At 36.0% G+C, this 144,179-nt stretch overlaps 7 protein-coding genes and 2 pseudogenes across 11 annotated transcripts; 5 read left to right on the forward strand and 4 right to left on the reverse strand.

The window, feature by feature from the left end:
* Positions 1-7,884: 7,884 nt before the first annotated feature.
* On the reverse strand, positions 7,885-10,230 carry LOC137729092 (9-cis-epoxycarotenoid dioxygenase NCED2, chloroplastic-like). Its single transcript, XM_068467918.1, has one exon. It carries the CDS (start codon positions 10,111-10,113, stop codon positions 8,302-8,304), a length of 1,812 nt encoding a protein of 603 aa, XP_068324019.1. The 5' UTR covers positions 10,114-10,230; the 3' UTR covers positions 7,885-8,301.
* Positions 10,231-23,666: 13,436 nt separating this feature from the next.
* On the forward strand, positions 23,667-26,003 carry LOC137730062 (uncharacterized). Of its 3 annotated transcripts, XM_068469130.1 has the most exons (3): positions 23,685-23,801; positions 23,950-24,101; positions 24,512-26,003. In XM_068469130.1, the coding sequence occupies exon 3, from the start codon at positions 24,516-24,518 to the stop codon at positions 25,932-25,934; it is 1,419 nt and encodes a 472-aa protein (XP_068325231.1). In that variant the 5' UTR covers positions 23,685-23,801; positions 23,950-24,101; positions 24,512-24,515; the 3' UTR covers positions 25,935-26,003. The 3 variants fall into 3 exon arrangements, with proteins under 3 accessions (XP_068325230.1, XP_068325232.1, XP_068325231.1); XM_068469129.1 differs by lacking the exon at positions 23,950-24,101 and having other exon boundaries at positions 23,667-23,801; XM_068469131.1 differs by lacking the exon at positions 23,950-24,101 and having other exon boundaries at positions 23,677-23,801; positions 24,497-26,003.
* A 6,735-nt stretch (positions 26,004-32,738) lies between these two features.
* Positions 32,739-34,810, forward strand: LOC137729227 (F-box/kelch-repeat protein At1g30090-like). Its single transcript, XM_068468089.1, has one exon. It carries the CDS (start codon positions 33,464-33,466, stop codon positions 34,679-34,681), a length of 1,218 nt encoding a protein of 405 aa, XP_068324190.1. The 5' UTR covers positions 32,739-33,463; the 3' UTR covers positions 34,682-34,810.
* A 2,911-nt stretch (positions 34,811-37,721) lies between these two features.
* LOC137729130 (cullin-4-like) lies at positions 37,722-45,690 on the reverse strand. Its single transcript, XM_068467971.1, has 17 exons — positions 45,206-45,690; positions 44,017-44,132; positions 43,585-43,931; positions 42,754-42,934; positions 42,441-42,563; positions 42,058-42,345; positions 41,584-41,709; positions 41,311-41,412; positions 41,168-41,221; positions 39,839-39,945; positions 39,469-39,529; positions 39,247-39,378; positions 38,991-39,128; positions 38,792-38,872; positions 38,474-38,554; positions 38,285-38,365; positions 37,722-38,144 (listed from the first exon to the last, which is right to left on the reverse strand). The coding sequence occupies exons 1-17, from the start codon at positions 45,567-45,569 to the stop codon at positions 38,031-38,033; spliced, it is 2,496 nt and encodes an 831-aa protein (XP_068324072.1). The 5' UTR covers positions 45,570-45,690; the 3' UTR covers positions 37,722-38,030.
* Positions 45,691-57,061: 11,371 nt separating this feature from the next.
* Positions 57,062-59,642, forward strand: LOC137730142 (glucan endo-1,3-beta-glucosidase 11-like). The gene is made up of 3 exons (XM_068469208.1): positions 57,062-57,630; positions 57,738-58,810; positions 59,260-59,642. The coding sequence occupies exons 1-3, from the start codon at positions 57,564-57,566 to the stop codon at positions 59,347-59,349; spliced, it is 1,230 nt and encodes a 409-aa protein (XP_068325309.1). The 5' UTR covers positions 57,062-57,563; the 3' UTR covers positions 59,350-59,642.
* A 9,202-nt stretch (positions 59,643-68,844) lies between these two features.
* Positions 68,845-69,867, forward strand: LOC137728505 (uncharacterized; annotated as a pseudogene).
* A 1,486-nt stretch (positions 69,868-71,353) lies between these two features.
* Positions 71,354-72,758, forward strand: LOC137727488 (uncharacterized; annotated as a pseudogene).
* Positions 72,759-73,106: 348 nt separating this feature from the next.
* On the reverse strand, positions 73,107-77,226 carry LOC137729229 (uncharacterized). Of its 2 annotated transcripts, none has more exons than XM_068468093.1 (11): positions 77,063-77,226; positions 76,497-76,649; positions 76,338-76,396; positions 76,197-76,262; positions 75,950-76,057; positions 75,422-75,488; positions 74,985-75,069; positions 74,653-74,813; positions 74,324-74,425; positions 73,661-73,883; positions 73,107-73,532 (listed from the first exon to the last, which is right to left on the reverse strand). In XM_068468093.1, exons 1-11 carry the CDS (start codon positions 77,099-77,101, stop codon positions 73,399-73,401), a joined length of 1,197 nt encoding a protein of 398 aa, XP_068324194.1. In that variant the 5' UTR covers positions 77,102-77,226; the 3' UTR covers positions 73,107-73,398. The 2 variants fall into 2 exon arrangements, with proteins under 2 accessions (XP_068324194.1, XP_068324193.1); XM_068468092.1 differs by having other exon boundaries at positions 76,497-76,676.
* Positions 77,227-105,878: 28,652 nt separating this feature from the next.
* LOC137727329 (gibberellin 2-beta-dioxygenase-like) lies at positions 105,879-107,475 on the reverse strand. Of its 2 annotated transcripts, none has more exons than XM_068466195.1 (3): positions 107,057-107,475; positions 106,506-106,854; positions 105,879-106,151 (listed from the first exon to the last, which is right to left on the reverse strand). In XM_068466195.1, exons 1-3 carry the CDS (start codon positions 107,461-107,463, stop codon positions 105,879-105,881), a joined length of 1,029 nt encoding a protein of 342 aa, XP_068322296.1. In that variant the 5' UTR covers positions 107,464-107,475. The 2 variants fall into 2 exon arrangements, with proteins under 2 accessions (XP_068322296.1, XP_068322295.1); XM_068466194.1 differs by having other exon boundaries at positions 106,482-106,854.
* Between the last annotated feature and the right edge of the window lie 36,704 nt (positions 107,476-144,179).

Below are 144,179 nucleotides of genomic sequence, written 5' to 3' on the forward strand. Positions count from 1 at the left end.
GGAACCCGCTCCTGTAACTGGAGCAATTTCACCATTTGCCGTGATAACATTCTCCTTGGGTGGCACAGTTAAGTGGTGAAACAAGGATTCATCATTTGTCATATGGTCTGTAGCCCCATAGTCAATTATCCAGCCAGAATCACGGTTAGCGGATGTTGTGAATGCAGTGCCAATTTTACTTGGATCATCAGATTGTTCTTGGGGCGAAATCAAATTCAATAATAAAAGCTATTGGCCCATACTGTCTGGGTCCAAACTGTTTTCCAGAGGGTTGTCCCCGGATGGGCTCGGCATGCCCATATGGTTATTCCTGTACGCAACGAATTGCTGCTCGGTTGGACTCACAACGAATTTTCTGCTTCTGTCCATGCTTGATTAATGCACTGTTGGACATTAGGCACCAAGCTCTGCAAGCCCAGCCCGCTGGAGGTCACTGACGCAAGGAATCATGCGTTGGTGCTTGTCGGCCATGGAAGCAATGGTCTATTTGTGATTTAGATTTTTAGGTTTTTTTTTTCTATTCCTGTAGATGGTTCTCTTGCTTCTAGACCACGCTAGGATTTTTCTGGGTTTTCAAGGATCAGTAACTAGGGTAAAAGGTTAGGGGAAAGAGATAGGCCGAAACCTGCTCTGGTACCAAGATAAAAGTGTTTACGGTTTGAATTGTATGTTTATTCTTCTCTCTATGAGGTAAATATATAGTTGTACAATATCCCACATAACAGGAAATAAGAATCCCAATTATATAAGGAATAAATTATAGGATTACATTCCTAAACTAAATGGTTGACTTACGCCAACAGCTAAAGATAGTACACGTTATGCGTTACTTTATCAAAGAAGAAGATACATTATTATGGAATGAATATAACATTCATACGGTACCGCTAACATAATTTTCTTGTAAATTGAATCATTATTTATCCATATTAGTTATATCATGGCTCATTTGAAAGTGTTACTCTATAAAGCGCTTTTATTCACCATCGTTTTTATTTGTAGCACTTTTTAGTACAACTTTTACAAATTCATCTTTTATTTGATTTTTAAACTTTTTTTTGTATGACGTAGGTCGCTAGAATGCTTTCATGAAACCCATGTAGTATAAAAGCAATATGAAATTCAAGAAATCGAGAATCTTGACTAGTATAGGACAATTAGCCAAGTATTTAAAGTATTTTAAAATATGACAAATCTATCTTGTTTTCATGCCTGATACTTTCAAATTAGAAAGTGAAAAAATGTGCGTATATTGACCAAACATTTACGAGGTGTTCGTGATACATTATTTTTAACTACATTCTTGATTCTTCAATGCAACAATGTTCAATGTTATTAAGTAAAACCGTAAGGTTATGTTTAGTTAAGAAGTCAATATTAGAAAAGTTGTTCAGGAAACATGACGATATTTTTGGATTTTTTTAGTACAAAATGATATTTGACACTAATTTATATATTTAAAAAAATGAGAAAATTTATACCCGAAACACAGTGTGATGAGTTTCTTGGATCCTAAATTCGTCACTCTCTTACTAAAGATAAGGCGTCAATTATGTTGGCTTTGACCGTGGTTAATTGGTCATGGCACATGGCATATAAGAGCAAGTCTACCCCTCCCTTTCAAGAGGCAACCCAAACAAGTTAAGCTAAGTAAAAAGAAGGAGGTTCGATTGCTCACTTGGGCCAGAATTGCCAAACTCAGCGCCTGAAGGAGTGTGACGTCAGAATAACTGGAAAATTGCATCCACAGTCCCCAATCTTTTCGAGTATTATTACTATAGCTAATTGAATTCCAAACTTATAGATTTACGCTATTACTATGAATTTTCCTTTTGACAAGGGACATACTCATACTATTGTGTACAAGTAAATCAATCCATTGATGGATATATTACAATGTTTGTATAAATTATGTTCTTTTTCCCTTGAGGTAATCGAGCCTTTTAATTAGACCTGGCATTCGTGTCGTGTTTCTCGTGTTCGTGTTGTTTCGTGCCATACCCAATAGCTTCATGGGTCGTGTTGTGTAATACCCGTTAAAGTAAACGGGTAATATGGCCCGACCCGAAATCAACCTGTTAATATTATCAGGTAATATGACCTAACCCATTACTCGTTAAGAAAAATATATTTTAAATCAATAAAACTAAAAATGAAAAACATAATTTGACCAAAAAAAATGTAAAACATAATACTAAATTAGTATATACATACTAAATTTCGGAGTTAAGCCCTTCATGAAAGTTGTAAAGTTTTTCATTACGAGTGGTTACATTTTTCACACTTCTACAATAATTATTATTAATTTTGCACTCAAATAAAAAATACTGTTCATGAGATTCGGAGGGTTTTAAAAATCTAAACGACCATGTAACCATCGTCTAAGCGTTGAGGATGCAATTATGAACGTTTATTATGCTTTCACATCTTTTAGACTTATACATTAATGATTATGAATTTAGTTTATTTTGAACTCCCTTAAAAATATTATTCATGTGACGTCCCGTCCCGAAAACATCAAACGTATGCGTGAAATGACATTTTTACACCTAGTTCGTTTCGTTTACGCTTAGTGGCTGTTTTGGGTTGTGTTGGCATGTGTTGGGCCACACACACACCCTCTCACTCTCACTGTCTCTCTGTCCCTTTCCCTGTCTCTCTCCCGTGCTCCCTTTCCTCCCCCTTTCAAACACATACGTACGGACACACCAAGAACCCATCAAATCTTTGCAGATCGAGGGAACTAAACCCATATTCGAGCTCGTGAGGTTGAGAGGAGCACAATCGTACCATTTTCAGGTGAGAACTCCATCGTTTTCACGTCGATTCGACGATGTCAGTTTTGAGTACTATTCATGCAAAAATAATTTAGCACGTTTTTGGGATTTTGAAGCTTGTAGGTGACTTGGTGAGGTCCCAAGGAGCCTCGGAGTGCTTCGTTTGAAGAGTTTTGACGTCGGAATCACTGCGTTTGGAGTTGACCGGAGTTGGGAGGTTTGGACAGGTATGATCTAGTAGTTTTTGACCCTTAAAAATTGTATGGTCGTGTTCTACTAGTCTTAGGCTTCATTTTGGTGCAAGAATCACGAAAAATGGTTGAAAAACGAGAGAGAAAACAAGGTTTGCAGGTTTCGCGATTTTCCAGCGCCGGCGACGGCGCCGGAGGTTCGCCGGAGAAGAAGACGGAATATTCCATCAAATCTGACGGAATATTCCTGACGCCGTTAACGGAATCCGTTAGAACTGACGGAATATTCCTTACGGCGTCAGTTGACGCCGTCAGTGTGCCAGGCACGTGCTTGTGCGTGGCCGGAGCGTGGGGGCGCGTGCGGTGGTGGAAAATTTTTCTAAAATTATGGGTGTGATCCTGAGGTTGTGTAGAGCACGTTGGTATATTCAATTGTCCATTTTGAGCAATGTATGAGAAGTTATGACGAGAAGTTGGTTACGTGCTTTAAAATTAACGTTTTTATAGTTATTTCGCATATAGGTGATACGTATCCCGAGGACGAGCGTGCTCACTCGAGGCAGGGGGGCTACGACCCTTCCACATACCAGTGAGTGGGCTTTTGTTTTTCCGTATATACCTATATACATTTATTTTCCCAGAAATTAATTAAAAGGGTTAATTGTTTTATGCCATGCACCATATTATTATTGTTTATGCATCATCACGTACATTATTAGTTGCATACATATACATATGCATATTGGGTGCTGTGGACGCACAGGTAAGTGCCAGGTAGGTATTATGCATGTTTACATTCAGTGGTAGTTTGAGATGTTTAGAGAGCTCATAACCTGCACCCCCGGTGTTAGTGCTCCTGCCCAGAGTAGGGCACAGTCCTTCACGTGATGTTCACCTCCCGCACCACACGCTCAGCTTGGATCCAAGTTAGGTGCACAGTCCTGTCGTACAGACCACTTTAGGTGGTTCCAACTCGTAGGTGACCCGCGATTATTCGCACAGCCTTTACGTGATCGTAGCACTAGAGCGTATATATATATATATATATATATATATATATATATATATATATATATATATATATTACACCCAGGCCTGTCGTACAGACCACTTTAGGTGGTTACGACTCGTGGGCAGGTTTAGTTATTGAGTTTGAGATTTGAGCTCTATATGCAGCCGTACAGGTCACGTTAGGTGACTCCGGCTACCAGATTATATGTTATTGTCATGATTTATACCTGCGCACTTGCATTTCATTATGAGGCTTTGACATGGCATATTCTTAAGCATGATTGGCATATCTATACATACGTATATATGTTTATTTTCTGGGAAGTATACAGGTTTTACGGCGAGGGGTTAGAATGTATTTTACTAAATGGTTTTCGAAAAGCTTTGTTTTTGCCCACTCACGCTTTTGTTTTGCGCCCCTCCAGGTTCTAGTTGCTTAGCAGGTTCGGTGGTTTCCCAAAGGGCTTTTCTGGCATTTCTGACAGACACTCACCAGCGTAGGGTCACCTCCGGGTGTACTGTTGTCGCATTTTTCTTTTGGATTGCTGTAGACTTGCTCTGATACCAATGTCTCACTCACGCTAGCACCTGTTTTTAGTACTTTGTATGCTAGTTTTTAATTATTCGTACTTTTATATTACTATTTTATTAGCTTCCGCACGTGCACATGGTTACGTCACCTCCGTGTGACGGCCAGCACGCCCTGATCTCAATCGGGGTGTGTCAATTCATGAAAGTTTGTATGGTTTTAAAAATTCAAACGATCATATACCCATCCTCAAAGCGTAGATGATGCGACTACGAGCGTTTGCATATTTTTTTCATATTTTTTGCACATGAAAATTAATTATTATAAATTTTTTTAATGCGTTTGGTATTTTTCAATTACTTGATATTTTTATTTTTAATGTGTTTTATGATTTTTAATCTCAATCTTTGCCTATAATATACTATAAAAATAAATAAATAAATAAAACTTAAATTTTAAAATTTATATAGAATAATAATTAATAAAAAAATATATACATATTCATTATATCTATTGTATTTTATAGTAAGTTTTTTTTAGTAGTTTAAAAAATTAAAATCAGCAAAATAACTTTTTTCTTATCATGTCAAAACAGGTTACCTGCGTGTTACTCTCATGTAAACCTGTTAAAGACCCGTTATTAACGGGTTATTATCGTGTGACCCGATAATGACCCGATTAGTTATCGTGTTGACCTAAAACCCGTTATTTTTGTGTTGTTTAGTATCATGTTAACCGATCGTGTAAGAAATTGCCAGGTCTACTTTTAATTCTTGTTAGCGTTGACAAACTAATGAACCATTCTTCGTGGGCGCAAATAAAGTATGCATGTCGCTTTACCTAGTTTGTACCAAAATTTACTTCAGTTCCTTATACCATCTTTAACCCTCGGGTTAAAATCTAAAATTTTTAGCTCAGAAAATTTAGGTTCTAAAAATTTTTGGTTTTAGCCCAGAAACAGCTTTTCTGCTCCAACCCTTCTTGTAACATCCCACATCGACCAACGGAGAGGGGTTGATGTGCCTTATATGTACATGCCCACATCCATATAGCACGAGGCCTTTTGGGGACTCACTGGCTTCGAGTTCCATCGGAACTCTGAAGTTAAGCGAGTTCGGTGAGAGCATTCCCTGGATAGGTGACCCATTGGGAAGTTCTCGTGTGAGTTCCCAGAAACAAAACCGTGAGGGTGTGGCCGAGACCCAAGGCTGAAAATATCGTGCTACCGCAGAGTCGAGCCTGAGATGTGACAAAATGGTATCAGAGCCATTCTGCCATTCGGTACGGATGTGGCAGCGAAGACGCCGGGTTCCCCTTAACTGGGGTGGACTGTAACATCCTACATCGACCAACGAATAGGGGGTGATGTGCCTTATATGTACATGCCCACCTTCATATAGCATGATGCCTTTTGGAGACTCACTGGCTTCGGGTTCCTTCGGAACTCCGAAGTTAAGTGAGTTCGGGCGAGAACATTCCTAGGAGGGGTGATCCACTGGGAAGTTCTTGTGTCAGTTCCCAGAAACAAAACCGTGAGGGTGTGGCTGAGGCCTAAAACGGACAATATCATGCTACGGGGAATAGAGGCTGGGATCTGTTAGAATGGTATCAAAGCCACTTTGCCTTGTGGTGCGAGTGTGCCGACGAGGACGTTGAGCCGTTAAGGGGGTGGATTGTAACATCTCATATCGACCAACGGATAGGGGGTGATGTGCCTTATATGTACATGCCCACTTCCATATAGCACGAGGCATTTTGGGAACTCATTGGCTTCGGATTCCATCGAAACTCCGAAGTTAAGCGAGTTCGGGCGAGAGCATTCCCAGGATGGGTGACCCACTGGGAAGTTCTCATGTGAGTTCCCAGAAACAAAGTCGTGAAGGCATGGCAGGGGCCCAAAGCGGACAATATCGTGATATGACGGAGCCAGGACTGGGATGTGACACTTCTGAACTAAATTTTTTAGCCTGAGATTATTAAAGAATAAATTTAGGCTAATTTTTCTTTTAAAGTAATTTTTTTAAAAACAAAATTATGTACACTATCATAATTTAATTTTATGAACACTTAAATTCTAATAAATATTGAAAAATCACTAAATTTGGGTGAATTTTGAATGAAATAATTTTTTTTAATTATTTTTGCCATTGGATTTAAATTTGAGCCGTTAGATCTTTTTTTTTACTATTAGATTTAATTATATTCGATCTCAGCCGTTGAATTCAATAAATCCTGGGAGACATACCCATGTGGGTGGGGTCCCGCTGGTGGTGCCCACACCATTTTCTGGGCTAAATCCTGAGGGGAATTTGGTTTTTGTTTGGTTTTTAGCTTTTAGCCCACATATTTAGCATGGGTTGGGTTGGGTGGGGGATAAAACCTAAAAAATAGCATTTAGCCCAGAATTAGGTTTGGTCTCAGAGATCTTTTACTGAAAAAAGAGTGTTCGGGAGAACTAGAGAAGTTGTTCATCTTCATAGAGAAGTGGTACAATGTGGTCTACCAAAATGTAATCTTCAAACACTTTACTAAACACAGTAGGAACTTTAAATAACATTTTGTATAACAGCAATGAAAAATGAGGAGAATTGGATTCACATGGCTTGTATGTTGTACATTGAATAACAATGACTAATTCTTAAGAGTATAAGCATTCAGAGTATATAAAAAGGACATAATTGTTTCCACATATTAAAGGAAAAATTATTTGAGTGTTACTATTTGGACACGTAAAATTAACATATTTATTATTTATTAACATACTGTCCAACCAAATTCTATTAGATAATGTGTCAACAAAGTTTATGTACAATGTGTCAACAAAGTTTATGTACATGCTAGTTTATGTTTCTCAATACTCTTTTTGAAATTATTTTAGCTCTTGAATTTTCTTAATTTTTAATGTATGACATTTAAAAAAAAAATTTCACAATTCTTATTTTGAATGTATCACGTTTTTCTTAATTTCCACAATTCTATTTTGAGCTTAAAAAAACACTTAAATAGATTCGAAACTTCCAACATGTTAGTCAACCTAGTTAATTAGTGTTTGAAACATTTTCAGAAACAATAGGAATAAGCACTTTAATTAAACTTTAATAATCAACAATCATGTCACATGATTTAAAAGTTTAAAATTTTAGTTATCTTAACATTATCCAAACTATACATGTATATTTATCACATCATTTAGCATGAGAGAGAATCCTCGTTGGATCCTCTTTCTGAGGATCCGGAATCCTCCAATTACATCTGTTCATCGTACATCGTGTAACCAGTTTTTGTTAGGTACTGTTTATATTCAATTTTAAATAATAAAAAATTACAATGATAACCGAACGATGTACGATGAACATATGTGATTGAAGGATCCCGCGAGGATCCTCCTGGATTTAGAACAGAGAGAAGACAGAGATAAAAAATAGAACGATCTTCTGCATTAAAAATATTTCACAGAGCGAAGAAAGATAGAAAAAACATAAACCAGCTGAGCTCGAAAGGCTACCCACACTCCAAAAGCTACAAGCTGATCTCCGATCATCATCATCATCAAAATCTAATTACAGTACCCAAAAGATGACCACCAAATAAAATAAAATAAAAACTTAACCATCTGCTTAACAAATCCAAGAAAGTTGTTAGGGTTTAAAAATATTCCAGGAGAAAATCCGGGGACATTGTCTGCTTCTCTACAAATCCCTCTGGTAATTTCTCCCTTCCCTATTTTCACCCATCCCTAACAACAACAGTAGCAACACTGTTACTACTTTGCTTCTTTTTTTCACCGTTCTATCTATGCCTGATTTACCAAGTCCTTCGATTCTATAAACGTCCCATGAAACCCGTAGGGTACCCTTGAAGGTAACTTTACCGTAGCCTCCAACTTCATATTTACCGCGTTAACAATCTGAAGCTCCGACTTCCATTTCTTCTCGTCGTGAACGAACGTCAGAATGTAACCTTCGTCCTCCGACGCGCCCTCGGCCGTGCTCGGCACGAAAAACGGCTCACCACCGTACTTCTTCTCGCCGTAAAAAAACTTTTTCACCTCCCCGGTGAAAAGATCTACTTTGGCAAAACCCGAAACTTTCGGCCACGGTTCGGCAATTGCGAGGTAAGCGAACCGAGTTTTCCTCCCAAGTCGGTTCCGGTTCACCATTCCCGCCTCCAAATTCACGTCATCCGACTCAGACAAAATCGCCCGCCGAGTCGACTCGCCGGTTTTCAAATTGAGCCGGATTTCGGACAGCACGCTTTTGAGGTTCTCATCGCACTCGTTGAAGATTGAGTCGGGGGGCGTCATGCAGGATCCAATCACAACGACCTCGTCCGACTCGGGCTCCTCCCACGCGTTCCAGAGGTGGAAGCAGAACGTGTAGGGAGAGTCAACCCAGACGATGTCGTCGGCGTTCTCCGCATTCTTCTTAAGAATTCCGAACCGCGACATCTTGGTCTTGTCGTAGATCACAGGAGACCCACCCGTGATCATCTCTCCGAGCTTGAACACCACCTGCTGGTCCGGGATCACCACGTAGTTCTCGGTGATCGCGAAGTCATGCATCATGGTTGGCCCTGCCAATGGGATCTCCACGTCTGGGGATTTCGCGCCATTGGGGGAGAAGTGGAAGTATTTTAAATACGGCTTCTGAACGACGTCGTAGCTGAGGGCGTGGAGGGAGCCGGACTCCGGGTCGACCTTCGGGTGTGCGATCATTGTTGACCCCAGCTGGCTGTCGAAATTGTAACGACCGACCGTTTCGAGGTCCCCGGATTTAGTGACCCGGACCTGGTACGGCAAGTCGTCTTCCGACATGGCTAAGAGGCGGCCGTTGTGGTAGACAAGGCCGGCGTTTGCGACGCCTGTGCCCTGGGTTTTATCGAGGAGGCCTAAAGCCCCGCGTGCGAAAAATAAGAGGAGGCGAGCGATGCCGGAGTGGCCGTGGAGCTCGCCGATGGCTTTGGGGAAAACTGGTCGCCCCATTTCCCTTTCTTGGACGAGCCTCTGAGTCTCGGTGAACCGGCAGGCGTAGCTGGCAGAACCGGAATCGATGCTGACGGCGTGAACCATGCCGTCGCCGTCGAAAAGGTGGTGCCCGGCCACGGGTTCGTGTAAAGGGTTGGCGCCGTTGCGGAGGTAGACGCCGTTAATGCAGTCGGGTATGGTGCCGGTAACGGGTAAGGAGTGGCGGACGGCTTGCTCCGGCACCGGAGCGTAATTTCCGGCGATTTGGACACGTGGGTCTGAGGTTTTGGGAAGTGGGTTTTGGCGCTCGCGTGAGACTAACGCTCCTTCGACCACGTCGATCGCCATGGCAGCTGCTTTCTGTAGTAGATTCCACTGTGGAAGCTGATGTGTTTTGGGTTTTGCTGGAGTGGCTTCCTTGGTAATTACTGGTGTGTTGTAGGGTTGTTTTGGGAAGTGAAGAACTGAGGGAGATTGTAAAGCACAGTGAATGATACTCGAATTTCTACGGTTTTTGCTGCTCTTCAAGGAGATGGACCTTTTGGGGAAGCACATAGGATCCACTACTGATGAAGAAGAAGAGAAAGAGAGATGCATTTGTGCCCAACTATTAGAGTTGGGTGCTTTTGGAAGAGTTGCCATAGCTTTGTGTATGTTTGCGGAGGTTTTTGTGTTTTTGCTTCCGTTAAAACCTCTGGGTGAAAGCAAAGAGAAGAGAAAGAGGAAGTGAGAGGTTTGGGGAGAAAGGAAGTAGGAAATGTGGAGTATAAATAGAGTTGGGAGGGGAGGTGAAAAGAGAAGTAGTTTATTTATGAAGGAGGTCCAGTCCACCTCAGACATCTTGAGAGAAGACCGCGTATTGTGTTGGATCGGTGGGAAGGGCATTTGGGGATGAGTAATGCTATTCGTTTTTGTATCATATTTTTATATTATTTTTTTGTGGCATTTGACAAATTTGAATTAATCAGATTTTTAAATTTAGTTTATTATTTATTTAATAAACTAATAATTAAGAAAAACTAGTTACTTAAATGATGATTGTGGTATACGATGAGTCTTTTTCCTTTATTTCCTTGGGTTTTGCAAATTTTTCAAATGATGTGGTTGTCCACATCAGATGCCACTTAAGGTGGTATAAAAATGTAATATAAAAATATGGTATGAATAACATTATTCTTTGGAGATTGACATTTGAATTAAGACTATGAGAGGGTGCAATTCCAAATTTTTCTTCTTTTTCTTCCTCAAACAAAACGAAAATGAAAAAGAATGGGTGATACGACATAATTTTAACCATACATCAAGATCACAAGAGCGAAACTTAAATTATATGAAGCGTTATAGTAGGCGATGCACTATTGTTACTAAAATAAAACTAGAGAAACTAAATTTGTAGATAATTTTTTGTAAACTAAATGATATAGAAGTTGATGATTTGATTATTCTTGAAGTGTTGATAAATGTGCATATTTCCTATTGGTGACACATCATTTGATTTTCAAATTTTGTCTACAAATTTATCTCCATATCATTACTCTTGTTATTAAGTTTAGTCTTTTCTTAAAAAGAGAGTCAAACACAAAATATTAGTGAATGTAGATTTAACAAAATTCTATTCTTACCATACATTTGTATCATCCCTCTAATATAGATGAGACCTGCATGTGCATACATAAATGATATGATAATATATGTAATAAAGGTGGCATTACTTTGATTCTAATAATGAGCTGAACTACAAAAGACTAGATAGGTTTTACTTTGAAACAAAACGAATGAATAATTGGGTGTTATTTTTTATTGGGTCCTAGAATTAGGGACCAATAAAATAAGAGTAAGAGAGAGGGAACACAATGACACATGCATGCCTACAAAAAAGGAAAGGATGATCAAGGAGAGAGGATGGAGTGTGAAGATTACAGAAATCGTGACCATGTCCGGCACCAGTCTCCACCGCAAGTCCAAGTGATGCCCTTTTTTATGCAACTCCGCGTGCCTCCCTCTTCAGGCCCTCACGGTAAGGTAACCCCACCCCACGTGGCCGTTTTCTACTCTCTTTCCACCACTAAAATCGTGGTCAAATCGTTGCCCCCACACCTCCCTCTCATCCCTCCCACCGACCCACGTCACACGTACATATATTATACCAAAGTAACACATAAGTGATCGCATTTTAGTTACATTAGTTAATCACAATACATGATAAGTGATATATGATGTAGCAGTTGGTTTATATGACACGAGCTTCTTAAAAATGCACTAAAAAGATACTTATATAACTTATAAACGCTTTCGTCATTGAGAAACATTTTAGTCGTTTTAAAAATATTGTCAAATAGAATTTGAGTGCGATAACTTATAGAGTAGTTGAAGATCAAGTGAAAAAGAACATGTATATGATCTGTTTAACCATTTCCACTATTCATTTGGTTATGAAAATAGTTTCTTTGCAAAGCAAGAGTAAGATTGCGTACGACAGATGCTCAGATTCTTGCAAGCTGAGAACCTTGTTGGTTTGAGATCGCACATATTATTATGAAATGAAACCCTGTCATGGTCTATATTAACATCCATGGCCCCCCTATGTGACTAGCACATTCCCGACCCATTTTTATTGTAAATGTTGTGCCCAAGTGATTTAATTCAAAACTTTCTTTTTGTCTAGATATAGTAATGGTTCCGACCATAGTGTTGTCTTTTTTATTGTCATATTTATACCATATAGTTTGTGTTTCTTTGCATTAAAAATCGCAACCAAATTTCTCCATCATATCTCAACCGCTATCATAGAAAAGCAATAAAAATGGATCGATCTTTGTTGACCTCTTATCATGATACACTACTTAATCAAGGTTACAAATATTAATTAAATCATGCATGCACTTTTAAGGTTTAGGACGGTATATACATGTGTATTGTTCACATCATGTATATAGCTTGACAAGATTGAAGAATGAATGGTTATTTATTTTCCGTTTTATTTGCTTTTTTCTTTGTCACTGTATTTATTTGCTGAAAACTATACACAGAAAGAGAGTTGCATCATGCACGAGTTTGCATATATAATTATAAATTTTAAGAGACTTCAAACTCAAGTGGTTAAGATGATTTATCGTTATATATCCGAGGTACTGCGTCCCCAAAATGCGAATGGTTATCTTCTTAGTATTGGGAGGTCCCTAGGGATTTCAGTAATGATGGGATCGAAGGTCGAATTTTGGTGTGTGATTTGTAGTTTGGTGAATATATCCAGGACCCCAAGATGGGCTTCTGGTTGCTGTCCAATATCAAAGCTACCGGAGGCACTTGCCAGGGACACCGGAGGCATTTTCTGTTGGAGTTTGAGACCCTCTTGTCCCACATTGGTCAATAATATTTTTTCACTAGCCTTTATATAGGCTTATTCCTTTTTCTTAGTAATTAGAACTTGGACCATTTGGAAATGGATTGAAGGCTTGAGCTTTATGGTTGTGTGGATTAGGCTTGATGATTATACTATAATATTAATATTAATTAATATTAATTAATCAAGACAAGGGCCTTGGGCCTTGGGGCCAAGGAATTAAAATTAATCTGATCAATTAGTTTTAATTTCGAATTAAGTTTTTAATTAATAGACACAACTCTTTGAAAAGAGTTGTATAGTTTCAGATACATCCAAAAGGTGTTTGAAGAGGTATGAAAGAGCCTATATAACTGGAGTCCTCAGTTCCATCAAAAATCATCTTTTCTTCCTCCTTATCTTCCGTACAAACTTTCCAGAGAGTAAACACACAAAGCAATTCGCTAGAGTTCTATAATCCAGTGCGGGTTGTAGAATTAGGTAGTTGTATCCTGGTTGAGCAGACGTTGTAGAACCACAAGCACACGAGTGGGACGGAAATACTGTTGGAAGGACATAGCGTTTGCGCTAGTCTCTACCTTCAATTCATTCAAGTTAGTATCATATTAATTTTTTGTAATTATTGTGTTATTGCATTCTGTATTGCAAGTATTTGTGAATAATAAAGTATAAGTATTTTGGTTCTATATTTCTGTTATTTTATTGTTTCTAAATTGTTCTCCAACACTTTCGAGGGCCACTGGACAAAGACGGATGATAAAGATGGCTGATGGTGTATGATCTTCATCTCTCCATTATCCATAACATATCTTCACCTTGTATAAGCAACTGTTCTTGTATTTTGCCTGTTGGAGAAGACTTATAAAAATTCAAACCTAACCTAGGTTAGAGTTGGGACTTCCTTCTTTAATTTTAATTAACAGGATAACCAAACCGAAGTAATGTACTTGATTTTCAAAGTATCTCGAATGCTTCTCCTCCTTTTCGTTGCATGCATAGCAAGAAAAGTCTATTAGTCACAATTAACAGCAGTTTACAAGAGTCTATATCATCATTTTTCACTGGATTTATCATTTTTGTCAGACAATTGAAAAAATTAAAAAGAATACATGGATGATGCATCCAACAACAAGCAGAGACTCAGAGTCATTTTCATTTTACACACGGTAAAAGCTCAAATGAAACAAAAGAAGGAACCACATGTACTGCTTTATTTACTGGGTTGTTTTAGATCCTATTTCTTAACAATGTTTGTTACCTTAAAAATCAGTTAGAACCCTATCATGGTTAACCAAAACGCTCTAATTAATAGTAGTTTAATTACCTGATTTTCAAGTGAATATTTCAATATAAGTAACCAATAAATGGCATGACACGTGTATTCACCTTTGAAAATTACGTAGTGAATTAATTGCATGCCTTGTTAAGTTTGGGATAATGCTAGGGTTTGCCAAATTTGGTCTCCTTAGCATTAACTTTAAGATTGAACTTTGCAATCTACAGGCTTAGTCATTAGGGGGCAATAATATATTTTCCAGAACAAATATTTATAAAATCTCCTTCCTATTATGACCATAGATTTCGGGAAAAAAAAAAAAAAAAAAAGCTCATTTCATTTGCAAGCAAGAACTATAAACATATAATTTTTTTTTTTTTTCGAGTCGAGTGATAGTGTTAGTAAGTTAAATGTTAGATTAGTCATCGAAGGGGCTCAAACCCATACTGTCATGCAAAGACACAACATTTTTCCACCACTGTGGTAAAAGGGCTTGCAACAATAAACATATAGTTAACTTTAACGTAATCAAACGTACATTTTTTCTTCCTTATAGTTTCAAATAGAGCAGTGCAAAATGATTTTTATTTTTTCTTTTAATTATCAAGTGTGTTATCAATGTCGAGGACTTCTCTATCGCATGAGGTACTATGGTAGGAAATACTCACTCCATTTTCAGCCTTACTACCGTGGACCTTGATAGTAATTTTGTCATGGGTCTTCCTCTGTCCTTGTACTGGACTTAGAGAGTTTTGTAATTCATTCTATTAAGAAGGATGGAGAGGATAAGATTTAGTTTTAGGTTTTGTTAAATTGTTAAGTGTGAAATGAACTCTCTTTCCCTCTCTTCTTTACGAAACCTTTCTCCAAATATTCATCAATGAAAGTCATTTTTTTTTCATCTTTTCACTATAGAGTAATGCTAGAGACCAAATCTTTAAACCAAATTTGCAAATAAAATGATGTGTCACCAATAATAAATAAACACATCAATTAACACTAGTAATAATTCGATTATCTTCAACCACATCATTTGGTTAACAACATTTTGTTTAAAAATTTGGATTGTCTAATATTACCCTTTCGCTATATATCTCAACAACATGGAACATGCGATACACGTTTAGTTACTACGTACATCGACCGTCCATGACAAATTAAAACATCAAAGTGAGTAGAAAAATTTTGAAGGCGACAAGATCGGGTGGGGTCATCGACACCATGAGTGCTTGGTGAAATGATGAAAATAGGGTAATTGCAAGGCAATCCTAGTAACATCCAACATACAACTTGCAAAAAACTTTAAGGAAAAATGTTGCAGTCTTAAGCTATTTGTGAAAAGCCATGACACTTCACTGTCCTAGCTCATATGATCTGATTGGCTTTGACAAATGACAATGACAAACCACCCAATTACTTGCTTCACAATTCGGGGACAAATGGTACCAAAGCACAGCATTAAACGGATTTGTAGCTTGCATAGTATGCCTTCCATATATAAGAGCCACCGGATGCCCATATGAAAATGAAAATTGTGCCAAGTTAGTTAAATGAAAATAATCTCTCATGAAAACCCTAGCACCAACTCCCCGACCAACTTGCAAACTTTGCAGTGCTTAATTTGGTCATTATTTGATAGAATTAAACCCAACATATCGAAAAAATAAAAACCAACATAAGTTAGATTCTTTATTTTACAAGAATTGTAATTTAATGTATTTTAAATCTCCTACATTTTAAGGAATTTTAATCCTTAAAGTTCAAGGCTTGTGATGTTTATATGAAGGGATTACCCTATGAATAAAATCACCCATTCAATCTAATATTTCTTCATGATATCAATTTAATATTTCTTACTTATAATGCACCATGATTGAGCGTAAAATATATGTAAGTGATTTTTAAGTCCGCTGTCAAATCCCATGACTTGAACATTGTTTCTAAGCAACTTTTTAATTACTTAGGCCAAAAAGTTAAAAAAAAAAAAAAAAGAAGAACAATGGTTTTAATCGTTCAAACAACCGAGACTAATCAAGGAAAATATTGCAGTCCACTAGTAAAAAGAAAGACACTTCAATTTTCATTGGCCATGCAAATATACATAGGCCCTGTCCACATCTCATCTGACTGGCTTTGGCATTGACAAACCACACAAATCGCTTCACAATACGTACGGGGACAGAAAGTACTACTACAGGGAAGCACATATAGTGACAGACACGACTACCTTGGCGGAAATGAATGGTTAGTGCTCGGTTCAAATTTTGCTTCCTGTTTACAGTTATGTTTACATAACATTCGATTTTGGATTCTCCTTTGACCTTTGACATCCTCACACAAAATTTAGGTTTTGCAATATACAGTAACAGTAGTGCGGCTATTATTATTATTATTAGAAACCGTTTATTTGCAAAGTAAGAATAAATCTGGGTACAGTAGATGTTTTTCGATTGATACTCGTAAAACAGAAAGTCTAATTAGCTTAGGACGCCTTTTATTATAATTATTATTGTCCAATTTAAAAACTTGAGTGCCAACTTTTGTGTGTGGAATTTGAACTCATGGCATTTCAAAGTGGGTATTCTTCTTTTGGCCCGCTAATTCTGGAATAGTAAATAATCAAAACTCGTTTTGTGTGTCGGTTTTGGTTTCTCCGTGTTAACTTGTATTTAACATTTAAATTTTCGCTACATTCTTCCCTTTATTTAGCAGTAGTAGATGTATCAATATATTATTAATCTGAAAAAGCATCACCTGGCTTGGGTAAGGCTTTAAACGCGTATGTTAAAAATTCATTATTTAGTAGAGTGGATTACCCAAAATCATGAAAAACTTAGGATAACTAAGTTAGCGCTCCACGAAGCCGGACAAATCACATGTTAGCACCCAAAAGTTTAATTATTTAAACCATATAAACTAAACCAAATTATTATAATTATAACATGAACCAATAATGAATTAACGGATGGATTAAAGCACAGAAACCTGATTATTTCAAATGGAGAAGTTGGTTATTGTGGTAGTTAGCAGTTGGCACATGAAAACACAAGAAAGCGAAGAACTATAATTTAGAGCAATAATGGTTGATTAGTGATTGAGATTTTAGAAAGTGGTTTCTGATGATGACAAATTATTAACAATATTAATCAAGCTACAATTAATTGGATTCATGGACGGTACCACCAACTCTTGATAGTTGAAACTACGCAAATATGATCAATACAAAGTAAGTAAAAGGAAGTTAAACCATTAATTTAAAAGATAAGAAAAAGGAAAGGTGAGGAACAAATATATATATATATATATATATATGTGTGTGTGTGTGTGTGTGTGTGTGTGTGTGTGTGTGTGTGTGTGTGTGTGTTTAGATGTGACCAGTTTCAATCGCAGAAGGTATTATGTTCGTTGTGAGGCTTGATAACCAATGAATTTAGTGGTTAAAGATTGGAAAAGATCATATAGGAATTTAATCAAGAACTTGGTTGTAATTGAAGAATCATATATTGGCGATAATAGAGGAACTTAAAACTAATTACTATGATGAACTGTTTGAGATAATAGGGGGTTTATATATATATATATATATATATATATATATATATATATATATATATTTATATAGGCGATAGTTTGCATTAAGTTAATTTAAATTATGGAAAAAGAGACTTAGAGCTCTTTTGAATGTGCTTTTAAAATGGTTGAAAGCGTTTTTGGTGAAAATGTTTTTTGAACTAATCCTTAGTAAAAATGCAAGTAAATTCTAGAAAAGCACTTACAGTACTTCCTGAAATAAGCACATAACTGGTGCTTCTTGCAGAAAGCACTTTAAGTGCTTTTGGAACAAAACACATTTTCTCTAAAAGCGCTTTCAGTCATTTTAAAAGTGCATCTAAATGAACCCTTAAACTTGAGTGTCAGAGAAGAATATATACATTGGGTTAACTAATTTAACTAAGCCTAATTCTACAAGGATTATATAATATGAATTTTGTCATATTGCATATAACCATATATATTAAGAAGGCAAGAGATCAAAACCCCCACGAATCTACGAAGTTACTAGTCAGTGACCTCCAAGGAAGGGCTGGCTGAAAAGCACATCATGTAGTGTTCGGTTCCGTTCTTCCCACGTGCACACACGGTTGCACATGTGCACACGCACACTAGATTACCCCTAGTCTTTGATTTGTTACACTATTTAAGTGTTCAACTTTGTTGATCCATCGTAACTCTAACCCATTATATGACTTCTGGTTAGAGGTTGTAAGAATGTGGGACTGTTTTTACCTTCGCATCTTCTCACACCCTCTTGCGTATAACGAATATGTAGATAATTGAATTGAGTGACGTGAAACATATAGGGTCGTTGAGCTTCATATGTAGGCCAACCACCTCTGATACCATAAAGGAAATTGAGGTTTTACTTTAAAACCAATTAGTAATATGATGAGTAGCCTAACTTACTATAAGCCCTTGCAAGATTTCACCTTTCATTGATGTGTGATACTCTTTAACCTTGTTTAACATCCTCACAACAATAAGAGTATTGATGCATAAGAATGCATGATTACGTTCTTCCTTAGATTAATTAATGTTTGTCATTTTTTTTTTTTTGTCAAACGATAAATTTGTTAGATTAGATGTTATATTAGAGAGCCAATAGGGTTTGAGCTCATGTCGTATTATAAGGGAAACATTCTTCTCCACCAAGAGAGCCACTTGCGTTTGTCATACATTTGTTTTAAGCTTTTTCTATTTTAACCAACGCAATTAAGGAAGACTTATAGGTCCTCTTTTGATATGTCGTTGAATGATATCCCATGTTAATTAGTTATTTTATACAAAAAGTGGGATAATGAAGATTGACTACTTAAAAAAGTTTAAAGTAATTTCGCACACCAAGTAAGTTTTATTGGAATCAAGAAAAGTCCCTTGCCTTTTGACCCAACCCCTTTAGTTTCCTAATTTTTTCTTAATATTTTGGTACGTCGAGATTATGCAAATCAATGTTTAGGTATGTGGAGAACAGCACCCCCGCCAAACTCACCTTTCCGAGTTTTCTAGTTTTTACGCACCAAACCCTGCTTACTGGAGCACAGTGTATGCATATTGGGATGCGAATCATGTGTTCCGCTTTGTCTTTCTTTTTTCTGATAGAATAATTGACTGCATGGAGAAGGCCCACATGGATGAATTAACAAAACATATTCCCGCAGCTGATCTGAATAAACTACCAACTGCCAAGACCAGCCAATCTTTACCACACTTTGATTAATTAACTAATACTTGATGCCATAGAACAGAATTAATACTCAAGTTCGTTTTCTCTTCTCTCTCTCTAGTAGACTGTTCTATTTCTTGCCCTTTGACCAAGGTCTAACAAGTGGCTTGTGGAATAAGCACTTTAATTGCATACCAAATTGATCTTGGAATCTGTTTTTTCTAGAAGAATTTGACTACCTTTTTACGCAGAACAAATTTACATACTCGAGGGTGAGGATTGAATTTCGAAGCACGTGAGATGTATGACGAAAAGGAATATGAAGGTGAAGTGGTTGGAAATTTTGATATCAAAAAAACCATCTTATGTTTGTGGAAATTGACTCTTTCTTAAGAAAACTCTCATGGTGTGTTTTTCCGGTTGGGACTGATTGCAACACAAAATATTCGAATGATATATGTCAGATTCTTGTTCTGTAGGTGTTCACGAATTCAATATACAGGATTTGTTACTTTTCCACCGCCCTTTTTCTACGCCTCTCTTAAAAGTTCTTAGCCTTCTCGATCAGTTTGCTAAATTTCCAATCTAATTAACTTTTCGTCTCTGTTTTTTCTTTTGTGCTTGCTTACTTATGTGTATTTCTATATAATCACTAGGACTTGTCAAGGTGCATGAACCAGACCAATGAGATCTGACTATAGATGGGAATAGAAAACGCTAAAGCATCTTAATATTAAAGTTAGGCAGGTGGGGTTAGAAGACATAAATCATGAGTCAAGATATATAGGGCTGACTGCCCCCCCCTACACTTTATGCAACCTAACCATGCAACTAACTTTACTTTCTTATTAAAATTAACCTAATTAGTGTAAAAGCATCTTCAATGGACATCTCAAATGAGTTCTTAGCTAAAATTTAAAGAGAATTTGGAAAAATTCGTCTCCAATCACACTCCTTATTCACCTTCTAAATCTAAGGGACGAGAGAAGAGCTCCTAGCATTAATTGCTAATATTTTAACTAAAAACTCTTTTCTTATTAGTCCACAATCATTATGACTCCCTAAACTAAAGAGTATCATTGGAGTAGAATTTTTTTAGAGAGCTTCTAAAGTAACTTTCTAGTTTTTAGCTAAAATTGAACTAAAAATAAGAGAGCATCATTAGAGATGCTCTAAGACACTATTTATACTTCTTTATATAGTTTCGACATCTTCAAATATATGTATGTATATCATTAACTTATATACATGTGTGGGTAATATCTCTTGTCGGTAGACTTATATTATCGGATAAATGCGTTATATCGTCGATATGTGAATTTGAACCACTTAATATTTTTGAACAATAGAATGTGGCATGCATGTTTGTTTTGGATCGTATATATGCAAGTAGTTGGCAGAAAATTTTCACCAGAAGAGTGAGACCATAACTTGCTTGTGTAGCCAAGCTGAATGGACAAGGAGTGTTGGTGATTATATATATTTCCAATTGGATCCGAGCATTCTGGAGCAACCAAGTTGGGGCGTATAAACGTCAAAGAAATCCCACATCAACATCTTTAGTGGCAGCAGCATGTAACTGGCAAAAACAGTGACAAACCACACACCCAACAGGCTGCCTAGCTAGGGCAGGGCAGCCACAGTAATGCCACATATATAATCCTATATAAAGACCCATGTCACTTGTCATGCTGTCACCACTCTAGCTGATTAATGAGATTGATAGTCCTCTCTCCACTTGCAAAAGGAAAATGATTTTTGCACCTTTATTTTGTTTTTCTTTTTGACACATTTTGTCTATAATTATCTCTTGATTTCTTTTTTAATTTTATTTGATATAAAGACCATAATTAAACGCAAATGTGTAAAGAGAGATAAAAAATATGTGAAAATTATTTTCCTTGGTCGTGTTGTCACCAGACTCACATCTAGTTGATCATTGAGATCGATAGTCCTCTCTCCACTTGTAGAAACTTCAATTCTTGCAACTACTTTCGACAAAGAAATTCTTTATCCTTTACAAAAATGATGGAAATTTCTTCCCCCTTTTTTTTTGGAAATTACAGTTACGCACGTACTTTGCCAAATCATTTACTTATTACTATATTTTACAGAAGCACGATTTGATGTGATCATGATCGTGAATTGCATTATGTAATTGATTCGTTGAAACCCAAAACCCTAAAACAGTGGATAAATTGTGCCAATGGTCTCCATTGCAATGACCCTAGCTAAACCCTAATGCCAAAGTATAGATTGCCAGAGAACTGGATCCCTAGCTAAGAAGGGAATTCGATCTGGTTCTTCTAGGGCTTTGCATGCCGAATATGTTGTATAATCTGCATGCAAGCAGTATATATTATATCTAATTAATATTAGGAGAAGTTGCTGCTAAAAGTGAGTCGTGCATGAATTGCATTTGCCTTGGAATTCAGGGTTAGGACTTGGAGGTATAGGATAGGAGATCGACCGACTCAGGACTCGAAGCAATAAAGGGCAAATCATATAAGGTGAAATTGACTTCCATTTAGCAAGTGACCACTTGGCAGATTTGACAAAATGCGTCAACTTATGAACAATTATTTAGAGGAGATGTTATAGAGTTTAGCGTAAAGCTAGTTCAGTTGTACCGAATCCAAATTTAGATATTAATAAAGTGTACATAATTAATAGAACTTGTCTTTATCGTAAAGTATATTTGGCGTATTTTTGAGTCGGAAAGAAGGACAAATACGGGGTTGACAAAACCTCGTGCTCGTATTTATCATCACTAGTTTGAAGGGACGTTTTGAATTAGTTGTAAATATGATTTGGTGCAAATATATAAATATCCACATAGTGTGGTCTCAGATCACTTCTCAAATCATTTCGACCAGATTTTGATGCCTAGACACACAAAAACTTGGTAAATGATTGCCATAATATTAAGTTAATTATGAAGAACCAACACTTAAACTACATATTAGCAAAATTTTCTTCGTCGATTAAAGTAGTGTAAAACGATCAAATTAACCCTATCAACAAAATTAAAGAAAAGTAACCATATAAGTTACCCCATTTTCTCTTTCTCATTTTGCTCCAGAATAAAATAAATTTTTAGTGGCGAAATAGTTATCCAGAAATAGTCGCTAAAGATATAAATAATCTCTTTAGCACTAAAAATCGTTTAAAGGTCATCACCAAAAAGCTTTATCGGTCATTTATATTTTCTCTCTTTGTAAATTTTATTTTTAAAATTTTCATAAGCACATGCATAACGTGTGTACAATCGCTAATAATTATTAATTAATTATAAAGGTAACACAATATGTATCACATTGAATTGATCACGATAGTATGAGAGCACTCGACAACTATGGTGGGCTGACAAGACTGAGCTCAAGGAGTGCAATAGCCTCGCTTGGGGCCTAGTTTGGTCTTTGGAGTAACTGAAACAAACAAACAAGGAATCAAGTGGTGTTTCCAATGGCCTACCCAATTGGACAAACCTGGAGCCACTCTCAACCACCTAAAACAGCAATTGGCCCTCCACCCAAAATCCTTGTCCTTGAGAGTCCTAAATTCAAGTATTCTTTCAACCCTACACTAACAAAATATGCTAATTATTATTAGACGGCCAACTCTACATTTGGGGTTGTGTTTGTATGGTTCATGTTTTGGTGATTTGACACAAAAGGGGCAATGGTGGAACTATAATTCCTAATAGGTGATTTTTCACTCTCGTTTTCTCTTTCTGCGTGAAAGTCAATCACTTATTTTCTTCAAATCAATCCAACTTTGCGACATCATTTCACAAATAAGAGTACTTTTTCTCAAGTATTTATTTGTACAATCTAAGCCACTAGGATTACACTATTGGTGAGGAGGGGGAGATTTTTCAATGTACTCGGGACCCAATCCGGTACATCACATTGGAAGAATACTTGAAAATAAAAATTTCTCCAATTATTTTATGATGTGGTGTACCAGGCTGTATTCCGGTAACATAGAAAATATGTCGCGAGGATAAAAATTTCTCCAATTATTTCTGTCCATTGATCTTCTTCAATTCATCCGATCCGACGGTTGAAAATTAAAAGGTGTGTGAGAAATAAAATGGGGTGTGTGGATATCACACCCCCATAACTAATGAGACGGTACTAGTAAGCTTTCTAGAGAGAGGTGTGTTGGGTAATTCTATAGGCATTTATAAATGGGCCTTCAAAGAATTTGTGGTGTCGATTAATTCTTTAGGCTTTCATAAATGGGCCTTGAAAGAATTTGTGATCCAATTTCATTCATGGCCAGGCCCAAGGCCCAAAACCGATACCCACGAGGTTCAATATCCATTTCCAGGTTACTTATCTAAAATCCACCACGCCTTGGCGCCTTGCTCGACGCCCGTCGTACGACAGCCTGCTCCATACCTAAAGCTCTCCAAACGACACCGTCGGCTCCGCCGCGGGCGCCACCGCCCCATCGTCAGCAACACTCTGTAGCTTTCGCCGTTGGTAAAACTCATATTCTTTATTGATGTTAAATTTTGATTTTGTTGGATTAAATTATGCAATTGATTTAGCGATTTTGCCCCCTTTCTGCACCAAAACAAATGAAACGCTATGCTGTAGACTCAGATAGGATTTAGGGTTTATGACGTAGAAATCACAAGCTACGTTGTTTCAAAAGCATCATCTTTGTTTGCAAAAGGTAGCCCCTGATGGAAGAACTTACCCAGTTGTAGCCAATGACAATTCTCTCTTTGTTTTTGCACATCTAAGAGCTGGTAGGCCGTTATCGGTAGATTGTTGAACGTAAGTTCTCTAATAAGTTGCATTCTTTTGTGCCCTTTTGGATTGATATTGTGTATTTATTTGTGTGCAACATTTTAATCCCAGTTAACAACTTATTCATTTACAAACTTATTACTGTGTAGACTAAATGAGTTCTGTATTTGTATTTCGATACTCGCATTGTACTGGTTTTGTTAGGCTGCTGACCAGGCTGATCCTGGTTCAGATTGGTACAGAGAGCCTTTTAATCACTTAACTGTCCAATCAAATCATAGAATTGTTGAACTGCTTATGGAGTGTTGTTAGATGCCCCCTTGAGTACCTACTAGAATGTAGAAGCCATCTCGAGCACGTAGTTCTGAAAAATTTGTTTTGAAATTGTTTTGTTAAGTATTACTTTTATATGATTGTTAAAGATTGTTTACTTTCAGGAAAATGACTAATTTGACAATTTTGATCAAGTATGATGGGAAGTGGGTGAATTCCTTATATAAGGGTGGCAAAACTAAGGCATTAGTTGTTTCTGAAAAACTTACTTATGAGGAGCTTCGAGATAGGCTGTATGGTCTCATGAAGGTCGACCCAAATGAATATGGAATTATAATGAAAGCTGTATATAGTGGAAAGTCTCATCCGTATCCTGCAGAAGTAGTAGATGATAACGATGTGGCCGCATTTATTTGTGAGAGTGTTGCACGGGACTGGAAAATTCCATTGTGCATTACTCTTGAACGCAGGGTATTAGCTTCTGGAAGTGGAAGTAATCAACAAGCTCCAATCGGCCTTGCAACTCATACTACAAAATCTCATTCATTAGATCCCCACACTCAACATGAAGAACAAAATTCCTTTGACTTCATTTCCAGTCGAATGCCAATGGACTTCAGTTCAGGGACTCAAGCAAATTCGGATTGTGTTGATGGATTGATCCATGATGATTTTGAAAATGATAAGGAGCATGATAATATAGAAGTTGATGTGGAACAAAACAACCTGCAACTTTCTGAGGTGCCTCAGCCAAACTTGCAATTTGATGATTTGCCTCATGACAGCGGACGATTTGATAATATGTATCATGAAAATGTGCAATTTTGTGATCATCATCTCAATCCTCCTAAATCTCTACCTCGAGCACGGTCTTGGCGTAAACTCACAGAAGAAATGGTTAATAGGATGCTGAATTCGGGGTTGAAAGCAGGGGGAGATATGGAACTAGGTTCAGTGTACAAGAGCAAAAAGGATTTACAGAAGATGTTAGCCCTTGCTGCAATTAAAAGAAGTTTTGAGTTCAAAGTTAAGAGGTCCACGAGAAAGAGATTTGCTGTTGAATGTGTGAACGACAACTGCACATGGAAAGTCCATGCAACCAAGGCACCAAACTCTGATTATTTCATGATAACAAAATATGATAGTCGCCACTCTTGTTCATCAGATGCTAAAAATCTCAGTTCATTAGATGCAAAAAATGGCAGTCACCGACAAGCAAGCAGCTTGCTCATTGGTGAGTTTGTAAAGTCGAAATACAAGGGTGTTTTGTGCCAATGCAAACCGAAAAATATCATTGAGGATGTGCAGAAAGATCTTGGAGTGAATATAAGTTATTCGACAGCTAAGAGGGTTTTGGATTGTGCATTGAAAGATATTGGGGTATCATCACCAGAACTTTCTTCTAAACAGAGGTCAAGTGAAAGGTGCAAGAAGGAAAGAACTCCGTCTCAACCCAAAAAAATGTCTCGTGGAGAAGAGCAGTCTACACGGAATTGTGGAAAATGTGGCTCAACTGGTCATTACCGTAAAACTTGCAAGAACCCTACTACTCTTCATCTTAATTCCGAAAGTGAGTTTGCTGCCTAGAACTGGGGCGTGGATAGCCCTAAACTGTAGTAAATTATTATCTAGAGACAATGCATTTTCATCTTTTCTGCTGTTGTAAACTTTTCATGTTTTCATCGACACTTTTTATTAAGCTTTGAAACTAGCTTGACATAACTTCAAGTAATGTAGCTGAAACAAAAAGTTTTGAAGTACTTTACTTGAAGCCTTCTGAGCATGTTGGAAAAGATTTCAAGTATATTACATGAAACCATTTGAAAATTCGAATGGTTATGAAAAGACTACTGAAAACAAGTTGAGTCTAACCCAAAATGGTTCAAGCTTAGCATTTTGAACGATGTTGAAGAGAACTACATAAAACCCAACTGCTTGGGCTTGTTATGGTTTGGAGTAAGTTTGACATCCTTTGTATGTCGTATATTCTTACCCTCAAAAGGAGCAGTGCAGAAAAGGGGTATGATGCTTACCATTCATGTGAAAATGATGTTATTTTGGCTTAATACTCCAGCAGTGAAGAATGGCGTGTAAAAAGGGGCTTTATGGCTTCTCTAGATCAACTGGTGAAGCAAAGGTATGTGTAGTTTTTAATTTTAATTTACGGGTTTTTAAATTTTTTTTACAAGAGTATGGTCTTTATTGCGACCTACAGATTTTAAGGATTTGTCATATTCAGTTATTTGGCTTAATTGGAAAGCTGCTATCAGTTAGCTTTATGAGTTTCCATAGCAGGGGGGTTGCAATTTGCAGTTGTCTTGCTAATTTTCTTTTTAGTTTTCTTTATGGACATCTGCATGAAGAAGAGTCATTAATGCTTAAGAAAAATAAATTGATTTGTTCAAAAAAAAAAAAAAAAAATAAAATAAAATTACATGAGCAGCTAACATGTCGCAGAATAACTGTCATAGAGCTGCAATTATTACCCTATGTATAACAAGGTCTATGACATTTGTTCTGCACCGAGTTCACTACTCATGTAATTTTATTTTCCTTATGCATTAGAGCGGATGATTTGTCATCTTGGATCTATCTTGCAAAAGAATAAAGAATTAGATGGAGATCTTAACCATAGAATACAAGGTGGATGGATGAAGTGGAAGAGTGCATCGAGTTTGTTGTGTGATCGTCATATGCTGCTAAAGCTCTAGGAAAATTTTTACAGGACGATAATAAGGCCAGCAATGCTTTATGACATGGAGTGTTGGGCGGTCTAAAATCAATACATGCAAAAAGGTAAGTGTAGTGCAGTTGATAATGCATATGGATGTGTAGGCACGCAAGAAACATAGGATTAAGAACGATGATATCTGAGGTAAAGTAGGAGTGACCGCAATTGAAGATAAGATGAGAGAAAATCGATGGTTTGGACACTTGAACCGAAGACCTATAGATGCTTTGGTTAGAAGATGCGACTATGAGACGGAAGCTCAGGGTAAAAGAGGTGGTAAGACCTAGGAAGACTGGGAAATAGACTTTAAGAAATGATATGGAATACTTAGAGCTAAGGGAAGCCATGGTGCAAAATCGAGCGCAATAACATTCTAGAATTGATACAGCTAACACTACTTAGTGGGATTACGCTTGGTTGTTGGTTTGTTGGGTATTAATGGCTCTCGTTTATATATATTCGTGCCGATAGGATTGATTTAATGTTTCCAATGCATGAGCTGTACGTGGCAACTTTTTTATATCTTATTTGTGGAACGTGTCTTCTATTCTTAAATGAGTTTTATGAGGATTTTTCATTTTCCAAATATCTCCTTTATCAATAGGTTTTGTAGCATCCCCACACACTGATATAACAGAGAAAAGAAGCAAGGCTTCTTCCTCACCGCTTCATTGTTTTTGCTTATACTTCTATCTTCTTCTTCTTCTCAAAGGCCCTGTTAAGGGTTGCCGTTTTCACTTCAACAATGAATTTCCGTTTAATCCCTAAGAAAGAAAAGGCAGAGAAACATGTGGGCGTCCACTGCTTCTATTGCAAAAGGGTGTTACAAAATCGCCAGGCTCTAGGGGGTCATCTTAAGGTTCATAAGGAAGAGATCAACGCAAAGAGGAGCCAGAGGTATGCTAGCCATTTCAGCAACTCAGAAATTACGACTCACAATGCTCATCCTTTCAGCATGCTCCATCCTGAAATTTTTTCTGGAGTTGCTGAGAGCAATCCAAGTAATCTCATTGGTAAGTTAACCTCTCCTTTGAATTTCTCCAAGAGATTCTACTCCAATCAAAATAGCCAGGTGAATGTGAGGTTTGTGAGCAAGTCCTATGAGAACAATACGAGCGCCATGCCTCCAAAATTTTCATCTAGCAGTGGTCATGCCAAAATCCCAGATTCTAAACCTTTATCCTTTATGGCTGCATCCTGTTGTACCGCAGTACCAACTGGTATCCCTTCCGGCCCATCATTCTCTTTTGTCATAAATGGTGTTTGTGAGCTTAATAATGATCAATTTCAATCTTTTATGGATGGTATGCCATACCTTCAGGCTCACATTGATGGTATAATTTCATATCATGTGAAAGCTGTAACTGATCTTGATTCAGATCTCCGCTCAAATCAGTCAGCTGGCTTCAAGGAACCTAGTACTGGTGGTTCCTTGCCTCCACATCCCAGTCAATCTTCTGGCCAAGGCGAAATCGGTCAGTGTAAGACAGAGACTGTCTTAACCTCTAAGAAAAGGAAGCGGTGCTCCTTACATGAAGCCAGAGGAAGTGCTGAGATGATGCATGCACTAAAAGGGCCTAAGATCAACTCTGAGCTGTCAATGGAAACAGATAAGCCTCCACATCTCAGTCAATCTTCACGCCAAGGTGAAATTGGCCTGTATAAGACACAAACTGCATTAAACTCTATAGGAGGTAAAAGACACTGCTTTGGTGAAGGAGGTGGAAATGCTGAGATCATGAATGCACCGTCAATGGAAAGCGATAAGCCTCCAAAGAGAGAGCTTCTTCTTTTTAAAGATTCAGAGAACTGCTTTTCAGGATCAGGAATAGCTTCGAATGTGAAGGAGGAAAACCAAACAAATCTTGATCTCTCTCTACATCTGTAGCTTTGTATCAGCTATATTACAAAACTCTGAGCTAGCATGGACCAGATAAGCCTTCAAAGAGCTTTCTAGAGATGAAACTCCTTTTTATGGGTCACAAATAACTTTTATGCGAAAGAGGAGGGCCAAATAAGTCTAGACCGGTCTCTAATTTGTAGCTTTATCTATGCAATGTGTTTGTAAGCAGTGAATATTATAAATAGATATGGGTTTGATAAAGGGACATTAGCTCTCTCTCTCTCTCTCTCTAAAAATGAAAAGAAATCTTTTTTTTTTTTTTTTTTTTTCATTTATGACTTAATACTTTTCTGATTCTATATCTGCACATCTGGTTGTCTTTCTGTTTCTTTTTCATCCTAGAAGTAAATGTATTGCGTTAGGAAAATAGACTGATATGGTTATTGTGGTGTGCCTCTTTACTTTACTACTATTTATATATAGTCTGCACCTTCAGTTTGGTGGAGTTACCAATCCACTTAAACTTGTTTACGTCTTATGAGCATCTTGGATTATTGTTGTCTTATACATTATTATCCTGAATATGATAAGGTTTTCAAGTCTTGGTGTCCCTCTTTCTGTTCTATCTTTACAATGCATATAATTGTCTGATTTACCTTACATGATTAGTAAGCAACAAAGTTGTTGCAACAAATTTATTTCTGTTATTCAATAGGGATGCACAGTAGAGAAAAGTACCTTGTCGGTAACTGACATATGGTCCTTGCACTCTCAGAACTACTTGTTATTTTTTATTCTTAAACATTTTGCAGTTGTATGCGCAGAGAAATTGGTGCGATTATTACCTGTGATCCTGGTGGTGTAATTGGATCAGTCAGTAATACACATCTATGGGGGACACGCTTGAAATGTTCACTTTAGTGTCTGCATATGGCCTCTTCTTTGAAGGCGGCAAACGGCCTGGCTCTTGCTGGAGCTTTTGTTGGAAAATTGCTGTATGCCAATTACGGCATTGACCCGTTGAATCTATATTTCATATATTGAGAGAGATTGCAGCAGAGCTCAAAGCATTTGGGAGACATCAGAGTGCCAAACCAGCTCGTTACTCCCTTTATTGGATTATATGGCCTGAATGCTGGCTAATCCTTAAAGAAAAACACCTGTAATGTGATAATCTTGAAAGGAGTAGCCTGTTGATTTCACATGTTGGTATCTGTGGGAGGTTGGCTGGACGCCAGTTCCCCTATTCTCGAAAACCGACTGGAAGTACAGGTCTTTCTTGCTTGGGAGCCTCCTGAAATGGAATGGCAGAATATGAATGTTGATGGGCCGAGGAGAATGGCATCTGGCGGAATTAGAGCAGGGGAAGTTATTTAGACCAATCTTGGCAGGGGATATTGAAGTAGAAATCTGGGGATTACAGTTTAGCTTGCAGTTTGCAATTTAGAAGAAAGCACTAAAGATGTATTCAGATTTCAGACGGACTTCGCTATTATTGTAAAATTGATGAAACAAGGTAATGTTATCCACCGTCGCCCCTTTTGAAGTGCAGATTTTTTATGCAGCAATTTGAACACTGTACATTACTGCATGTCTATAGAGAGAAGAATGCAGTGGCAGATGGGATGGCAAATGGAGCTACAACACTGATTTGGGAGTCTAAAGTGACCACGCTAAGCATCTTAGGGCTGTTTTTTATTTCCTCTTAGAGAATCGTGTTTAGACCTTCGTTGCATTATTTTTATGGAGTCATTGCAGGAAACTTACTGCTGCTTTCTTTTTCTTTCTTGGTCGATTGGACGTTGTTCTGTTTATGTGCAGATTGCAGATCATGATCAAGGATGTTAATGAGCAGTTGCAGTCATCTGTCAAGAGAAGCTATAGCTTCTTATTGGAAATTTATCCTATCCGGCTGAGTACGGTGAGAATTGGTAAATTATGCTCTCTCTATATCTATCTTCGCATGACATGTTAGGTGATGAGAGAGACATAAAACGTGAGTGTTTGAACCTATGAAGCCAAGTTTTTTCTCGCTAATAACACCGGTTGCTTTGATAGTTAATTGTTCTTTTCTGACCAAAACCAGATTATTAACAATGTGGTTTGGTTTGGTGACAGTCTATCTTTCACTGTTATCTTCCTAAATTCAGCAGACAAACCCAATTTGTATTTTTCTTTGAAATTGTCTGCAAACTTGGTATAAAGGGATTTTTGAGTAAAATGACACAGTTTTCCCTAATAAAAATTAAAATTGCAGTTTTGGGGTGGTAGGTGGTAGGTGGTAGGTGTTGTAAGCAAGCACGATTTGTGTGGATTCGGTTTCATTCCCACTTGTATTTCTTTCGTTATCAGTATCATCTCTAAAAGAGTAAAGACAAAACGTATCTCTAAGTTTATTCCTCACCAACATATTTGATATTTGTAGCCTTTTATTTATGGGGTTAGGACTTGAGAACACACGCTTTTGATATGCGTGTTTGTAGGGTTCATTTCGTAATGTATTTTAATGATCCAAACAATCTCTTTCATGTTTTTTTGTAGAATCGTATTCATCTTTTTTTTTTTTCATTATAAATAAATGTCCAGTGATTTTGGATTTATCTAATTTTTTTCGTAAGGATGATCTATGCAAGATATACTAAAATATAGACAGTTCAGATCGTTGTAATGCATGACGAAGTAGAACCTTATCATAGCAAATGGATGTAAACACCACTTTTCTGTCTCTTTCTTTTTTGGTTAATGAGACATCCTCTTTCTTCCCTTTTTGTTACAGGAGGATAATGGTATCTTTCTCCTTTAGCATTGTGGTACCTCCAACTCCAAGGTTTAATCACACCAAAATTCTTTTCTTCTTAGAAAAGGAGAATATCATATGGGAATTTACATGATAGAGAGTTGAGAACTTATTCTATTTTTGCATGAAATAATAACTTTGATTCTGATCTTTATTCGAAAATTTGTGTTAACGTGCAAGAGGTAACGATATTTATATCTTATACAAAAAATCGAAAATGAAATATTCAAGCTTTTAAGACTGTACGATCAGTAATGCGTTAAGATTATGTTACGTCAAATGTTTGAATAAAAGTAGATAATGAGATAACTACGAAAATAAGTAGAGTTCAAATAAGAGTGGTGTTAACTACACATCTCATTTTATTTTTTATATTTTTATTAATTTTTGGCCGTTGAATCGAATAAATTGAGAGAAACCAAATGACAAAATTAACAAAATTAACAAAAAAAATGTGTGAAGAATAAAAATGAATGTTTCGGTAAACCACCCAGCTGCTAGAATTGAACTTAAATTATCAATTAAAAACAACACTTGGAGCTATGGAGCTAAAACAAACGTAGATTAGGATTCTCTCATCTCCAAATCTCCTTCTTTCAACTTCTATCTCACTTTCTTCTTTGTTTCTCTTATAGAGACGTCAATGAAAAATGTTGATTTGGTTTAATTGTAATCGTTCAAATAAAAATGGATCTAAAAAAACATAGCGGAGAGAATCGTACTCCAATAAACGCATCAGCAAAGGGTTATCATCTATCTTTTTTTTTTTTTTTGGTAACAGGTTAGTATTTATCTTATTCTATAGTCAAATCTCCTTTTCAATATTTCTGTGTAAGTGTACAACCTCTTCCACTTTCATCAAGGAGCGTGCAAATCACTCTCCAACTTCTACCAAAACATTTCCCCCGTCTTTTCTCCCATGTGTATTTTTACTCGGTCATTGGGCGCGTGGTTATTCCTTAATCTAGCGTCAAAGAACCATGTTTGCCACATAATAAATAATCTTAGTTTATGGAGGAAGAGTGGGCTGATGGGTCACCACCTGCTCTTCCTATTTGGATGCAAATGCAAAAAGCAGACCTCTCTAAATCTCATCAAGTCACCATCTTTATATAACAATCTTTCAACCCTTTTCTGGTTGCAAGTTATTGTTCTTCTTGCCACTTTCTCTCTCTTCCTTCTTTATCTCTCCTACGCTGCTTCTGTTCATAAGTTGTACAGCTTGTTTGTGTTCTTCTGGGTTTAGTGTTTGATGGATGTTGAAGCTGAAAAGGTAACAAAAAGTTCGATTCTGTGTGATTTTTCCGAACTGGTTTTTTTCGGCGGTTGGATTTTTTGTGCTAAAGGACAAAAGATTGGATTTTGAGCTGCTTTTTGAGGTATTTTTGGTTTATCAGGTAGTGTGAATTTTGGGTGTTTTCTGTTTTTTCATCTTGGGATCAAATTTCATAGCTTTTGGTTTTGAATTTGGTGTTTTAATTGGAGATAGTGGTGATTGTGTGTATAGAAAGAACAAAGTTATGATTTGTTCATATATGTGAGTTAACTTTGGATGTTTAGATTATGATCATGTAAAATAATTTGCTGCTGTAATTTTGTGTAAATTTGGATAGTGGGATTGCTTTATTTGCACAAAATCTGTGAAAGATAAGTACTTTTCTTAGTAAGATTATCGGAGACGAAATATAGGAACTAAGTTGCATGTAAAGTAAGGGTTTTGGTATATTTTGCTCAAACGGGGAAATATGCAACGGGTTAGATTGTCCTCCCAACAGGCGCCGGTACACAAGCTAGGGGATTCTCAAATTGCATTATCCCCGAAGTTTAGGTTAGCGGTTATCCAGTCTTCGTTGTTGAATCCTTCCCCGGAATTAGAGTTATCTCTTGAGGAAAACCCCCTCATTCCTGGCCTTCCTGATGATGTTGCACTTAACTGTCTCCTTCGGGTTCCAGTCGAAAGCCACACAGCAAGCAAAGCTGTCTGCAAGCGTTGGCATCTATTGTTTGGTAGTAAAGAGCGGTTTTTCACTCGAAGAAAAGAATTAGGCTTCAAAGACCCTTGGCTTTTTGTCTTTGCCTTTCACAAGTGCACTGGAAGGATTCAGTGGCAGGTTCTTGATCTCACTAATTTCTCTTGGCACACTATCCCTCCCATGCCCTGCAGAGACAAGGTTTTTCCCCATGGTTTCAGATGTGTTTCGATGCCCCGTGAAGGAACTCTCTTTATTTGCGGTGGTATGGTCTCTGATGTGGATTGTCCGCTTGACTTGGTCCTGAAATACGAAGTTCAGAAGAATCGGTGGACTGTAATAAATCAGATGATAAGTGCTAGGTCTTTTTTTGCAAGTGGAGTTATTGATGGGAAGATTTATGTGGCTGGAGGAAACAGTTCAGATCTTTTTGAGCTTGACTCAGCTGAGGTTTTGGATCCTGTTAAAGGGTGTTGGCATCCCATAGCTAGCATGGGAGCAAATATGGCCTCTTATGATGCAGCAGTTCTCAATGGAAAGCTTCTTGTTACAGAAGGCTGGTTGTGGCCTTTCTTTGTCTCTCCCAGGGGTCAGGTTTATGACCCGAGAGCCAATAATTGGGAAAGCATGGCTGTTGGACTGAGAGAAGGCTGGACAGGTTCAAGTGTGGTGATTTATGGCCATTTATTTGTGGTCTCAGAGCTTGAAAGGATGAAGCTTAAGGTTTATGATGCGGATACTGATTCTTGGGAACCAATAGAAGGACCCCCTTTGCCAGAGCAGATCTGTAAACCCTTTGCTGTTAATGCCTGTGATTGCATGATATATGTTGTGGGTAGGAACCTTCATGTTGCTGTGGGTCAAATCTCAAGGGTTAGCCGTAAAGGAACTTGCGAGAAGAAGTGGAGCTTTGGTGTTCGATGGAATGTGGTTGATGCGCCGCATTGTTTCTCTGACTTAACGCCCTCAAGTTCACAGGTCCTGTTTGCTTAGCTTGTCAATCTCTTTCATCATGTTCTGCCACTTTGTATGTCCTTGAATAAGTTCTGGTTATATAAAATACCTAAGCTGTAAAAAGCGAATGGATGTGTGTAAAATGGCTTTGTGTTATTGGAATGTATTCAAGTATATGGTTGTTTTTCCTCTGTTTATATGTTTGTTAATCTTTTGTTTTCTCTTCCTTTCTTACCTTGATTTCTCATTGTTTGTTGTGTATACTGTTGTACCCTTGCTTGGATACCCCAGATATTTTCCCCATGTTTTCGGATGAACTTTATATTTGGCACTATTTTTTTCAGACATATATTTGGCACTATTGAATACTATATATCTTTGCAACAGAGAAACTAGTTTATTCAGTACCGAAACCAGTAGTTACTCTTGTATCAACTTCCTCTATTAACTGGTTTGTGCTGTATTCCGTAACCTTGTTTTCAGTAAGTGCCTATTTAGTGACAGTTTGATATTTCGATTTTGAGAATTCTGATCAAAACCAAAGCAATGAACTTCAAGCATCGTAAGAATGAGGTCGGCGATGCATCAAGTGGGTAAGTGTGAACCATTGTTCTTTTACAAAGTGTTAGCTTAGTATTGATGTATCTTACCCTGCTGCATAATATCTCTATTTTCCTTAGTAGTTTTTCCTCTGATGTATGCCTAAGATCTTATTCTCGAGGCTTTTCTCTATTCGGCCACTATGTGACATATGATTCAGTCGAGCTAGCTACCTTTGCTCCTTATTGGGTGTCGTTTGAACAAATGACTGCATAATCATATTCCAAATGGAGTAGATGCTAGGTTTACGTAATCCTCCAAGATTTTCTTTGGTTTACAATGTCCATAGTGTTTTCGTACGTGATTTTAGTAAACCCTTGGACAAGTTGCTTTCGTGATAGGGCGCTGCATCAGATTTTTCAGCGCTTTGCAGTTATGGGGATCGACATCTGGATTGATCACAAAGTTGTGTGAGCTTCAAAGAAAAGGGTGAAGGTAGGTATAGCTGTCCTGGAAGGCTGGAACCAAACTGTTGGAGGGCCATGGCCTTAATTGAGTTCCAGGATTGTTCAATAATTGGGAGTTATGGAGCATTTGTGGTATTTGTGGTTGAGAAGAGCTGGATTTGGGGTTGAAAAGGACACCACAACAGAGAGGATGAGGCAACAGCTGGTGCTACCAGTTTACATACAGCTTGGAGTTGAAGAGTCTTGTGAGGGGAGAAACTCCCATATCCCTTGTTTCATACCGCTCTCATTCTCTCTCATCACATGACTACCCATGTGATGAGAGAGAGAGAGAGAGAGAGAGAGAGAGGGGGGGGGGGGGTATGAAACGAGGGATATGTGAGTTTTGTGAATGTGAGCTATTTACCAAAAAGCGTAAAAGCAGAAGAAGCTTGACTCCTACTGTACATCAATGTTTAGTATATATTGCGTTATAAGTGACTTTGCTTCACCAGTTAAATCCTCTAAAGAAATTTAGTGCACACCCGATCGTTAAATTAAGCAGACATACATTGACGTACTTTAGAATCTCAGAAAACTGGATGCATTATGTGGGGTTATGTGAAACAAAGTGCCTATGATTGTTACTGAAAGCGAAGTGTCAATGGCACCTCAACGTTCTCGAAATTAGTAAACTGTAAATGGTTACTTGCTTTCCTAAATTTTTACCGTGTACGGTGTACTGGGATGTATTGGGCTTCTTAGTTGTTCATTGTAGTTTACTATTTTTTTTTAGCTAAAATGATTTCTGAGATTGTTATAACTTTTCGTTTGGTTCTTGAGATTTGAAATCAATAAGAGTTGTATCTGATTTTGTTTACTATCAATCATTTTGATCATTCCGTGAAAAATTATGTTAAATAAGAACCAAAATGATAAAAATATCTTTTGTTTAATAAACAATGGGCCAATAAGTGGGCTTTGATGAGGGTTGGGTGGTGGTGAGTATAGCCCAATCAGATGGCATTATCAAGTGCACTCTTCGTTGGCGCAAGGTTTAAGAAAACGACACCGTTGTCAGTTGAGCATCGAGAGTGAAGAGAATCGACGAAGCAGAACCGCAGAGAGGAAAGGAGAAGAAGAAAATGGGGGCAATAACGGCCTCAGTGATTGCGATAGTGGGTGTGGTTCTCGGTTGGATCGCCATCGAGATTGCCTGCAAACCTTGCCTCGAACAGGGCCGCCAAGCCATCGATCGCAGCCTGAATCCCGACTACGATCCCGACGACGACGGCAGCGTTTCCGCCGACATCAGCGCTCCTCTCAACCCTCCCGCCCTCAACAACACCGCCGCGGATCTCGAGGCGGAGGATCCCAAAAGCGCCGCTGCCATCGCAGCTTCTTCTCATTCCGATGCCATCAGGGCCGTCTGATGGGCTTCCTTTTCCTTTTCCCATCATACAATTACATTGTTGCTTTCAATTTTTCTTTTGTATTTTATTATTATTTATTATTTTGGTTAAAATTAAAATAGAGGAAAATCGATGTAATTATCTAATTTTGTATGAAATGTAATTACAATGAGAAATGTGCTTTTATGCCCTCCGTTGGTGGGACTGGTCTTCAAGCAAAGATCAATTCTCAAGGCTAAATTAGTACAATAACTCCGGGGATCGCGGTTATTTATCGACAACGATCATGCTTTATTCCACTAAGTAAAATCGGTTGTATGAATCGTGATTGTTTAAGGGAATGTGCAAATCCGAGTAAGAGGGAATGTGCAAATCCGAGTAAGGATTCGCCGTCGATATCGATGGTGAGTAACTACCTTGTCACATTGTTGTATAAACCGATACAACCGGAAGCGGATTTTCGTCGACTTGACATTCAAGGCACGAGTTTTTGGGAAGCTTATGGTGCAGCGAAAATTCTACAAAAGATTTTTGGTTGAAAATTGAAATTCACAAAACCGAGTAAAAACGGAGTGAAAAATGCGATTGTTGGAAAGGAAACGTGTGCCAAAAGACGCGTTTGTCACACATACAACAACACTCGAACAGAGAAGAAACGAAACTACCAGGAGTGTCAAGATATTCTTCTTTTTTTTGTCTTTGTTACATATTACCCTATTTCATAAGAACAAGGAAAAAATCCGCAATTCATTCACGCAGTCGACTCTTTTCGCAGGAATACAGATCTGAAAACGAAGATTAAATATTCTTTACAATCAAGTATCGACCGCCAACAAAAATTTAAGAGAAAGATAAGAACTACAAGTCGCTGTACATGAATCAGACGGGACTGGACCGTACCATCCTGTGTCTTCCCTCCCGAAGATGGAATAAGTCTTTCCCGTGTCATTTACAGAGGAGAAAGCTTCAAAATCTGCAGGGTTTCCTTTATTATGCTAGGTAGTTGTAAATTTGAGGGTTGTTCTTGTCCCGTTCTAGATACTCCCGGTCAATCAGGCTTTCAATCCTTTTCTTCAAATCCGCCGGCTTTATCGGAAATTTAAGCTGCTCACCAGAACAAACACCAACACCACACAATTTCCCTCAATATTTTTACTCACTCATTCCTTATTTCCAGGCCCGTAAATGCTGGTTTATATAACTGAATGGATTTGAATGAAAAAATCAAATGAATTTTTACTTACCTGTTGGAACAGTTCTGTTATCAGAAGAGTGTGACTCAGCACCTTCCTAGTTTTCATTATCCGAACAATAGCAGCATCAACCTGCAATGCACCGGGTTACACAAAATTTTCAATCTAAAAGATAACAATCATTGGGATGTGACCAGCACGCGAAATAGGGGAAAATCTGGAACCCAAAGAAAGGTTGACCTGATATTGGCGGTCTTGGAATACTCTTTCAGTGGTGCTCGTGTTCTCCTCCACTGTTTCCTTCATTTGGATCGCATTCACCTGCATCCATCAAAATAATGTAAGCAACATCATGGGAGTGGTCCAAAATAAGGTCACCCTGCAGTGAACCTGAGTGGTTTTTAAAGCACAGGAGAAAACTGAGAGGACAATATTTTCATATAAACAAATTCACTTTTCTAACTTCTCAGATTTAGACGTGTTTTCTGCATATGCAGCTTGAGACCTTTTTGATAACCATTGTTCATTTGGGCTAATGGACATCCAAATCAAATTTACCTTTATGCGGTAGAGAGGAGCAATGAAAGTGTCATTGAATGTAAATGTATCACCATCATCCACGTCTCTCCCTTTGGGAAACTAAAGCACAAATTAGAAAAAGGAAAAAGACAAAAAGTAAGGATAAGACCCAACATTTCCAATTATGTTACAGATAGAAATTTTGCATATGAATCTGGAAATTCATCCAAGCACCCACCTTTTGTAGGACACGAACTTTTCCACATGCAAGGGACTGCAGAGTTCTTCTGAGTTCCTTATCCTCAATGCCAGTTGAATCCTTAATGTCTTCAAGGCTTAGCTTCTCAGCATCATTAAACAGCATCAAGACAACAGTCTGGCAAACCAAATGAATATAGTTCAATCACTTACACAAGTAGAATTTAAAGAATTCTCCTCAATAACAAAGAATTAATGCTGGAAAACATAAGCATAATGGCCTAGAAGTGACCAACCTGAAACAGAGAAACTGCAAGCTCCTTTTTGCCTTTAGGAAAATCTGCTTTCAAGACACAGTGACCTAATGAATTTTGCCACATTAAACGCCTACCACTGTACTTGCTTAGGTAAAACTCCTTGAAGATATCCTGTTGGACAATGAAAAATGAGTCAGAAGATTTACTAAGTACAATAACCTTGCCAGTAACGAAAGCATCTGTTGAGTAGCATGTACTTACCTGGTATACATTCAATTCATGAGGAAGTCTAACATCCATGGGAGGATAAGTTGGCCAGTACCTGTACCAAAGCACCACTTAGAACTCCTAGCAGATATGGAGAAAATTGTAAGAAAAATAAAAGTCAGGTTATAAGTTAAGTTCTTCGCAATAGGTTCCATATGTTCTCTCACTAAAATGTATATTCTTAATAATAAGGTCTATGCACAAACTAATACGTTTAAATAATATAGTATATATCTTGTTTGACAGAATGCAATGAGGAAGAATTAGTTGGATATGACATATAAATCAAATTCACCAAACTTTATAAACAGTTGTAAAGTAGATCCAACTATTATAGGAAATAACAAAATAATTTGAAGCATACCCAGTTGTAAGGACATGAACACTCATCTCAATCCCTGATGGGAGTTTTGTCCTGGCCTGGGATGATTGTCTGAAGGACTCGTTTATCTCTTTTGAGAGTTCAATATCCTGAAAAGATGTACATGCAATGAAAGAATTTAATACCCTTACATATATCTCTGGCCACATGTGAATCACAAATCCATCCCTATATAAAGTAAATATGATTTTGAGAAGAACTGAAGAAAGTAGATGATACATAAAGTGCTTATGAATCCCAAACTAACTACAAGAGCTCATATACAAATGGACTTTGTGGACCTTAGCCCAGTGCTATAATATTTACTTTTCCCCTGTTGCCCACCAATGAAAAGAAAAAAACCTACAACCCATAACATCAATAAATATGTTTTTTTTTTTTTTTTTTTTGAACAAACGATATTATTTACACTAAGAGGAGGGGAGGGGAGGGTTGGGGGGTTGGGGGGGGGGGGGGGGGGGGGGGGTGTGTGGGCTTAGCCTCACAATGGGCTAGCAATAATGTGATTCAAGAATCGAACCCAAGAAAAACAGAAAACAAATAAAGTAAAACATTCACAATGAGAATCCAATTGTTCCTTCATTTCGATTACCCTTTCCTCCTATGATGCATACCAAACAACACGAGAGAAGAAAACACTCCTCTCCATCCTTCCTACTTTTCATTCCTTTTGCAACATACCCTAATCCATCCTCCCTAGTTTCCTTCCCAAGTACTAATCATAGTGTTACATGAGCAAAATGGTTCACTTAGACCCCCTGATGTGGTAACGCAGATTGTGATCAATTAATGGCCATCACATTTCTTCAAGATACATGTTTCATGTATCCAAATAATGCTTTGCACAGCTAATCACGTCTATAATATTTAACAATATCCAGCAAGAGTACTCGCCAAAAGATAACAGCGAAAAAGTAAAGCCTAGAAAATATGTTAATCATGCTGTCAATTACACCACCTTCCAGAGTCCAGCATGTAACATGGAGTTGCCTAAATTAATACAAGAATTCATTAAACTTAGCAGTTAAACAAGCCTGTTTGAGATCCTTTTCCATATTTTACATCCTACAGAGATAAGCAACGTTGGGCCTGGAATAAGTTTAAGAACTAATCAACCCAGACAATCTTGACCTCACTTTTTTATGCCTTAAAAATTGCACTCTATAAAAGTTAATCTGATGCATCTCGTCAATCCAAAGAAAAGTAGATCAGCAAGGACAAATTCTGCCACCCCCAATTTTGGCATGAAATACTGGAGGCAATAATAATTAATCACTGCGATTAAACATATGACTTAGAAAATATACATACCTTAAACATTCCTTCGAGTTTGTTTGTAAACTGACTGCCACACTCGGTCTTCAGCTGTACAGAGATGAAATTTGGTCAGTACAATCAAGTGACAGAGATCTCATTTAAATATAAGTCATAGAAAATCAAAATCCATTATTTACCTTGGAAATCATAGACTTCTCTGCGTCAATAGAAGCACTCTTTCCCAAAAGAAGCCTTTTTGCAAGATCTTTCTTATAAAATGCTTCAAACACGTCCTTACCCTGGATTAAAAAAAAAAAAAAAAAAAAAAACCTTAAATCAGTATCTAGACAGACATGAGCAACTAAGTAACAAGGGTTTCCAAGCATGGATAAGAGAAAACATGTTTACAAGAAATGCTAGTTAACTCAGGAATCAACTCATTAATTTGGACAATTACACTTCAATCTTACCTGTATAAACCTGAATAAAACCAAGACTTTGTCAAGCATTCCCTCCAATTCCTCTTCAGATGTACCCTTATTCCCAGCACGAAGCTTCTCGTCCAAAAACTTTGCTATCAGCTCAGCAGGTCGGTTCTACAATAGGAGAAAAAAAAAACTCTTGATTAAACATGTCTATTTAGATCTGTAATGAGCAGTGCATTAAACTTGAATTCAAAACACACTGGAAAAAGTGGGGAAGGGGGGAATGTAAATGGAATTAAACTGGCTACATTCAACTGAAAGACAATAAATCTATAGATGGTTATTAAATGTTATAACAAAAACTTATCCAAACTCTTATCATGTATCTACTATCATTTCTGCTAAATTCTGCCTTTCTTATGTCGCATCACTTGAAACCACGTCGAAGATTTCCCGTTGTAATATGAAGGAAAAGAAACACAAGCAAACATGGGAAAAGTCAATTAGATAAAAGACTACCTGTCGGAGATTAATTAAATGCTCGAAGGCATCCTTTATGGTGTTGCAGAATACTTCATTCTTGAAAAAGCTTTCTTCCCATATAGTGTCAAGAGAAGCCTTAAATTCCAAAAGAGAAGCAACCATTTCTTTATCTTTCTCTTCATCCATGATAATGCCCTGCCCTGTCCTCCGGATGTATGAGCTAAGCGCTTGCCTTAGTGATTCAAGGGCATTGACTCTGGAAAAAAGAGTGTGCATCCTTTGAAGGTCCTCAATGCGATTCCCATCCATCAGCAATGTGAAACCCTACAAGGGAAACCATAAGTACCTAAATTCAATACATAGGGGTAGAATTCAAAAACTTAAGGATAGAATAATAAAGTTCATAGCAAGATAAAAACCTTGTCGAGAATGGCTGGTATATGGCGATCTAAAAGCTGTTTTTCCGCTGTTGCAACTAAAGGCTTTCGTGTACTTGCATCCAGGTAGATTAAACATCTTTCATGTTCTTCATGCAACCTTATCTGCAACATATTATCCAAAAATCTCCAATGGTAGGCATAAGTCATCATAGTGACAAAGAGACAAGCTAGATAGGTGCAAGCAAAGTAATTGGAACAAGTCATTATGTTCAAAAAATTGAGATGAAAAGAAAAAATTGCTGAAGTAAATAGGCCTCATGAAGACTTGAGAGATGGAGAAAGAAATATGCACCTCCACATGCTTCAAGTAATCCGGAACATCTGCCTGCTGCATATATTTCATGCCTTCAGCAGCATAAAATTCAGAAGTACACTCAAGAAATGGCTTCTCAAAGCTTTCTGAGTAAATTCCTAAAGCTGTAAACATCTTCAAAAGATGGTTAAGCAGAGTCCTAGCCACTGCTTCACCTAATCTGGAAAACCAAGACCACAACATTGTAGATTTACTAGTTGCAAAAGCAAACCCAACAAATTAATAAAGATCCTTGTACTATGTTAATCAATCAACATTCAAGTCTTAGGTTTTAATTAACACCTGGCACTGAGCTTTTTACTTTAAGGTGCAAGTGCTCTATGGCACACCACATATCCTTTTATTACTCATCGCCTACCCATAAATAAGACAAAAATTTGGTGCTGCAAATGTCTACCCTCACAGACCCAACATCACGGAAGAAAAGGTTATTGAAAATATCATATTATTGTACAGAAAGTCAGTTTCTAGGTAAGATGATGAAAGGCACAATCTTGGCTATATATAATGAACTTCAATATGAGAAGTTTCCTTTTGAAACAAGAAGATCCAAATGCCCACAACATATGCCTACGAACATTCATCCATCAAAACCTCACTTAATTGACCCCCAATCCAACCATACAGCCTAAAACCCTCACTCATCTTCTAGAAATAGGAGAAATCTGGGAAGTAAGGACTTAAAATTTATGGTCTTGAAAGTTTACGATCATTTTTTGGACCTGCTTTTTTACAAACCAACCCACCACGAAAGTTATCTAATCTGTCCTACAACCTACCATTAATTGAGATTGGTGGAACATAACTTACCTTTCTTTCTCGATCATTCTTAAAAGGCCAGTGACAGTTTTGTGCTCAACTTCTGGAGACAGAGAAAGGTGTTTGCGGAAAAGCTGCAACCCCATGTCCCACAACGAACGAACATTTGGAGTTTGTTTCACGTATGTCCTATCAAGATATAAGGCTATACCGCGAATCATTAACATCTGGTCACAAAGGTCCTGCCAGCATCTCTCAACAAGTGATAAAAAAACCACTAAATCTGGGCTTTGGCCAACCAAAGATTGCAGCGCTGCAGCTATGTGTCTTTCACACTCCTTCTCAATTCGTTGATAAAGACTTCCTCCCATCTTGTGCAGGCAGAGATCATTAACAGCCTGAGGAGAACATGTTTTGCTTTCTGTTAACCCTAGTGCATGGAAAATTCATACTGTAGAACAAAGAGAAATGTGGTTGTTCTACCTGATAAAGCTTCTCCAAGTCACAAGAATCAGGTTTCTTTAAGAATATAGCAGAAATAGCTGATTTCAGCTTTGCCCATGTTTCCTCTTCAAAATTCGTGGGTAACGTGGGTTTAGCTTCATTGAGACATGAAAAAAATGAAGATGTAACTAGTCAGTAACCTTTTTTCAAAATGTAGTCAACTTACAAAGCAAAATGAGCATGTATTGGTGAGTAACTCTCTATCTTCATGTTTGAGTGTAAGCATGTCTGTGAGTTTGTGTGTGCAGAAACCAGCACAAGAACTTGCTGCAATGAAACCAGAAAACCAGCCCAAACACCAGCAGTCCAGAACTGATATCATATCAAGTAGAAACACTGTACATTTGCGAAGTTAACAAGTATTGTGTACTGCTACATCCACTCTTAACTAGAATTGCAGAAAAAGCATAAACTCTAGTCCAAACCCAATCATGCTAGGAAGAACATTACCTATGTTTGAATGGGGGATGTCAAAAGTACCAAGGAACTTTAAACTCAATTGTGAATAATATACTACAAGGACACTACAATGATTCGATGAAATACTTAAGCTATAGGTCATGCAAAACCCTCACCTTGTTCATGCACCAAATACTTCCTACACAGAGAGCAACTAGGAAAGCAATGACGAAACCTAATTATGACTACTATAAACAGAACTGGAACTTCCATAGTTCAATGACTGACCAGAAAGTGGACAAGGGAGTACTTGCCATCAAAGTCAGCTAGCGAATCACAGTAACCGCAGACGAAACAATTTCATCATAAGCATGCAAATTGCATGGGACACACGAGATTCGAGCACCAATGTCAAACTAAATTTGCAGAAGTACTAGCATGGAAAGAAAATTAAGGGCAAATACACATTCAAAAACATAAAAGAGTTTCTTGATTCGCGCCTTGCAAATGATACAGGTTGAAATTTTGCATAAAACCCACATGAAACTGAAGTATCCAAGTTAAACCCCACCTCTCAATTCCAACTAATTTAACAAATTGCATACCACCAAACCCAAAACCTAATTCGGCAAATTGCCCTAGTCCTCAAACTCCAAAGCTAAATCAATGATCCTATCCAATACTACAAAACCTAGAAATGACTATCTGAACCCAGTATATCAAAATTAGCCCCAAAATACGACATCGTATTAGGATCGAGAAGGCGTACCTTTGACGAGCTTGATGACAAGCTTCTTGGTAGAGGGCTGAGGGGGCTGCGCCTTTTTGCGGGATAAATTGGCGGCGATGCCTCGGGGAGAGGGGTCGTCGGGCTTGAGATCTTCGTCGAGGGACATGGAAGAGGGGTCGAATACGGCGTCGTTATCGGGGTCCTGGGACGGGTGAGTGTGAGGGTGGTGGTGGTGATGGTGGTGGAGGCCATTTTTGCTGGGATCGAGGGAACAGGCCACCGCCTGCGACTTGGCCTTTTTCATGGGTGGGCCGGCGGAAGAAGGGTTGAGAGAGGAGGAGGAGGAGGTGCCGCTGTGGTTGATCGCTGAGGAGCGTTTGTTGGGGTGAGACATCAAACTCATCAACAGCGCATTGTAAGTGAAAGAGATAGAGAGAGAAACTGAGGAGAGAGAAAGCGAGACGAAGATTTGAGAAGGCAGCTGCTGAGATAGATTAGAGCCCGATACGAGACAGAGATAGAGAGAGAAAGAGAAGAGAGAGAGAGTGTGTGTTAATTCATTTTTATTTTTTTTCTTTTTTCTTACGACCAAATATCTTTTTGAAAATAATGACTCAAGATTTCTTTTTTATGAGGTTTTATGAGTTTTTTTTTATTTTTTGACAAACGATAACATTAATGATTTAATTTTTTTAACAAATGATATTATCTATATTTAGAGGAGGAAACATTAGTGGGTTAATTGTTAATTATTAGACGGGAGGGTGATTGTGAGGATTGAATTCACACCAAAGCGCATATGCATGATTATTTTTCAATACAATAAAGCGTCATCTGCTAATTTAGTTCTTTTTTTTTTATCCATAACATTTTGTATGGTTTATATTTTGTTAAAATTGTTGTTTAGATTGTTAATGTTGTTATTAAATTTAATCTTTTTGTTGTAACTATCTAGAATCATAAATTCTGATAAGAAAACGTATATGATTATTACGAGCGCGATCAAGTGTTTGTTGATGTTCTAAAATTATTCCCGCATCTTTAAATGTGTTATTAAATCAAGGAAAGATATCACCTCCAGATCTCTCCCTCCAAAGCTCACCAATTAATTAATCTGGGATCTTAAAATTTGATCCAACGGCTACAAACATGGCTCTTTAAAAGTTATAATAATTTTAGTTGTTTGGTCAAATTTTAAAAGTCCGAATTAATTGATTAGTAGGTTTTGGTAGGAGAGATCCGTGGATCTCTTCGCTTAAATCAAGACTTGAATTTAGAGCCCTTCCGTACTCTCCTCACAATGCCCATTTGACTTGAGCTTCATTGTTGACTGGTGAGGGTGAGGATGAGGGTGAAAGTGTCGGGTGAGACCAAGAGATAAAATTACATTATGTTTAAAGGTCTTGATTTCTTTTAATGTAGCAGGAAAAATGTTGAACGTGATAAAGGATTAAATTTGTCCAATTCAACTGTTAGATTTGTTATATATAAGAAATTGTAGCAATGGTTTCTCAAATTTAACTCAATTGTAGCAATAGTCATTCTAACATAACTCATTTTGACGGAATTCTGACGGAGTTAACGAAAATGATTAAAGCTGCACGTTTTTTATGAGTTAAAATCATAATCATTGGTCCCTTAACTTCTTAAAACATGCAGCTATAGTCATTTTCTTCAATTCTATTAGAACTTTTGGCAAAATGAGTCATGTTCTATGCACATGAGCTGATCGAGGGGCAAATATGGAAAACCAAATGAGAAAAATTGTAGTAGTGGTCTCTCAACTTTAACCTAATTTGAGAAATGATCCCTCAACTTTAACTCAATTGGAGCAATAGTCTCTCAACTTTAACCCAATTGTAGCAGTGGTCATTTCAACATAACTCATTTTGACGGAGTTAATGAAAAGGATCAAACCTGTATGTTTTTTATGAGTTAAGAGACAAATGGTAATTGATTTTCAGTTAAGAAATCATTACTCTAATAAGGTTAAAATTAAGAAACTATTACTACAATTTTCTCAAAGTGAGATGGTCCAATTTAATTGAGTTTTCATGAAAGGGTCTTGGCCATTGGGCCACAGATTGCAGCCTAAAGAATTCCAGCCGTAAGCAAAGATAAGGGCAAGGCCCCAAGGGCAGCCCTATAGCGAGGTACTGTTCACTTCGAATGGTAATTACCCTTATGCAACTTCATCCATTAGGCCAGGACAATGACGGTACTACTCACAAATATATATTTTTAGTTTTTGGAGAATAGTTAAGTTATTTGATAATTCGCGGATATGTTAATTTTTTGATGCAGGATGAATAAGGGATGATTAGGTATTTATTGGAAAAAAAATGTATAATCTTGTTTGTATTTTCATAAAATATAACTTTAAATTTTTTCAGATTTTTAAAGCTCTTTTTCGTATTTTGTTCCTTTTGTTTTAATTTTGAACTTCGGAAATTATTAGACCGGTGGAGATTGGACGACAACCATTTACCCATGTATCCAGACGTATGAGATGTTGCTTTTGTACAGATGCAATCCACAAGACAATAGATGTTGTTGGCACTCTCATCCCTTGCGCATGTAATACACAAGCCAAACACGAAAAAACAAACAAACAAACAAACGTGGCTGACATCAATCATGCTTGTTGACGGAATGTCGAGCCTTAAATTAACGGGCATTTGGACGGGCATAGCTTGACCCACCCCTTGCCCTCCTTTTTCGGCCCGCTGTTGGGCAATTGCTTTGCCCTTGCCCAAAGGCAAAGGGCGGAAACACTCCAAGGATCCAGCCAATTAAGATGGAGGGCAGCCCACTTTAGTTCATTTGTAAACCCTGACGAGCTACCACCAAAGGCCAAAAAGTGCTCGATAAGTTTAGCATGAATGACAAAGTACATTTTTGCTCTTTTTCTTTGTTTATCTTTGATTGGGAAAAATGAGCTAGCCATGATACTATGGTTTAAATTCCTTTTTTTGCAAAAATCGAACATAAACCCCTCACTTACAAGTGAAGTGAAGAAAAACCTTATCAGACCGTAATACTAAGTGACTGCTTAAAAACAATTAGAAAAAAAGTTGAGCTCTTACACATTTTCATAATTTCCATGTTTGAAAATTTTCAAAACAACCAGTTTAGTTTATTTGGTATTTGGTATATATGTTGTCATATTTACTAATTGATGATATTCGAATTCATTTTGATACAGATTATTGGAAGTTTTGATTGAAGTTGAAAGGATTTTTGTTAGGAGTTTATTAGACGCAAATTAAATTGTTAGGAGTTTATCAGTGGATTGATATTTAACACCGTCGATGTCCTGAGGATTGTATCGATCAGGGACAAGATTCTTATGTCCCCCCGTTTCCCCGTTGATCGGGAAGTTTCCGTGGAGGAGGATGAATGACCTTATGAGTGAAATTTTTGTTCTACTGCTTTCATTCTTATAGTGTAATGTTGCATTATGACCGAAATTATCTACTTTCTAGTTTACTTTGTGAAAAATCGACAAAAAGTAAAAATCTTTTAGTCGTTCAGATAACGTTGCAAAAATTTAAATGTTCAACAAAATGACACAATTAAGTTAGATTTAACAAGCAACTGTTATTTTGCTAGTTTAACATATATCATTCGTAGTCTATTGGAAGTAGACTGTTGTGATTTTTACGTTAAAATAGCCAAACAAACTGGGATAGCTAGCTTGTTGGAGATGCTCTAATGCATGAATTTAGCACTTGTTCATAAAAATGAGCACTTTCACTTAGGAAATATAAAATATGTCACCGGTTAATGGACTTTGTTGTATCATGTTATACAATCCCATAACATTACTAATTACTTATGTGTTATAATATAGTGGATGACGAGTTTATAATTTATACATAGAAATTGTGTAAAACTATATAAAACGCAAGTTATGCATTGGTGGATTTGCATGTTAAGAATTTCTCACTCTATGGAAAGCCATATAACACCAAACAAAAAGAATCAAAAGGATGATGAGGCTTTTTCTTCTTTAACCAAGTCTAATTGCAGCGCCGACTTGCATGATGACCGGTGACCACCAAAATATGCGACCATGCTAGATGCGTACCATCTGCCTAGCTAAGCTAAAAAAGCAAAAGCTAATTATACACTTGAAAGGTTGTACTGTTACCCTTATCAAGAAATTCTCAACAATATATAACTATAGCCCAATAACCATTCTTGCTTTTCAACCTTTTGTGATCAATTCATTTAGCTTATCTTATCATGATAACGTGCTCTTTTTTTGCAAAATTCTGTTGTTTTTCAACATATTTGCATCGCTTTAACAAAAGAACAAAAGAAGGATATATATATATAATTTGCATGCATGGCTCTAGGGCTAGGTGACCCCTAAATGCAAGTGGTTTAGAAACGAAAAGATAAACTTAATACGTTATACGTCTACAAGCAAGTACTAGGTTCCAAGTCTTTAAATCTAAACTTCGCATTTATCGGATTTCACTACAAACTAGAGTTCTTAGTCATATACCAAACAAAAATGTTTTGCACTACCAGAAATTAGGGCTTGCCCTACAATATTTTATAACCCCAAAGAATTTTCAGTTGGTAGGGCAAAATTAGTCAACATTTAGGATTTACTCAAAATCTTTACACAACGGAAGACGCTCGTAGGGCAAGGTTGAATTCGTCGAGCAACATTTTAACTTTTCCCAACGGCCCAGTTCGTCAGCCATAGATTTCCTCTCTCGTTGGGCAAAGGGCCACAATGATGTGTAAAATTAACAAATTAAAATGCACGTATGGATATTATATACTATCAAATTGTTATATTTTCCAAACCATGCATCCACCCAGGTCTCGAGAATGATATATAGAGGATTGATCGATCCTTTAAAAGAAGCATGTCTTGAGTAAACATACACATGTGCAGCAGTGAGTATTCGTTCGTTCATGCATCACATTTGCACCGCTCTAACTTTTAAGCGCCTTTATTTTTTCTTCTTCCATTATGTTTCCCTCTTTAACAAAAGCATGCATGTTCTTTACGTATACAGATCCTTTTGGATCCATGACGAAAGAAAGGGAAAAAGATAGCATTGATCAACTAATAATTAATTAACTATGGACATGAACATAATCGTCTACGACCATGCATGTATCTTATTTTGATTGACTGAATATTCAAGTTATTTATTTATTTGTTTTATCAAATTGGAACCTCTTATAACATGTTAAAATTACAACACAGGTACAAGTGTCAACTAAGTACAACTTCTCTAGTAACTAAATTCTTGATATGGAGAGAATAAGTACATGCAAACTTAATTAATCCCCTACGTGGGAACCATGATGGACAAAGAAACACATAAGAACCATCGATATAGATTGGCCACAATAGATTAGTGGTGGCAGCATATCCAAAGCCTAGGAACACAAAAACCATAGCTAAGAAGTGAGGCCACACAAACCGCTAGGCGACATAAACATACAAAAAACATAACTAAGCCGAGAAGAAAATCACCATAGGCTTATCTCCACACAAAAAAGCAGGCTGCGTTGGTCCCAAGCTAGATTCACAACAGTTATAGCCCTTGGAGAGTAGATTGGACTCGAATCTGAAGCAAGGAAAACAGCTCAACCACTAATGTCGGGGGGCACAAGACCACTATGGAAACTAACTGATAAAAGGCGATTTCAACCCACCACAACTATAAGCCCGACTCAATCGATGAATCTATTATGAAATGAGAACATAGAGATAGTTTTGAGAATGACACTCTATTAAAGCATGGAAGTTGTTGCTCACAAAATAGTGAATAGAGAGATGGGAATAGGGAGGCGCTAGGAAGGGGTGGTCGATAAAAGGAGTAGAAGGAGAAAGAAGGGGGTTATCGCCGACCTCAAGCCGTCGCAAGAAGCCAGCGACTAGAAGAACTTTGGTTAGGGTTTGGTATTTGGGTCACAAGGGAGAGAAAAGGCAAGACTTTCTTTCTTTTCTTTTCTTTTTCTGACGAACGGAAAAAAAAAAAAAAAAAAAAGGTATCATTAAATTATAAAATGTGTCATCATGCGAAGAAAAAAAATAAACTAAGTGAGATTTAATGATGACTATTTTGCAATAAACGAATAGCTACTGAATATGTATTTTTTGATCAAAAACAAGCTCTACCAAAAGAAAAACCCTAACCGTCAACCCTATAGCCGTCGGCCTCTAGCTATGGCTGGGGGTCGGTGGCAGCATCTCCCCTTCCTCTCCTAGCTTTTCCTCCCTCTCTATCCCCTCTCTTCCCCATCACAACCATCCTTCACCCCGCCATACTCAAGTTTCTTCCCACCCCAACCCCTCATTCCCGACCTCTACTAACCTCCTCTCCCAGCATTTTAGGTGCAGTCCTCCATGGATCTATGCTCCATACCCTGACCCGGGCCATGCCCTTTCAAGATTTTCTTTGATTTGGCGCTTGTATTCTTGGTGTGGGTTTTAGATATGTGTTGCAGGTGGGTTGGATCCCGTTCACCAACTTCGTCACCTGCCCTGATGGCTTCGGTGGAAGCACTGACTATGCTCCTAGTAGCTGCTCCTGTGGTCTTCGGTGTGTGCAAACCGGCATTCATACTGGCCGGATGTGCTAGATTGTGGTTCCCTTCTCAATTCTTTCATTTTGTTCGCTTCGGGCGAGTTTTATTTAATTTAGTTTATTTTAGTTTTCTTAGTTTAGTCCTGGTCTTCCAGGAAAATTGCTCTCTAGGGTTCCTAAGTCTTCTTAGGTTTCACTAGGAGAGAGTTTGCACGATGTTCGTATACGGCGATTGGCATTGAGTTACCTTGATCTTGTGTTCGTAGTTTTACGAGCATAGGTAAGTGGTTGTTTGGTCCAACTAATCCACTTTGTTGGAGACATTTTTAGCTGATGGTTCAGGCTGGTTTCGCAGCATGTGGAAGTCATGGTTGCATGCTTTGCCGCACGGTTGACACTCACTGCACATCAATGGTTGAATGCTAACAAGTTTGTGGGCGGAAGATCCCCCTAATTTACTTAGGGATATTTTGTAATTTCCTTATGTATTGACTATCACATCCCGGCCCGGGGGGACCACTTCCCGGGCCCGCTCCACCACCGTAGCACGATATTGTCCGTTTTGGGCCCCGACCACGCCCTCACGGTTTTGTTTCTGGGAACTCACACGAGAACTTCCCGATGGGTCACACATCCTGGGAATGCTCTCGCGCGCTACTCGCTTAACTTCGGAGTTCCCATGGAACTCGAAGCCAGTGAGCTCCCAAAAGGCCTCGTGCTAAGTAGGGATGTGATATACATATAAGGATCACACCCCTGGGCGATGTGGGATGTCACAATCCACCCCTCTTAGGGGCCCGACGTCCTCGTCGGCACACATGCGGCCAGGGTTAGGCTCTGATACCAAATTGTCACATCCCGGCCCGGGGGGGACCACTTCCCGGGCCCGCTCCACCATCGTAGCACGATATTGTCCGCTTTGGGCCCCGACCACGCCCTCACGGTTTTGTTTCTGGGAACTCACACGAGAACTTCCCGATGGGTCACCCATCCTGGGAATGTTCTCGCGCGCTACTCGCTTAACTTCGGAGTTCCCATGGAACCCGAAGCCAGTGAGCTCCCAAAAGGCCTCGTGCTAAGTAGGGATGTGATATACATATAAGGATCACACCCCTGGGCGATGTGGGATGTCACATTGACATTTAAGGATAGGTCCTTTCGTCGTGCGAGACACTCTTCTTCCTTCGACTGAGTTGAAAGCTTCGACAAGGTTTTATTGAGGCCCACTATGCACACTATCCTCAGTTTGTTCTTAAATTGTACTTGTTCTGTGTTGTCTGAAATGAATATCGTCTTTCTCGCAGGAAATAAAAAAAAAAAAAAGCCATTGAATATGTTTTTAATTTTTTTTTTCTTTCTTTAGATTTTATGGTCTGGCCTTAGCGGTATTTTTCTGGTGACTGGTTCCAAAATGCATGGTGCCTTTCAATTTACAGTTCAAGGCAAGTCCAGTTTGGATGTTAGGCTACAACTTTCTTTTATTTGTTGGGGAATTATAACTTTATATTTTTTACATAATTTGGAATAAAAAAATCACTAAACTGACAGTAAATTGCTTATTTTAACAACAAGGGGCTAACCATTTTTAGACATCTAAAGTCGCACCAAAAATCTTAACAAGAATCCAAAGAAGAATATCCATAAAAGTTCACTCGAATGTAGCAATAGGGACAAGTGCCTACTTTGTGGGGGAGCAATAGAAGTCATTGCACAGGGTCTCCAACTGATCAGGTCCCCAATGTTTTTGCACCTCAGATATATATATATATATATATATATATATATATATATATATATATATTATAATATATAACTTCTTCAATGACAAACAATTAAAACATAGCCTAATAGGAAAAAGAATAATAGATTTTTTCTCTCTCATCAGTCCATAATTCATAATATTGCTCTCAAGTAATTCCCAAATAAATGAGATCATTCAATTACTTGGACTGAATTGCTAATAATTCGATTCATGTGAGGCATTTGACATGTATCATAAATATGAATTGAATTGGCATATATAGTAAATTTAGGTGTTTTATGTTTTTCCTGCCGTTAAATGTGACTTAAGTGTTTCTTAATTGATCATGCGTTTTAGTTTTAAAGTTTTTGATAATTTTAATAATTGATTTGTTTATTGGCAGGTGAATTTCACACACAATTTTTAGCTTTTCAGACACTTTTTTATTTTATTTTAGCCATTGAATTAAATAAATCAAACAAAACTAACGAACAAGATTAAACATAGGTGTCTGAGAGGCTAAAAATGGCATGTTATCATTGCCCTTGTACAATGTCTAAAATAAAAATTAGCATTTATTTTCAAAATATATTAGTATTTTCATAAAAAATTATATTAAGAAGGATCCTATTTAAAATTTTCGCACATGACCCCTAAATACTCAAAGACGATCACGGGGACAATGTTCGTGATTTTTGAAATAAAATTTATCATATTAATAATGCACAAACGGCGGTGGACAAATCAGAGAAGTAGTAGAAAGAAGTAAGCAAGAAGATAAAATGGTGCATGCATGCTTTAATTCTTACTAGCTATTTTCAAAGGTTTGATGACGATTAAGCGGTAGCTTTTGAATCAAATTAAAGGGTCTTTCACCTTTGAAACGTAAGCCCTTTCTTTTTATCTCTTTTAGCAGTCAGAGACCACACTTTGTTTACATAATGCTAAAGGAGAAACTTCACTGATCAACTTGTCTCTCTTGCAGATCAGATTATACAAAAGTTCATAAAGTACACACACACACACACACACACACACACACACACACACACACACACACACTATTGGACTTCATTACCTAGCTTAGGTATATATCTCTTCAGAGCTGCTTGTCAACTCCAACTTGGATACTCCCAATTCCATCACCACCGTATGGGTGGTACCTTGTTCGTTAGGTCGGTTATTAGTGTTAAGTACAGCAAATTTAATGTCTCGATCATTTATTCATTTACCTTTTTTGTTCAATAGATGATTACTTAATAGCCAATTACGCAAACATAGTACGAGTAATGGTTCTTCTTGTACAGTGACAAAGTCAAAATTTTGTGTAAGAGGACCAGGCCACCTGCAATTGATGAATGGCTCCGCCCCTGGTCATGTAGTATTTACAAAGAAATTGCTCACTTGTTGGATTTACAAAGAAATAAATAGTACCGCAAAATAACAATTGCTCACCCCTAAAGTTGTACCACATTCAAACATTTAAAATCCCTAAATAATAAACAAATCTAAATTAACCTTGAAACATACAACATCAAAATATTGTAATTTTGGTTGCTCGACTCGGTTGATAGGTTGATTTGGTGGTAATTTTGAGTTGGCTTTTTAGCCAAAATAGTTTCTAAGATTTTCATAACACATAACTTTGGTCCATGAGATTTAAAATCAATAGAAGTGGTCCCTGAGAATGTCCACCATCCATTATTTTGGTCATTCCATTAAAAAACTCCATTAAGTGGTCCATGAGCTTTTTAACTGAATGAACAAAATGATGGGTGATGGACAATCTTAGGGACCAAAGTTATGTGTTATGCAAATCTCAGGGACCAAAATTATGTGTTTTGCAAATCACAGGGACCAAAGTTATGTGTTATACCCCCGACTTAACGGAGTTTTTTAATGAAATGACCAAAATAATGGACGGTGGACAATCTCAGTGATCACTTCTATTGATTTTAAATCACAGGAACCTAAGTTATGTGTTATGCAAATCTCAGAGACCATTGACTAAAAAGCCGTTTTAAACACAAGAAAAATGAGAAACAAATGTATAAGCAAAGGATTGTATCAATATTAAGCATGTGAAGGACATATTATTTGATATATCATGCTATATCAAATACCTTACCAACCAATAAATTAATCTCTGCCGTTGGCAAGGCTCTGATTCTTTCCTACCGTGTAATTTTCTTAATTAACTTGATCAAATTAAGTTTCGTGATTGCTTTCCTAACAAGAACCCTAATCATAATTTAATCATTAACTTAAAAAAATGGAACAAATTACACATAAATATATGATCGATGGTTCTTTCTCCTTTCTTATCTTCATGGCTAAACTTAATTAGCTTCTATTTCTGCACGTGTAGATTTGACGGTCTAAATTGGTGTATTTGGATTTAGGAGTGAGTCGATCAGATGACAAGAACTTTAAATGAATTTGACGGAAAGGCCACCTGGTAACGTAAGCAAGAACAGAGAACGAAAAAAAACATAACTACGTAGGACGACACTCATTTGGTCTCCATCAAACCCACGTATTATGATTCAACCCTTATCCAATTAACTAATTTTTGGCCGACCTCTATATTTAACCTAATCACGTAAATTTTGCTTTTGATTTTCCTTATTAAATATAAGAGCAAATAATATTACACCTTGCTTGTCTTCTTCTCGAAAGTAATTAATGTATATCCTACTCGACCAACAATTCCACCCATGCATGCATGGTTAATGTGTTTTCCGTTTAGGGCCAGATTTTACTTTTACCTTTTCGTTACAATTTATTAGGAGGATTAGCTGTGGTAAAAAAGGGGACACACGAGGTTCGAAAGACAAGAAATTGTTCAAAGTAAGTAAAACACAATTCTTCGTGAATATTTTTAAAAAGTTACGTTTCTCTTTCTCTTTCTTTTTCTTCTCTCTTTTTACCCCTAATATGCTTAAGAAGAAGAAGAGAAGAAAAAAGGTACGTAATTATGATCCATAAGCCAACAGATCTAGTGTTTGCCAAAGTGTAGAAGGTGGACTCACTTGGGTCGTTTTGATCCACTAGCTTTAACTATGAGCCAGTAATTAGCTAGTATCTCCACAAGTGTACGTGGAAAAAAAGAAGATAATTTTGACTCTAAGCAAATAGCTAGCTTTGGCTACACTTTTCGCACGTTTGGTTAATTCATAAGCATATCAGATGATCTTGTCCCTACATTTTCTTCTATGGGCAAGACGTCAATAAGTAGCAAAATATGTCGAGATGTTATCGATACAAATATCAATATTATCTGGACGCTCATGCAAATTGTATTGATAATTTATGCGTACTTTTATTGGCTAAAGTTATTCAAATTGTGCATCAAAACAGGTACAAGTCATGAATCTCAACATTGTTGCAAACAAAAAAAGAATCCAAAAAGGAGGTTCAATCTACTATATGAAAAAAGAATTTTCGTTTAGGTGCGTCGAAATTGCGTTTATAGACTTTAAGAAAGTTTTCCGATCTTTGTTACTTTTAGGTTTTACTTTTCTAGTTTGGTGGTGGCTATATAAACCTCAGTTTGGCTTTGATATTATTCTCATTGTGGTAGATTCCAATTCTTGAGGCTCTTCTCTCTTGGAACAAATTTCAATTGTTGCTCTCATATTCTCACTGTTCGATCGGATCACCAAGTTGGTGATCTAATTGCATATATATTTAAGTTTAACCGACTTAGTGCGATTTTCCCCTTGCCTTTATTGCAAGAAAGTGTCCGGGGTATTGTGGTCATAGGGAAATATATAGGGCACTTGGCGGGGTTTGGAAAAGAAACAAGTCTGCCAGACCAAAAGAAACCCATCGAGTCAGAAAATAATAGAATCATCCCACAAGTCATTTAAAAACCAGTCGAGAGGGTAAAGGGCCAATCCAAAGACAACATTGCCAAGGCAAGCTATAACCAGAAAACCCCAAAATTTCAGCCAAGAAAAGAAAGGAATTCTCTCCTTGTCCCTACACAAAAAATAACAGCTCTATATCTCCTCTATCTCTCTCTCTCCTCTCTCCTCCCTTCCCAGTTCTTCATTCTCTCTCTCTCACACACACATATTTCTCTCTCTAGATGGCAGAATTTTTCAGCAGAATTTCCATTTTCAAGATTTTTCTTGCATTTACTCTATGTTTCTCAGGTACCCTTTTTATTTTTCTTCATATTTTTCTTGTTTTTATGTGTTTATTTTTTCAAGTTGTTCATATGTTTGATCACAAATTCTAATGATTTTTTTTTTCCTCACAGATATTGGTTTTCTACAAGGAGCTACATCACTTGGCATCAACTATGGCCAACTTGGCGACAATTTACTTCCGCCAGAGAAAGTCCTGGACCTCTTGAGCTCCCTCAAGATCACGAAAGCGCGAATCTACGACACGAATCCTCAAGTCCTCAGGGCATTTGCCAATTCTGGCGTCGAGCTAATGGTGACGATTGAAAACGCAATGTTAGGCCAGTTGATGAACCCTCAAGCAGCCTTCCAATGGGTTAGCTCCCACATCAAGCCTTATTTCCCAGCCACCAACATCACCAGCATTGCCGTAGGCAACGAGGTCTTCACAGATGATGACACAACAGTACTCTTATCCAATCTTGTCCCGGCCATGATCAGCATCCAGACGGCACTAGCTCAGCTAGGCCTTGATTCCTACATTAAAATCTCCACCCCTTGTTCTCTGGCGGTCCTCAAAGAATCCTACCCGCCTTCAGCAGGGAGTTTCAAACCCGAGGTGGCTCAGGTCATGACACAACTGTTACAGTTCTTGCAAAGCACAAAGGCACCTTTTTGGATCAATGCCTATCCATATTTTGCATACAAGGGTGATCCAAACAGAGTCTCTTTGGACTATGTACTATTTAACGCCAACCAAGGGATGGTCGACCCTTTCACCAAGCTACACTATGACAACATGTTGTATGCACAAGTAGATGCCGCCATTTATGCCATGGCTAGGTTAGGGTTCAATGGTATTGAGGTCAAGGTTTCGGAAACGGGCTGGCCATCCAGGGGGGACTCAAACGAAATCGGTGCAACGCTACAGAATGCTGCCACTTACAACAGGAATCTGTTGAGAAGGCAGCTCCAGAATGAAGGCACTCCTCTGAGGCCTAAATTGAGGCTGGAGGTCTATGTGTTTGCTTTGTTCAATGAGGATATGAAGCCCGGACCAACGTCAGAAAGGAACTACGGACTATTTCAGCCGGATGGGACTATGGCTTACAATGTTGGACTGTCTGCCATATCAACTAGTAGAACACCAACTTCATCATCAACAACATCAGCTTCCATTTCTGATGTCTTTTCCTCTGCTACAAAGGTAAAAAAACCACAGGCTCTTTCTCACTTTCCTCAGAATGATTATTTTTTTCCTTAACATATGATTCATCATGGTAGACAAATGTGTAAAATATATAGGCCAGGCCAAAAGGCAAAAGGTGTAATAGAAATTTGCGTATACATAACACATATATCAATGCAATAAGTGCAATTTCTACATATACGCACATTAAACATATATTCTCTGTGCATGTGATCTCTTTATTAAAGAACAGATACACATCCATATTGTATACATATTTTGAGCATGTATCGGTAACATATCTGTACAATTTTTTTTTTTTTTTGTGCCAGTCAGTTTGTCCTTCAGATGTCCACCGCACTAGTAAATTAAAATGCTAAATTTGGAGATATGTGACCTGCTTCTTTTGTTTTATTCCTTTATATAATTTGTCTTCCTAATAATTAATGGAATTTATTTTGAAACAGGCAGCAACCATGGAATATCGTCAAAGCTGGGTGGGCTGGATTACTGTTTGCATGGTGACCTTCCATGTTTTTATGGGAAGGCCATTTTAAGCAAATGGGGGAGCTTATGTAAATATCACATTTTGGGGTGAGGAAAAAAAAAAGATTAAATTCAAAAGCTCCTATTCTTCAAAAACAAGACTACTTCATCAGGCCATGACCTTCATCAACATTGAGTTGTCATGCAGCAGCTTAGTTAATTAGTATTCTGTTAGAGGAGACACAAAGCCATTATTTGACTTTAGTAACTGTGACAAAGTCCTCAAGATCATCATATTGTAAAAACCATTATCCCTCAATTTAATTTCAATGTCATTACTATTTTTACAAAAATATTCTGTGGTTGCTAGAGAAAAAAAAAAAAAAAGAATATATACAATGGCTTGTCGTTCAAGTAGTTTAGAGCATTTATGGTTTTTGAACTTGAAAAACTAATATATTGACTCATGCACTCGAAGTCAGAAACCCTAAAACTTAAAACATTTGCTCATGTACTCGAAGTCCTCCATTCTGGTCTATTCCTCTCTCAGTATTCAAAAAAAGAAAGAAAAAGAATAATAACGAGAGTATTATGTCTCTTCCGATTGGTTGCAAGGAAAAGCTCCTTCCTTTGGAACGTGGAATCCATAACTGTCGCTGCATATATCTATAAATATTCCTCAATTTGCTTTAATTTTCTATGACTATAATCTCTTTTTCTCCACCTCAAAAATAAAAAATGACACATAAAGTTCACGTAAAAAAATGGGATAATTGAAATCGTAAAGTGTAAAAAGGGAAAGGCCACGTTAATTAATTTGGTTCCTTTTATTATCATGAAGAAGCAGACAATGGACGGCCAAAGCTAGCTTTATTCTACCATGGCCTATTAAAACCGTCAGCATTGGTCATTTCCGTGCCGATTCCTTTTCGCAAAGGAGCTTTTGTTTAGCTTTTGCTTGTCTGTTATAAGAGCTGAGAGGGGGAGACAATGTAAGCTCAGCCTTAGTTCAACCTGATGAGGATAGTCTTCCTCTTGACATCAGCCAACATGCTGCACATGCATTCCAACAAATTCTCACACCTCCACTAAGATTTCCAGATTTTAATTTTTTAAATTAAATCATAAAGAAAAAGGCAATTTTGTTAAGTTTTTTTACCCTTTTAACTGCAAATTAATTAATTAATTATCGAATAGTCTAGACTTCTGCAGAAAATTGTTGAGTATAGCTCGGCGTTTTGTTGGCCTTTTTGGCTTAAGACAAATTAAACCAGCCTATATTTTATAAACAAATCAGTATATCCTTGTTTTTGTGACTAGACAGAGGAATTTGTAAGTGTTATATGTACTTTAAATCTACAACAAGCCAGTAATACACACACACAGACGTCAAAGGTATATAGTACTACTATAAGTTCAATATATATGTATATATAATTTATCAATATGTATATAGTACTACTATACGTTCAAATATATATGCACAATACTAAGATATATGTTAAAAAAATATATATGTAATTAATTTACCTATATGTAAATTTACGATTAGCAAATAATATATATTTTGTAGGTAAATTAATAATGAATCAAATAACACTCTTTTATTTTGTAACGCTCTTTTATTTTGTAGGTAACTTATTTTCTTATATTTGACACATTTTATTATTATAAGATATATGTACAAATAATAGGTAAATTTACTTTGAATCAAATAACATTGCTTTATTTTGTAAGTAAATTGATTTTGAATCAAATAGTATTCTTTTGTTATGTAGGTATTTTATTTTGTATGTATCAATATCATATATATATTTGGCATATTTTATTATTATATGTATATATAATAGGTGTCACATCCTGACCCGGGTGGGACCACTTCCTGGGCCCGACTCCACCGTAGCACGATATTGTCTGTTTTGGGCCCCCAGCACACCCTCACAGTTTTGTTTCTGGGAACTCACACGAGAACTTCCTGATGGGTCACCCATCATGGGAGTGCTGTCGCGCGCTACTCGCTTAACTTCGGAGTTCTGATGGAACCCGAAGCCAGTGAGCTCCCCAAAAGCCTCGTGCTAGGTAGAGATGAGAATATACATATAAGGATCACTTCCCTGGGCGATGTGGGATGTCATAATCCACCCTCCTTAGGGGCCCGACGTCCTCGTCGGCACACACGCGACCAGGGTTAGGCTCTGATACCAAATTGTCACATCCTGGCCTAAGGCGGATCACTTCCCGGGCCTGCTCCACTACCGTAGCACGATGTTGTCCGCTTTGGGCTTATCATTCCCTCACGGTTTTGTTTTTGGGCACTTACGAGCAACTTCCCAGTGGGTCACCCATCATAGGATTGCTCTAGCCCCCTTCTCACTTAACTTCAGAGCTCCTACGGAATCCGAAGCCAGTGAGCTCCCAAAAGGCCTCGCGCTAGGTAGAGATAGGAATATACATATAAGGATCACTCCCCTGGGCGATGTGGGATATCACAATAGGTAAATTAGTATTAAATAAAACAAATATTGTTTTATTATGTAGGTAAATTATTTTGCTTGTATTTTGCATGTATTAGGTTTGTTATTATGTAGGTAAATTATTTTTCATGTATTTTACATATATTGGGTAAATTATTATTTTTTTTTAAGCAATCTAACATTTTAAAATTTTAATAGTAGGTGCACTATTCGAATCAAATTTTTTTTTTTGTAGGTAAATTATTTTGTATGAATTTTACATATATCAGGCATATATATATATATATATGTGTGTGTGTGTGTGTGTGTGTGTGTGTGTGTGTGTGAAGATATAATTTTATTGACTTAATTAAGTGACACACCTCGATCCGGAATGTCCACTAGGACCTCGAATCGAGCCGTGTTGGCCGACACTTGGAAGGTGACGAAGCCATAAGTTCGATAATGTATAAAATGTGAATAAATTAAAATCTAAAAGTGGTTAAGTATAAGAGTGCGCAGTGAGCGGGTCTAGACGCATTTCACACGTGATATAGAGCATAAGTATAGTACAATAAGGTAAGATAATATTTATACCATCATAAGACAACATATGTACTGAAAAGTGTCACGAATCCTCGTCGATACAGAACTCCGCTGCTAGAACCTGGAGGGGTACAAAAATAGAAAAATGTGAGTGAGTGAAACAAAAATTTTCAAACCAATTTCAATTATCAAAGGCAGTAGCTCCTTGCCGTAACACCTGTATATTTTCCAGAAAATAGAATACATATATATCTCAATCCCATACACGGCATAACAAAGTCCACATGAATATCATGCCATAGATCTCAATAAACATATATATCTCATCAACATGTTAGCCGGAATCACTTCACGTGGCCTGTACGGCCGAATCATCATCAATCAATGCTAGCATATATGTCGGAGTCACCTATAGTGACCTGTACGACTTAATTCATATCTCATCACATATCTCATCAATCATTGCTAGCATATAAGTCGGAGTCACCTATAGTGGCCTGTACGACTTAATTCAATCTCACCAATCATTGCTAGCATATAAGTCGGAGTCCTAGTGGACATTCTGGGTCGAGGTGTGTCATTAAGTATGTATAATAACATATATTAGACATGTTTTATGTTATTATATATTAGGCATTGAATTTATAACATTTTTTATTTTTTTGTAAAATCATTAATTCTTCCTTACAATCTGCACAACATTAATTATGTACATCAAATATCCAAATAGGGTTTATCAAAAAAAACAAAATAAAATCAAATCAAATAGGGGTATTTTAGGCATTCAATTTTTTTTTTAATGTGTGAAGTCAAACATAATTAATGAATTTGATGATGTGAAATCTAGTCAATGGGTTTTATTCAAGTAAAAAACTTATGTCAGGTTTTATGTAGAGAAAATTATGTTTTAGGGGCTAAAGTTATATTATATATATGGTTTTGTTTAATGATAGAAAGATAATATATGTTTCCCAGATATAACTCTAGATGATCACACGATTAAAGATATAATAACATGAGAATACAAGGATTTGCACCTGATGACATGCAAAAGTTACGGTCACGTGATGAGTGACATACTCACGTAGATAAGAATATATAGGAGATGTACATCTGCCGGTGACATGCAAGATGTTCCCCTTGTTTAATTGGGACTCAAACATGCGAGGCATCTGTTTTGATGCCTTAATTCCTAGATAGTTTCATATGATTTGATATGTTTATGTCATATATGTGTCTTTGTCCAATTTCTTTGACATGCTTAGGTTTCTGTCCGATGTGTTTGACAGCAGACATGCTTATCTGTTAAACACTTAGTTTTGTGTCATTTCATGCCATTTTCTTAATTGTGTTCTTCTTCTTAATACCCTTAACCTTTTAGGTTTGGAAGGCACATAATAAATCCAATAACCAGAGCTATATATATAAGAGAGGATGAAACTTCTTGATTGAAAATGCAGGGTCATTGATTCTAATCCCACTTCCATATATACACACACATACATATATAGATGGATATGTGACACCATAAAAAAAAATACAAGTTTGACACAACTCGTAAACCACTAAATCTATATATATACTTTGAGTGGTTGAGATGCAATATGATTACATTATTATTATATTATTATTATTAAATAATTATGTTTAGGAAAAAAAACTATAAACCTTGTCATTAAGATTCTTTATTCCCTCTCCAATCTGGTTATTGTTTTTCATTAGAACTCTCTCTTTCCCATTTAACTCTTTCTTCTCCCTTCCTTTTCCTCGCTGTTCATCTTTCCCAGCCATCTTGTTTTCTATGGCATCCCTTGGAATGTGCTGAAAACATATAGAATCTCACCCATATAAGAAGTTGCACAACCTAGTTAGGTAGCGCGAATTCTCTCCCGCTTAATCAAAACCATGGTTAGATCAATTCACACACTTCATTTTACTTCCCATATACCTTTGTTAATATCTATTCATTAATCTTCTTTTATTCATTCGATCGAACAACCAAAAATTAAGAAGATTGTGTGAATAGCACCACTTGAAATTATCTATAACCTAAAGGTAGTTAAACTCAATCTAAAATATTTGTTCCTGGACTATAATTAATTGAAAAAAAAAATGAAATTGTCACGCATCCCATGAATACCAAACTTATTTGATTGCAGAACACTAACTTAATTAATGTCTAAAATAGCCAATATACTTGTACTTAATTAGCCCTGATTCACAACGTGGGATATGATTGAAGCCTACTAAAATACAAATTCAATTAAAATGATGCAAGGCCAGTTTTTTAAGTTCATTAAGCAATATCTATATATTAAGCTTGATGTTTTGCCGATGAAGATAAGTTGATGCCCTTATAGTTAGTGCAATTGAGTGATAGAAAAAGCGGTAGAGAAAAGAAAATATCAGACGATCACAAATGGAGAAGAAGGAGCAGTCTAGGATATCATAGAGAACGAAAGGAAACAAGGAGAAGAAAAAGATTGGGAGAGAATTACTTAAATAATAAAAATAAATTTGACTAATCAGATTACATCTCAACCATTCTATAGATTTAATAATAAAAAAATTGTGTCAAAACTTGTGTCGATCTTTTTATCATGTCACGAATCCGCGGTGTATATATATATATATTGCATGGCTTGGAAAGGACACGTTGTAGGTGGCTTTTAGGTTATGTATGGGCATCTAAAATGAGATTTGATATCATAAATTATTAGCAAGCCAAAAGAGCAGGATGCATGCTGCGGCTATGGACCACCATAATTCTTAGAAATGATCTGTCGACACAATGATCTGACATAGAATATGTGGTATTCCTTTTGTATATATTATATATGATCTTTGGCGGAGAATTAGTTTAATCATTTGTTGCCACATTAGCATGATGAGAATTATCACGATCGTAATATTCCAAAATGATTGAAACAAAATAATTCATGGTAGAAGTATATCCCACAAAACTTATTTTGTGTGGAGGTTTACCTTTGAACAATGACGAATTTAGGATTTGAACTTTGTAGGTCTTAATTTAAATGTTTAAGTGTTTTAGATAGAAATAGAGTGCGAAGCACGAAAAAAAAAGTAGTTTATTCACTGAGGAATTGTCATACACTTGGTAAGCTTGTTGTCGTCAATCGAACCATGTTGCACACATTCAATAGATATTGATAATTTGATAAGTGCTATCGAGAGCTATTGTCGAGTGTTGTCAACACAAACTACCGAGATATGTCTACCATACATTACATCAAGCCTTTTGTGGGCACAAATGAGACTCGTGCCAAACATTAAGAGGATCCCCAAAGAACCTTCACCATGCATGTTTTCTGGTCTTCGAATGATCTTGGGACCACCTTGATCCCAATATTTATCCTTTCTTGCCCATGAATAATTGTTAGTCGTTAATACATGTAAGATTCATTTACAACGTTCTCTATCATTTACAACATTCCCTAACTTGACATATACACGAAATTCCATGTCTTTTACCTAGCTAATGGATGATAAAATGGAGTTTATAATTTACATATGCAAAGTAATACAGTGCTACAACCCCAGCTTTTGTTGCCAAAGGTCAAGGGCAATTATCCGATATGATTGTGGTAGGTTTTAATAAGTGCACAATGATAGGTTGATTAGCTTCACAATCCATGTTTAGGGGGATCTATATTAGGCCTTAATTACTTGTTTAATGATAACTTTAATTGGTACATAATTGTGGAAGATGCTTTTATAAAGTGGCTTCAATTCCTCATATATTTTAGGCCATCAAAGGCATCCTCTTTCACGTGGAAGTTTTCAGTTTTCGGCAGTTTGCTTAGTCGGATCTAATTAACATCAATAGTAAACAATATGTAGAAGAAAACAATTTACAATTAAGTCACAACAAAGGTGAACTATGTGTCTTTACATGGTATATACAGAAACTCTTTCAAGTTTTAAGTGATCATGTGGAAGGAAAAGTGCATAAAAATTAAAGATTCAATACCAACACACCAACATTTTAGATCTTAGAAGTTAATTTAGTTATTTTTCTTAAAATGGTAATGAACATTCTATGTAAAAGACACTTTTAGAAGAGGAAATCCTGATCCTTTGTCTATTTGAAAGACTCAACGCTCATTTGGAAGCGCTTTTAAAAGGATTAAAAGCACTTTTAGTGCTTTTTGAATTCACTTAAAGTGCTTTAAAATTTAATGTTGGTTCTGAAAGTACTTTAAATTATTTCAAAAATGTTTTCATGAAAATCATTTTCACCAAAAATATTTTTAGTTATTTTAAATACACTTCCAAATGAGCCCTCATTCTACATTGTATTTCAACAATTTAAACCGTCTATTTTTTAGTCACAATTCATATAACCGGTTGCATGCGTACAATGTAGAGCTCAAAAACTAGGAATCCCTCCTCCGAAACTGCCAATGTATATATCTAACAATGCAAGTCAATAGTCTTAAATAATTCTCAAATCCTTTCTCACTAAGAAAGCTCTCCAAGATCTGCAAATAGTTCTTCATGTGCAGTAGGATCTTCCTTTGAAAGCTGTATGAAATTTTACAAGTAAGATCGTAACCGTGTCAGCATTTGGAGAAAGTGAGGAGAGCCTTGAGGAATAACAGTTTTAAATTCAAAGTAATATTTTCTTTTGACAATTAGATTCAAAGGGCTGTTTGTCCTCGTTGTTACCTCAATATATTAATAAAAGTCGGTTAGTAAATAGCAAGGTCTTAAAAAATGAGTTTTAACGAAAAGCTCACGGTACTGTTCATTTTAACGAAAAACCACATTTTTATACTAAAAAGTCAATCATGATACTATTCATTTTACCCTTTATTTTGTCCTTATCATTAAAACTTAAAGTTTTTAAGTCATTTTCATTAGTTTTCTTTTCTAAAAATCGCTAGGCATTAGTTGAGTGGCGGGTAGGGGCTTAGCACCTAGTCTGCTAGGCTGGGCCTAGACGGATTTATGTAAATTTATTATATATCTTGTAAATAAGTGCCTATTTACATCTATAAAAAAACTATACTTGTATGGATAATAAAAGAATGATAAAATGCAAAAATAGGAGTAGAAGAAAACACAAATTATATACATCCAAAAAGTTCAATATTTAAAAAATAATAAGCATATAATCATAATGAGGAGGATTTGGATGATAGACTAAATTCTTATTGTTCATGAATCATGATCCTTGAATTGGATTAGATATGGACTAAATTATTTAACCTTGTTGTATCTAGTTTATTTCTTTCTTTGTATGTATCCCCTAAAAAATGCTCCAATTCATTTCACTATTGGATGAACTTGTAGTAAATCCATTATTTGCAAATTAGGTACACCATTTCCATAAGTATACCACCATGAAACCAAAAAAGAAAAAAGCACAATTAATAAAAAAATTAAAAAATATATATATATATATAAACCGCCTAGGACAGCCTAGGCCCCGCCTAGCTCTCCTCCTAGGCCCGCCTAGCCCTCCTAGGCACCGCCTAGCTTCCAGCCGATTTTTCCAAACGCCTTGTCCAAAATCGGGATGGGGCTCCACCGCCTAGGCCGATTTTTAGAACAGTGGTAAATAGTAAGCTGAGCACCACAAAATTGAGGGTAACACACTCCCTGTAGAAAGGAATTGAGACCTCTGGATATTCGTGTCGTGGCCGACGGAATTGGAGATCTCATATTGTTTATTTTAAATTATGTGGTCCTTATTAGCCTATTTTACTAGCGCACCTTAATCAAGAATCTGGATCTCTCTTTCTCTCTCGTCAACAGCCTGAATCTTCGAATCTTTAGAGTTCGAATACAAAGATTCGGAGAGAATCTCCACTCCTGTAAAAGTACTAGTAATGCTGTTGAACTTAACTAGCAGCTGGCTTCCACCTTGATTAGTACATGGTGCATTTTAATTATCACTGTTTTTTCAGGTGCTAAATTTTCATATTTTAGAGAAACTAATGGTGCACTTCACTAATTCTCTAATTTGAAGATGTTTGCACTTTGCGTTGTTTCTATAGATTAAACTTAATTCTTTAGAAAAATCTACTCAACTAAACACTTGGTTCATCATGAAATTATCAATGATTAAGAAAAGCGTTGATTTATTCTATCGGTGTATTTTTGTTCACCACCCTCGAGTGGTTATAATACTCACCATTTTTGTTATCAACACTGTAGGAGTTTAAATTTTAATATTTGTGTCTATCCAACACACAAATCTCGAAATTTAAATTCGTTAAAATGATAAATAAGGTGATGAGTATCACCGTCACTTGAAAGTGGTGAGCAAAAATATTCCTTTTTATCCTATACAAATGATTGAACAAGCACCAATTTGAATGATTTTTTTTCAAAAAATAATCTTTCAATAATAATTATGAAAATAAACAATTTTGATTATAACACAATGTTTTTATACATTAGCAAACAATTTAGGTACAAAAGAGCTAATTGGATGCCACACACTTTGCAACCAATTGCATTAGACCACGTATTCGAAGCTGCCACTATATATTCCCCAAAGTTCAAAATTTTCGTTGACCTTCGGAAACAAAACCACAATTCTTCGCGCCTTCTCCCTCTGCAAATCGCGATGGCGCTTTCCGCCGCGTTCCGGGAACGACTCGAACACATGGAACGTACCCGAAACCAGCGCCTCTCTCTTCTCCAGGTCACATCACAAGCCCTAATTTCCTTAAATCGTGTTCGGTTGCAGATAAAAAAAGAGCATATCGAAAGATTTAAAATTTCTTAATTTCGTCAAAATTTTCCCTGGTTTCTCAGCTGCCAAACAGATAGCAGCGAAATGTTATTGATTCTTGCTTCGTTTGCAGGCGGAGAAAGAAGCGCAAGCGAACAAATCTCAGGTGTTTGTGATGAAGCTCGCAAGCATGAGGGCCACCAAGCAGAGGTGCTTGGAGCACGACCAAAAGATCGCATCGCAAGGCTTCAAGATCTGGGCGCTCAGGTCTGAGATCGATGGCCCGACGAGAAATATCAATCCGATTCACATCAGTTGAGGTATTACTTAAGTTTCTCAATTGATCAAGTTTTTGGTTGCTTGATTCATTAATTAGGTTGAACTGGAGCGAATTAGATTGGGAATTGAAATTGAAATTGAATTGGGAATAATTTTAGGGTTTTGAAGAGTGAGGTGGAGGAGCTTGAGGAGTTGGAGAAGGAGAAGAAGAGGTTTTATGAGTTGAAGGGATTTGAGATGGAGTTCAAGCAAAATGTCTTTGGCAGCAAAACACTTATTTCCACACGTACTAACGAGAATTTACTTACAAGCTCATATATTTAATGGTAAAACACTTATTTCTGCACATGACTGATGATAATTTTCATTTTTTAAGTTCATATCTGTGGTAGTAGAACACTCATTTCCACTCGTAAGGACGAGAATTCTCTCGTATAAACTTTGGCAATGCGATTTCATCCGTTAGATTATGAAGAGTTCTTAATTTAAGATGGGTTGTTTGATCTTTGTTTCAGATCCAATCAAGCTTTGTCAAATTCCAAGGGAGTGACAGATGCACGAGTAATGGTGAGATAGCTGCAACTGAGAGGAGAAAGAAAAGATAAATTTTTCTTTCCTTCTCTTTTTAAAGTTGGAAGAGGTAAAATTTGAATCACCTTGTCCTCGATTAATTGAGAAAGCACATCCAGTCCTGCAGGATAATATCAACCACTTGACGTCCATCCGATGCATCCGTTATGGTGATTTCGTATTCCCTTTTTCGCTTACTATTCCTGTTGCTGTAGCATTATCGAAGTCACAGTCGTCACTATCATCAACAAGAAAACTCTGGATGGTCGGATTATGATTTGCCCCCATTAAACTTTCAATTTGGGTTTGTCAGTTTTTCAACAAATTGAGGGTGAGCCATCACATCAGCATTAATTTATATTCGGATTCATTTATAATCAGATTATCAAATATGAATCGTATGTATATTATCAGTTTTAACCTATAAATTCATATTCCGCAAACATTAGAGAGGTAATCATCAATGTGGTTGATAGAAAATGTGAGAAATTTGATGGTATGGGTAACGCTTAACATGATTTAAACAATTATAGAAACTCATAACTAAATTAAAAGTCGAGAGGACAATCAGAGAAAGTTTCAAGTTCACATTGCTAAATTTCCCTTATAGAGGTGTAGGAATTTTGGGCCATGGGCTCAGACAATCACTATTGGGTCAATTTTGTTCATTATGCAGCTCATTAACCAAAGCCCAAATAACAAGCCCTAACAATCATCCACGTGTAAAACCCTCACATCACTAACAAATCGAACGTCGAGTCCTGAACCTTCTCCCCGAAGCTTTTACCTTTTCTTGCAACTCCCAAAATATGGAAAGGGATCATTTTCGGATCATTTTCGGATCCTTTCCATTAAATTCATCCAATCATTTAATCTGAATTTTTAAAATTTAATATAACGGTTAAATTTATTATAACTTTTAAAGGAACCTCCTATTTGCAGCTATTGAATCAAATTTCAAAGACTCATATTGATTGATTTGGTGAATTTGGTGAAATGCATCCGGAGAGGATCCCTTTCTTCAAAATATAAAGGGAATCTTAATGAAACACTTTTGGTACCATTCACTTTTAACGTTAAGGACATGGGGTGTGATATCCACACATCCCATTTTACTTCTCACACACCCTTCTAATTTTCGGCCGTTGGATCGGATGAATTAAAGAAGATCAACGAACAAAAATTAACAAGGGATGTGTGAGAAGTAATTTGGAGTGTGTGGATAGCATACCCCTAAGGACATTTTTTATTTAAAAAGTCATTCCTGATACTATTCACTTACACATTTATTTTGTCATTTTGATTAAAACTAAAGTTTTTCGGTATTTTTTTTTTGTTTGTTTTCCTAGATATAAAAATCCATTGAAAAAAAAAAAAAGATAACTAATGAAAATGGGAGTAAAGTAAATAATATCATAATTGATTCTTAGTATAAAAATGTAATTTTCCGTTAAAGTGAATAGATATTCGTTAAAACTCTCGGAAAACGAAAAGCCATTTCTTTGGAGAACAAATTAGCAAATGGCAGAGGAAGTGGCGCTGGACGTGGAGGAGCTCCGCCACCTTCAGAGCATTGCGAAACGATCCCGTGTCATCAACCTCATTTCCACTGAGATTCGCACTCTGGAGAAAAAGTTCCCATTTTGTTTTTGTATCTCAGCATTTGCTATTCAATATTTACATTTTTGACATGTCTCTTACATGTAGTGAAATTTTTGCCACAATGTGATTGTTTTGGTAATGTCCCCACATTTTTTGTGTGAAATTTGGTTTATATTTGACCCAGAAAAAAAAAATTATGGAAACTTGTATTTGATTTTAGAATTTTGTGTGAAGTGAGCTTATTCTTTCACATGTGTTGTTGAAGTATGATTTGGCACGGATCATGAACCCAAGGTTGAATCTCTCTTTCCATAGATTATACTAGTTTAGAATATCGTCTTGTCAAATTTTCGATTTCAAACCAACTTCATAATTTTGTCTTTGCTTTAGCATTTTGAAATGTTGTAATGCTTGAGAGAGTATGAGATTTTTATGGTATCTAGTGACGGATAAGCGCTTGTTAAGATCGTATGAACCCGCCATTTCAAGGCCAGATATGGAATCTTGCTATGTTCACGTATGGGAAATAATGTGGTTTTTGATCATTGCAGATGTCACAAGAGGCTGCTGCTTCACCTGCACTGCAAATCCCAACTCCAATTTCAACTGATACTGCCACCCCAACTCTGCATTACAGTATGCTTTCGTCGTTCAGCTGGGATCAGGATAACGACAAGGTGAAGGTGCGAACATATTCACCATGTGTTTTTGCATTAGGTTTCGGTTTGATCACCTTCACTTTTTTTTCCTTGCAGATATACATATTTCTGGAGGGAGTTGATCAGGAGAAGATAGAGACCGACTTCAAGCCTATGTCATTTGACATCAAATTCCATGATGTGGAAGGAAAGAATTACAGGTTCGGTTTGCCTAAGCTGAACAAGGAGATCGATCTAGAGAAGTGTAAGGTGCTGGTTCAGCCTACAAGGGTTGTTATCAGTTTGGCTAAAACTTCAAAGGATTACTGATTGGACTTAAAATTCAAGGAGGACAAGGTATGTCTCATCGTATCTTTGAACTCTCCCATTTTATGCTTCGGAAAACGGAGAAATGTAACCGAATGCATTCGTTATTTTGATCTTGCAGCTGAAGCCGAGTCTGGATAAAGAGAAAGATCCCATGGCAGGAATCATGGACTTGATGAAGGTGAGGTTACCAAATACTTACATTGTCATATATGAAAATGTGTACTGTGTTTCTTCTCTGCTTTGTTAATTACCGTATGCAACGGATTTTGTAGAATATGTAGGATGAAGGGGATCCGGACATGAAACGAACAATTGCCAAAGCGTGGACCGATGCAAAGTTTGGACAAACCGGCTGATCTATCGAAGGGGTTTCAACTAAACATGGAGCTGACATTGTTTTTGAGTAGTTTTTTCGTTTATATGATCTTAATGCTCAGCGAGTTCTTTCATGGTAGGATGGTTCTTCTGTGTTGTTATGAAACTCTCTTGCATGTAGCTTTTCTAAAGTTCTATATGAAAGATTGGAAGAAATGAACTTTGCACAAATGAAACTCAAATCATAACATGGCGGAAAACACGAACGAAGTAACATAAGTTACAAACAACGAAGTCTTATCCCGCTAAGTAGCGTAGATTTTATAAATCTTTAGGTGTAGAACAGAGTAACGGGAGTTCAAAGTTTTAAAATCATTTCACCGGCGAAAGAACTTAACTTCGCTGCACTGTGGGAGCACAAACTTGAATTCAAAAGATTAATGCCTATCCATGCTAATCTGTTCTTACATGTTACATCGAATCAGAATCACAAAACCAGAATCTTAGAAATACAAAACAAGTAACCTATTTTTTTTGTCAAGGAAGCCAAGTTCTTATTCGGTTTTACGTGAATCACACTTCTCAGAACCCTATAAATGCGAGTGGGCAATGATAATCTAGTGATCTTCAAAACTACGAAAAGTACATCTAACGATACAAGACAAGAGAGATTGTGCGCCGTCATTGGAGTATTTGACTACCATAATCAGCATTGAACTTCTCGTAACGATGAACTTGGAGATGAGCAGACGGCCTTGTGTTCTTCAAAGCCGTCTCAATATCTTCGTGTTTGATCGGTCCAACCTTCGGCAGTTCTGCAACCAAAAACATCATGGCATAAGCTTTTACCGAACGCGTCTAAACAAAAACCCGTTGCCCAAGTTCGTATTTACAATAAGCTCATATGCATCCAATTTTGGTTAATACTTTTAGAGTCACATACCATCCTCAGGAACCGTGTCCTCTTTGTCTTCAAGGAATGTCATTACGCGTCTCAGAGGCTGCATAGCAGCCTCCTTGCACACCAATCGAATATCTGAACCTGAATATCCTTCAGTTTTATCCACCAACAAATCATAAGGAAGCTTCTCCTCATCAGGCTGTACTGGCAGGAGCTCCTCGAACATGGCTCTTCTTGCTTCTGGTTCAGGCAGAGGCACAAGAATCTAAATTTTTCATGGTTAATGGAGAAGCCGAATAAAATGGCTGGATACGGAATATGCTTGATCATGTAAAAAACTGCCTCGTATTTTGATACCTAGCTAGAAAAGAACGTAAACAACGGACAATGGATGTGATACAGCAGGTGAACCTTCCCGTGTTCTATACCATAATCAACCCCAAAATGATCCCGCATCTATTGATTCCATTTAGACATCTCGAATATCCTGGCATGTAATGCATATTCATATACACCCAAATATAGTTACCAGCACTCATATAGCTCGTGCTCCGTTAATGCTTGTGAAACTATGATTTTCATTCAGACCTATGAGTTTGTAACAAAGTGTATAACATGATATGCTAATAATTATAACTTCCGTCGTTTCCATATAGTTGACTTGGCACATATCACTGAGCATAATTTAATTTTTCAAAAGGATACTCGCTTCTCAAGACGCCGGAGCATGGCTGCATCCAGTTCCCAGGGAAGATTTGTAGCAGCCAAAACAAAAACAAGTTCACTTGTCTTCGTCAAACCATCCATCTGCATTCTAATACAAGCTAATCAATTTTTGAACAAGCATAATTGACATGTGGAATATCCTGATGCTCGGAACCAAGACAATTAAAAGTTCTAAGCACAGTGTTAACATAGTTTCTCAAATGTTATAAACTGATACGGTGCAGAAAACAAGATTCTGTGATCAACACAAGTAACATATGATGGGAGAGAACACTAAGAAAGCAGCACCCTTTAAAAACAAACATCACCTGTACGAGTAGCTCCGTCTTCAGACGCCTACTTGCTTCATGCTCACTTCGTCCTTCACCACGTTGACTAATAATTGCGTCAATTTCATCAATAAATATAGTTGATGGTGCATGGTGCCTAGCAAGCTCAAACAACACCTTCACTAACTTCTCTGAGTCGCCTGAAAAATTATGCAAACATCAAGATTGAAGGAAATATTAAAGAACGGATAGGAAGCTCAAATAACAAGCTGGAAAATTTAGACCCTAATAAATTCTTCCCCATCCATTTTTATGACAAATAAGCAAACAAACAAGCATGATCTTCAGAAAATAGTTCAACCCTGACATACCACGCCATTTGCTGACAACAGACGATGCTGAAATGTTGAAAAATGTGGTCTTGCACTCTGTTGCAACAGCCTTGGCAAGCATTGTCTGCACCATCAGATGTTAAAATTAATTTTTGTCCAAAGTATCATTGTAAAAGATTAACTAGGTTGTGCATCAACAGGACTTTGAAATTCATCTTCATTTCAGAGGAAGTTTTTCACAAGAACTCATTGCATGGGGAGCAATTTTCGATCAAAGTATTAATTTTAAAAACCCATCTCCCAATCCCCCACCCCCACCCCCACCCAAATAGCATGATCACTTCAGCAAGGAAAGGTACAAACGCAATACAGTCAACAACTTTTCTTGGGTAAGCAAATAGAAGAGCAAATACTGCATAACCAAAGCGCAGAAAAAGAAACAGAAACAATCAACAGGATTGGAAAGAATTACAAACCTTTCCTGTCCCTGGAGGGCCAAAAAGGAGAATACCTTTCCACGGTGTTAAAAGTCCAGTAAAGTACCTGCGGAAAATAGAAAGATCAGTATGATATTTGAATGATCTTGCATCGTGCCATCATTTCAAAAGTATTGCCAGTTAATTCAATCTGGTTGTTTCAAAGTTTTATCCCAATTTCCAGACAAGTGGCCGACCGTATCAAAATATTCTAGCACATATTAATTAATTTAGCTTAACATAAAGAAAAACATTTGGTACTCCACGAATTTAAAAGAAATACTAAAAGCAATTAGCATGAACCATGATTAAATTAAGTTAATATTGGTTTCAATGTCACAGAAAAAGGAATGTAAACTGAGACAATGCTTCACAAGTAAACAACTAGCAATTCAGCAATCTGATTCTCTTGAACTTTACGAACAAAAAAAATATAGGAGTACATAAGAATGCAAGAACAAACACGTTAAATCGTTAATTGTTTATTAAATAAATTTGGTACATGAGGTGCTCATTGACCAGACGTACTTGGGATATTTAATTGGCATGACCACTGCTTCTTTGAGCAAACGCTTGGCATTCTCTAATCCCTTGATGCTTTCCCACTTAACATCTGGACTACCCCGAATTATATCCCTGCACAAGACACAATGCATGGTAAATAAATGACGAAACTTTCAGGGTGCAACTGTAATCATCCTTGGCCACCGGGAAAAAAAAAATGTAATAGCAGTAACTTGTATTCCATCATGTGAAGTCATTCATCTAAAATCACCTGCATAAACTCTCTCCTAAAGAACGCATTTCTGCCGATTCAAAAGCAGGTAAAAGGGACTTCTGCCTGTGGAGTTCACAAAAAAATGTCAGTATGTTCTTAAAGAAGCATTCTTCAATGAAAAGTTGCCAGAAAACATACGGTATTTCATCATGCTGATCAGATAAGACTCCATTTGAGTGAAGCACGGAGCCCCTACCCTGAAAAACAGATGAAACCGAAGAACAAATGAATGCAACTGTACAAGTTCATGCAATATGTCAAATCCAGTTCACCACATGATAAGATCAAATCCACTACCTGGTTTTGAAATTGCTCATAGATGGCCAAGTCAGCTGTCCTCTTCACGAGACCATTCCCATTCGCGGTCACTCCGGAACTACTTCCATTACTCACTGCTCCATTAGTGGACTGCCCGTTTTGCTGCGGCTCCGGCGCTTTCTTTCTACCAAACTTGGCATCATAAAACAATTTAAAATCCTAGAAATGCACATAATTTTAGCTGAGATAAATCCACGAATTCTTGATTCAATCCTATACATCAGATCAAGATTCGCAACTACATAATCTCAACAACCACAATTTAATCCAAATATACTCAACTCTAAGCATATAATTAACCCCAAAACAAAAATTATATTAATCGAGATCACTGAGCTAGTGAGCTCATATTTGTCAGCATAGAAAACAGAAGCAAGCAAAACAAACAAAAGTAGAAATTGGGTTGCTTCAGTTTCTAACTCAAACCCAGAAAAAGCTAACAGCCACTCTACTCATAGTTTCGTTCAAGTGCCAAACTTTTCAATTCGACCAGCATTTTCTCGGGAAACAAACAGAAAATAATAAGCGAATTGGTGAGTAAGTACCTGAAAGGACCAGCGACTGGGAGCAGGCTCGTCGGACATTGCTCAAACAAATCTGGAGCGGAGAAAAATGAGAAGAGAAGAGAAAAGGAGAGAATTGTAGAGATCTCTCTCTCTCTCTCTCTAAGCGGTCTCTGTCGCCACTCACTCTGGTGAGTTGTTATACAGCTCGGAAACACGTAGAACAAAACACATGTGTGATCTCTGAATTTTCATTTATATTAAATTGAGAAAGGTTCGCCAAATTATTAATTATTTAATAACCAAAATGCTCACTCTACATGGCTGTCTTAAACATGTTTTTTTTCTTTTTAGTGAAAAATTATTTTATAAAAATATGACTCATTGTATTGATTTGTGTAAAGTATTATAATATATCTGATAGTATCTATTCCTATTTAGATATGAATTTTACACTAGTTAAATTAAAATTTATATTCCTATAATACAAACAATAATTACGGAAAAATTTGAATTAATTAAAATTTAATTGAACACCCCCACAAATTGGACGAGCCTAATCGGACAAGTTTGAAACAAAATACACCATGCCGAGGATGATGAAGAGCCTTGGTAAAGAGGTTAGCAGTCTGATCAGTGAAAGAAATATAATAAACTCGATAACTGTCACGAGCCACCTTTCACAAACAAAATAGTAATCAAGTTGAATATGACGTGAGAAGGATGGTAAGTGGCACTAAGATTATTACTGACACACCCCGTCCCGAAGGAGGGCATGCTGGCCGTCACGTAAGAGTGACGTAACCATTTGCACAGTACGGAAGCTTTAAAGATATACAACTTCTAAAATGAAACACCGGAAGGTGAGTCCTAATTTTTGTCCATTCTGTCAGAACACCGTTGAATTTCCTCGTAGTCACCACACCTTTGCAATTCTTGAACCTGGAGGGGCGCAAAACAAAGTTGAGTGGGTCAGCAAAACAATTCTTTTCCAAATCCAAACACTTCTCAAAACTTTGTAACCCCTCGCCGTAAAACAAGTATAATTTCCCAGAAAATAAACATATATACGTATGTATAAATATGCCAAACATGCTCAAGGGTATATCATTCGTGCTCAAGAATATGTCATTCATGCTTGAGAATATGCCACATTAGAATCTCATAATAAATGTAAATGCTCAAGCATAATTCACATCAATAACATATAATGATAGAGCTCCAATCTCAACTCAATATCTGAATCTGCACACGAGTCGGAACCACCTAACGTGGTCTGTCCGACAGGACTGGGTGTAATATATACGCTCTAGTGCTACGATCACGTGAAGACTGTGCGAATAATCGCGGGTCACCTACGAGTCGGAACCACCTAATGTAGTCTGTCCGACAAGGCTTGCACCTAACTTGGATCCAAGGCGAGCGTGTGGTGCTGGTGAACATACACGTGAAGGACTCTGCCCCTCTCTGGGCGGGAGCACTAACACCGGGGGTGCAGATTATGAGCTCTCTAAACATCTCAAATTACTATTGCATAACAACATGAATACCGCTTACCTGGCACTTACCTGTGCGTCCACAGCACCAAATACACATTTATATATATGTATGCCACTACTAATGCATGTGATGATAGTATTTCAAATGTAGTTTACCTGGGCCTCCTCAGCACCATGCAACAGCATGCATAATTATGGTAATGCACATATTAAAATATGATGCATATATGACAGGATATTTAATTCGTATTTCTTTTAAAATACGTTTTCTGGGAAATACGTCAAGCATACATATATATATATATATACTGAAAAATAACTGCCCACTCACTGATCACATCGACGTCTCATAGGTCTCTGAGCCTCCCCTAGGTTGGTTACATTCTTCTTCTGTAATATTTTCACCTAAACAAAAAGTAACCAAATTGACGTTATTTAACGCACATACACCAAACATTCATCCATAACTTTCTCATACGTTACTCAATTTGGGTGTATGAATATACCACGGTGATCTACACGACGTCACGAACGCGTGACAATTTTCAGAACTCAATTTGGAGCTCTCACGCGCCCCCACGCGCCCTGTTCACGCGCTGCCCACGCGCGCGTCTTCTTCCTCGCGTCGCCGGACTGGTTCGCCGGCGGTGGTGTTTTGCCGGAATTTCTGGGTAAATTTCAAAGTGTCATAACTTCTTCATTTCTTAACCATTTTCGACGTACTATATATCAAAATGAAGGTATTGACGAGACGAACACATCCATACCTGCCTTGACCCCTAACTCGCCGTGGTTTCGCCGGAAAACCCCTCGAAAGCTCCGGCCAACTTTGACCACGATGATCCCGACGTCCAAACTTCTCCAACGAAGTACTCCGAGGCTCCTTGGGACTTCACTAAGACATCTACAAGCTTCAAAATCCCAAAAACACGCTAGTTTAAGTTTGCATGAACAGTACCTAAATCGGATTACCTCGAATCGACATGAAAACGAAGGATTTCTCACCTGAAAATGGTATGGTTGCACTCGTACGAGCTTCATGAGTTCGATGGTGTCCTTAGTTTCTTCGATCCATCAAGGTTTGGGTGATTTGTGTGTCGTCCGTACGTTTTCAGAAGGAAGAAGAAGAAATGGGAGCTCGGGAGAGAGAAAGAGAGAAGTGACAGAAAAGAGACAGAGGGAGAGGGAATCACGGGAGAGAAAGAGAGTGTGTGAGTGTGTGTGTGGTCCTACAACACTACACAACACAACACTACACGTAAATGTAACGAACTAGGGGTAAAATTGTAATTTCAAATGTACGTTTCGATATTTCCGGGACGGGATGTCACAACCTACCCTCCTTAATAGAATTTCGTCCCGAAATTCAAAACAACCACATATAACCCCTAGTGATCGAAAAACAATCTAGGATACAAATCCCTCATTCGATCTTCTGTCTCCCATGTAGCTTCCTCGATTGAATGATTCCTCCACAAAATTTTCACCAATTACACTGTCTTAATTCTCAATACATTTTTTTTTTTTTTTTTCCAATCCAAAGTCGTCCTTGGTTCCTCAACCAGTTTAATCCGGATTAATTCTCAACAGTTGCACCGGAACTCCATGTGACGAATCTGCCACCTAGTGACAACGCATCGAAATATAATACATTATGCACCTTGGCAAATTCTGAAGACATCACCACTTGTATGCAACTTCATCGATTCCTTTAGTGGTCAAAAACGGTCTGATGTGTTTAAGACTTATTTTGTCTCCTTTCCAAATCTCACTATTTCTTTTTGTGATGAAATTCCTAAAAATGTTGAATCATGAAACACATCATGCTCTTACAAACTCTGGAAGTAAATCAAGCAACTTCACCTACTCTTCGATGATCACATAAAGTCCGAGGTACTTAGGACTTAATTTGCTTTCCTTTCCAAGCCGTATCATACTTTTCTAAAGTGAAAACTTCATAATTATAAGATCATCTACGTTAAACACTCGATTAGTGACATGTTCAACTATTAATCTCTTTTGCCATTCCTGGCTACTCTCAGGTTAAACTTAATCACCTGAATACTTTGAGAAGACTCATCCATAGTTTTAGGGCCTACCAAAACTCTTTCGTGATCGAATCTTCCCTATCCAGAAGCATTTCTTCCACAAATCAGCAAAAATCGACACATTTCATGGTCCTTATGGCGTTACATCGGAAACTGCGCAACTAACATACTTAAGAAACTCAGCAGTTCCGTAACCTAAATCTCTTCTCCATAAAACATATAAGTACTGTTGCACTGTGGTTGTTACTCAACACTAGAGTAAATGTACTAACTTAGTACATTGATCAACTATCACTTCAAGTTCAATCATAACCATCCTATTCTCGAACTCAGCAATCTTTTTTTTTTTTTTTTTTTTTTTTTTTTTTTTCCTTGGTTAATTCTTAATTTTCGTCGTTAACCATTTGAGTCTTGAGTACGACCTTACTAAAAGACTTAACTTGAAAATTAGCAATTACAACTTCTTCTCAATCTTCCATTCTCAACTTTACTTCAGTTGATTTCCAATCCACAAGAAGACAATCTTGGCAAGCGTGCCAGACATTAACTCTTACCACAGTCTTTTCACCAAGTGCATCAGCTAGAACAATTTTACGATCACCCTGGTTGTACAATCATGTTCATTAAACAATTCAATCCACCTTCGCTGCCTCATATCAAAATCCTTCCAAGTAATGGATATTGGAGACTTTTTGGATTCGTAAAAATCTTGCATTCTTACCACAAATAATGTCTTCATAACTTCACAGCAAGAATGGTAATCATGACTTCCAAATCACCAGTAGGGTAATTCATTTCATGAGGTTACTTTCGTCGTGAAACGTATGTAATCACCCTAACATTTGCATCAACATGCATCCCATACCATTCAAGAAACATCACTAAAATTTATGATTATCACTATCTTCTGGGAGTACTAAAATACGTGCATGAGTGAGGAAATACTTCAGTTGTTGAATTCTTTGCTTACAATTTCCTTCCCACTCATACATAACCTCTTTTCTCAACAATCTCGTCAATGACAAAGCAATGACTGAAAAATCTTTCACGAACCGTCCATGATAGCTTGTTAAGCTAGGATAACTCCGAATCCCAATCACGATTCGTGGTTGTTCTAAATTCTCAATTTCTGCTACCTTTTATGAATTCACTTGAATACCTGAAGCAGATATAACATATCTCAAAAAATGCTACTTGATTCATCCAACATTGGCATTTGCTAAACTTAGCATACAATCGACGTTCCCTCGATCTTTGCAATACCAATTTAAGATGTTTAGCATACTTTGCTATAGTCTTATCAATCTTTTCAATAGCAACAACAACAAATCGGTCTAGATATCATTGGAATACTTCATTCATCAAATTCATAAAGTCGTAGATGCATTCGTCACTCCGAATGGAATCACCAAAACTTGAAATGACCTTAACGAGTCCTGAAAGTTATCATAAGGGCATCCTCACCGATAATCTTCAACTAATAATATCCAGACCTCAAATCAAACTTAGAAAATATACAACCACCTAGAAGCTGATCAAACAACCATCAATGTGAGGTTACGAATAACGGTTTTCAATTGTTACTCGATTCAACTGCTTCTAATCAAAGCACAGCCTTAACGTCCATTTTCTTTCTCACCAATAAACTGGGGTTCCCCCAACGTAATGTACTAGGTTGAATAAAAACCTTTATCAACCAATTTCTAATTCTCTTAGTTCAAAAGGCAACATTCTATAATATATGGTTTGTACCTGGAGACAAATCCATAGTGAACTCTACATCTTTAACTGGCGGCAATCCAGGTAAATTCCCAGGGAAAATGTCAGGTAAATGTTTGACTACTCCCACTTCTTCCACACTACTAGAAGTGACATCATTTAGCACCACATGAGATAAGTATCCTTGGCAGCCTTTTGATAATAATCTCTTTGCTCTCACAGCATAAATAACGGCCTGCCTCACTCCACTTTGCATACTTACAAAAGTAATCTCTAGTCATCCAGACCGATGGAAAATAATTGGTTTCCCGAAAATAAAGTATATACTCATATATGTAATATGTCTTGCACACATTCAGTACCACTTCGCGTGGTCTGCAACTCATCACTGTAAATAACATAATATGCTCTAGAATAACATCGAAATCTACGATCTAATGGAACAAAAGTAGCTAGCAACAATACATACTCTACTAATACTGAGCACTCTGAAAAAGTACGATACTAACATAGGATAACCTACCGGTTTACTTGCTTAACGAATCCACGAATAAGTTATTAATATTACGGTCTGCAGCCCGCAATACTGATAAATCATCGTTGTCTCGATAAGTAAGCAACAACTCTCGAGGGTGTAATATTACTATTTTGCCACTCATTAGGAAATACATACACACGTCTCAACCGCGTTTAAATACTACTTTCAAGGCAATAACATTAATAACGTAAAATTTCTACATTATTAACAAATAGACTCTAGCTAAGTCATTAAGAATAATTATCGTACCCCTAATCAAATCCAAATAATTCTGAGTATCTTGCAGTGATGTGTAGTTAACACATCCCTGGGCTTGTTGTTGTCTCCCACAACCTCTATTAGTGTAAATACTTCTTTCATGTACACCACGACCTAACTGACTATAATTAATAGATCCAGGAACTTGCTGGATCGGCGCCAGTTGTGGCAAAGAAGACTGCTAGGGCTTCTGTTGGCTTTGGACATAATTTGCAGTTCTATGTCCCATCTATCCACTTGTAAAGCGTCCAATGCTTTCTTGCCTACATTCTCAAAGGTGTCCATTATTGTACCTACAACACAAAGGTACATTTCCTTTACCAAAATCACCTTGTCTCTGAGATCTGGGATTACCAATACATCTATCACTTCGCTTCTGGTCAATGGCATTAAAACCTCAGTTGGAAGAATTAGCTCTAGCTTCACTTCTTTTGAAGTTCCGAATCTTTCGAGGTTCTCGAGATGATTGGCCTTTATCCTTGTCATCATTCCTCTGATTCCTATTCCTTTATTCTTCTTCATCATTATCGCTAGACATAATCTCAGAGTCCTTAATTCTTAATAAAATCTCGTAAAACTCCTTGTAATAGGTACAGTAGGTAGTGGTCGCCAAAGAACACCACTTCTTCTTATTACTCAGCCTAAAACGATGAGACATCTTTGCCGGATTATCATCAACATCCGGATGGTAATAAGGCAAGTCCGTAAACTTTCTATAATACTTATTCGCCGTCATCTTTCCTTGTCTCAAATTGCAAACTCTTGCTTATTATCATCATAAGATGCCGAAGGAAATAATTCTTTTCTTTAAACAAGTCCTTAAACAATTCTCAATCGGCTGTTTCCTCCGGTGACAACGAATTATACTCCTGTTTCCACCAGGATACAAGTTCATAACTCAAACCCGGTAGTCGTCTCAACCCTTCTGTCAAAAGGAAGATTCCTTTGACTTGCATAATCTAAAACATCTTTTCCAATCGGTTAATCCATCACTTTGCTCCCTCAGGTTCATCATTTCATAAGGTGATTCAAATTCAACTCATAACCCATCTTAAAATGTCCCCTTAGATGATATACTGAATCACCCCAAAATAATAGTTTCCCCTAACAGCTAAATCAGGGAGACTAAGTTCCTCTAACTACGTGGTTTGCTACGAGGCGGTGTAGTTCTGACAGAATTCACTAGAACTTCTCAAGATGTCCAAGATTGAAACCTGGCTCTGATACCAACTGACACACCCCGTCCCGAAGGAGGGCATGCTGGCCGTCACGTAAGAGTGACGTAACCATTTGCACAGTACGGAAGCTTTAAAGATATACAACTTCTAAAATGAAACACCGGAAGGTGAGTCCTAATTTTTGTCCATTCTGTCAGAACACCGTTGAATTTCCTCGTAGTCACCACACCTTTGCAATTCTTGAACCTGGAGGGGCGCAAAACAAAGTTGAGTGGGTCAGCAAAACAATTCTTTTCCAAATCCAAACACTTCTCAAAACTTTGTAACCCCTCGCCGTAAAACAAGTATAATTTCCCAGAAAATAAACATATATACGTATGTATAAATATGCCAAACATGCTCAAGGGTATATCATTCGTGCTCAAGAATATGTCATTCATGCTTGAGAATATGCCACATTAGAATCTCATAATAAATGTAAATGCTCAAGCATAATTCACATCAATAACATATAATGATAGAGCTCCAATCTCAACTCAATATCTGAATCTGCACACGAGTCGGAACCACCTAACGTGGTCTGTCCGACAGGACTGGGTGTAATATATACGCTCTAGTGCTACGATCACGTGAAGACTGTGCGAATAATCGCGGGTCACCTACGAGTCGGAACCACCTAATGTAGTCTGTCCGACAAGGCTTGCACCTAACTTGGATCCAAGGCGAGCGTGTGGTGCTGGTGAACATACACGTGAAGGACTCTGCCCCTCTCTGGGCGGGAGCACTAACACCGGGGGTGCAGATTATGAGCTCTCTAAACATCTCAAATTACTATTGCATAACAACATGAATACCGCTTACCTGGCACTTACCTGTGCGTCCACAGCACCAAATACACATTTATATATATGTATGCCACTACTAATGCATGTGATGATAGTATTTCAAATGTAGTTTACCTGGGCCTCCTCAGCACCATGCAACAGCATGCATAATTATGGTAATGCACATATTAAAATATGATGCATATATGACAGGATATTTAATTCGTATTTCTTTTAAAATACGTTTTCTGGGAAATACGTCAAGCATACATATATATATATATATACTGAAAAATAACTGCCCACTCACTGATCACATCGACGTCTCATAGGTCTCTGAGCCTCCCCTAGGTTGGTTACATTCTTCTTCTGTAATATTTTCACCTAAACAAAAAGTAACCAAATTGACGTTATTTAACGCACATACACCAAACATTCATCCATAACTTTCTCATACGTTACTCAATTTGGGTGTATGAATATACCACGGTGATCTACACGACGTCACGAACGCGTGACAATTTTCAGAACTCAATTTGGAGCTCTCACGCGCCCCCACGCGCCCTGTTCACGCGCTGCCCACGCGCGCGTCTTCTTCCTCGCGTCGCCGGACTGGTTCGCCGGCGGTGGTGTTTTGCCGGAATTTCTGGGTAAATTTCAAAGTGTCATAACTTCTTCATTTCTTAACCATTTTCGACGTACTATATATCAAAATGAAGGTATTGACGAGACGAACACATCCATACCTGCCTTGACCCCTAACTCGCCGTGGTTTCGCCGGAAAACCCCTCGAAAGCTCCGGCCAACTTTGACCACGATGATCCCGACGTCCAAACTTCTCCAACGAAGTACTCCGAGGCTCCTTGGGACCTCACTAAGACATCTACAAGCTTCAAAATCCCAAAAACACGCTAGTTTAAGTTTGCATGAACAGTACCTAAATCGGATTACCTTGAATCGACATGAAAACGAAGGATTTCTCACCTGAAAATGGTATGGTTGCACTCGTACGAGCTTCATGAGTTCGATGGTGTCCTTAGTTTCTTCGATCCATCAAGGTTTGGGTGATTTGTGTGTCGTCCGTACGTTTTCAGAAGGAAGAAGAAGAAATGGGAGCTCGGGAGAGAGAAAGAGAGAAGTGACAGAAAAGAGACAGAGGGAGAGGGAATCACGGGAGAGAAAGAGAGTGTGTGAGTGTGTGTGTGGTCCTACAACACTACACAACACAACACTACACGTAAATGTAACGAACTAGGGGTAAAATTGTAATTTCAAATGTACGTTTCGATATTTCCGGGACGGGATGTCACAATTACAGTGCAAGAGAACATGAAAATATAAACGAACACCAAGCTCGTGCAAGAGAAAACAAATCAAGGTGGTTTTGACACATGCATGAGCAAGGGCATGGTATACCAATTCGGTACTGAAACGAGATACGGTCAGCTGCTTTTTTTAGCACCAAGATATGTGATTAGAACCAAGATAAACAACGTAACTAGTGATGGAACGACAAGTATCCGGATAGCCAGGCCAATCAACACCATGGTAGGTGGATAAGGTAGCGGAAACAAGCTAAGGAGTAAATGTGATGCCAAAATCCATTGTACATTTGATATAACGGAAAATTCGTTTAGTGGCAATCATATGAGTAGGGCAAGGCGAGCTCATAAACAAAGCAACAATATTGACAGCAAAAGAAATATCAGAGCAAGTGATAGTGAGATAGCCAACAATATCCATATGTAAACCTAAGAAATAACAGAGGGGACCTAAACCTAAGAAAGAAACCCCAGGACATTGAGGGAAAAAACCTAGACGAATGATAGTATATAGAAATATGACTTCTTCATTTGTGTAAAGTATTACAATATAAAGAAGAAGAAGAAAGAAACCCCAGGACATTGGGGAAAAAAACCTAGACGAATGATAGTATATAGAAATATGACTCATTCATTTGTGTAAAGTATTACAATATAATAGGGTTATATCATTGCCTATTTAGATTGGAGTCCTACCCTAGTTACATTTGAAAATTACATTCCTATCATACAACAATAATTATATAAAGAGAACTTTAAAGAAAAGCTTCCGGTACTGTTCATTTTAACAAAAAACTACATTTTTACACTAAAAAGTCAATCATGGTACTATTAACTTTACCTTTTATTTTGTTAAAACTCAAAGTTTTCAAGCCATTTTCATTAGTTTTCCTTTCTATAAAAGATTATGAATTAATTAACTTTGATTTAACAAGTTTCTTAATGGAACACCTATTTATTTCTCGGTACACTCCTGTTTATTTTTGTTCTTTGTTTCTTTTTTTTTTTCCGGTTTATTCAACAAAAAACAAACAAGGTGTATAAAAGAAAAAAAAAAGTGCGCTAAAATCACTTTCATTTTTCAATCCAGCCATATGTTTTCAGTTATAGGTTTTTTGCTTTTTGTTTTCTCTCCTACTTAATTCTTGTTTGGTTTTTATTCCATTACCATCATGATTCTGCTCCATTCCAATGTGTACTGCAAATTTTAACAACGCACTAATTATAGTAATTTCTGATTACACAAAATAAATAGGAATTGAATGAACAACAAGGTAAACACTAATTTATTTTTTTTGGTAGAAAAAAGTGGCAAAATCGTGAGTTGAAAATAATGATGGGCTTGTAACCGAATAAAAGGAAAATAATGATGGGCTAGAGTGGAATCCAGAATGAGTTATGGGCTTGGTCTCAAACCTAATGAGCCCAACCCAACCCAAGACAGGGTACTTGGATTCAGTCCAACTGGTTCACCTTTGATGTAGGGTGTTGTTATTCCTTTTTGTGTAATCCTCACCCGATAATACATCGACCAAAAAAACACTGTCCCAATAACACTAAATTTTTTATCAATATGAGTTGGTTTTATTTTAAGAAAATCTAAAATTTAGGTTTTAAACTAACTCAAACATTTTTATTGACTTGGTTTAAAATTAGGTTCGAGTTAAAACCTAAAATTTGGGCAAATTTGATTTAGAATTCCGGTCAGGGTTAAAAGGCTGGCCCACCTTAAGGGTGTGGACGCACCTAGAAAAGTGGAGGCCGCAACAAGGTGACGTGCCCCAGGCGCAAGATTCGCAAGAGTTGACATGAAGTATGGACCACCAAAAACGGGCCCAACAACTTTTTTTCCGATCTGATGATTTTAATTATTGGACCTTTGGTTAATCCAATGGTTCAGATTCTATTAAATACATTGAATCCAACAACTGAGATTGAATATGTCAAATCTAACGGTAAAAAAAAAAAAAATCTAACAGCCCAAAATTAAATCCAATGGGTAAAAAAATTAAAGATTTTATTTAAATCAAAGTAACCCAAAAACTCTAAAAATACATGTCTCATGGAGTTGATTTAGTGAAAAAAAATTTCAACTTTTATCAGAATCTAAATATTTTTAGGTTAAAATGTAAAAATAAATTTTGATAATCTACATAAATTTTGTTCTAAAAAAATATTGAAAAAAAAAAAAATCAGCCTAAATTCATTTTTAATAATCTCGTGCTAAAATTTTACCCATAACCTTTGGAGCATAAAAACTGTTTTTGGGTTAAAACCAAAATTTTCTAAGTTAAAAATTTTGGTTTTAACCCCAATCATTGAAGTTGGTCTAAAGTAAAATATTTTTGCTCACCACGTTTAAAGGATGGTAATGTTCACCATCGTATTTATCATTGTTAGATGAGTGCATTTATCTCACAACTCTCAAAATTTAAACTTGCCCAGCAATATTGAATATGGTGGTGAGCATTACCACCACTAAAAGTGGTGAGCAAAAATGCAGTCTTTATTAAAACTTTACAATTTACAATTAACCACCTGAACTTCATTGTTTGTGACAAGTTGGCACGTTCCTGTGGTACATTTTTTTTTCAATTTACTATTATTAAGGGGAGAGAGAGAGTTCAAAACCATTACTTAATTTAGGGAAAAGGAAGGTTCGAACCCGGGGTGAATGGATAAAAACCTAACACCATATCCATTAAAATATTGGGTCACATACATGTTCCTATACTTCCATCAACCTTTTGTCAAATAATGACTACGTACTTTTCGTGCTCAAGGTTCCATATATCAATAAGATAGGAAGTCTCTTGCCTGTTGGAGATAGTAGACCGAGATTCCTACATATATATGACATAGCTCATGAAATAGACAATCGGATGAAAGAAAGTGAAGCACTAAACAGAAATGTTGTTCAAAAAATCCAAGAAATCTTGAATCAATATAACCAATTTGTGCAAATATTTCACAACCTAGTGCAACGTCAAGATTTGCAAAATTGCAGATTGATTATCAAGGTTCAGCTTGCAAATCAACAACAACATTATTTACCGTCTACATCTCAGATTGCTGCAATCATATTAGGTGGTGAAGGATCAGAAAACATTAGAGGTCGGGATATCATTGTGCAAACCATAGATGGTCAACTTAAGAGTATCAAAGATCGTGTCGGCTACTATGACCCTTTACAATATCCATTGTTGTTACCTTATGGAACATATGGATGAGATGTGAATATTCGAAATAACAACTACATAAAAGTGACATTGTGACTATTATTCTTAAGTTCTTCAGGTAACCGAAGACCTTCATCTCTGTACACATAATATTAATTTTTTAAATTATATTATGTTGAGTGAATTTTTTTTTATCATTTTAGATCTGTCAACACAACGAATTGTTTCTACTTCATGGTGGTCGCCTGTTGCAGCAATATGTAGTTGATAACTACATAAAGATTGAATCACAAAAGCTTAGATGGATGTGTGATAATCAACACACAATTCGATCTGAATTTTACCGAGGACTACAATACTCATTAATTGTAGGACAAAATAATGCAAGTATAAAACTTATCCATTTATACAATAACATATGTGCTTCATTTTCATGTTCTATCATATCAAATGAGACTTATTAATGAGTTATAACAAAACAAATATAATCAGACTTATTAATGATTTATAACAAAACAAATACAGGAAACATCGGTCATCGTAGGACTATATTACTGTCACCTTTTGTTGGTGGTCCCCGTGACATGTATCAAAGGTATCAAGATGCAATATCTTTGGCTCAAAAGTATGAAAGACTAGATATTTTCCTAACAATGACATGTAATCCAACTTGGGAAGAAATAAGTGATGAGCTATTACCTGGCCAAACACTACAAGATCGACCAGATTTGCTTACAAAGGTTTTTTCTGCAAAATTCGAAGAGTTGAAGAATGATGTTATAAAAAAAAGGTGTTTTGGGTAGAGTTCTTACATATGTATATGTCATTGAGTTTCAAAAGTGTGGTCTCCCTCATGTCCACATGATTCTCATGTTAGAAGAAAATGATATGCTTAATAGTCCCAATGATTATGACCAGATGATGTGGGCTGAAATACCAAATCCAAATGAAGAGCTTGAACTGTATAATGCTGTGTTAAGGCATATGATACATTGTCCATGTGGAAGGCACAATTCACAATCACCCTGTATGAAATGTGGGAGTTGTAAACAAAATTATCCCAAACCATTTGCACCAACTACAGTTCAAGGAAATGATTCTTATCCAGACTATCGTAGAAGAGATAATCATGATCCTGTTCCATTAAATCATAATGCACGTATAATGGTGGACAATCAGTGAGTCATTCTGTATAACTCATGGCTACCCCTCAGATATGATTGTCATATTACTTGTATAAATATGTTTACAAAGGTCCCGACAGAGTAGCTTTTGAAGTTCATCCACAACCTATTCAAAATGAAATAAAGCAGTTTGTTGATGCAAGATGGGTTTGTGCACCTGAAGCTTTATGGAGAATATTCAAATTTGTAACTAATCGACTTTATCCATCGGTCGAACGACTACAGATTCATCTTCTCGAAAGACAAACTGTTCACTTTTACCCTTACCAAAGAGTATCATATATTTTGGCAGATGACACAAACTCGATGACTATGTTGATAGAGTTTTTTTTTTACCAAGAATGCCACTTGCATGGAAGCACGACAATACTTATACCGAGAGTTCCTTGAACAGTTCAGATGGAGTCAAAAAGATAAAATTTGGAGTGAAGGGAACAATAACCAGAAAGTTATTGGCCGAATATATGCAGTCTTTCCAAATAAGGGTGACAAAATTCTACTTGGGCCTCCTTCTTAATCATCTTAAAGGACTAACATCATTTGAGAATTTAAGAACAGTCAATGACATCGTTCAACTAATGTTTAAGAAAACAGTGCAACAACGAGGTTTGCTATAAGATGATATAACATCAGACAGTGTCTTTGTGATGCCTCTAACATTCGGATGCTGTCAGCTTTACGAAGGTTGTTTGTTACCATCTTAGTTTACTGTGAGTTGCTTGGAGTAAGAAGATTGTGGGATGAATTTAATTCATTTATGGTAGAAGATTATTCTGTTTCAAATACCACAAGTAATAGTTCTATCTTGAACAAGCTTTTGCAAGACTTAAACGAGCTATTAGTGCAACATAATAAGTCTGTGTCTGATTACAATCTATCACAAATAACACAAGATTGTGTTAGAGACAACACACTTCCAAGAATAATATAAGATGAAGTATGAAGTTTCACTTGACATATCTGACAAGACCTCAATGCGGTGCATAATCTAAATGAAGATCAAATGGCGACATATGACTCGATTGTATCTGCAATTCAACGTCGAGACCATGCCATATATTTTGTGGATGGCCTTGAAGGGACGGGAAAGACATACCTATATCGTGCATTGTTAGCAACCTTAAGGAGAAATAGTCATATTATATTGGCAACAACATCATCTGGAATTGCAGCAACAATATTGCCAGGAGGAAGGACAACACACTCAAGATTTAAAATTCCTCTCAGTCCAGATGCACCTTCCACATGCTCTACTAGCATCTAGTTAGATTTGGCATAATTGATAAGAAGAACATCAGATGTTATTTGGGATGAAGCAACAATGACACAACAATTTGCATTTGAGGCTCTTGATCGAACATTCAAATATATAATAAGAGTTGATTTGCCAGATGGAGGAAATGTTATGATTTTTGGAGGAAATTTTTGACAAATTCTTCATGTTGTTCCGAAAGGTACGAGGTCTGAATTGATGCAAGCAAGTATTATTAATGCTTCATTTTAGGGACATGTGGAAATCCTTCGCCTTAGGCAAAACATGAGATCCATCAACGATCAAGATTTTTCAGAATTCTTACTTCGTGTTGGTAATGGGGAACAAGAAATAGCGATTGACAACATGCAATTACCATAGTCATACCATGGAATGGCGAAGAATCCATTGTCCAATTGGTTAATCAAGTTTTTCTCGATTTGGAATGTCATGTAAATGATTCAAGATACTTGGTGGAAAGAGCGGTTATAACTCCAAAAAAATTAGGATGCTAACAAACTCAATCAAATGATCATTGATAATTTTTTGGGGTTTGAACGCATCTTATACTCTTTCAATTTAGTTGGGGACAATGTGAGAAATTTGTATCAACAAGAATTCTTGAATTCAATTTCACTTGGTGGCATGCCCCCTCATCAATTAACTTGAAAAAAAGGTGCCCCCATAATGCTTTTAAGAAATATCGATCCGAAGATGGGGTTGTGCAATGGCACAAGACTAGCTTGCCATGGAGCTTATAATAATCTAATTGATGCTGAAATCTTATTTGGCCTATTTGCTGGAACTAGAGTATTTTTACCAAGAATCTCTTTAAAGACCACAGAAAGTGCCGGACTCCCATTTGAACCGATGAGAAAACAGTTCCTATGAAATTGAGTTTTGCACTAACCATAAATAAATCACAAGGGCAGACATTACCAAATGTGGGTATTTATCTACCAGACCAAGTATTCAGTCATAAACAATTCTACGTGGCTTTATCAAGGGGAGTATCGTCGTCTTCAACAAAAATCTTGGTGAAGAAAGGAGAATTACAAGGGCACGAAGGAGTTTTCACAAGAAATGTTGTGTACAAAGATATTTTGCTTCCATCAAATATATGATAAAGTTACATTAATTCTTTTGACGTTTAATTCACTTTTCAAATCCACGTAGATAAATACATCTAAATTGTATAAATCGTGCGTAGAATGCTGTAATTATAAAAAGGCCTTATGCACGTGCGTAAGCGCGTATAGGGAGGCTAGTATATATAATACTCATAGATTTAACAGCATTACCCTTCAAGGATGAAAAAGCACATATATAATCTAAAGGTTTGTGTAATTTTGGCAAAATGTAATTTTTCTATTTTTGAAAAAAGAACAGCATCATGCATTGCACTCAATGTGGAAATTTTTTTGCATAGGACAGTCCTGACTGCATAATTGTTCATGCGTGGATAAAGCACAATAATTTAAAGGTTTGTCTAATTTTGGCAAATATAATTTTTCTACTTTTAGAAAAAGAACAGCATCATGCGTAGTACTTGATGTCCTCTTGAAGTAGAAAAATTATTGCATAGGACAATAGTGACTACATAATTGTTCATGCGTGGATTTCCTAGATTCACACATATGCAGAAGAATATCTCAAACTTTTTCTTGAGTTGTCAATTCATATCAATATAACTTTTCAGATCTTTGTATTCACCAAAGTCGAGCTCAAAGAAGAAAATCGACTCAAACGACGTTGCCCAACGATAAAAATTGGAGAAACTTAATATAAGTCGATTAAGAGTTTCTATTGGAAATAGTCCAATTTTTACTCCCTTGTAGACTAGAAACATCCGGCTGCAAAAGGCATGCATACCAAGAGGTCTTGTATTTCCTGGTCACCTATCATCTACACAGACTTGTTTCCGTCTCAGATTGCCTTTAACCGCCGATGCACAGCACCGGCCGCCAAATAAAGATTTCTAATTTCTTGGGTACTTGAAATGTTCCACTTTTGTTGTTTTTATTCCACCCATGTAGGTAGACAACAACAAATCAGTTGTAAAAACTCACTTCACAAACCATAGAAAAACCTTGATAATCTTCCACACAATCAGGTACCACAGGTAATTTATTTCATTCAACCTTGTAGGTAGACCCAACAGGATCCTCTCTTGATTCTTTTGGTGAGGATCCAGAGGATCCATGAATCACGTCTGTTTATCGTACATCGTACGGTCAGTTTTTGTCAAGTATTGTTTATGTTTATTTTAAAATAAAAATATTTAAAATGATTTCTGATCGCACGATGTACGATGAACAGATACGATTTACGGATCTCCGAAATCCTCACAAAGAGGACCGCCGAAGATTCGGACTCTAGGTAGACAACAACAACTAGGAATCAACTAATAATGCTATTTCGTACCTGTCCTAACACCCAACCCAATTCCCCCCAGCAAACCCAATCGACCCATTTAGCATAAACTACATGTTAACGAACACAAATTCAATTTGAACACAAATTACTTGGTGTACAGAAACCAGCGACCGCATTCACCCTTACTCAAATTATGAAGGCTAAAAACTCAATTGACTGGTTCAAACAAATATGCAATCGCAATTTTCATACAAAAAATCCATCTCACACATGCAGGTAGACAACTAAAGCAATTTTCGTCGTCATATCTGTTCTCCAAGTATCAATAAACCACAAAACCTAAACGAGCTGTTCGTTCATTAAGTTTTCATCATATGCAGGGATCACAAAGATTTGCTATTCAAATCTTAGGAAATCGATGGCAACTGATGTAATTTGTTTTAAAGTCATGGACACTTTAATTGTTGACGTGGATGTTTGCTTTACTTACTGGACCAACATATGAGGGTATAATACCAGTGGATTCCATTTTTCTTTCTGATATTTGTCTAAATTACCTAATTTTTATGTTGAGGAATAAGCTTTAGACTTTAGTTAATTTGAGTCCTTTCCTGTTGCTTGATAAGGTACCAAGCTTCTTCATAGTGCCTGCTGCCTTACACTAACCTGGTAGAAATCAAATATTGAAGGAAAATGGTGAGAGCTAATCCATGGATACAAAACCATCTGTGTTTGTGACAATTGAACACATTTAAATTTTGCTTGGTCTAGCTAGTCAAAATGACACAATTAATCCATTGAGAGTCAAATTAAGCGTCATAGGTTTTGCTTCTTGACATCAACACATTGTGTAAAAATGTAAATTAATAAAAACTACTTTGAGAATGATGCCTTTATAATTTGGAATAGAATTCTCTTCCTTCCTATTTTCATCCCATTATTTGCCCTCCTCTTACATATTTTTTTTTTTATCTTATTGTCTTTAAAAAAAATTAATATAAGATATTGACATGGTTAAACCGTAATAGTTCAAATAGAAGAGGAGAGAAAGAAAAAGAGATTAGGAGGAGAATCCTCTTTATAATTTTCATGCAAGGTCTTCAAAATCTTCTCATACAGGCTGTCCAAAATCTAAAAGATAGCCATAAGGACGAAATTCCAACGTAGCCATAATGATAAATGGCTATCTCATAGGAAAAGGGTGGGATAGTGGGACAAAGATTCTATCCGGATGTTTTTTTATGGGGATTTGAAGATAATTAATCGTGCTTGTTCATTGTACATTATATAGTCAGTTTTTATTACATACTATTTATATTTAATTTTAAATTTTAAATTTAAAATAATTTTTAATCGCACGATATATAATAAACAAATACAATCAATTGAGCTTTTAAATTTCTACAAAGAGGGTACGAAGAGAATCCTATTCCAGGATAGTGATATGCAATGAGATGCGCAGAGCTTGGAATGTATTTTCAAATATGGACTCTAGGGCCTTGGCAGGTGGCAGCTGCTGAGAGTGAGAGTGATGAGAGGGACTGGGCTCCGTAGTATTTTACTGTGCACACTTCCCCCACCCTTACGTACTTCTTGTTTGTGTGGGGAAGTGGGGACTCCAAAGCCCATGAATTTCATGCTGAAATCATTGATGTCCTTTTCTGCCCTCTCTCTTTTTCCCATATATGGTAACAAAAAAAAGCATTGGTCCTTTTATTACTTTTTTTATGTTAAAAGAAAAAGCTTAGTCTGAGTCTGACCCCCACTGTCAAACTGTAGGGTTGACGACAAATAAGTTGAATAAGGATGCTCTTTGTGAGGATCTCAGAAATATTTCAATCATATTCGTTTATCGTATATCGTACGATTAATTTTTATTAAGTACTGTTTATATTTAATTTTAAATAAAAAAATTTACAATAATTTCTGATCATACGATATATAATGAACGCATGTAATTAAAAGATCCTCATTCTAATCAGTTAAGCTCATGTGTGTGCTTTGTAGAATTATTCACTCAAAAGAGATTTACATGTTCGAGTATTTATCAAATATTAATATTCATCCAAAATAAAAACCCACTCGATGAATGAATTTCGGTTGAAATTTTAGCTGTAAAGTTTATAGCTTCAGAGTAAAAAACCTACAGGCAATTGAACAAGGTTTTTTTTTCCTATATTTCTTGGAATTTGATTTCAACCCAACTTTATTCACCGAAACTCAAAAGTCTGTACTTTGCTTTTTGAAACTCAATTTTGATCTCACTTTACCTCTTGAAACTCAAAAGTCGTCAATTTACTCCTCGAAACTTAATATTCATTCCATTTTGCCTTTTATTTATGTATTTGGTTAAATAACCGTTTACATGGTCTAATTAGGATGTACTTATGACTGATGTGGCACAAGTATAAAGTTCATGTATCAAATCAAATGGTGCAACATAGATTGAAAAAAAATATATATTTTTTAAACATTGTATAATATATTAAAGAAAAGAAAAGGTAACAAAAATACAAAAAACAATTCCTCAGTTTCCTCTATCCAACCCATCTCTCTCTAATGGTTGCCCATACATTCATCCCTTCTCCCTCCATCTCTAGCCACCTTATCCATTAGTTTTATTGATCTCGTTATTTCTTATGTTCTTAATGGAGGTGGCTGGTGAAGAGAGAACATAGTTCTTTTTGTTCTTTTTTACTATCCATTTATTTCACAAAGAAATTTGACATGTTACCAATTATAAAATTTGAATGGATGAACTTAATTTAAAAAATAAAAACAAGGCAATGTAAAATAAATTTTGAATTTCAAAGAGTAGAGTGGCGAGTTTAGAGTTACAGAGAACAAAATGGGATTAAAATCAAGTTTAAGTAAGTAAAACTGCGACTTTGGAGTTTTTAAGGGTCAAAGTGGTATCAAAATCGAGTTTCAGATAGTAAAGTGACGACTTTTGAGTTTCAGGAGAACAAAGTGAGATTGAAATCGAATTTCAAGAGCGCAGTTGAAATTAAGCCATTGAATAGTTTACTTCAAACTTTCTAAAGTCAGTTTTGAATATAAAAGTAAGCTCAATTATATGGGTTCTAAAGGCCAGATCGATGTCGATCTCCCTGTAACTACTTTTTTTTTCTTTTCAATCAACTATCAATCCCTTTACTTGTTCAGTTTTACCCCAAATGCTGGAAGAAGTGGATCTTTCAACATGTTGATGTTATCCACTGTTTTGGCTGACTACGAAGAGCATCGAACTTTCAAAAAGTGTCCCAAACATGTTATGTGTTTAAGTTTTGGAGTTTCCCTCAAATGTATAGTAGCGAGCTATGAAGTTTTTAAGGTCAGTCGCTCTTAAGTGTATGAATAACATGATAGCCAACTTACACTGGTCACCTTTGTTCATAGTTAAGGTAATCCCATGCACGAGTTGTTTAAAATATTGATCTCGCGCGCGATAGCTACCGACGTTAACAAAATCCCTAGCTCGATATATTTGCTTTGAAATGGGATATGATATGAATTGTACCATGTCTGTCATAAGAAAATGTGAGAGAAATTAAATAATTCTAGTACCAAAACGTTTTATACTTCTGAATTTTTTAAGACCATTGTATTTCTATAGTTTAATGACACAAAATTGAGGTTTCATCATAAAATTAATTGGCTTCTACAAAAAAAAAAAAAAAAAAAAAAAAGATTGTAAAATTAATTGGCAATATAGAGAGTAGCCTAATTTCTTATAAGTGCATGCAAGGTCTATCCTCCCATCAATGTGAGATTTATTCTCAACACATCCCCTCACGTGTGCGGTGGATTTTCAAGCGGACAACATAAATGGGTGACGTGGAGCACGTATAGCCGTTGGTCTTCATACGTGGTACAACCTACTCTGATATCATAAAAAAGTTAAGGTTCTACCATCAAATTAATTGACAACATGAGAAATAGCCTAATTCTTAATAAGCTCATGCAAGAGTCTTTCTTCTATCAACGTGAAATTCATTCTCAACAATTAAGCTGAGAAAATAATGTGGTGACCTCTCAAGCAGACCAAGGAACGGATCAGAATACTGGCATAGACTATGGACAAATGAGAAGTCTAAGTTATAGCAGGAAACCATTACTTTTTGAGTCCAAATGACTAGATCTGAGTCACATCATGAATATATAGTTGTGAATGGATCTTGAAATTAAGTAATTGCTTATCTATCTCATAAACTACTATATATAAATACTATAATTTTTAATGGCGAAAATTGATTTATTCGACAAAACATTTTCGGAAAATGACACTGTCCCGTTGAAGGTTCTTCTCTATATTTAAGTTGACAAAACTAAACAATATGATTCTAAAAAAGTATTTGAAGGCTCAAAATATATTGCACACACGTGCATTTCTTTTGATCAAAACTAAAAACTAATATATCTAAGTTGGTACACCATTTGTGTTTGGAACATAGGATAGTATGCTATGTTTGTAATACAAGTGAAAAGACACTAAAATTATATTCACTCTTCACTCATATTATGTCATGTGGTGTACAAACTGTAAAGCATCAAGTGTTATTAAGAAAAGAGATTATACAGAAGCAAGAAGAAGAAGAAGATAGAGGAAGAAGGAGATGATCAGAGATATTTGAGAGAGAAGTTTGTTGTGAATTATTGTATTCTTTTCCTTATTAGTTACAATGATTTGTTACAAGCTATATATAATAACATTTGGTAGCTTATACTCTAAGTAACAATATAACCAATGTAACTAACTTCATGATCTTTTGACACTTGTCCATTTCATAACCATTGGATCTTAATACTCCAAACATCCCCCCTCAAGCTCAGGGGCAGAGAATTGAAGCCTGAGATTGGCACAATGAGTCTGAAATAGAGGAGCAGATAATCCTTTGGTGAGTATATCAGCAAACTGCTCGTTGGAAGAGACAAAATGCACCTGCAGTTTCTGGTTTGCAACCCGTTCTCGAACAAAATGCACATCAACCTCGATGTGTTTTGTACGTTGATGCTGAATAGGATTTAAGGTCAAGGCGATGGCAGACAAGTTGTCACAAAAGAGAAGGGGCGTGTCCTGAACTGGAACATGCAGAAAAAGCAACAGTTGATGGAGCCAATCAAGTTCAGCAGCAGTAGTGGATAATGCCCGGTACTCAGCTTCTGTGGATGAACGAGAAACAGTAAGTTGTTTCTTGGAAGACCACGAAATTGGATTAGATCCGAGAAACACAACCATCCCAGTAGTCGATCGCCGATCATTAGGATCGCCAGCCCAATCTGCGTCACTATAAGCAGTAATATCCAAAGAACCCTTGACATAATGAAGACCATAACCTCGAGTAGCTTTGAGATACCGAAGAATACGTTTTACTGCCATGAAATGAGACTCCATAGGATGTTGCATAAACTGGCAAACCTGATGAACGGCAAAGGCAATGTCAGGTCTAGTGAATGTTAAGTACTGTAACGCTCCAACTATGCTGCGATAAAGGGCAGGGTTATTATAAGGTTTGCCATCATCTTTGAGCAGCCGGTTGTATGGCAGGCATGGAGTTGCACAGGGTTTAGACAGTAGCATATCAGCCTTAGTTAACAAGTCTGTGACATATTTGTCTTGAGAGAGAAATAGACCATCAGGCTTCTGCACAATCTGAATCCCCAGAAAGTAGTGTAGGGTGCCCAGATCCTTGATATCAAACTCTCGTGTAAGGGAGTCAATGACCTCAGTAATTGCATGTGGTGCACTGCCAGTAAGAATAATGTCATCCACATACAAGAGTAAAATCACCACAGAGCTGGCAACAACCTTTACAAATAATGAGGAATCGGCATAAGTGGATTTGAACCCCAGAGATGGTAGAAAGCTCGTAAACCTCTCATTCCAAGCCCTTGGTGCTTGCTTTAAACCATATAAGGACTTATGTAAACGGCACACATAATCTTCATGTTTGGAATTTACAAATCCGGGTGGTTGAGTCATATATACTTCCTCTTGCAGGAGACCGTGGAGAAAGGCGTTTTTCACATCTAATTGCCGCAATGACCAACCAAAATGTGCAGATAATGCTAGAACAAGTCTTACTGTCGTAGGTTTCACAACCGGACTAAAGGTCTCCCCAAAATCGATACCGGCTTCTTGATTAAACCCTTTAGCTACTAGGCGAGCCTTATACCTCCCAATAGAACCATCAGCATTCTTTTTGATCTTGAAGACCCATTTACAGCCTACTAAGTTCTTATGGTGGGGTAGAGGGACGAGAGACCATGTACCTTGATTTTGCAAAGCTAAAATCTCATCTTGCATAGCCGCAGACCACACCGGGGACTTTAAGGCAGACTTATAAGTGGCAGGCTCCACTTGACTCAGATCAACCCCTCCATGTTCATGCAGATCAGCGAAAAGGGCAATTTTCTTGGAAATACCATTCTTGGACCGTGTCTGCATAGGATGGAGATTCAGTGGTGGTATAGGTAGTACCACTTGCAGATGGTCAGGTTGGAATTCAGGCACCACAGGGAGAGTGGTAGACAAGGGCTGTGTAAGTGCAGTAACAATGGATTGACGAGAGCTTGAGTCTTCAGAGTTTGAACTTGGAGCAACAGCTGAGATGGAATGAGGCTCAGGAGAGGCTTGATGCATATCAGTATTTGACAGAGGACTAAGTGGAGCATTGGAATCAGGATGTATAGTACCATGAGATGAACCAAAACTAGATGAATTTGGAGGTGTTGGGAGACTGAGAACATTATTATGATCTGGAACTGGAAAATGGGAAGGTATGAGTGATGGTAATGGGGCAGAAGTGACAGATTGGTATTTAAGAACCAATGACTTGTAAGGAAACTCAGTTTCATCGAAAATCACATGTCTTGACACATAAACTTTCTTCGTAGCCACATCATAACAAAGATACCCCTTATACTTAGATGCATAACCTAAGAAGACACACTTTGTTGTTCTAGGGTCTAATTTAGTGCAAGTGTATGGTCTTAACCATGGATAACAAGAACACCCAAACACTTTCAAGTGTTGAATTTCAGGGAAAGAATGATACAGCAACTCAAATGGAGATTTATGATCTAATGTTGGAGATGGCATGCGATTGATCAAATAGACTGAAGCTTGACAGGCAAAGGATCAAAACAGGGATGGTAATGAAGCTGTCTGTAACAAAGTAATGGATGTTTCAACGATATGCCTATGTTTTCTCTCTGCTGTACCATTTTGTTCGGGTGTGTGAGGGCAAGACATCTGATGCTTTATTCCTTTATCAAGAAGAAATTGTTGAAGGACCTTACTTATATACTCACCACCACCATCACTTTGAAGAGCTTTTATAGTAGTATGAAACTGATTTAGAATGAAATTGTAGAAGGATACAAAAGTTGCAGAAACATCACTTTTATTGCAGATCGGAAACAGCCAACAGTACTTAGTACAATGGTCAACGAAAGTCACATAATATTTGAATCCCTCAAAGGACACACAAGGAGCAGGGCCCCACACATCACTATGGACAATATCAAATGGGTGTACAGACTTTGAAACGGACGGAGAGAATGGTAGTTTACTAAACTTACCCTCTAGACAAGTTTGACACAATGAAGGAATACTATCAGCAACACAAGACACTTTGGAATTCCTTAAAATCTGAGAAACTATGGAATTAGAAGGATGACCGAGCCTCTTATGCCAAATACTGACTGTGACCTGTTTTCCAAGAAAAGCTACAGGTTGGCCTGTATAGTGGACTGAAGAAGCACGCGGTGAAAGGATGGGATACAATCCATTGTTACACAGCCCTTTGTAGAGAATCCTCCCTGTGGCTTTGTCCTGAATCCAAAACGAAAAAGCATCGAAGATCAACCAACAGTTATTATCCAAACAAATTTTATGGACAGACAGTAAGTTTTGTGACAGTTTTGGAACATATAAAACAGAATTGAGCTTGATAGGCTGCATTGGAGTTTTTAGGAGAGAAGAACCAATGTGAGAGATAGCTAAACCTTCACCATTAGCTGTCTGAATTACTTCATTTGCGGGATAAGGAGTTGCTAAGGAAAGAGTGCTCAATTCGGAAGTCATATGGTTATTAGCACCAGAGTCAGTGAGCCAAACTTGTGGTTGTTGTGCTGGTGCAGATGGAACTGAGAATTGAGAAGTAGCAGCATGCATTGCATTCAATTGATTAGACGAATTCTTCTGAAAACAAGTTTCTGTACTATGATAAGAATTGCCACAATTCTGACAACCGGAAGGAGCAACAGCATTCCTATATCTGCAGGTATCAGCAAAGTGATTGTTTTTACCACAAATCTGACAACCTTGTAGGGTGATTGTATTCCTGAACCGGCAAGTAGTCGCCAAATGATTATTCTTCCCACATATCTGACATTGGTGATTCTGAAAACCATAATTTGGAGCTGTGGGTGGAGATGTACCCAGAATTCCAGGAGCAGAATTCGAATGAAGATTCTTGTTGTTGCCAAACTTGGAGTGGAAGTTGGAATTGAACCGATTTCGACCCTTATTGTTATTGGTGAATGACTTGTAAGCAGTAGAATTAAGACTGCTATGAGTACCACCAGCAGCAGAAAAAGACTGATGCTTGGGAGAAAAACCATTACTTTGTGCCATTAATGCAGATAACACAGGAGAATTCGTGCCATTTTCGAGCAAAGCTTCTTCAGCAAGCAATTGAGATCGAAGATCTTTCAATGAGATCACAGTCTCACGACCCCGAATCACAGATCGTATGGTATTGAATTCAGAAGGTAAACCATTGAGTGTAAGAATCACCATGTCATCATCATCAAAAAATACACCAGCAGCAGACAATAAATCTCTTGCTTCTTTAATTTTCTGCAAATATAATGTGACAGAATCATTACCCTTCTTTATTGTCTGAAGCTCAGATTTGAGTTGAAAGATACTTGTTCTTGTGACTGTAGAGAACTGATCTTTAAGACGATTCCACAGTTCTTTAGAGCTAGTGCTTCCAATTACACAAGAGACTGCAGCCGGAGACAAAGTCGCAGTAAGTAATTGCATTAAGGCCTTATCATGCATCTTCCATATCTTGTAATCGTCAGACAAAACCCTAGCAGAAGAATCACCAGACAAAATAGCCGAATGATCAGAAGAATCTTGACTAAATTGAGCAGGACAAGGTATTGACCCATCAACGAACCCAATTATGCTATGACCTTCAAGTAGGAGCTGCATCTGGAAATGCCAAGCCAAATAATTCGTCTCATCCAGTTTCACATTTACCGAACTCGAAACAGATGAGATCAAGGACGCAATCGGAGATTGTAAGATCTGTAACTGAGACGCTGTTACCATTGTTGCAAATCGTCGAGAAATCACAGATAATCGTGTCTGAAACCAAATCACAAACAGTTGGTGTGCACGTTTGGAGAACGGAAGAACCAGACGTAGAATAGCAGAGAACACTCGCCAACTACCAGAAACTGAACAGCAATATATCAATATACAAGAAGAACAATTACAGTAGCGGAAGCAATTGGAACCAAGATCGACACCACCGCCAAGTTGTTATGCGGATTTCGGCGAAGATACCATGTAAAGCATCAAGTGTTATTAAGAAAAGAGATTATACAGAAGCAAGAAGAAGAAGAAGATAGAGGAAGAAGGAGATGATCAGAGATATTTGAGAGAGAAGTTTGTTGTGAATTATTGTATTCTTTTCCTTATTAGTTACAATGATTTGTTACAAGCTATATATAATAACATTTGGTAGCTTATACTCTAAGTAACAATATAACCAATGTAACTAACTTCATGATCTTTTGACACTTGTCCATTTCATAACCATTGGATCTTAATACTCCAAACACAAACTTGTACTCCAGGTGCATAGAAAAATCTATCAGCTCATTAAACTTGAAACTCATAAAGAATAGAAAAAGAAATTATTATTAGTATTTTGTGACAGTTATTGTGTAATCTTCAAAATACAATTTCTCACGTATTATTTCACAATATATATATATATATATATATATATATATATATTATGCTTTTTTAAGTGTTTTGAGAATATAGCCACGACAAGTGGCTTAGTAGAAAAGTGCGAAAATCAACTATTTAAAGGAAAAAAAAAAAGAAGAAGTTTTGGGTTTGATACTTTATAAATTGTGAATTTACTTGATCGTAGTTACAACTAGAGTGTAATTCCCAATTGGCCACCTCCGGATTTGGAAGAGTTAGATTGTCCCCCTTAAAAGAAAAGAAAAAAGAAATATAGTGGCATTGAAATGAACATAATATAATTAAAAAGGGTATTTTATAAGTTGTAGGCCATATAAGAAGAATCCGGAAGCATAAACAGGACGGCGACATAATTTTATGTTTAGGGGGCCAAAACTAAAACACAATAAGGTGATGGAATTGTAGAATATTTCTCCCTTAGATGGCCACTTCTCGTCTGCGAGTAGTTTTGCCTCAGAATCATTCAATGTTTATGTGGTTTATTAAAATAAATGATTTATGCACGTAACATTATTTTATCAAAATAAAAAATAATTCCACTAGCTAAAACCAATAGTTAATTGGAAAAGATGACAATCATAAACACTTTCTTTTTCAGTTTATATATCTAAAAAAACTTAGGTAACACGATGACGACAAGCATTGAATAATAATTGAAGGTACTCTATTTTCTTTTTGTTGTTTGAAAAATAAAGCAGTTTTTTTTCTTTCTAAAATGGAGAAAGATTAGATGATATTATTTCTTCGGCAATAGTCGCGTGCGAGATACTTACCATCCCTTAAATGGATGAGGTTCATTACACCCATAATTTGGAACGTAGACTACTAATAATAAGCATAACTATCTGCGCCAACTGAAGCTAAAGCATCTGCAATTGATTTCGAAAAAAAGCAGTTTATAACAACTATTAGCATTTCATTTTTAGCACGTTTTTGTACATTTAGTTTGATTGGTTTGACTCACATGAATTAGATACCTAATTGTGAATTGTGAAACCGCTGAGTGGACTATGTAAATAACTTTTGTAAATATCATACTGTTCGTCGATTTTTTGTTTTTTGTTGATTATTGAAAATACGTTTCTTCTTATCCAGAAAAATAATAATTCAAATTCAGAATATGTTCAACAAAATAGGGACAAATATTTATAGCTAACTGGTAAGTACGACACATGCAACACAACTATTTTAAGTTTATACATGGAAACCCAACGGACAGTTCTGAACAAGAAGACATGAAGATGATAAACTCGCATTAATGTAGAAGCTTGGTGGTTGTTACATCCAAACAAAGAACCAAAGGCACAAAAAAAAAAAAAAAAAAAAAAAAAAGAAGTTAAAAAGGAAAGGAAACAGAAGAAAAATAAATAAATAAAAGAAGTGAAAAAACACGAGCAAATTGGAGTCAACTTTTTCACACCTATTCTGAGCTTTGACAAAAGCCCTAATATATATTGGTTTTGCTAAAATTGGGAATTGGACAGCATCACAGCAGCAGACTTCTCAAATAGTCCTAGCCTATTATCGGCCAGCCTTGACCTGTACGCAGACTTTTTGTATTCACTCCACGTGAACTCCTTGTACAAGCTTTCTTCTCCTTCTGCCATTAGAGACGGCAGAGGTGCTATCTTCTCACTCAAAGGTGGCCCTCCAAAGTAGATCATTGAAACCCTTGAACTTTGTGTGTCAGCCAAAACCCTATGTTTCACGCTCTTAAACCGCCCATTAGTCATCACCTGCATCAAAATCCCACTCCCAAGTTAGCAAAAACAGTAAGTTTATTTTACTTTTACTGCAAACACATCTTAAGATTTTTTTATCACCCTCCAAAAAACAAGACGAGGTGGAAGTTAAGTTTTTAAGGTTAATCACCATTGCTTTATCACCTCCAAGACAAAGGAGGAAGTGATTGTTATGGGATGTTGTGAGAGTGTGTTATGGAAGAAAAATGAAGAAGCAATGCAAGTTGCCTGCTAAAAGACTAGAAGTCAGGTGTTGACCTAATATTCCAAAGCAATTGATTGATTGACTGATAAAAAAAAGTGACAAAAAATCATAAAATAGGCAAGTATCATAAAAAAATTGGGTACCTGCAAGCAATCACCAACATTGATGAAAAAGGCAGTCTGATCAGGCGGGACTGTAACCCAAGTCCCATCTTTGAGACTGATCTGCAGGCCTGATGTGTTGTTGGATTTCAGGACAGAAATGATCTGTGGGTCTGTGTGCTCCCCAAACCCTATCAAACTTCGTCCACTCAATGCGCGAAGCTCTGGGCATGGCGGATAATAGTTTAGCCTGAAACATGAGTCACTCTTCTCACCTTTCAAAAGCTTGCTCAGCACATTCCTTTGATCAATCCCCAGCCCATCAGCCACCATTTCCAGCACTTCAAAAGTCATGTTCTTCACTGCTGTAATATAATCCTCCACTGCGTCACTGAGAAAGAACAAGTAAATTAGTTAATTTAGAATAACGAATTTGAAACGAGCGCAGGAGACCAAAAGATGAGCGTTACTATACTGGGTTTATGTTTTTGTTTCTTCGTAAAGCAGACGATTTCCAGTATCGCTTGTAAAAAAAATGAAAATAAATAAAAACAGAGAAGAACAGAGCTCTCTGTTTTTTGCAAAATTTTTACCGGAAAATTTCAGGATTTTCCTTGAAAATGGGGAGGGACTTATGAGAGATGTCATCAAGATTGGTGCTGAGGAGGATGTATTCGATCCAACCCACGTCGCCGTTTGGACCGATTCTCTTGCTTCTGTAGCCGAAAGGGTCGGCGGGGGCTGCCTTGTCCTTCTCCGACTGGGGCAGGTTGAAAAATTTGAGAGCTTGGGCTTCCAGTGTGGTCATGAAGTCCAATGGGACTCCATGGTTGATCACCTTAAACATGCCGTGCTCCTCACAAGCCCTGACTATGCGGTGCTTTGCGTCGGCGCTTGAGAGGTCGACGACTGGGATGCCGGCGAACAAGCTGGTGTGCTTGCATGTTTTGATTAGGTCAGAAAAATGGTCTAATGTAGCTGGTCGTGACAGAACCACCATAGCTAATAGATATGTATTTTTAGACAGAGAGAGAGAGAGAGAGAGAAAGAGAGAGAGAGAGAGAGGGGGGGGGGGGAGGTAGAAATGGTTTGCAAGCTTTCAGAGGAGTTTGCGTTGGGTGAGAATGTGGACGAGGAGGAGGAGGAGGGTGATGGGGGTTTAAATGGGGGAAAGGAAGGTGTGAGGGTTTGCTTATGCATGAGTCAGGGGTACAGAGGCGTTAGCAACTATAAACAGGAGCCATCTGGCTATGTGTGTCTGCTTGGTGTGGTGTTTATGGAAAAGGGATCCGGAGCCTACTGATTATACAATCCAGGTCCTTCAAAATTGATCAAACGGCTAAAGTTATTATAATCTTTAATTGGACTCCCTGTTTTAACCGTTGGATCAAATTTCAAGAGTTCAGATTGTGTGATCAGTAGGCTCGGATGGAAAGGAATCTAGAGAGGATCCCTTTCCGTGTTTATGCTATCGAGGAAGAGAAAAACTACTTTTCCACTTGGGTGGACATCAACTTTTAAAATTAAATTTGATAAATTATATGACGTGATTATTGAGACTTAAGTATTGATTAAAATATTTATTTTCTATTGGTAACACATCATATGTTTTGTAAATTTTGTCTAAAATTTGTAATTTTGTCTATTTATTTCCGTGTTTAATATCACTCTTTCGGATTTTCATACCAATAATTCTATTTATATACACAAAATTAATACGTTTGTTCACGTATTTTTAACAAAGATAAGATTTACACACAAGCCTCACCTATATTAGAAAATGCAAAATTGTTATGAAGTTTTGAATTGTTAGATTCTTAATATAAGGAAAAAAAAACATAATAACCAAAATTTAACGTTTAAAAGCTCTAATATAAACACTCCGGAGTTCTCTCAAATATTATATTACTATGCTACATAGAAGAGGACCACTGTATTCACTGTTATAATCATATTTTAATAATATAGGTTTTTATACTATATAAATATGTTTTTCTTACTCAGCACTTTCGAAATGATATATGTATTGCATGCATTGTTGTTTAAATAACGAAGCAGACTTTTTTACTTCCAGTTGCATGCTGAGTTACATTTTTACCAGTGGTACAAAACATTTACTTACTTCTTCCTTACCGATAGAAGAATGAAACCCTTCAGAATTCACCCTATAGGATAAGATAAAAATTAAGATTCATCGACTTTAATGGGTTGATCCAGTGAAACGATTCCTAACCCGAGTCGAACTCTCACAAATGAATTTCTTGAGTCACTGGCTTTACTTTGAAGTCCGTTTGATCCAAGGGCAAAACTACGCTACGATCGTGTGATACTTGTGATGCATGAAGAGTAGAATTAGTTTGCTATTAATGTGTAGTGGGATATCTCTTATATTCTAAAAAAGGAAAAAGAAAATCTAAGAGTTGTAAAATAAAGGAAGGTGTTTTGGAGCAGCGGTTACACGATGAATTCTGATTCCCTCCCTTGAAGAGAAAACCACAAGTGTTGTCAATCAAACTACTCTCACGAAACTTTTATTTTCAGAGGTGTTTTGTCAAAAATGCTACTCTTACCACATTTGTATCACATTTCTAATAGAAATGAGACCCACATGTATTAGGCCCTACCTCTATTAAAAAGGTGATATAAATGTATTATGAAAAACATGGTATGTGTATCATTGCTCGTGTTTTAAAATGATACTTAAATGGTGTTCCTAATTTTGGTTCAACAAATGGAATGCTCTCTCGATGTATGTTATTTAAGGAATACGATCAACACCAAACGAGTTTTGGCTACACAATATGTGGTTATGGACTGTCATGTCGCGCGTGTTATTAATTATTTACAGTATAATGTGAGTAGATGTTACATACACATGAGTAAGCGGCAGTGATACATGCATATTAGGTTTATCTAATATTCTTTTCGAATTTTTATGTTATGTTTTCAACCTATAGTCCTTGAGATCCCATTTCAGTAATAACTATGAGTATTGCTAATTAAGGACACAAAAGTTTTCACGAACTCATCATAAAATCTGATTGTTGAATCTAATTCTTTAATACATATGATATATCTACACTAAGAAGTGAAGGAGAAGTCTAAACCTTACAATGCGTTAGCAATAATAATTTGTTCTAATTCACCTTTGGCAAAAATATAATTTAAGATCTGTCAATTATAAATGAAGAAAAATCCTAATAAACCATAATACTAAGCAGTTAAATCTATTTTAATTACTATGATGTTTATGTACATCATTTACAAAACATATTTGACTAGTAAATTGGGTGACTGCCACTATTATGCTTGCGTATTGAGGTGTGGGAAACTATTGAAAATTTGAAAGAGAATCTGTAAAAATTCTACCAAAAAGATAAAAGGTCTACTTTCTCCTCTTCTACCTATCTGATTCTATGAGGGTGTCATCAGTCATCATTCAAGTTAGGAGACTGGTTAGGGCAAAAGATCAAGAGCTTAAATAAACCGAAGTGTTTGTTGTTTTACACCTAAATATGATGCGGACTTCCATGTGTAAAAGTTCCAATTAATACACTATATTAGTATTTAGATGAGGAAGGCTAAAAGATGAAAGGAAAATATTTGACTGCTTAAATGTCGGTATCTTAAAAGAGAAAAGGAGATCGATATGAGCCCAAAACCTGTGCCTCCAACAAAGATTCCAAATTATTATTGTTAAGTACTAATTAACTATAACTATAAAATCAAATCCCTTTTATGTTAATTAACATTAAAATGTTAGAGAATATGATCTCACATTGGACATATAACAGATTGAAACACAATTAATATATGAGATTTTTCATCCATAAATCATCGATTTCTTTTGTGATAGAAGTCAACATTTAAAAAATAAGTGATTAAATTGAAACAATTGATTTGGATGATATTATTGATGGATCATGTTGAGCCTCGGAAGTTTAACATAAAATAGTTAGTAGTGTGCGGTGGGGGCTGAGGTTTTTCTCACTGATAATAATAGGACACTGTCTTCTACCCAAAGGTCCCAAAACTACCCCTAATCACATCACTTGCATCAAATAGTGTTTTTATTAAATAATACAAATTATTATGCATGCATGAAAGTGATACTTTCTTTTCGTATTGGGATGAAAGGGATATAGTTGACTTTAATTAATTGTTTGAACAAAGAAAATATCTATAATTTATTTACGTAAAAACTAATCAGTTGTCTTCTTTATTGTGGTGCTATGTGTTTTGGTTTGGCGTTGCGAGTTTGGTTCTCAGCTGCAGAATAAGAGTGAAGTATATACCCATAGTAGTTTAGAGGGCACTACTTCGCTTCCCTAAATTCATTTAATCTTCTCATAATCTTACTTTAATATATGTGGCATGTATTCTAGAAAATAAAATATCTCAAACGTTAGACATGTAATGGGTCCGGTTTGGATTTGATATATTTCATCAAGATATGGTCAGATTTTAAATAATTACTGACTTTATTCAATATATAGTGAACTTCTTTTAGATATTATTGTTTTACTTTATTGTTTTTAGCTTTAGTTTTACTTATTTTAAATATTATTGTTTCTTATTAGAATATACCTTAAAAAATAATGAACTTACTCACCACCTTACATGGTTTTTTTAAATCCTAATAAGATAAGGACATTTTAGATACTATAAAAATTTCATCCTTTTTACCTTCTCCCTCTATATAGATAAATATTAGATGAAAGTAGTTAACTTAGTTCTATAAATGACAAATAATTGTGTTCTTCTTTAGTTTCCTTTATTCAAGGAAAAAGTAGTGGTTAATTAGGGATAATAATTGTGTTCTTCTTTTGTTTCTTTTATTCAAGGAAAAAGTAATGGTTAATTAGGGATAATATTTAGGTACTTACTGGTGAATACTTATATACTCACTTTTATTTTGGCCCATTTATATTTTAACACATATTTCATTGTTTTTGGACATTAAAAAAAAAAGAAAACTAATGTAAAGGGCTTGAAAACTTTAAGTGTTAACGATAAGGACAAAATAAAGGGTAAAGTGAATAGTACCAGTATTGACTTTTTAGTGTAAAATTTGGTTTTTCGTTAAAATGAACAGTACCATGAGTTTTTTTTGTTAAAGTTCCTTAAAAAATAAGGACACATGACATCTTTTAGTTGTGTCAAATCAGAACGTGAGTAAATGAGACCCTAACTAGTAAATACTTAAGTATTATCCATTAGTTAGAGTTGATCGTTGGGTACAAATAACAAGTTTTTTGTTTTCCATTGCAAATAAATAAAACATGGCGCACGTGAAGTAAGCAAAGTAAAATGCAAACATGAATTTTGTTAAGTTGGCTAAAACACTCAAGTTTGAATTTTTTTTGGTGTTTTTTATTTGGGATTTTGAGCAATTTTAATTCTTTTAATAAGTTTAGCCATATTTAATCAATATTTTAAGTGATCATCTAAAATTGAAAGTGTATTCAATCAGGATTTTAAGTTAGTTTATCAAATCTTATTGAATACAGCTGTATTCAATTAGAATTTCATGTATATTCAATTAGGAAATGATTTTAAAGGATTTTAAAAGTTGATGAACTCAAGGGAATTGGAGAGATTTCGTAGTGTATTTTAAGCATTCACAAATTTCAACTTTCCCCCTAAGATTCGAGAGAATTGAATCAAAAATTTTTCTTAAAATTTCTATAAATCAGTTAGACTCTATCAAAATCTATAAATTTATTCCTATAATATAAACAGGTCTAGTGTATTATCATCTCGTTTGTCAAAAACAAAAGTAACAAAATATGATGGACAATTTACATTTTGCACTCTTACCGTTTGGGGCACGTATCAGTTTGATCGACATATTTAATATTTTGACATTTTACTATCCCAAAGTGACATAGTTCTACACTATTGTCCTTTTTATTTTTCAAACTATCAAATTAACTGTTATCTTTTTACTCGACACTTGATATGCCTACTTTTTAATACATACACGTCATATGAATGTCACGTATGTCATGATTAATCTCTATCTATATCTAGAAACTTCAGGTTTTCTTAAAAACAGAAGTTCTTATTTTTCGTCCAACATTTGTTAATCTATCTGTCATCAATATGATCAATTGCAAGGAAAAAGACGGGACAACTTCAGTCTATGTTGTAAAAATAAAGTTAACTTGACAAGTAGGCTAACAGAGGGGCCAATAATATAAGGATTTGTGACTAAAAGTAATTATATATAATATTGACGTTCTCATTAAGGAACAAAACTCGGAAAGAATGGTCCAGGTAAAATGTCACGTAGTATAAACTATCAACAAAAACAAAGAATGGTCAAAATGATTGCTACGTTCCGAAATTCTCAAGACAAAGATTTTCACTTATCCACTAGCATAGTTGAACAAGAAATTTCAATTACTAGCTGGCTCCAATGAAACTAAGCTGTTAACTTCATTATAGTTGAGTACTAAAAGTAATGGAATTGAATTATTGTTAATATCACCCTTGCATATGGTAATTAAGGATTTGTACATATATTTCACTCTCCTTTCTACTTTTTCACTCGGTGTAGGATTCTTTTCTCTTTAAATTCTCTTCCCTTTCAGTCTCTTCCTATTTAAACGGTCAAAATTAAGTGATGTCAACATTTGATGTTGATTTTTTATGAAGGGAGAAAGAAAAAGAGGAAAGTGAAAAAGGAAGAGACTGAAAGGGTAGGAATTTGGAAGGGAAAAATCCCACTCCCTTTCACTCTATAATTTTCTCGTCAATATTAATTATTTTTGGTTAATTGGCCGGGTGATTAATCCATTTGGGAGACATGAAACATGCTTATAACAAAATAAAAAGGATAATGCTAGGAAAATCAATCAATAGGAAATAAACACGTTAATAAATACTTAATTAAGTAATAATTCAATCAACATTCAAATCATTTGGTTTAAAAATTTTAGTTTAAAAATTTAATCACTGTAGTATTACTCAATTAAAAATCTTTAATTTTATGAACTGCCAAAGAAATGCACATGCATTTGGTCAAAGCACACAAGAGACCACTTTGAATCGAAGATTCTTTATATGGTACTCCCTATATGATATTTATTTTTGGAAAATGAAATAACCGTATAGGTCACACTATTATTTTGTTTCCTAATCGTTTAAAGGTGCTGATTAAAGCACTGATACGTTGCTTGCTTGTGTAGGAAAAGAATAATGGCGTGTGGAACAACAACTTTTACCAAGTCATGGTCAAACTCCCCACGGGGTCAAATCTTATCAAAATAACATAATTATTATATGTGACAACCTGAAGCCAAACCCCGAAGATAATTTCAATAACAAGTTTCGAATTGTTTTGTTTACAGGTGTGCAATTTGTGAAGGTTTCGGGTACTTCCTTTGCATTTCAACTGCAACTAGTTAAAGCAAACGACCGTTCCATATGGAGGCCTGATAATGGACCTTTTCGTTGACAGTAAGAATCATTAAATAATGGGAATATATTTTTGAAATAATATGACTACTTCGCTATTTATAGATGAAGTGAGACTTTAAGCAAATGCTGGATTGTCTTATTGGTTCGTAGTTATTATGTTCTTCAATCATTGCATTTCGCGTTCAAGTTCTCCCTCATTCTCTTTAGAGTAGTAGTATCGTTCGTAAAAAACTTTTAAGACACATTCCATTACTTGTTCAATGCTTTTGATATATTTATTTCCATTTTAAGAATGCGTTAGAACACCTCTTACTATCACCACACATGTATGCATATTCAACTTACTGTCAGATAGTGGACAATACAAAATTTTCGTATTATCAAATCATAAATCTAAACAACTCATTAATTCCAAGCTTGGATGAGAGATGTGCAAGAACTAAGAGATTCAAGCTAAATAGAGTTACAAATGAACTACAAAATTAGATGAAAGAAAATGACTACTTGAAAGAAGTCATTTGTAATATTTATAACTAGTAGTACATTTCAAGTCTCTCCTTCTAAACTTTTATAGTCAATTTCTAACTATATATTTAGCCAGAATCTTTTGCTACTTACAAAGCTATCACCAAACATATATTCGTGTTTTAAATGTTTTATTCGGATTAACTAGAGAAAAACCTTATTACATGTATACATGTATATATTCTCAGACTAAAAAAGTATATATGTTTGTATCGACATAGGCTCCCATCACTGTGGAATCTTATTTTTCCGAAACAATAATGCAAGAAATGATGTGTCATGAAGAAGGTGGAGACATCATGAGAGACATGCAGATACAGATTAAACTGCCTGCATTATATGCGTGGTTTATACAGACTTTTTGAAAGACTGACTCTGCTGAAATTGACCTCTCTCTCTGGTCTCAGAGACTTTTTATCTGCGCAGGAGAGAGTGGATAGTGTAGTGGAACTGTCGAGGACCCTCAATGGGGCGTTAGACGTTAACACTTGGAGAATACACAAAAATAATGTCGATCGATGCAGTTAACCTGATCACTGTCAATGCTCTAAGATGCAGTTAACCTGACCATCTATATCCAACTAGCTCTCAGACCTAGCTACCCAAAATAATGAGAAGTCAAAAGAGATTTTGGTTGCAGTGGTCCACATGGAAATTAAGTGATCACTACTAATGTGCATGCAATCCTTATATGTTGTGTTGACTATATGCCTCCACAAGTTTGGAGAGTACTATTCTTTCACCAATTATAGTGTCAGACCGTGGATTCATATTGTTACAAATCGTTAAAACTTAACAATTAATCATCATGATTTGAAATAAGTAATGTTTTAGTGCGAGTTAAGTTTAGGGATAGAACTGAATGAATTCTACCATGATCTAATGATTACGTATTATGGTATATAGAATACTCAGAAACATACTAAAAATTCTTAAGAAAACTAATGAAAATAGTTTGAAAACTTTGAGTTTTAACAATAAGAATAAAATAAAGGGTAAAGTGAATAGTACTAGAATTGATTTTTTAATGTAAAAATATGATTTTTCTTTAAAATGAATAGTAATAAAAGTTTTTCAATAAAGTTCCAATAAAATTCTTTTGAATAATATAAAAATTCTTTTGAATAATATGACATTGATATAGATATGAATGCATGACAACTGACATGGACAAGCCATTTGAAATGTATGGTACGAGATTTTTTTCTGGAATGCGATTTCCTTTTGATTTATGGACCCGACTTCTCTGCTCTTCCACTTCTGTACATTTTCATCCTCTCATATTTTATGCAATCATAGTTAAATCACGTTAATATTTTATATTAATTTTTTTTATAAAGATAATAAGATAAAAAATAATAATAATATAAAATATTAACATGGCTTAACTGTGACCGCACAATTAAAAAGGAATAGGAGTGTATGGAAAGTGAGAGGGCAGAGAAGTCCTTGATTTATTTGGTGGATATTGAACTGCATTCTTATGGGTTGCGTTTGAGCATGACTGGATGATATTGACAAGCCGTTGTTGTTTCCAGCTGCCTGGCCCCTACTAGATTCCCTCTTTAATTGGTTAAAACCATAAACCCATATCATTCCTTTTCTGTGACTCCTTTTCCAAGCTCCTCTTGCCCTAGTACTTACTAGCTAGGGCATGTATACCAACACACGTGCTACTATTTCAGAGCCTTGTGACGACCATACTCGGTCCCGTGCTGACACGTGGAGGACCAGGTTACAATTACGACTTTGATTGCAAGGTCTTTTCTTAAGTTACGTGGTTAACCCTCGTTCAGTTCTCTTGTAGCAGTAAGACCATTTCTAACCGAATGTGTGTCAGAGGATTAAAACCCTGTGATCTTTTAAGAAATTAATATTTTAATAAACAATACAGGATCATATTTTTTATCATCTTTAACCGAGGGCCAAAAGGTCAAAAGGCCAAACATAATTTATTATTTAAATTTAAAAACTACATCAACTTATATTTATAAACTACAACTTAAATTTAAAGTCCATAATCAACATCATCTTCATCATCTGCCATTGTAAGTGTATAGTCAGAGGTAAACAACTATTGCCAGGCCATAATTTCCCTCATTTTCCTATCAAGATAGGCCTTACTCATTAGAGTGTAATCTGAAGTGTTCCCTTCATATTCCTATCATCCATCTCTCTTTGTATTTGTTTGGCCCATTCTTCATGCCTACGATTCATTTCTTCCGCAAAAAAGGCATTTCTTCCGCCACTTCCTGTTGAGCAGCATAATCATCCTTTGCCTTACCATTTTCCTTCAACCTTTGGACCTTGTTTCGTCCCATAACCCTACGTATGGAACCTCCACCCGAAGACGGATTTTCTACCCTTGTTTCTTGAATGGTAGGAGATTCATCTTTATCCCCATCTACAACTGAGGATGCAGTTTCGAATACCTGGGTAGGACCTACTCTATGTTGAGGGGGATCTTCAAATAACACCCATCCTTTGCAAATTTCCCAACAACCGTGAAACTGAAAGGGTTTTGAGCTGTTCTCCATATACAATTCATCAACTTGGCGTACCTAGAAAATATAATTGCAAAAATGAAAGGAAATTAATTTATGAAATTAAATGTAATATAATTTAATTTAATTACAAAAATTAAAGGAAATTAATTTATGAAATTAATTGTAATATAATTAAATATTTAAAATAAATTGTGAAACCACTTACTTCGTCGTAGTAATTGGCGCCACTTTCATGTCTACTTGCGACTACTAACAGTGCTTGATGCCATTTATTCAAACTTGGATGAAAAGGGTTCTTCCATCTTAAAGAACTACTCTCGTGGTTTCGTATATTTGGTGGATTGGTGTCTTCATAGAACTTATAGTATTTTTTGGACACACAAGTCCAAACACCTTCACTTGTTTGAGAAGTCCCCCTCACACTATCTTCCGAGACCCATCTATAAGCCCTGCAAAGAACTTCATCTTCTTTTCAGGTCCAAGCCCTATCTTTCATTGTAGATGAGGCCATTTGAAAATTATTGAAAAAATTGAAGGAAAGATTATTGGAAGAGGTAAGAAAATATGAGAAATGAAATGGTGTAGGAATGGTGAAAATTATGTGACAAATGGTGTAAGATTGGTTTAGATATTTATAGGAAAAAATTTGGCCAGAAAAAAAAAAAAATCAAATCCAATGGTAACTGACGTCAGTATGCGGTTGTGTTTGAAATTGTGGCCCGGCCCGGGGCTAGCTGGGTTGGGCCAGCCGGTTGGCCCTTTTGCCCTTCTTTGTCCCATGAAGCCCACAAGCCCTTTGGCCTAACTCTCGGTTGGAGACGATTTTCAGGAAAATTTTGGCCATCTGGCCCTCTAGACTCTTCAGTTGGAGATGACCTAATGATTCCCAGTTTTAGCTCTCTCATCACATCTATATTCAGAGCCGTTTACCGTCTCCCTGTGAAATCATGTTCCCGGATTTCACTGTTATAATCTACGTATTTGTATTATTGAGATTTTATATTATTTTTTGAGAATTTATATTAGTTTATTTGAAATTATATTTCAATTAAACTAGTTATGAAGGGTAAAGTTTGGAAAATTATTATTTATTCGTTCACCTTTTGAGGTCACAAGTAACATTTTCAAATAGGTCTCGAAGCCACGAGTGCATAGGAGAAAGCCGTTTGTGATTTCAGGTTATAATGGTATAGTTACGGACGTTTGAAGTTGTGAAACTTTAGGTTGTGAAAATTAGTAAATTTCCACTAGGGGTAAAAGGCCCAAATATTTAATTGGGTTAAGGGAACGGTTAGGGGATTAGAAAGAACCAATGAGGAGGAGGAAAAAAAAGAAAAAGGGGGGAAAAGAAAAGAAAAATGGAGGGAAGAAACCTTACCTTCTGTCTGTGCACCGCGCCCCCCCTGAGCAAATTTCGGTGATTTTCGCCATCTTTTCCGTTGAACCATCACCATACAACACCAGCAACTTCTTCTACAACATCCCTTCTACCATTTCCACCCAAGATTATGGGTTTTTAGGTCAAAATTGTGAAGAACAGTGCGGGGAAACCGGAGGGTTTTCACGATGATTCCGCCGTTTCGACGAGTTTCACCACTCACCACCACCCTTAATCAACTCCCCTTGGACCCAGAAACAAGACCCATCAGGTTGTAGGGGCGTTGGAACACCGAGGAAGTCGAATTGAAGAACACCCACCTTAGGGTTCCGGTAGTTCGTGGCCAGTTTGGGGTGTTTTCCAGCCAAATTGGCCTTGGCCGCAGGTATAAAGTTTACTCTACTTGTTGAGATCTTTATTCTTGTGAAATTTGAGAATTTTTGGAAAAAGTCGAGTTTTCCGATATGTAGCATTTGATTTATGAAATGCTTCTTTCGTTACCAAGCATCTAAACCTAGAAGGGAATTCTAGTTGAAATAACATCCTTGTTAATTTTGTGCTTATTTGAGTGTGTTTGGTTGTGGTATAAGAGTTTAGATTGTTTACGAGTATCTATATTCAAATCAATGGTAAACGAACCAATTTCTCTTATATTTATATATATATTTGCCGCTTATACGCCAAAAAGAGGTAGTGGCAAGAGTGAAGAGATAGTGTTTTGAAAACCATTAACTTTAGGTTGGTTTATTAAAGGATAGAGAAAGAAGGTTTTGAAGCATAGGCATAGAACCTTACGATGTTGATTGCATAATTGAGAAATAATATGCATGTTTACTAGTATGAAAATGTGAGTTGGTTTTATAATGTGATTTCTATTGAAATGTGAATTTTATATATTTAGTCATAAATCTATGCTAATTAACTATGATTTGGCTTATGTATTGATGATGTTTGTGATATATATGGATTTGATTATCTTTTTAATAATGTGAATGACAATTATGATGAATGTTATGACGATTATGGGAGCTAATTATTGTTTGATAATTATTTGGATATGCTTGTCAATTGGATGCCTATTTGAACTTGGCACTATTACCTAGCATGAGATGGAAGTCAGAAGATGAGTTAGGTACTTTATTGAATTTTAGTAGAAATAGTAATTAAGGGAATTCCTTGTGTTGTGCTCCATCTGACTTGATGCTGGTTGATATGTGGAATCGATAACATGTATGCGTATAATTTTGTTTAATGTGTGATGATGAGATTGCACCACGTAGTGATGGTACATGGATGGTCTTGCTTGGTATATCCGCGATGGCGGACCATACACATTCTAGAGGTGATGATGACTAATTGTACATGGTACATGTTTTGGCAATCATATTTGGTTTGGTTTCGTTGAGTGGTCCGGAACCTGAGGTTGTTGAACTTCATAGGGTGGCCTAAAATCCCATTGTTTGGAGAAGTAGGCTTGGCCTAACTGTGTCACTCTAGCCTAGTTTATATATATATATATATATATATATATATATATATATTTGTGTCAATGGTTTCGAGAGTCTTGTGAATTGAGTTAGAAAAGATGTTGGACGTCTAAGTGACTCCTTCGGGATTTTCTATGATTCGATTATGATTTCATAAGGTATGAATTTAGAAGATATGAGAATGATTGTTTTACTTTGATCAAATTAATTAATTATTTAATGCAGCTAGAGGATGGTTTTGTGTTAGTTGGCTCTTAAATATGATGTGTGTTGTGATTTACGATATCATGATGAGACTTAATGATTTTTATGTTGGATGGGAGAGAAATCATGTTTTCATGGGGATTGATTATGTAGACTGAGTCCATGAACTACATGTTGTCAGGTTATAATAAATGATTGAGGAATGCTATGCTTTTCTACTTGAACTTAGGGGAATAAACGTATGATGTTGTGTAAGTGAACTACGAATGGCTTGATCCCTATAGAGGGTACGTAGGCAGTCTAATGAGGAGGTTCGATGCAACCATAAGGTAAACGAAAGATTTCTTTGCAATTTGATTCTCAAATTGTGATTGCAATATTCCTGAGACAGGGTATGTGAGTTATACGAGTATTTGGGTGACGTCACGTGTCGATCCTGGAAGTATGTCGGGATCGGGGCGTGGCACTCCCTCTAATTTGTAGCTAAATATGTATATATGGGATCTTTAAGGGAAATGATTTCTATTTTTTTTTTATATAAAAAAAATGAGATTAGTTATGGAGTTCACACTACATCAAACTTTAACGATTCAAACCGTGTATTTTTCAAGTTGCGTCTCATAGATCATTCTTGCAAAATATTAGCCAAATCAGAAATGTTTAAGACATCTAAGTGGGTTCAAAGAAGTTAATAAATACCTTGTTATATAAGAAACAATGAAATTTTATCTTAATTATTAAATAGGCAAATGGTTTCAGATTGAATTGAATTGAATTTTATCTTGATAATTATATGTCTTGATTGTTACTGGTTTATGAATATTTTTTTATAGATATAAGCTACTAAATTATTAAACTTTGTGACAAATTTTTTTGGGATTTATTATAGGGAAAACTAATGGAAACATCCTAGAAAACTTTCATTTAACCTTAAGGACAAATAATTTCAAAAATGGCAATGTTGCCCTTGAAAACCTTCTGACAGAAAAAACCAAAAGTATCTCAATCTCCAACATCCATTAGAGGTCACATGCTCTTCATCAAAGCAAATATAAAAACTCCAGGAGAAAAAACTATGCAGTAGGTTCACATGCAAAGCAAAAGACAAGCAAGTTCACATGCAAAGCAAAAGAAGACAAGCAAATTCACATGCATTTATCAAACAAAGCAAGAGTTAGACACGTTTCAAAAACAGTGCTAATATTTTCAGCAACAGTAGAAGCAAAGTGACAAGTACCAATGATGTCCACTCCATCCATTTGTAAATTTTTATACCATTGTATCCTCATTCAATATATATAAATGGAGTTTCATTCATTGAAAAAAATACCTCAACACACCTCTCAGCCTCACAACCTCAACACAAACATCTCAACACCTTAACACCTTACTCTCACCATATATTCACACCATCTTCATTTGTAGCCTTCATAGCACTTTCTTGTAAACACTTTCTTTGTAAACATTTCTCTTTGTAAACATTCAATATATCAATAAAATTTCAAGTGTACATATTCAAGCAATCTCCAAGTCTTGAGCAAGTTTTCTTTTCTTTCTTTAGTGTGCTTGTTTAAATAGATTTCTTGTCCAAAACAGGGAAACACTATTGCAGTTATATTATTAACCTGTTAAACTGACGATCATACTTTGTTCGAGCACTTTGTTATAGTTGAATGTTTGCCATAGAAATAACTGGACATTAAGCAAGGTATCTCTGAGTTTAGCCGTTAAGGCCTTATACTTGTACTGTGAATGGCTGTCATGCTGAAACATGTCGAGTTCCATGTGCAAGGTTTTATGTCTAGTTGTTATAATGATCATCCGACTATTTAACTGGGCTTGCTGCAAGAATCTGGTACCAGAGCCAAGTTTAGCATTTTAATAGTATAATTATAATAGTAAAGTACCTTGAGGACGGAAGTCATTAACACAAATGATATCACACTTGTTTATTTTGTATGAACAACAGATATTATTGTCCTTGTAGACTTTGTCAACCACAACTACCAAGAATTTATTGGGTGTCTAGGGACCCAATTATAAATAGCATAAAGAGAAGATAATCCAACTATAATTAGCATAAAGAGAAGATTAGCATACATATCCAAAAGAATTAGCAGGACTTTGAAGAAGCAAAAGTTTTATCTTGGATATCTTGAACATCCTTCATTTTTTTCATAAATATAATAACACAAAAGTGCAGCATAAAGTTTTAGAAGCAAAAAGAATAACAGATCAAACTTTAGAGACCTTGAGAGAAGAAAATGGGTTTTTAAGAAGCCAGTTAGCTGTAACTTTAGAGAAAGGTAGACTGTAGCTTATAATAGATTACCTTAATTTAGAAATTAGTGAACTTCAAAAAAGAAAAATAACCTTAGATCAAAATAGTTTAGTTTGTTATTTTCCATTGAGAAAGCATAATCATATTTTGCATAGCAAAGAAAATCCACAAGCCAATATTGTTGTAGATCTTATTATTTGTCAAGCAGGAAATATAAAATTAGAAAATAATAAGCGTAATCATTTGTTAAACCAGCTGTTAGAACACTTTCAGAAAAAATTCCATAAAAAAAATTAGGCAAAATTTAGACTATATTACATCTCAATTAGAAGATAATAATAAAAATATTCAAAGGTTTCATAGCAAAAGAGAGATAAAAGAGCTTATTGACCTCATAAATAGTAAGCCTAAGCAAGTAGAACTTAGATAATTAGAAATAGTTGAGCAGTTAAAATTAGAGGTTTAAAAAATTCAATTAGTGCAAAAAGAGTTGAGTGAACAAGTAGATAAGTTGCATAATAAAATAGATAAATTATTAGTTTAATGACCGATATTAAAACTAGTAGAAAATATATCCAAACTTTCAAAGAAATTAGTAAGTTAGATAAAGAACCAGTAGGTTTAACAGATTTTTCAACACAAGTAGCCAGTAGTAATATTCCCATTGGGCAAAATAATTTAATTATTCAATTAGTTTTCAGTTTGGCTGAAAAATTAGATCAAGTTGAAGAACAAAAAGCAGAAATAAACCAAGTTTTACATAAAGCATCTCCATCACTTCCACCATCTTTGTTAGAAAAATTAGAAAATTTAACTTTAAGTACAAATAATAATATTAGAAGACCTAAAATAAATACTTTTGATAACAGAAAATGGAACTCTTTAAGAGAAAAAGAAGAAGTAGTTAGAACTGAAGATATTTATCCAAATAAAGAAGAAGCAAAAGAATTTATTAGAAGATGTTTTGAAAGAACATAGAAAAATAAATATAATTTGTATCAATTAGGTTTATTTGAATATAGAAGTAGAATTGTAAGTAGCATCAATCAACATGGAGTTAGCTGTATTAATAAAGAAGTTACACTTAATTTAATTAGTAAAGAAGCAGTTACTCATTTGAGAAAATCATATTTCAGTCAGATTCACATATGAACAATATTAATTGGGATAACAGGATTAACCAGAGTACAAGTAGGCACAAAAGCTTGTGTGTGTGTGTGTGTGTGTGTGTGTGTGTGTGTGATGGATGAGATAATCACCAACAAGCAACAACTGAAGTGGACTTAAGTTCAAATTTAACAGTCATGTGATGTATTCCAAATTATGTTATGACAATTAATGAATTTAGTAAAAATATTAAAGTAAGTATAAGAACAAAAAAAATATAATATGAAAGGAGAGTATAAAAATTTGTGTATTAACTTAATGTGTATTAGTAAAGTGTCTGATAGATATAATCATAAGTTTAATTTAGAATTTCAAAATTTAGTTCAAATATTTGGTAGTAAACATGTAAATATGATAGAAGCAAAACCCGTACATAATAGCTTTTTAGAAGGAACTCAGTGGACATTACCTAATTTACAAGTAGCAAGAAATACACAAAAAGATAAAGTACAAATATATGAAACTAGTATAGGTCAAACAACAATTAAGTTTAGTAATTACAAGCAACTAGAAAAAATAGAAGAGGATGAAAGTGATATCGAAAATGAGAGTATTCATATGACTTTTGATAATTTAGACATTAATTTAGTTGAGCAAAATTTTGATTATATTGTAGATAAGCTTATAGAAGATATTGATTATTTAGATGAAAAACAATATTTAGGAAAAATATAAGACATATGCTTTAGGACTACACAGAATTTAAGATGAAGAGATGAAAATTTTAATTTTAGAAATAGGAGTAGAACATATTTTAGGATCAAGAATATAATACTTTATTAGAATTAACAGTAGAATGTAATCTAGCAGAATAAAGTAGTACATCAGGAGTAGAAAATCCAGGATACACAGGTAGAACTGACCAATAGTTTTTTAGACCAACAAATGAACAATATAATGAAACAGAAAAAGTAGACTACATAGAAGAAAGTATGATAAAACCATCTAGAAAAAATAGGATACCATATTTGAGAGGGTTAGAACATATTAATAATGCAGGAAATATATTAAACTTAGATAACGTAGATCCATAAGATTGGGAAAAAACAATTGAAAGATGGGGAAAATGTTGCATACATGCAACATTAATATTAGATTTTAGTAATTCACAAAATATGTTAGATTATTTTGAGCATACGTTAGATGGTTTAGTTTTTTATTATTTTCAGTCATGGAAAATTCAAAATCCAAAACAGCATCAGGCAGTTAAAACACATTTTAATATTGATGGTTTTGTTACTTTGATTGAACAAGAATTTTTAGATCATAATAGATTAGATGGCAAAAGTGAACAAGAACAAAGAAGGGCAATTAGAAATTTAGAACAATTACAAATTTATGATTTACAGTATATAGCTGAGTATATTATAGATTTCTTTAAATATTTAGGAAGAACAGGTAGAAGTAGCGATATTAATTTATTAGATACTTATATGATTTCTTTAAATATTTAAGAAGAACAGGTAGAATTAGCGATATTAATTTATTAGATACTTATATGACAAAAATAAAAGGACCAATAGGTGAAAAGATTTGGAATGAATGGCAAAAGCATCAAAAGAAAAATGATATTGCAATAGGACCTAGAATTCAACATATATATGATATACTTAGACAATAGTGTAGTCAATAAAAAGTAAAAGACAAATTAGGAAACAATTTTAAATGAGTTGTAAAAATATAGATTTACCACAACAATATGGTTGCCATAAGAAAAATAAGCATAAGAAAATATACAAAAAGAAATATAAGTCATACAAATCATACAAAGAACATAAAAATTTCAGTATAAGACCTTCAAGAACATATAGGAAAAGAAAATATATTCCAAAACAATTTAGGAAAAGAAATGGCAGACCTTGGATTAGAAAATATAAATCACCAAAAGATATGAGTAGTTGTAAATGTTATTCAAGTGGAGAGACTGGACACATTAGACCTAAATGTCCAAAATTAGGAAAACAGATGAGAAAAAAAGTACATTTAATGTAGTTGTTTAAGTTAGAAGAAGATGAAGATATACAGTCAATATATAATAAAAGTATTTATAGTATAGAGAGCGTAAATATGATAGATTCAGATTCAGAAAATTCAAGTAACACAAATAGTGATTTAGAAGAGTATATGTGTGCATTCATAGAAGAACAGCATGAAGAAGAGTATAAATACATTAATTTAGGTTGGCCGGAAAAATGTTATAAATGTATCAAGTTAGTTGCAAATAAATACTATAATACATATTCATTATTATGTGAAAAGTGTTATAGTAATAGGTTATTAGAAGTTAATTCAACAGAATTACAAGAAAGTGCTGAAATATTATGAAATACATTTCCTAGTATAGAAAAGCCAAAAAATAGTTATTTAATTACCGTAAATTGTGAAATAAAATTAGCAAAAGAATATAAGATACAAACAACATCTATGATAGATACAGGGAGTACAAAGAGTGTCATAAGAAAAGAGTTAGTACCAGAAAAATATAGACAAAAATTAGCAAAACTAATGAGAATAACACAGTTTGATGAGAGACCAGTTTATTTAACGTATTGTATTAATAATGAGTCTATTAAAGTACAAAAATAACAATTTAATTTACCTTGAACATTTGTTTCACCAGTACGATCATCCCCATTTGTTTTAGGATTAAACTTTTTGAAAAGTTTCCAAGGTTTTTTTTACCAATGAACCTGTTTGGACCCAATTTTACAATATCGGTCCGAGTAGTTGAAGCCATTGAGTAAGCAGAATTCTAGACCGTTGGGTATGTGAGATGTTAAAATAATTTTTAATTGAGTGATAATATTGTGATTTTTAATCATGAAATTATCTCTTAATAACTTTCTAAATTACCTTGCCACTTTCATATGCTAAAAAAAAAAAAGAGGTTGCAAGCAGCAATTCACTTACCAGCAACATTGGGATTCTTTTACCTGGGCTTTATCTTTAGCCAAATGATTCAAGTTGATGAGGTCTAGGATATTTGGATAATTCCATGCAATCCCATTTTTAGCACATGGCCGGTCGAATATTACATTTGATGAATGAGGATGGGATTCCATGCAGGCAACGTACAAAGTGTGAGTCAATTGGATAGTTGACAACTTCTAGTGCAACTATAATTCTATCATATCTTTATCAAACTTGGGAAGTAATAGAATCCCGATTGGACTCTACAAAATCATCAAGTAGTGCCAAGCAGGAATATGTGTACTTGAAAGATAATGTTCTTATTATCTTGAAATTTACGACGGCAAGGCTACTGATGAACGATAAGTACAGAGGCAGTGGCAACATAAAAGGCTATCTCCAATTCAACACACAAATTACCCTGCACAAACCTCTCAAACATCTTGAGATTTTATATTTTCTTTATCCACCAACACATCTTTAATTTGGTTAAACAGTACTGTGAAGGCAACTGGTGAACATCTCCAGTTTGGATAAATAGCACTGTTGCCGTAAAATCAGCCGACCGAGAAGCACCTTCAGTTTGGATAAATAGCACTGTGTCGAGGCCGATTGGTTACATATCTAAGTCTCGGTCGAGAAGGGTTTCCAAACCCTTATTGGCAGAAGCCATCTTATTAGCCTTTTCGGTGAAGTAAGTGTTACAATTTACTACATTCGGCACATTGAACACCGGGTGATTTTATGATTGGATACTCATAAGTGAGTTTCAGAGTTTGACATTCTGACGACCGAACCACATTTACCGTCAAGACATACATATCTTTTGAGTACCTGTGTCCATATAATTTGGAGCCGGTTCGATGTGCTTATACTCTTACGAATATAATCACCGTGATTGAACCCGGCATCGACGATTCGTGAACTTCGCAAAACTAGCAGCCTTGTCTTCAGGCTTGAGAACGTGAAGGCCGAGACGTGTTCCTTCCTCGGTCGCAGTTACAAGATCAAGAAGGCAGTAGCGCAACATCAACAAATTTTACTCCACGGTCGAGCTCGGCTGACAAGTTAGCACGCCCCGCATCAACCAAATGACGTAGTTAGCTCATTAGTTACTCGGCCTGCGCACCACGTAGACTTTGTAGTTTTAGGGTCAACATTTTGACACATCCAGTGGGACCCAGTGCTAAAACTACAAAGTTCACATGATATATCAAGATCACAATCAGGATGAGATCCGGCGTCTATTCAAGGAAATTGTCAAGCAACAAAAACTCCTTGACTGGATCATTGAAGCGAATGAAGAAAGGTATTAATCTTTCTCTCAAATGATAAAGGTGAAAGTTCATCATAGCTTATAAAATCAATGGTTAAATGAAGATAGAGCTCAATTTTATGAGTGCCTCAATAAAAAAAAGCCATTTGGGTTTAAATCAATTCCATTTGAAGAATGGTTGGATCAGAAGGCCGAGGGGCAATTTTTCGCTCCGGCCACAACCAACATTCGACCTAAGAAGATTGTCAAGACAGTCAAAGAAGAACCTAGGCCACCTGTTTTTTCGGTCGAGACTGAAATTGTGGTAGGCCTAAAAGCAAAAGTTCAAGTTTCTAAGTCATAAATTGACTTAGAAAATGATTCGTCAAAAGAGTGTTCCAATGATAAACAAGGCCGATACACAGCTTCGGACGAAAAAGTCACATCAATTGATATGGTAATTGAAGACATGGTCTTAGACGCTGAAACTACGCCAATTGACATGGTTATTGGTGATAAAGCTGATGTAGAAAAATCTCATTCATCTAAGTTGTTAGTGTTAAGAGCCGAAATTGGCGAAGTTATTATGCCCGGGGGCATAATAATTGTTCAACACATTCGGGGGCCGAAAATGAAAAAAATTTCGCCATGTCAAAAGTATTTGGAGATTAGTCTTTATTCAGCCTAAAGCGAAATCAAATTGAAAATTTTATTATGAAAAGATCTCAACTAGGAATAAAACATCGTTGGCCTCCTCATTCTCATGGATCGGCCACTTTATTCCCATATATTAGATTTCAGTTTTCTTTTTATATATTCTTATCCATCTGGCTGTTTGAGCCGATGATGCATAAGAAAATAGGGGGGCAACAAGCATCCTGACCTCATACCTCATACATCGTACTAAAAAAAAAATAGTGAATAAAATTTTTTCTTAACCATTTAGCCTCTCGGCCGATGCATAAGAAAATAAGGGGGCAACATGTGGTATAATCGGCGGTATCGACATTTTAGCAGTTAAGTTTTCATTTTAAGCCTCGCCGAGAGAAATTATTTGCTGCGTTGTTGCATGTTTAATTCTACGAAGGCCACGAGGTTTAATGGTTGGGGTTTCATTTTCCAGGCTAAAGGCAATAAGAACTAAGCCGAGCTTGATGATCATGGTTTTTTGTGCGGTTGTCATCATCTGACAGTGTCCTGGGTCATCATCATTCTCTGACATTTTTACCAAAGGAGTCTAATCCAAAAGGCATGATATTTAATTGGATATAGGCTTCGATGGGGTTGGAAGTAGTAAAAATAGGCCACTTTTTGGTGGCCATTCGGTGCATATATCAGCATCCTTTCTTGGTGGTAGAAATGCATACAAATTCAAAATTATATATGCATGGCTCAATTGGGAGGATTATCAAAGATGCATGGTAGCAAAACGTGCTCAGTTGAGTTTTCTACATGGGCTTTAATATATATGTATACATGATTAGCAGTATCACATTAGGGATTCAAGATGCCGCTACCGAATTTAAAATTGTCGAGGAGTAGATGGCCGAATGACATGTCGAATGACTGTGCTCATGCGAATATTTCTTGGAGGCAAGTAGGCTTTTTGGTGCGGCAAAAAAAGCCGAGAAAGAACCCAGATTTCAACACAGAAGAATTTTTGTGGCTGAGAAACAAAAGTATACGGTGAACTCATTTTGGTGGGCTTGGCCAGAAACATTATGGGGTTTTAGTGGTCGAGGTTGGTTTGCCATAATTTAGGTCAGGTGCATGCATGCACGCATGGTTGCAAGACTTGCTCGATTTATGCCTGCTATTTCATAAATATGTATGCATAGTTGGGGTTCCAAGTCTCGATTATGTTATAGGTTCTCCAAGTCGGTGGGATGAAGACGGCCGAGGCGCGATTTCATATTCGGCGGGGGTATGAGCATTCAGTAGAATTATGGAGTGCTGTAAAGCTTAATTTCCTTAAACATTTGGCCTATTGGCCGAAGCTCAAGGAAACTGGGAGGTAATGTTTGGACTCAATTTTACACTATCAGTCTGAGTAGTTGAGGCCGTTGAGTAAGCAGAGTTCTAGACTGGTGGGTATGTGAGATATTAAGATAATTTTTAATTGAGTGATAATATTATCATTTTTAATCATGATAATTATCTCTTAATAACTTTCTAAATTACCTTGCCACTTTCATATGCTAAAAAAAAAGGAGGTTGCAAGCAGCAATTTGCTTACCAGCAACATTGGGATTCTTTTACTTGGGCTTTATCTTTAGCCAAATGATTCAAGCTGATGAGGTCTCGAATATTTGGATAATTCCATGCAATCCCATTTTTAGCGCATGGCAGATCAGATATTACATTTGATGAATGAGGATGGGATTCCATGCAGGCAACGTACAAAGTGTGAGTCAATGGGATAGTTGACAACTTCTAGTGCAACTATAATTCTATCATATCTTTATCAAACTCGAGAAGTAATAAAATCCCAATTAGACTCTAAAGAATCATGAAGTCGTGCCAAGCAGGAATATGTGTACTTGAAAGATAATGTTCTTATTATCTTGAAATTTACGACGGCAAGGCTATTGATGAACTATAAGTACAGATGCAATGGCAACATAAAAGATTCTTTCTAATTCAACACACAAATTGCCATGCGCAAACCTCTTAAACATCTTGAGATTTTTTATTTTCTTTTTCCACCAACACATCTTAAGTTTGGATAAACAACACTGTGAAGGCAACCGGTGAACATCTTCAGTTTGGATAAACAGCATTATTGCCGTAGAATCAGCCGACCGAGGAATACCTTCAATTTAGATAAACAGCACTGTGTCGAGGCTGACTGGTTACCTATCCAAGTCTCAGTCGAGAAGGGTTTCCGAACCCTTATTGGTAGAGATCATCTTATTAGCCTTCTCGACAAAGTAAGGTGTTACAATTTACTATATTCGGCACATTGAACGCCGAGTGATTTTATGATTGGATACTCACAAGTGAGTTTCAGAGTTCAGCATTCTGACGGTCTAACCACATTTACCATCAAGACATACATCTCTTTTGAGTACCTATGTCTGTATAATTTGGAGCCGGTTCGACGTGCTTATACTCTTACGAATATAATCACCATAACCGAACCCGGCGCCGACGATTCGTGAACTTCTCAGAACTAGCAGCCTTGTCTTCAAGCTCGAGAACCCGAAGGCCAAGACGTGTTCCTTCCTCGGTCGCAGTTGCAAGATCAAGAAGTCAGTAGCACGTTCAACGCAACATCAACAAATTTTACTCATCGGCCAATGAGTTGGCACTCTACGCATCAACCGAATGACCAAGTTAGCTCATTAGTTACTCAGCCTGCGTGCCACGTAGGATTTGTAATTTTTAGGGTCAACAGAACCTTAGCATAACATTTTTCAAAAGAGGTATTACAATAACTGACCAAAGTAATATTGTAGAAGCATACAAAAGCATAAGTATAGGATAGTCTAGTAGCTAAGATAGTCATTATTTAGAAAACTCAAAAGAAAATGATAAGCATAATAATATAGAAGAGTTTGATGAAAAAATATTTGAACATGAATATTCGATTTTAGAAAAAGGAAACCGTATAGAAATATTACAGTTAGATAAACCAAAGAGTTTAGAAGAATTGTTACAATTAGCAGAACAAACTAGGATTATAGGAGAAGACCCACATTTACATTGAAGTAAAAATAAAATAATAGCAAAATTAGATATAATTAATCCAGATTTAACCATAAAGACAGATGATATGTCTTGTAGTTTAATAGACAAGCAAGAGTTTGGGCAGTAAATTAAAGAGATGTTAAATTTAAAAGTAATTAGACCCTCTAAGTCTAAACATAGATCATCACCATTTATTGTAAGAAAAGATTCAGAATTAAAGAGAGGTAAGGCTAGAATAGTTTATAATTATAAGAGATTAAATGATATTACATATGAAGATAGTTATAAGTTACCAAATAAGGATGAGCTTTTAAATAAAATTCAAGAGAGTAAATATTTTAGTAAATTTGATTGTAAATCAGGATTTTGGCAAATACGATTAGCAGAAGAATCAATTGAATGGACAACTTTTACATGTCCAGAAGGACATTTTGAGTGGCTTGTTATGTCATTTGGACTTAAAAATGCTCCATCAATTTTTCAAAGAAAGATGGACCAAATTTTCAAGAAATATGATAAATTTTGTAGTGTTTATGTAGATGATATTTTAGTACATAGTAAAAATAGAAATGAACATAGAAAGCACTTAGAGATAGTTTTACAAGAATTTATCAATAATGGAATTGTGATTAGCAAAAATAATATAGCATTAGAAAAGTAAGATATAGAATTTTTATATATCAAGTCAGGTACAATACAATTACAAGATCATATAGCTAAAAAGGTCTTAGAATTTCCAGATAAGTTAGAAGACAAAAAACAGTTACAAGCATTTTTAAGATTGTTAAATTATGCAAGAAATTTTATCCCTGATTTAGGAACAAAATAGCAGTATTACATAGTAAAACTAGCAAAATAGGACAAAACTATTTTAATAGTGAAGATATTAAATTAGTTCAAAATATAAGGGAAGAAATTACTAAACTTAAGCCATTAACATTACCATTAGATGATAGTTATAAAGTAGTTGAAATAGATGCTTCACCATTAGGATGTGCAAGTATACTATACCAGAAAAAACATAAAGAGTCACCAAAGTCTGATGAACAAGTTTGTAGATATTCATTCGAAAAATTTAATGATGTACAGTCAAGATTACCATCGACAGATTTAGAAATTTTAGGAATAATTAACTCACTTGAGACATTTTCTTTATGTTTACACAATGAAGTATTTACGATAAGAACATATTGTCAAAATATAGTTTCTCATTATAACAAGATACATGTTAATAAATAGGAAGCCCGAAGATGAGTTAATTTTGTTGATTCAATTACAGGAAATGGTTTTAAACCAATTTTTGAACATATAAAAGGTAATGACAATACATTAGCTGATATCTTATCAAGATTAATTTGTTGAACAGAAATGGAATATCTTGGATGTCACATCCCGGCCCGGGCCTTCACCACATCTCTGGCTCGACTCCACCGTAGCACGATATTGTCCGCTTTGGGTGCCAACCACGCCCTCACAATTTTGTTTCTGGGAACTCACACAAGAACTTCCCAGTGAGTCACCCATCGTGAGATTGCTCTCGCGTGAACTCACTTAGTTTCGGAGTTCCAATGAAACCCGAAGTCAGTGAACTCCCAAAAGACCTCATGCTAGGTAGAGATGGGAATAGACATATAAGGTTTACAGGATCCACTCCCCTGGGCGATGTGGGATGTTACAGTCCACCCCTCCTTAAGGGCCTGACGTCCTCGTCGGCACGCTACTGGCCAGAGATTGGCTTTGATACCAAATTGTCACATCCCGGCCCAGGCTCCCACCACATCCTATGCTCGACTCCACCACCACACCCTCATGGTTTTGTTTCTGGGAACTCACTCGAAAACTTCCCAGTGGGTCACCCATCGTAGGATTGCTCTCGCGTGAACTCACTTAATTTCGGTGTTCCAATGGAACCCGAAGTTAGTGAACTCCCCAAAGGCTTCGTGCTAGGTAGAGATGGGAATATACATATAAGGCTTACATGATCCACTCCCCTGGGCGACGTGTGATGTTACAATCCACCCCCCTTAGGGGTCTGACGTCCTCGTCGGCACACTACCGGCCAGAGATTGGCTCTGATACCAAATTGTCACATCCCAGCCCAGGGCCCCACCACATCCCGTGCTCGACTCCACCGTAGCACGATATTGTCCGCTTTGGGCGCCGACCACGCCCTCATGGTTTTGTTTCTGGGAACTCACACGAGAACTTCCTAATGGGTCACCCATCGTGGGATTGATCTCGCACGAACTCACTTAAGTTCGGAATTCCAATGGAACTCGAAGTCAGTGAGCTCTCAAAATGCATCGTGCTAGGTAGAGATGAGAATATACATATAAGGCTTACAGGATCCACTTCCCTGGACGATGTGAAATGTTATATTGGACCCATCATCCTCAAATAGCACAAGACTACAAGGCATAAGAGCACATTTCAATAGCATAATGATGCATCATGGACCTCTACCATTCAATAAATTTCAAAATAGCATAAGCAGACCAACATCACCATCAATGCCCACTTTGAACTTTAATAGCAATATTATTGAAGGAATTAGAAATCCAATTATGAGATATAGGCCAAAAGTACTAAGACTTTCTGATAGGCAACAAGTTCTCTTAGATAATTTTTGGAATATCCAAATCAAACAGTCAAGCATGATGTTAGGTCATGAAAAATTAATTATAGCCTTAGAACAAGAGTTTGATAGCTTTAATTTTAATTTCCATCAAAGCCAGCATCATATTCATTCCCTTCAGCACAACTTTCAAGTCATTTCTAAAGACCATGCGTCATTACTTAGTAAGTTTACCAAAATGACCCAAGAACTCCAATATTTTATAATGCAACAGAAGACAAATGACACCCTGAAAAGAAAATTGAAAATAGGTTTGGAAACTGATCAGTATAAAAATAAAGAAAAATAGGTTATTGAACCTATAGAACAAGAGGCTAATGAGCCCATAGAAGAGATTAAGATTGAGCTCTTAGAAGAAGACATTGAAATGGAGCAACATCAAAATAATGAGCAACATCAACATCTGAGTGACAAAGAAAAACAAGAAATATATAAAAGTTTTCTTATGAATATATCTTTAGACTTAATAATAGATGATATCCTATTAGAAGAAATTTTAAAAGCAAAATTAAGAATAATGCCATCAGATATGCAAAATGAGATCCTGAGCAGAGCATCACAGTTCATGAAAGAGTTACAATTACAATTACAATGTGCTTTGTATCAGTCCATCTTTGATCCAAAACCAGGGATGAATATTATATTACAAAGATGTATATGTCATGTCTTTGTGATAGTACAGAGAGATGTATTTGTAAACCAGAGGTTAGGATAGTTGTGGCTAGGATTAACATGAGAGATTTTAGACCATGACATTTCAGTTATAAGCATTAGAAAAAACATAACTTGGTAGAAGTTACCCTGACCTTACTATTAGAGTTTGGCTATCTTGATAAAATATTCATTAACCATATTTCCTATGTAGAATCATTTCCTAAAAAACTTATGAAAGTTGCAGAAGATTATCTAGAAAAGTGGAAAGAAATTTGCTTAAGTTTTATTAGTAACCCTCTGATTGGTATGTACATATGCATAAGGAGAAAGTTAGGTATATAGGCATAATTAATGAAGAATCCTTTAGACTATCCCCTATCTCTCCACACAGGTGGACTCCTTCATACAAAAGTACTCTAAAATTTCAAGGAATCCAAATGTTTGTCTTATATGAGTTTGTGAAGATTTTAGGTATGATATGATATTAGTAGTAAAAGAAGAAGAAATGCATATTTACAGCAAGACAAAAGCTCGTCATCAGCTATACTGGAAACCTCAAAATTTCAAAGGAAAAACAGAAGATATGTATTACAAGGTGAAAGAAGATAGAGAAAGAGATGCAGAGCTAGTATAAGGCAATGAACAGTACTGGAACAATTTGACAAAAGAAGAACTACATAACATCGAAAACATGATGGAAGCATGAAAAGCTGGTAGCAAATTAGCATAAGTTGAATAGCATCATGAAAAATAATGTATTTCCAGACAGAAATGTCAATATCATTGTGGATCCTGCTATAATAATAAAAATGGCATAAGAGTAAATAAAAAAAAAAAGCTTGATCCATTATGGACTTTTCATACACAAAATATCATTTTGATTAAAAATGAATAGTGTCAGACCCTTTCCGTTAAAACCCCCTTTGTTATACTCAGTTATTGGGTTATGGGCTCAACTCCATTTTCTTTGTTGTCTGAGTTTAATGTTTCCGCCATAATCCTTTTTGCTTTCTTTACCACATGTGAAGTGAATAGCAATATGTCCAACCTTCACCTAATGACACTCTCCCTCGTATTAAACCATGCACATTCAGCATTCGTGAAGGTCTCAATAATGTATTTCCTCGTATTGAACCATGCTTTCTTTATTGATATATTGCAAAAATAGTCAATTAGCTCTTTACTGATATATGAACAGAAACACATGCAAATGGGATTAAATCATTGTTGGCATCATATCGTCCAGATATTAAGTGATAGTATTTAGGACAATATGAAGGGATAGAGAAATAGAAGAGATTCAAACTCAGGTCTTTGGCACCATACCAAAGTGTATTGGAGTCACTTTAATAGATAAATTAGAAAAATTTTGGTATCACACCGGCCTTCAACTTCACACCGGCCTTCCGCTTCATAACCAAAGTACCTTATATGACCTTATATATTTGCACATAAGATGTGAAGAGTATGGAGTGTATGTAGAAAATGTGGGAGTTTATGTAGAAAATGTAATGTGTATGTTGAGTGTGTGTAGTGTAAGGGTATTATGAAAAATATTTATGGAGTGCAAATGTGGAGTGTATTAACTAGTGGGATGTGTTCAACAATATATGGAGAGTTAATATAACAAGCCTTTTAATTAATATAAAGATTTACAAAGATAATTAAGATTAGTATATTATCGATTAGAACTATAACATTAGAAAAATACCTTCTGCTAAAAATAAGTAGAAAATTCAAGATCTTTAGTAGTTTTTTTTTCCCCTTGAAGTATCAAGATCTTTAGTTTGTAGGTAAGCGCATTAATTTGATGTCTAAAATAATTTTAGATATTATTTATTCATACATGAAAGGTATGCTACAAATTTAAACGAATACTTACATTGCCTATCACAAATTAAAACTAAACCAACTTACAAGAACAAGGAATCAACATAATCATCTTCTAGGAAGACAAAAAGGACTAAGCCGATCGATTATAACAGAAAAATCGATACTAATTTAAGAACTTGAAATATCATTCCAAGCTTAGATAATTCCCACATACAATGACATGCAAAAACTAGCCAAAATAATATTTAATAAAAACATTGACACAGAGTCACGACTAATAGGTAATGGTTGACATAGCAGATGTACTAATAGTTAAAAGATTATAAATGGAATTTTTTTATTAATACACTGCAAAATCAAACTCTCAGTCTATTATAATTATAATGTCGTGCCCCAACTGGATTTTATCAAAATACCTGTCGAATCAACCTGAAAAATCCTATGGTAAAATGGTCATTTGCTTCGATATTCTAAGAGCTTTGAGCTGTGATTATTTATTTGGTTAAATAAAATATATTATCAAATATGTCATCCTGAGGCTCCGGATAAAATGATGCGGAGAGAATCTGGATCATAGCCGCAAGCAACTACCTATCTTCTGCAACTTCTAGCTGTAGTGATTTGGATTGCACAGCCAGAAGACACGTGGGAACAATCGAAATACTAAAAAAATTTGGCCAAGGGATTCTTGCACATCAATTTTATTAGACAGTAATAAAAAAATTTAATTGACCTTGGATACTAGTAATTGGACATAAATTTGAAACAGATATGATCACTTGCATTAACATTAAAAATATGTGAAGTTAACGTTGCACAACATGACTTGACAAAAATGAACTGATATTCTCTATGAAAAAACATTATTGGTTATACCTGCAATTATGCATATGAAATATTGACTAAATAGTTATCTTTCTAATTTTTCTGGCATTGAAATATCTTCTGGGACAGTAGCGTTCTTGGGACCTATATATGGGATTATTTCCGAATTCGGGTTTGTTTTTTTTTCCACTTTTGTTTGGAATGCATATGATTGTTAAAATGAAACCAATATGCTTAATACAGTGACAGAAGTATATTGGGACTAAGTCATACTCTAACTCTTGGAATAAAACTTAAATTTTAGGTTTTAAATCTATTATAACTTGCTCTAATCTTTGGACCAAATATGAGTTTTAACCCAAAATTCATTTTTAGGACAAATTTAAGCCGAAATTCCTCCCTTGGCTAGTGGGCGCTGGCCCGCCATATGTGTGTTTTTTTTGTTTTATATTTATAAATTCATTAAATCCAACAACTAAGATCTAATATGATCAAATCCAACTGTAAAAAAAATAATCTAATAGTCCAAATTTAAATCAAATGGCTAAAATAATTAAAAACAAATTTTTTCACAGTGTTCCACAAGTTTCATGGTGTCAATTTAGTAATTTTTCAATATTTATTGGAATCTAAATATTTTTCGGTTAAAAAATGTTTAAAAAAATTAAATTAGGATAATCTACATAATTTTTTTAAAAAGTTACTTCAAGAAAAAAAAAATATCTTAATCCACTCTTTAATATTCTCGAGCTAAAATTTAACCAAGAAGGGTTAGAGCAAAAAAACCGTTTCCGGGTTGCAAATTTTAGGTTTTAACCCAAGGGTTGGATTCTCGGGCTAAAATTTAACTAATGGTTGGAGCAGAAAAACCGTTTCCAGGTTGCAAATTTTAGGTTTTAACCTAAGGGTTGGAGATAGTCTAAGGTGGTCCAAAAATGACGAGTCTAAAAAATATACACATGAAGGTTTTTTTCGAGGATCTTTCAAATATTTGGTATGAGTCCAATTTGTGACAACCAAGTGTTTGATGAATGTCTACTAGGCATATCTCAGCAATACTGACAAGTTGCGTCAAAAGTATTGGACAAATTCTCTCAATATCATTTATCATTACTTCAATATATTTCGACATTTGTTAATATATGCGCATCATGATTCCGTTGAGGATAACAAACTTTTCAAGTATTCCATGAAAGACTTCAGCAAATAAACTAAATTTTTTTTTCTCGCTTCGACTGTTTCCATTAAAAAACTTAACATTAGCACCTGTACCCCCAATGATCAAATCCTACATCTTCTTCAAACTAAACAACTTTTGTCTTTTAAAATCTCTGATCTTTTGGAGGATGACTAAGCTCAACCCTCGCGTGCCAACTGCCAAGTGGTGACAGAGGGTTGTGACAGTGCTACAACTTAATAAAATATAAGGAAAAATGATAAAATCCCAGTTCTGTACGTAATAACTTAATTACGGCCCTCAGACTATGATAGAATATGCTATCAGCACTTGGTTTTATACATCGTCACCACAATATATATATTTTCAAAGCCGTCCCACACAACAAACATCACAACAAAGCAATTTGTCGCGCTGAGGGAGAAAGAGAGGGCCGATCCCGTCACGTGTATTGGTGAACCTGTTGCTCAGATATTGGCCGTCAGGTCACTGCACCCCGTGGCTGCTGAGGCTCAACCTCGTGCCTTTTAACCAAAAGTGATCAGGGACTCATGACTTTCAGACTCAGGCCATGAGCTCAGTGAGCTCCTGGATCAACAATCAGCTGTCATAATATGTTTTTCACAGCTGTCATGCAGCACGAGAAACTTCACTCACTTGGTCATCTGCAACATGATTTCTGACAGTGGTTCCATGATTTTCTGCCTCTGTCTTGGAATCTCTGCGGGCACAACCTTTGGTATCACTCAAAACATGCGAATTTCGAGTCGTTTTGGTTCAGTTTCAACAATAAATAAGTGTCAGTTTAGATCAAACCGAACAAAACTGTAATTAGTTTTGTTAGGTTTGATTTCTCCCTATATTAAAACCGTCGAAGCCAAACCAATCCGTATATACTAATTTTTGGAGTTAATAAGTCTTACTCCATCCGTGCCTTTAGTTTTTTAACCCAACATCTGTGGCTTTTATTTTTTTTTTATCACTTTAATGTTCTTTCTGCTCTTAATATCTCCTTCTTCCCATATGCATATTATAACCTTTAATATATAACTAGATTATTACTTTGAATATCAAATGTTTGATGTTGTTAGGATGTTACTTTTAAAAGGTAAAATGGTTTATGACTAAATAAATATGTGCTTTGAAAAGCGACAGAGTTACTGTTTCGTTGATGCCAACACGAATATGATTGACAAGTCTGACCTCGAACTACTTGCTTGTCATTCGTATTAATTTGTATGCACATGTGAAGAGTTTTTTCATGCTAATACATTTTGATAGTTTTTTTTTTTTTTTTAGAACTAATAAGTTATTCAATTTGTTTACTAAAGATTGAATTAGATCCATAATACGCAACAAAAATTTGTTGTTTAGTTGACGCAACATAGATCAGGATGACAAACCTGACCATGAATGACTCTCCTGCCATCCATATTAATTTGAACGCACACTTGAAGAGATTTTTTTTCTATTAAATTGTACCTTACTAATAATTGAAAAAAATTAGGTTCCGGTCCCTAATTATCAATACTCTATGATTGAAACCTTGTTGGTTTTCAGGTTTTTTTTTTTTTATTTTTTTTTTATCAAAGTCCCTGTACCTTGTACACATCATTATTTTACTGTTAATGTATTTCAATGTCAATTATTTTATTTTTAACTTGAAAACTATAGTTTTATATTCAAATAGACAACTGAATTTTTTTTTTTCAAATTTCTTTGTGGAAAAACAATTGATATGATCAAAGTTGGGTATTCATCTCTCCCTCTCCCTTGCCTTCTTTCAATGTTCTTCATGTGCTACTCATTTGGTATATAACCAATTGTATATAAACCAGCCACATTGATTCGTAGTACTATGTAATGGATACAATAATTTTTCACTTGTAGCTTATGTACCCATAAGCCTTTTGATCGATCATTCAAAGTCTATCATATTAATGCATCCATACTAATATGGGTACATTAGTTGATTATATGCACCCATAATTATTGGACTTGTACACATATTATATATGTATAGAATCTATGGATGGATACATTCTTGTGAAATGTAACTATACACTGTTTCGAACGTTTTTGTCTCTTGGAAAGCTTTTAAATGCCACAAAATGTGGGACTTAAAATCCCTTTAAATGGTTGAATTAATTTTAAATTTCATAATTTGGTAGATTTTTTTCAAAACAATTTGGGCCAGATTTAATTGCTTTAAATGATATAAAAACAATTTTGAAATGGAAAAAGACATGTGGCATGGTGCATTAAGAACACACAAGAAATTAGAACACATATGGTTTTAGTCTAAAGTTTGAGTTGATTAGGAATCGCTTTCAAAGTGTCTCCTAATAATTATAGGAGTAAGGCTAGTGAGATTAAATTTGTAGATAAAATTTTATAAACTAAATGACATGGAAGTTGATGATTGGATCATTACTTAGCGTTGATAAACATGCTAATTTCCTATTGGTGGCATATTATTTAGTTTGCAAATTTTATCTACAAATTTAATCCCTAACATTACTCTAATTATAGTGTTTCAATTTGTTTAAATAATTATAGGGAAAATTAGAATCCCCATCACTTTTTTAATACTCTTTAGATTAAACATTGGTTCTAATACAAAATTTAATTAGGACGCCTAAATAATAGTCATGTCAACTTTTTTATATTTATTTAGATTACAAGTCATTATTGTGTTTTTTTTAATTTAATATATTACTTATTAAATTTCATATATATCCTTTTATGTAGATATATTTTTGTACGTGCCTATTCTTTAGGAAGCCGGTTCTCCCACGTTTTTTTAATTCAATCCCATCTATGAAAGTCACTTACACATGAAACAAAACCTGCCATTGGATGTGCTGCCTCATTACATTTGTGAGGAGCAAAACGAAAATCTATTGACCACGGTTGTGTTAAACATTTGATATCACATACCAGGCCTTCAATCAAAGCCTCACGTTCTTTTCTTTTCTTTTCTTTTTCAAAATCAAAGCCTCCGAACAGAGAACAATATTTCTTAGTTGGCCTACTATATATATCGATACTAGCCCAATGGTGCCGTCCATTTCTAGCTTTTAATCTAATTTCTTTGTATAATCTCGTTTTGATTAGAGCTAATGACCAGTGAGCATAACTTTGCCCCTATGCAATTAACTTTACATACCAAATGCCTTGAATGATCTAATTTAACATTATATCATGAACCAAACGATCATTATGAGTTAGTGTAACATTAAGTAACGTACCAAACTCTGGTACATTACAAACACATTGTATAACGTTTTTTTTCAAACAAATACGTTTCAGAAATAAAAAAAAAATTTTACGTACCAAATGCCTGGAATGATTTAATTTAATATTATATCATGAACCAAAAGATCATTATGAGTCAGTGTAACATTAAGTAACTTACCAAGCTCCTGTTACATTAAAAACACAATGTACAACGTTTTTCTAGACAAATACGTTTCAAAAATTTCTGAAACTTTTGCGTACCAAATGCCTGGAATGGTCTGATTTAATATTATATCATGAACCAAACAATCATTATGAGTCAGTGTAACATTAAATAACGTACCAAACTCTTGGTAAATTACAAACACACACTGTATAACGTTTTTCCAGACATATAAGTTTCAAAAATAAAATAAAAAATTACGTACCAAACGCCTTGAATGATCTAATTAACATTCTATCATGAACCAAATGATCAATATGAGTCACTGTAACATTAAGTAACGTACCAAACTCCTAGTACATTACAAACACATTGTATAACGTTTTTCCAGACAAATACATTTCAAAAATAAAAACTTTATGTACCAAACGATCAATATGAGTCAGCATAACATTAAATGACATACCAAACTCTTGGTACATTACAAAGTTGCAGTCCAATAATGTACCAAATTTAAAATGTTAACTGGTACATTACAAAGTTGCAGTCCAATATGAGTCAGCATAACATTAATAATGTACTAATCATAGCCTTGCTCAGGACCCTCAACTTCTTATACTAGCTACGTACGTTGCGGTGTAACTCCTAGCAAGTTGGATGGATCTAAGATCCAACCGAAGCTCCATATGGGATTCTTAATTCGATTAATACTAGAACCCTAATTAACAATTTGGCTAATACACAACATGCATCGACCCTAACGTGTGAATAATGTTTTTTAACTCGATAATAGCTTCAGTTATACCTAGATTAATCAAGTTTTCATCTTTTATTTGTTTTTGTTTAATCAAAACCCTCGACTTGGAAAGACAATCAAAATCAATGCACCCAACTGATGATTGAATAAAAATCAGTAACTGGAACTTGAATACCAATGTCAACCTCGGTACGAAAAGAAGGCTTCTGAAACTTATGCTACGTTCATAGGAAGGAAGTGCCGCCAGAAAATAAAATTCACTAGAAAAATGACATTATAAATATCCTTAAATTCAAATACTTCTGATATTCAACAAGTATTCTACTCGAATTAAAACTCTGAGACATAGTTAGCAAGAATCTAGGAAATTTGTGTGCATTTTGGGGTGAAGAAACTGGATACGGCAAAGAGATATGTTAAAGGCTATGGCAAAATATGTAATTTAGGTGCATTACAATGGGTTAATTAAAATACACATGGCATCAAAATTGTAGGAGAATGTTTAATCAAATTAGTAAATTGAACATATGTTTAATCTAAGAAGCCTAAAAATGAGGGGTCTATATCAAAACGCTCCATAATTATATTGTAATTTGATTTGTTTAGGGAAGAATAAAACAGAGCTCCGATACCTGACAGATTTCACGAGTTGATGCAACATAGATGGAATTTAGAATCTAACATCGAACTCCTTATAATTTGCACGCACATGCGAATATATTTTTCCTACTAATTATATTGTTATTCTATTTGTTCATTATATTTTTATTTAATTTTGGCTGTGCATATTTACCCTCATGATTATTAATTATTTTATTGCTCTTAACAACTCATTTCCCACACAAACACATTGATATCAAGCTCTAATTCAAGGGTAAAGTTTAAAATGACAATTGAGAGGTCCAAAGTCTTAAAAATCTCGTGCACCCACAAACTAAATAGTTTAATCCAATTGATGCAGTTGGCCCCTGTTTAACATTAACTTTCAAAAAGAACAATGTAAAACTAGGGTTTTAGAACTTAAAAGGTATTTGATATGTTTACAGAACAATAAAGCAGGTATCCAACGTACAACGAAGATGTCGCTTAATTGACATAACATGGATAAGAATGACGAGTATGACTTCGAGCCGCTCCCTTGGAGAAATGACTTTTCTTACTAAGTATATTTTGATATTTGTTAGAACTAATAATTATATTGTTATTTGATTTGTTTACGGAAGAATAAAGAGTAAATTGTAGCAATGATCATTTAACTTTAATCAAAGTGGAGTAATGGTCTCTCAACTAAAAATTCATTATCATTGGTCCCTTAACTCATCAAAATGTGTAGCTATGGTCATTTTCGTCAACTTCGTCAAAATTTTGTCAAAATGAGTTATGTTGAAAATACCATTGCTACAATGGGGTTAAAGTTGAGGGACCATTTCTCTAATTGAGTTAAAGTTGAGGGATCATTAATAATGAATTTTTAGTTGAGGAACTATAGCTGCATGTTTTGATGAGTTGGGGGATCAATGGTAATGGATTTTTAGTTGAGAGATCATTGCTCCAATTGAGTTAAAGTTGAGGAACCATTACTACAATTTACTCAAGAATAAAT

Source organism: Pyrus communis, chromosome 3 (genome assembly GCF_963583255.1).
Source record: "Pyrus communis chromosome 3, drPyrComm1.1, whole genome shotgun sequence".
In the NCBI taxonomy this organism is placed as follows: domain Eukaryota; kingdom Viridiplantae; phylum Streptophyta; class Magnoliopsida; order Rosales; family Rosaceae; genus Pyrus; species Pyrus communis.

Coding starts and splice junctions, on each gene's coding strand:
- LOC137729229 (XM_068468092.1), bottom strand. CDS start 77,101: ATGTCCGACGAGCCTGCTCCCAGTCGCTGGTCCTTTCAG. Junction 76,058..76,196: donor TTAGGAGAGAGTTTATGCAG/GTGATTTTAGAT, acceptor TGTCTTGTGCAG/GGATATAATTCGGGGTAGTC. Junction 74,426..74,652: donor AGACGGAGCTACTCGTACAG/GTGATGTTTGTT, acceptor ATTAGAATGCAG/ATGGATGGTTTGACGAAGAC.
- LOC137730142 (XM_068469208.1), top strand. CDS start 57,564: ATGGCAGAATTTTTCAGCAGAATTTCCATTTTCAAGATTTTTCTTGCA. Junction 57,631..57,737: donor ATTTACTCTATGTTTCTCAG/GTACCCTTTTTA, acceptor TTTTCCTCACAG/ATATTGGTTTTCTACAAGGA. Junction 58,811..59,259: donor TCTTTTCCTCTGCTACAAAG/GTAAAAAAACCA, acceptor ATTTTGAAACAG/GCAGCAACCATGGAATATCG.
- LOC137729092 (XM_068467918.1), bottom strand. CDS start 10,113: ATGGCAACTCTTCCAAAAGCACCCAACTCTAATAGTTGGGCACAAATG.
- LOC137729227 (XM_068468089.1), top strand. CDS start 33,464: ATGCAACGGGTTAGATTGTCCTCCCAACAGGCGCCGGTACACAAGCTA.
- LOC137730062 (XM_068469129.1), top strand. CDS start 24,516: ATGACTAATTTGACAATTTTGATCAAGTATGATGGGAAGTGGGTGAAT.
- LOC137729130 (XM_068467971.1), bottom strand. CDS start 45,569: ATGAGTTTGATGTCTCACCCCAACAAACGCTCCTCAGCGATCAACCAC. Junction 41,710..42,057: donor ATTTAATTAATCTCCGACAG/GTAGTCTTTTAT, acceptor CTCCTATTGTAG/AACCGACCTGCTGAGCTGAT. Junction 39,379..39,468: donor ATGAATTGAATGTATACCAG/GTAAGTACATGC, acceptor ATTGTCCAACAG/GATATCTTCAAGGAGTTTTA.
- LOC137727329 (XM_068466194.1), bottom strand. CDS start 107,463: ATGGTGGTTCTGTCACGACCAGCTACATTAGACCATTTTTCTGACCTA. Junction 106,855..107,056: donor GAAAATCCTGAAATTTTCCG/GTAAAAATTTTG, acceptor GTTCTTTCTCAG/TGACGCAGTGGAGGATTATA. Junction 106,152..106,481: donor CCAATTTTTTTATGATACTT/GCCTATTTTATG, acceptor ATTTTGATGCAG/GTGATGACTAATGGGCGGTT.